Here is a 144,179-nt window from a genome sequence, read left to right on the forward strand (position 1 = left end):
TTGTAAACCATCAGCTTGACCTTTTCAGGCAATGAGTCACCGTCAAAGACCAAGATGAAGGCACCAGTAGCAACCCTGTTGTCTTTGGGTCCTCTGTAAACGTGCTAGATGAAATGAACACCCTGCTGTTCTATATTGGCCTGGAGCTCGTCATCAGACTGCAACAGGAGATCGCGATGGAAAAAGATCCCCTGGACCATCTTGAGGCTTTTATGGGGAGTGACGGAAACAGGAATATCACCCAGCTTGTCACAGGTGAGTAACGCTTGGGATTGGGCTGGGGATGCTGTCTGAATCAAGACTGCGTTTTTGCATCTTGGACGACGCTGTCACTTCTCCAAACTTATCCTCAAGGTGTTTAATGAAAAATTGAGGCTTCATAGGTAGAAAGTAGTCCCCATCAGTTCTGCTACAGACTAAAAGCCAAGGCGAATATGGCTCCATCCGTTCTGTAGCCCTATGTTCCTCACATGGTGTAGTGAGGGAGGGAAACGCTTTAGGGTCATACCTGTCGGCATTGTATTCAATCTTGCCTCTCACGGAGACTGCTGGAGCCATACGGTCACCAGCAAGAGATGACTTAGTCCACTTCATTGCAGGTCATCCACCCTGATGCCACCCACTTTGATCAAGGGCTCTCCCCACGGGCACCACACAGCCACAGCAAAGGCCAACTGGCATGATGGCTGTTGCCGGGAGTTCTGATGCCCCAGGAAGACAGGCATCTACTCCTTGGCATACATGCAAGGTTTACAGCTCAGGCATCACCAGTGCGATCCTTGTGTTGTCAGGGGGCTACCAACAAATGGGTGCATGACGGTCCCACAACAACAGACTGGCTACCGTGCTGGATACTGGGTGCAGAGAAATCCAATATTGTCATGGGGGCAAAATAAGACAGGAGACAACAGAAGAAGATGACATACCCAGGAAAGTGTCCTCGCCCTAATAGTTAAATCGTAGGTGGAGATGTAAAGCCATGACAAGAGATTCAGGAAATCAAATCTAACGGCACTATGGATAACTCTTGCACCACGTAAGGTGTCCTTCCCCATATGGCCCACATTTTGAAAGTGGAAGGTCAAATCATAGAATGGGACCTGAACTCATAGAGCTGAAAAGTGTGAGACTCCTTTTAGTCACCTCTTATGGCAGGCGGGAATACCTCGGGCCTACTCTAACCCCCTGACCTGCAGGGGGAACTCATGCTGGAAGCCAATGTCTGAGCCTGTGGCGTTGTTCCCCATATTTGCAGCTAGCAAGCTTCAGCTCAGTACATGGAGTACCATTTGTGGTTTGCCGGTGCAACAAGTTGCTAATGCGGCCAGTGCAGATACCAAGCTGCAGCGACAGAGAGTGCAAAAGGTACTGGTAACACTGGGTCTCCACACCTTCCCTCATTGTTTATAAATGAGTTAATGTATTATTAATTAATTGTATGTTAAAGGTTACATTTCTTTTTTTAATATGCACCCACCACACTCTCCGTCTGCATATAATTACACATGATATTATGTGTTGGTAGAGAGACGCAAATTTAATTGTGATGGGGGACTGGAATTTTATAGTAGGAAAAGGATGAGAAGGAGAAATAGTAGACGAATATGGATTGGGGGGAGTATAAACTAATCATACCTAAAACTTGGTTTAAGAGTCATGAAAGTAAAGGTTGTGTATACGGAAGAGACCTGGAGAAATAGTAAGATTTCAGACCTATTACATAATGGTTCGACAGAGATTTAGGAACCGGATTTTAAATTGTAAGACATTTCCAGGGGCAGGTGTGAACTCTGATCACAATTTATTGGTTATGAACTGTAGATTGAAACTGAAGAAATTGGAAAAAGGTAGGAAATTAAGGAAATGGGACATGGTGAGTTAAAGGAACCAGAGGTTGTTGAGAGCTTCAGAGGGAGCATTAGGTAATGGTTGACTAGTACAGGGGACAGGAATACAGTAGAAGACAAACGGATAGCTTTAAGAGATGAAATAGTGAAGGCAGCAGAGGATCAAATAGGTAAAAAGACAAGGCCTAATAGAAATCCTTGAATAACAGAAGTGATATTGACTTTAATCGATGAAAGTAAAATATTTAAAAATACAGCAAATAAAGCAGGTGAAAGGGAATACCAACATTTAAAAACATGAGATTGACAGGAAGTGCAAAATTAGTAAGCAGGAATGGCTAGAGGAGAAGTGTAAGGACACAGAATAATATTTTACTAGGAGAAAGATAGGTACCACCTGTAGGAAAATTAAAGAGGCCTTTGCAGAAAAGAGAGGCAGCTGTAAGAATGTCAAGAGCTCAGATGGTAAGCAAAGAAGAGAAAGCTGAAAATTAGAAGGGAGATGAACTCTAAAGCAAAAAATATATGCGTTCACTGTCTAGTGTTGCAAGGAGCACCACCACTTACATCAAGCAATAAACTGTGAGAAGTCTTCCTCTGTGCTCTTATTTTATCAAGTGCACACTTCCATGTGTTACTAAGTGCGTAGATGGTGTGTCTATTGAAGTTATCACATACTATAATTTCCATCGCTTTGTTAACCATTGAGTGTACATACACAATCAAAAAAAGTTTTGCATCACCTCAGTTGCGAGAGTTCTGGAACCTGTACAGAAAATTGGAAGAGATATCAACATAAGCATATTTTTGCCTTTTTTATTGCTCATGAAAACCACACATAGTGTGTTATACCACCATACAGCGAGATCTTCAGAGGTGGTGGTCTAGATTGCTGTACTTACCGTTACCTGTAATACCCAGTAGCACGTCCTCTTGCATTGGTGCATGCCTGTATTCGTCATGGCATACTATCCACAAATTAATCAAGGCACTGTTGGTCCAGACTGTCCCATTCCTCAATGGCGATTTGGCATAGATCCCTCAGCGTGGTTGGTAGGTCATGTCATCCATAAACAGACCTTTTCAATCTATGCCTGGCATGATCGATAGGGTTCATGTCTGGAGAACATGCTGGTCGCTCTAGCCAAGCAATGTCATTACCCTGAAGGAAGTCATTCACAAGATGAGCACCATGGGGGCGCGAATTGTCATCCAGGAAGATGAATGTCTCGCCAATATGCTACCGATATGGTTGCACTATCAGTCAGAGGATGGCATTCACATATCGTACAGCCATTATGGTGCCTTCCATGACCACCACCATCGTACGTCGGCCACCCCAAAACAGAAGGGTACCTCCACCTTCCTGCACTCGCTGGACAGTGTCTAAGGTGTTCGGCCTGACCAGGGTGACTCCAAACACGTCTCCGACAATTGTCTAGTTGGAGGCATATGTGATGATCATCGGTGAAGAGAATGTGATGCCAATCCTGAGCAGTCCATTCAGCATGTTGTTGGGCCCATTTGTACCTCGCTGCATGGTGTCATGGTTGCAAAGATGAACCTCGCCATGGATGTCTGGAGTGAAGATATTCATCATGCAGCCTATTGTGCACAGTTTGAGTCATAACATGACATCCTGTGGCTGCACGAAAAGCCATTCCCAGCATACAAGAAAAGAGAAGTAGTCCTTACATGTACCATTAAGACTAAATTGATCAATATTATGCAATAATTGTAGAAGCTGACAAGGGTAACAGAACTGTTGTAAAGAACAGAGCAACATATGTAGAAAATCTTTAGACTTCTTCCAAACCAACAACATAACAGAGATACATAAAGATCCAACAGCCAGAATACAAAAAGAGATTAAACACATTTCAAACAACATCAACTTTCTACTCACCATCCAAAAAGCAAGAAATATTGTAACAATGAGCCCAAAAGCACCTTGCCTTAGATCACAACCTAAGATACACAAAAATGGGACACCCATCAGGCCTATAGTGAACTGTAGGAACAGCCCAACATTCAAACTCAACAAAATGTTCTTCAAAATTCTCAAAGAAGCATACACATTCAATAATGAGAGAACACCTAAAAACACAAAAGAATTTACACAACACGTCAAAAACATAGAAGTACCTGATGGAGCCACATTTGCCTCACTTGACATACAAAACCTTTATTCCTCTGTGCCAATAGATCCCACACTACAGGTAACCAATGCCAACCTACAAGAGAACAAAAAAATTCCCTTCCACCCACATTACTGAACTAATGGACCTGCTTGAATTCACACTTTCACACAACTATTTTTAATTTAACCATAAAATCTACAGACAAACAGATGGTCTGGCAATGGGCTCGAATATTTCCGGACTGCTAGCTGAAATATTTATAAGTAACTTAAAAGACAAAATCCTGAATTCCAATCACCACCTCCTCAAAAATATCATCTACTACTACTACAGATACATAGATGATACCATCATTTTAATCAAAGGCACCAAAGATGACATAAGTGAGTTGAACGAGTTATTCAACAACTCCCATGAAAACATAAAATTCACAGTTGAACACCAAACAGATGACAGTATAAATTTCTTAGACCTTACCATTAGAATAAAGAACAACAGACATCAGTTTGAAATTTACTGGAAGCCTACCACAACACATAATACAATCCACAACTCCTCTTATCACACCACAGCCCAAAAAATGGCAGCATTCCATTACATGATCAATAGAGCTATCCAATTACCACTCTCTGAAGACAAATGTGAACAAGAAATGGAAATAATAAAACAAACAGCTATTGCAAATGGTTATAACAGCTCCATAGTAGATACCCTGAAAAACTCAATAACGGCAAAGCAATCACAACACAAAAATCAAAAAGAAAATAACATCTTCCATACAATCCCTTTGCTAGGTAACATTTCATATCAGATTGCCAATGTCTTCAAATGAAAAGGCATAAGCATATCCTTTACCACAGGTAACAAGACACAACATCAGCACACAAAACCCACTTTATCACACAGGTGTGTACAAAATTGAATGTTTGGACTGTGACTGCTTCTACATAGGCCAGACAGGCAGATCATTTGAGATTAGATTCAAAGAACACATGGCAGCACTAAAAACAAAAAATACCACACATCAGCAATAGCCATCCACCTGCATGAAACAAAACACCATGTTAACAACTGAAGTATCAGCATCCTACTCATCCAACTAAAAGGCAGTAAACTAGACATCCTTGAAACACTCCAAATATACAAACACTAAACAAAACATCCTGAATCCATCTTAAACGACAATATTTACAATAGTATCATCTCTGTTTTCAGCAACTGTCTACGTCATTAAAAACTGCAAAGCATGTGCATGTGCGCCCGCATGCACACACACACAAATATTAACCATAAATATTTAGTCATGTTACCACAACAGCCCCCAAGTGTACATCACACCAACAGCTTGTACCCCTTGTCAGTGTGAAACTATACGTACATCAACTACTGGCACAAATTGCCTAAAGGTTGCAGTAATACATTGCTTAATGCTTAAAAATATGCAGATGGATGTGCAATTTGTGCCAGTAGTTGATGTACGTATAGTTTCACACTGACAAGGGGTACAAGCTGTTGGTGTGATGTACACTTGGGGCCTGTTGTGGTAACATGACTAAATATTTATGGTTAATATTTGTGTGTGTGTGTGTGTGTGTGTGTGTGTGTGTGTGTGTGTGCATGCGGGCGCACATGACCATGTAACAGATATAACCTTAAGACCCCTTGCCTTGTAAAGTTTGCTCTCATACAATCACTCTTTCCACCCTTCCTCTCCCTCTCACTTTCTCTCTCCCCCTCCCTGCCTCCAGCCTTTCATATCTATCTATGAATCCCAACCAAAATTATTTGTGTACGATTTTACCACTGTAGCCAATTTGATTATTGTACTTAAAATTTGTAACACTTCACCTGATTGTATAAATGAGTATGAAGTTTAAGCTATTTTAACTTGCCAAAATCGGATTTATATACCACCTGAAGAATTTATTCCAACAAATATAATCAACACCTCAAACAATACCTCCAAATCCCTTAAAAAATTTATTCTGTAATAATGTTGTTAGGATGTACATTCTTTGCACTTTCTGATAATGTTTCCTCTTCTGCTATACGATCCATGCACCCAATAGTTTCCAACACCATATTTGTTTACAAAATATGACAGTACACATGTGACGACTGGAGGTACTTTATTTTACTTATTTTTATGTTTACTGTTAGATACATGTATAATTTTTTTTGTCAAAAGAAACCCAAAACCATGTTCTGAAATAGTGTTTTGTTTCTCCACTAGACAGTGCCACAAGTTCCACCAAAAAATCGTAACACAACATACACATAAATGTCATATTAACAAGTGTAAATCCACCTGATGATGGAGGTTTAAACTTTTGAAAAGTGTTGTGGAGATAAATAAACAGTGACTGGTAACAGTAAACTTGTGGTTTCATTAATGTCAATAACAGTCACAGTAAAGCCTAACCTAAAATGTTTGCATTTAAAGTTCCCATCTCCCTGTGTCTCCTCCATGTCTGAACATTGCTTTGGTTCACTTCGAGATGTCTGGACACAGCTTGTGAGCCCTTCCTGGCACAATGTAACAAAGCAAACGTGATTGAACCGGTATTGACCATCTAGGCATGGTCGTACTACAGACAACACGAGCTGTGTACCTCCTTCCTATTGGAATGACAAACTAATCAGCTGTCAGACCCCCTCCATCTAACAGGTGCTACTCATGTATGGTTGTTTACATCTTTGGGCATGTTTAGTTACATGTCTGAACAATTAAAGGGACTGTGTCTGTGATACAATATCCACAGTCAACATCTATCTTCTGGAGTTCTGGGAACCAGGGTGACACAAAACGTTTTTTGATGTGTGTGCCATAATTCTAGTATGTTCAAACATAGCCTTGTCTGTATTTTATGCTCTGTCCTCAGCCACCCCTGATTTTTCATCATTCTTGTATTCAAGATGATACTAACATTCAACATATTGACCCCCCCCCCCTCTTGATGAAGAGTAAAACAACAAACTCTTCAGCCTTCTCCAATGATTCCAGTCCTTGTTCCTCTATCCTCCTAATATTGGGTACAGAGGGCTTGGCTGTCTCTAAAATCTGGCTAGTTGCAAGCCTCACCTCATCTGCTGGCTCATGAGGAAGATGCCTCATTGCTTGTTCCACTCCACTGATAATCTTGGCAACTGGTAGGATTTGTGGAGCTGGTGCGAAATTCAGACCTTTCCTTAGAACTGAACTGAATTCAGCTTCTTGTTGGAAAAGTTGGTGACAGTGCAGTAAATGCCACAGAACCCAGCAGTTCCTCATTCGGTCCCGGAAGAGGTTCGAGTCCTCCCTCAGGCATGGGTGTGTGTGTTTGTCCTTAGGATAATTTAGGTTAAGTAGTGTGTAAGCTTAGGGACTGATGACCTTAGAAGTAAGTCCCATAAGATTTCACACACATTTGAACATTTTGAGTTCCTCATTCACAATTAATGCATTTGGGCTGTTTTGCCATTTTAAGCAATGGCAAAACAACTCACTGTATACTGCCAACGTCAGGTGTACACATTCCCAGTCCTATGGTGAAAGAGCTGCCAACAGAAATAGAGGGAAACTAAATAAGAAGTGAGTGTTGGCATCATGTTTATACTTCATATGACATATCCTCTTACTGACAATAGTGTAGCTTCTTTTGTGTAAAATTCTGCTTGCTGTTCACTGAAGCAATGCAGATTTAGTTTACTGAAGCAGTACACATTTAACTCCTGATGACAGTGATGGAAACAATCACTGAAAGGTTGGGATTTTATTTGCAATGTTATGTAACATTTATAGACTTATAGTAGATCAAAAACTAAATATTGCAAGAAACTATACTGAAAGTGACAGATGGGCCACTCATACATAATTTTAATAAGTGCCCCACATCTAAAGGGGTGTCTGGCTACTGACTAATTTCACTACTTCATGAAGATGCTGGAAAAGATTATGCAACCAAGAAATGCAACTTACCACTCTCAAAATAAGGTACTTATTTAGCCTCGATTTAAATTGAGTGCACAGCTTCTTGTATTTTCTTACCAAGCCCTTGTGCAGTGATTTTCTTTCATGCACGAGGAAAATTCTTCCAACTTCTTTTATAGCCAAGATGATGTATCTCTGCTTTCTTAACCAAGTTGCCTACATTTAAAAAAAAAGATTTTTTTTCTCAGCATTGTTTAATCAGAAGGACCAACCTAAATTTTCTTTCTTTTGCAATTGTATGCTTGATATACGTGCAGCAGTGGTACATTACATCTGACACACTTCTCACATTCTTGACAAATTAACTTCTACTTATTATTCATACTGTTCATAAGCAGAAGATCAAATCTTACACTATAAAGTTTGTAATAGTTCATATGATGCCATGTCTTTTAATGTGGAGTAAGCTGCAATGTAATCTAATTCTAATAATAATTATTTCATGACAGAATGTTTCTGATCAAAGCACTTATAACTTATTTCAGATTTAATAAAAGTAAAGTTTAAAATATTATTATTTGTTTATCTTTTCTTGCATACTTATTACTGACTGATCTCTTAGTGCTCACAAAAAAGAATCACATAATTTAAACGACACAATTTAAGAGACTATACTGGTCTCATGCAGATATGATTTTTTTGTGTTTATATATTGAAGTGGTGAGTGAAAATTTATACCAAGACTAGGAAATGAACTCGTGTCTCTTGCTTACTAGGCAGGTGCGTTAGCCCCTACTCCAACTTGGCGTAGCAGTTCGCACAACTGCATGGGTTATCCTAGCACACCTCCTCCCTTCATCCAAATTCTCACTGCCACCTTAGTCTACTTTAAATTCCCACTTACACATGAACAGAATTGCCAAGGCTCACCGTGTTCTGGGATAGCACCTCAGCATTGAATGTAAATGGAGGATCCAGCCTAAAATCTAGGTGCAGGTACTTATACATATTATTTGGATTGAGGAGGGAGGTGTGCAGGGTAATCCACACGTGTGCAAACTGCTGTGTCAAGGTTGCTTAATGGCTAGTGCACCTTCCTAGAAAGCAGGAGATCCGGGTTTGATTCCCAACCCTAGTACAAATTTTCACTCGCTGCTTCAGTCTATATACATAAAAAAATTATGTATGTATCAGACTAGTAAACTTTCTGAAATTGTGTCATTTCATTTGTATAAGTACCTGCACATGTGTTTTAGGCTGGATCCTCCATTTACGTTCAATGCTGAGATGGTATTCCAGAACATGGAGAGCCTTGGCAATGCTGTTTGTGTGTAAGAGAGAATTTAGCGTAGACTGGGGCGGTGGTAAGAATTTGGATCGAGGAGGGAGGTGTCCCTGGGTAATCCATGCAGGTGTGCAAACCGCTGTGCCAAGGTGGCTAGCGCACTTGCCTAGTAAGCAAGAGACTGGGGTTTGATTCCTCGCCTTTATACAAATTTTCATTTGCCGCTTCAGTGTATATACATAACAACATATCATTTTCAACATTAGCCTTCAGCAGGCATTGTAAAATTGAATGATCCACTGCAGCACCTCTTCCTCAGTGGGTAATATGCACCAGCACGACCTGCCATGTTGACACTGTGTACTTTTCTCATACTTAAAAGTTTTCCTTCACGTTTTCATTTTTTAATTGAAATTGATATAAGATGAGAATGAATAAAATATATTTCAGAAGTTAATGAAAATTTATTTTCAAGACATTACAAGTCGTTTTGAGTGTGAAACATTTCAAAGCGAGGTGCTCCCCACAAGGAAAGTTCGCATTCTGTGCACCAGTATAAGTCTCTTTGTGAAGTCCTTTTCTCATGCACACCATACACTTACCTGTTGGTATTTTCTTCATAGTAGACAGAAGGTGGTCTGGAAAATTCCTGGCTGTAAGGCACATTGCTTTCAGTGTTCAAGGTGGGCGTCCTACTGATGTCCCATGTTATGAAGAAGATATGGCCAATTGTTTGCCAAGACTAATCATGAAGTTCATTCTACATCATTTTCCACCATGCTTCTTATACAGAAGATATGCAATGAAGCATTCAGTGTCTAATAAGTGGCACAAAGGCTTCTGATAACATTTTTTCAGCCTGTTCCTGAGCATCTGATAGCTTCGCACCTATCCATAACTCTCGTATTCTTGCTGTAATCAACGTGGCTTTTGAACAATTCCCTTCTTTGAATTTACATTTAAAAATGTATTGTCATGGAAGGTGCTGACCATAATGACGTCTCTTTCATCGTTCGATTTCATTACAATCTTCTTGCCTCTGTATCTTGTTATGTGCCCTCTTCCTTTATTACAAAGTCAGGGAACCTCTTCCTGTCTTGCCACACTGTGCTGACAACTTTGATGTTATTGCTGGTTAGTCTGTCCACCAAATTTGGAGTGGTGTACCAGTTGTCAATATTAATGCAGAAGCCTTTCCCGAGTTGTTCACATGCATGCCTCAAAACAATTTTAGAGGTTATTGTTCCTTCTGGATAGTGGCCACCATAATTAGTGTTATTTCCAGTGTAAAATTTATAAGCCTTGAAAGGCAAATCTTGTACGAATGGCATCAAGGTCGCTACCAAAGTCAATAAATCCAAGCAAGCTAGCAGTCTTGTTTTGTGTTATTTTCTTTTTAAAAAAGGGAAAGGAGAACAAGGTTTCATGTCGTGTCAACTGTTCAGACTAGGAAAGGAAATCAGCCACCTATCCTGCCTTGTATTAAGTAATTTAGGAAATCACAGGGGATACAGTCCTTAACATAAGTAAACACACAATTTCATCACGCAATAAACTGAGCTGAAATCATTCACCATTAGAATGTTAGTTTTACATGCTACCATTAGCACTGATAGTTCTACTTTTGAAAAATAAGAAATTAGTAACATATAAAGAATAGTAACTAAAACTGATTAAAGTAAGCAACTGGGTAGTGTCTTGTTACAGCAGAGTGACAGATACTCTGAAGCAAGTTTATTTCACAAAGCTCACAACATAGAAAAAAATAGATGGAAACTCACTGCCTAATGATTACATAAACAAACCTATAAGAGGAACTCACTTTAAATTCTTCTTCCCTCCAAATTTTGAAGATCAAAGAAGCCATGGTGTTGGATATATTTTTAAAAATGAATCCCATCTTTCTGTAAATATGTATGTACACTTTCATGCCCCGCTAAATTATAAGTAGTTTGCTTAAGTCAATCAGATCAGAATTCTGCACTTAGGCTTCAAGCTCATGGGTAGAGTGTGAGACTCCTTTATTGTTATTTTGCACAGGCTGCTAGTGGAGATGGTTTAATAGTTTGACCTGATGTAACACAGATCAAAATCTTGACAGCATAATATTTAAGGGATCATCATTATTCTGATTGATTTGCTGAAGCCCAGCATGATTTCCTCTCCTGTGACAATCTATTCATCTCACAGTACCACTGTCTTCAATTATTTGTTATGTATTTTCCACTCTTAATTGCCTTATGGTCTACAAAAATCACAAGTTGTCAATTTTCTGTTGACACACAGTTATCCACAATTATGGGGAAACATTTATTTAAAAAAGATAATAGTTTATTGCCTACTCTTCATAAAAAGAAACAAAGAAATACAGCATCTGTTGATAATGAACAATCTACTTTGTATCTGAAATCGCACACAACAAGGAAATTCATTGTACAACTGAACAATTGGATCCCTATACATCAACTACTATGACAGTTACAGTAATGCAACAGAACTGTATGTCCCAATATTTCCATTTACAATAGCAGCAATTGTGCCTGTTTCTATTAGCATCTGGTCACCCTTTCTTTGTACCCCTGCAATTTAACTTCTGTGAAGGTTAAAACAATGCTTTATCACATGCAGCAGGAAGAACTTAATAATCGATTTTATTACTTAAACTGTAGCCTCCTAAACAGTGCTGAACGATCTGTTCCCAGCTTCCAACCCCCAATGTTTCCACCACTCCAACTTAGAGTCTGTAAGCTTGCCCAATCTCTGGCACTTGGTGGTGTTCCCAACCTGTCTAACACCTGTTCTGCTAGACGTGGTGCAATTGGCAACAGTAACACACTGCTCACTCTCAGTGTTTCCATTACCATGTGAATTGCTGCATTGCGCTTTTCTCTGTGTGCTTCCCAAGGCCGCTGAAGTTCAAAAAACCGATTTGCCTCATGTAAGGTTCCTATAATTGTATCAATGGCATGATGAAAATTAAATTCTTCAAAGTGCTCTTTAACCACACCTGCAAAAAAAGAATGAAGTAATTTTTTTGTTGTATTTATACCCTTATTAATAGTAGTTGGCACAAAGTAACTAAACTTGTAGCAACTGTTGCCTAAAATAACACAGAGGTCAACTACGTAGTACACTATTTAATGTTCTAACAATAACAACACATACTCACCTGCCAGATGGGTGGCTCTATCTTTCAGCTTAGCTCCATTGTGCACACAGTACTGTCGGTACGTGTCGTCACAGAATTGTGGATATATCTGATCAGGATTAATAGCCACACCACAACATCGATTCAACAAGTTACCAAGTGTGTCAGCAAGTTCAGAATTCAATATGCGCACAGCCTTTGTTGTACTGTAATCTGCAAAAAGCAAAACATCTGTTATGTGAAATTCATACACAATTCAATCAGTCAACAGAATTTATGATACGAATGTGGCACATTGTCAAGTAGAGACAGTGCCACAACCGACATTCACTTCCTTTAAAATATCTGAGAGATAACCAAAGAGAGACTAATACCTGGCAGAAAGCTATGAATTAATGAAACAGAAGGGCAATATGTGTAATCACTGACTTGCAGCCAGTAACTGTTTCAGATACAAACTTACAGAAGTTATGATAAAGTTAGTTTATCTTCTAGTCAGAAAGGCCAAATTCCAAAAATTCTAGCTTTCAAAACTGTTAGTTCCTTCCTCAGGGAGTAAAGTGGGATTAAGCGGGTAGGAGAGCAGGTCACTCAAACCTCAGCTTAGGAGGAACTATCCGTTGTGTGAACGTGGAACGACAAGACAACAAAGGTGAAATGGAAAGCATCAGACGGAATAGTAGATCAAAGTAAAAATGTTGGTAAAGCCGTCGGCACACACAACACGCATCCGAACATTTAGCACTGAGCGTGCTGAGTTTCTGACATCATGGTGTGAAATAGCACGTTCGGGAGTCTTTCCAAACGTACAGAGCAATATCTAGCATGTTAGATATTCTGAGCGTGCGTCTGAGCGTTGACCAATCAGATGGCACAACGCCACCTACATCACATGCACGCCATCTCCCTTCAGCATTGAGCTGTGAGGTGCCATATTGGCATACAGTTCAAGCCTATGCATATATTTGTTGTTTCTGAGCACCAGCAAATTGAGAATCACTCAAAAACCCGTTGTTAACTGCGTGATTCGTTGCAATAAAATAATGAGACACATCATATTCATGGTAAAAGAATTATTGTAACTTGCGTATTATGAGAGTGTCATTTGAAAGCAGCGACACACTGAGGATCCACCAAAAAACACATTGTTCTTGGTACAATTTGTTATAATTTAATTTCAGTTAGTAATATAGCTATGATTAAAGCATTTAGCAAGTGGCAACATATTAAAATTGGCCATTAACGAATTGTTGTCACTTTAGCATAGTGGGTAGCATTGATGATTCATGACCAGATAATTGATCTGATGATGGTTCACGTCTCACCAAGTCCAAATATTTTTTTTCCTAACATTCATGTATATAATACGTTCTGATGCATAATTAGTAGTTTAATGGAAGTATATTCTACAATATTTGATGTTATGTAAATATAAGTTCACCTTTGTTTGAGGAGTGAGTTTGTTCGATTGGCATAATCTACAGGATAGCTTGCATTACTTGTATAAAGATATTTTGTTCCTTTTTCTTTTGAGTTTCGTAATTTACATGTTGTAAAGATTCTGCTACTGGGTAGGAACAATGATCAAGTAAGAATGATCTTATGATTTTACTAAAATGTGGGAAAGATAAAATAGTGTTTATCTTATGTGGAGAACTACTGCAAGTTTGTGTCACACTGTTTGTAATGGAACTTTCATAAGCCTGTGTCCTTATTGATTGGACATGGTACTTTCCTTTTTGTCTTAAAACATGTACATCGATATTGAAGTTTTTATTTGTGTATATTACATATAGAACAACGTGACTAGGATATGAACAATGGAGTAAATGTGCATTTTAATACAGCTAATGTGGGAATTTTACAAGCACCTGTTGAATAAACAGTGTGATTTATGAACTAGAAACATCCCAAAACTGCTGCTGGAGTGCATTGCGATCGCGTATACCACATTGGGGCCCATGTACCGTATGCACAAGTCGCATTGTTCCTGAGGGTTCAGCAGCACGTTGAACTTGGCACGCTCATTGTTAATGTTCGACAGCACGGTCCGTGTGCCAAAGGCTTAAGCACTGTGTCTGCTTCAGACAAAAGAAAGAGGGTAAACAGTTGTGCTCGGAAGGAAATACTACCAATTAAAAATATAAATAAATGTGGAGAGTTTATTAGCAGAGATTAATCTCAGGAGGGTGGTGGGATGTGAGAATGTGCTGGAGAGCAAATTTCCATTTTTGAAATCCAGGGAAACTAGTGCTGAGTGACAGGAAACCTGTTTACGCAGTTTCACCATTTTATGATTACAGTTATAACACAACAGCAACATATGATAATGTTCACGCATTAGACTTTACTCCAAAGGACAAGTTCTTTCTGTCCAGATGGATATCAAACTATAATGAAATTGACAAACTGATAATTAGCTTACAACTCTGGTTAGCTTCACACTTTTTAAGTCGGTCCTATATTCCACCAACATAAGAAATGTTCAACTCATTGCCTAGCCAAACAACCTTCTGGATAACAACAACAACAACAACAATAAAACTGTAAATGTGAGGCTTAAGAATACTATGCAAAGCCAATGGAATAATGTGTAGGTAGAGGAATCTTTAACAATCATACAATTGTTAACTCAAATGCCATTAAAAATATTCCATAATGATAGGCATGCCTAAAATTTAAGTATAGCAGATGAAGCATTGGAAGCAGTGCATAGGTCAGGTTAGGCATATGGTAGAACTGGATGTAGTCACACCCATCTTTTCTCATTGGTTCAATAGCGAAGAGAACTATTAAAAAAGCATGGGAGTGGTTGCAATCTCCATGCTTCCAAAATCCAATTGACTCAACAATGTCTGTCAATAGACCATGATCCACCAAGTGGATCATCAGATAACAGGAACTGAATGCCAATTTTTTGGGCAAATGAGTTCCATTTCCACCTCGATGGTTTTATTAATAAGCAGAACTACCACGTTTGACAATCAAAAAATTCACAAACGATTAATGAGGGAAAAAACACATTCCCAATGTGTCACTGTTTAGTGTGCATAATGGTCTGGAGTGGACACTTTTTATTTGAAAACAAGGCACATCAACCAATAATGGTATATGGTGAACTTTATTGTAACATGATAACCCATTTCTTTATTCCTTAATTGGAAAATATTGCTCCTGAAGACATTTGGTTTTAGCAGGTCTGTGCCACTTGCCACACCACCCGTAAAACATTGACAGTTTTGCACGAGTCTTTTGCCGATTGTGTTATCTCCTGTTCTGGTGACCTGAATTGGCTGCCAAGATCTTGTGAGTCACTCCGAAGGACTTCTTTCTGTGGGTTTTCTGAAGTCTCAGGTTTATGCCAAAAAGCCCACATCTACCCAAGCAGTAATGGACAAAATTTGACATTGTATCACCAAAATACCATGACATTTATGCAAAGCTATCATTGAACATTTCACCATAAGAATACGCCTGTGCCATCAAAGCTGGGATGACCATTTATTGATGTTTTGTGGCATACAAAATTCTCAATGCCTATATTATAAATCAACAAATATTACCATGTTTTGTTACAGAAAACCATGTTTCATTTAATATTCAAATTTCATGCTCTTATTGTAGCACCCTTTACCAACTGCAGTCTGACCTGCTCAGTAATATAAAAAGCCCAAGATTCATAGACAGCCATAATGTGGGAGACCAATTCATCTCTTGAATTAATAGCCATCCAATACTGAACAGGCAGCACTCATTCTGGAGGTTTCTGAATACACATCAATGTTTCTGGGAAATTCACATTTTCCAATCATAGTTCACAACATTTTTATTTGTAAAATTTCTGGCTTTTTGAAGGCATGTAAGTTAAGTGGAAATATTACAGTCCCACACTTTTGTTTTCGTATTTTTTAACATAACTACTTGTCCAGAAAATTATGTATTTAACTAATTTCTCGAAGTGAACATTTGTGATACTTTCTCTAAACTGATGGGTACTTGTGTATCCATAGTTTCTTCTGTTCATTATGCAGATTAGTTTGAATTCCATCTATATTATAATTGTATGTATTACGAAATTTGGTTGATTGGTATTTCAAAACCAACAGCTGAATTACTAGAATACTATGGAAACTTTAATCTGCATTAGATAATCAAGTATTTCACACAGAGATGTACAATTTTCAGTGACTTGAGATGAACTGAAAAGAAAACATCCAAGGTTTTGCACATATTGTCACACACCACAGTTTTATTTTGATAGTGCTAAATGAACTGCAGTTGTACACATTCTCAATTACAATGGCCATGGCAATAAAAGCTGATGATTATATTTATAATGACAAACTTGTACACTTTAATGGCAATGCACTGCAGAACAATCTTCTGTTATATGTGCTATAATCGTATGATGGAGTCTTCAGTGTGAATAAATTCATGCATTAGGGAATAGAAAAACTGTTTCCGTATCTCAAATAGCTCAATATAGTTTTCTGTATCAAAAGGAAAATTCAGATGCGAAAACTATTAAATTAAGTGAGAGACCTGACCAGTAATTAATTATCTTCATGAGGTAAAATACTTCAGTACTGCAGGTACATACAAGTAAAAGACCACCCAGGATCCCTGAATGGTGCACAAGAAGAAACACTGGAACTAACCACTGCTCAAGCTGAAAATACACTTGAACAACTATGAAATAACATAGCCCCTGGAGATGATATGATAACAAATGACATGAAGTAGGTAGAAGTAACCCGCTGGAAGCTGCGAGGATACTAATCAACAAGAGTATCAACTATGGAACAATGCCAGAAAAATATAAAAACTGTTTTATAAGTTCCTGACTAAAATTGTAATAAATTACCTAAGAAGAGATCTGGATTTTTCTCAACCTGATGAGCAAGTTGTATTTCAAAACTTTTTTTGACTACGGATCACATCCAAACTATTTGCCTTTTTTCTTGATAAAACTGGCCTTTGTAGATTATCAAAAAGCTTTTGACTCTGGATATTTGGACAGTCATGAAGGCTCTTGAAAATGCCACGATAAATTCAAGATACCTAAATCTCCTGAAATACATCTTGAGTAGACAACAATGACAGTCAGGGTGGATGAAGACCTATCATCAGTCAACAAAGGAGTTTGCCAAGGTGACACCATCTCTCCAAAACTTTTCACCCTTGCATTGAAAGATGTATTCATATCACTAGACTGGAATAGCAAAGAAATAAAAATCAGTGGTTTATATGTGAACTCTGCCAATGATGAGAAGTTTCGGAAGAGCTACAGAGTAAGAACAAAAACTAATCTCTGCAAAGACTGGCTGGTAAAATAACATCAGTAAAGCAAAAATATTAAGCACAGACCATCAAAAAATCATAGTCTAAAAACGCTCTATAGAAGCTATTGATAAATACATCTACCTTGGGCATGAGATCAAAATAGGGAAAAATGATCAAAATGCAGAAATTCCTTACAGAAGAGGACAGAGCTGGGCAGCATTCAGGAAACTGAGATTCATTCTGACCAACAACGATGTCCCAAATAACCTGAAGAGTAAGGTGTATAATATGTGCATGCTACTAGTTACAATGTATGGTCTGTAAACTACCGGTATGACTTTGACTAAGCTAAGTGCTCAAAAGTACAGCACAAAAAATGAGCTATGGAGCGACAGATGATAGGGGTCTCCCGCACAGATATGACTTTATCAAAGATTATTAGAAGGAGAAAAGAGGTAACAGACATACTACAGAGAACATAGCTTGGGAAGATTACAGTAGGTGGGTTCCTAGAACTGTTCACTGAAGACTATGAGACGAAATGAGAGGCACTGGAAGACCACAAAAGAGATGGCTTGATAACATGAAGCTGGTGGCTGGAACACAACAGAATATGTGACTCAAAATCGAAGACAATGGTAGCATATTGAAGAGGAAAAAGAAGAAGTTCCTTCCTTAAAGAGAAGAGATCCCAAGTTATAGTAAGTTAAAAAGGAAGGGCAGGTCACACAGATGCCAAGATGAGGGGGATCCACCTGTATTGAGGGTATATAGTCTATGTTCATTCTCATTACAAGTGGGTCTCTCTTACCCTTGAGTCTGTGTGATCTGCAACCTGAGACTTTCCTTTCCTTGGGAAGAGACTAATTGTTTTGAAAGCTGGGATAATGTCATGTACTTCTACTTTTATGTGTGTCAACCAGCAACACTAAATATATAATCTATTGAAAATAAGTAATAGCCAGAAATTTTGTCCCATAATTTTATAGTTTTTTCAATACAGTTTTCCAGCAATATTTGAGTGCTACTATGCAGAATACCTTAATAGGTCCCCTATATTGTCTAACTGGTTTAACTGACAGTGATTTTACATGTTTTGTTATGTAGTGTTACCACTACTACAGAATGATATTCTTTTAGTCATTCATTGAAGAACTAGATTTCAACCACGTCTGCTATCAGTAAACCTAAAGGAATCACGTGGCACATGGGGGATCTGACATACATCTGGGAACCAGTAGATAGGGTGAAGCAAATCCATTGAAATTGGAATTCCCTCACCGTCCACATTTATTATTTCCTCTGGTGTCTGCACTTTTCATTATGATGTCGTTATTCCATACCGTTTAAAAATCTACAGAAGAAGAGAAGAAGTGTGTTTGTGGGTGGGGGGTGGGGGGGGGGGGGGGGGGGGGAGAGGTTGTTACATTGTCCAAAATACTACAAAAGGATAGAATAAAATATTGTATAAAATTAGATTTGCACTCTCAATCTCACATCCATCCATACAGACACACTATGAAAATTTCAAAATGGGATGTAACAGTATTATCAAAGGCTTAGTTGCTACTCACCATATAAGACAGATGCTGAGTCACAGATAGTTACAACAAACAAAAAGACTGTTGGAAAGCGAGCTTTCAGCCAACAATGCCTTCACCGAAAGTAGACAGCATTTACACACAACTCATGTGTGACCACAGACTGAAGCCAGACTGTGAGCAGCGGCGTACGATGGGAGAGGCAACGGGTAATGGGAGTATGGTACATGTTTTTTTCAGTGATGAGAGATCAGCTTTCACATTGAAAGAGTCGCAGGTTTGACTCCACCCAGTGGCAAATAGTTTCGTGCTCCTTGGCAATGAATTTACTACTGACATCACAAATTACCACTTCATTATACAGGTTATTTTATTAATTATTATAAGCACAAAAAGTAAGGCATAGGACGAAATGTGGGACTGCAAACATTTAAAAAGGGACTGCAGTTAACACGTAGATGGGAACGTTGTGTATGTAAATCAACGTTCCCGTGTATGCGTTAACTACAGTCCCTTTTTAAATATTTGCAGTCCCACATATCATCCTATGCTATACTTCTTATGCTTATGTAAATTAATAAAACAACCTATATGATGATGTGGTTATTTTTGATGTCAGTAGTGTACCCATTGCCAAGGAACACCACCAGGCAGAGTCAAAACTACGACCCTTTCAATGCGAAAGCTGATCTCTTACCACTGATCCAAACACCACTTCCTAAACACACTGTCAATTAATAAGGTGCACATGGGGATGGATCCGTATCAAAATTCCTTTTATTTCCTAAATGCTTGGCCATCTGGAGTTTCCACTTGGGGCACTTTCTTGTCTCACCATGCCCTACATGTACCATAAATTTGGACGAATTCCGCAATGATGAGTAGGCGTCCTCTCCTTGTCAGATACACAGTTCTAACAATTCAATTACATTTGCTTTATTATTTGCATGTAAATACTAAATAATGGACGTACCTGAGCCTTCGGACTGCATAATTTATCATTCAACATGCTGAACAATATGAATGATGAGCTCTGCAGGTTTCTTTGGATTCACACACATTCAAATGAAGCACTCTCGAGAGAACTACAGTTCGAAATTACGATCCGAGGAAACAAATTAACGTATATCAGATTTCTGTTTTGACATTAGCACAGTTTTTGTATGAATAAATCACTGTTAAATGATCACACGTTTTCATTTCGTAACGCAACCCACATTTTCATGGCATCTAATATTCGTACGACATCTTTCCCAAATTTAAATCAATTTTATACAAGATGTACATGTTAGGCTTAGCAAATAATCTGAATAGTTTATCAGTCTGAATTTGTCTGATTACAGCAGTTAGTAATTCAACACACCTGTAGCTGACTTAGCCTTCTTCAAAAACTCTGAACTAAATTTCTGCTCAAAGCACTTGCCTTTTTGAACTTTTCTGAAAGCATGGACCTAAACTGATTTTGGTCTTTGTAACTGTGCTAAAAGTTCTCTCACATTCCACATTATTATGTGGAATTGACAAAATAGCCAGCATCAACTTTGCAAGTTTATCATACTGAAGAACCCCATTAGCCGATTTCTTCTGACCTACCAATGCCCACTGAACATCAATTCTCTCTGCTGCCAAGTTGGTTTCTTCCAGCTGAAAGTTACAGAACTGAGAGTGAAGAATATCAACTTCTGTATCTAAGTGTTCACTTTCGCTAGTCAGAATATTAGAAAATCTGTTTATGAAAAATCTAAGGCTGGAAAATGATGCTTTGCCAATTATAGAAATATTTGCAACTTCTGCACGCATTAAAACTTCATCTTTGAATGGAAATTTGTGTATCATGTAATCACATGATGATAAGAAACATTTTCTTACAGACTTAAAGAATACAGACTTTTCCTCAGGCTTCAAAGTGGTCACCAAAGCAAATGTAGAATTCCCTATCATCAGATCATAATCATCCTTTTGTTTTGCTGGAGTGTGATAATCTACATCAATAAGGGAGCTGGAGGTTTTAATAATGAGTGGTCTCACAAATCTTGCCATCACATTCTTCAATAGTTCCTCCAAAATTGACCTCAATAAGTGGATATGTGGGGCACTTGACTGAAGAGCTACACTTGGGCTCTCAAAGACAGGCATAAAACTTGAAAGGAAAAGGCATAAAGATTTATGTAAATTTGATGACAGAAACATGAACAGTCGTTCCTCACATGATAAAGCTCCAAAATCCTATTCAAACATCTTTTCAACGATAACCATCGTGTAGGCACATGTTTCAGAATTTTCCTCATTTCTGTGTCATGTAAAGTTTGAAACTTTCTAAATTTTTCTTTCCTCTTTGCACTCCTTTACAAATAATAAAACATGTCAATAATATTTTCTTCAATGTTTAAAGGCAAACATGCCGCCCCCTTCTCAGCAGCAAGATTAATTAGGTGACAAGAACAGTCTACAATGATTAAGTTAGCAATTTCTTGCTTCAAACATCCTGCCACACCCTTTTTTAGCCCTACCATTACAGGAGCATTATCGGCACCAAAAGCCAGACTGTTTTTTAATGGAATACGGAATTCTCGTAAAGTTGAACGTAGAAGATCAGCAATATTAGCGCCAGTGGCATCCCCTTTTAAATTAGGCACAGAGAGTAGGCATTTTTGAATTTCACGGAGTTCAGGGTTGAAGAACGATACGATAATAGGATATAACTTAAAGTCCGTTTTATTACCACCATCGGTAGCAATAGCAAATGGATTCGACTGCGTGGTCGGCACAGTTTATCGGCAAGTTATGCTCTACAATAAATGCGATAAATAAAGCCTTGGCATTCGTCACAGAATCTACGTTTTGGGGTTTATACGAGAAGTTAAGTTCCTGGTTCCGTTCTATGGACACTCTCTGGTGTTTTTCAGTTTGCACCTGTTTAAGAATGTCTCATTTCCTGCCATGAGCTACTGAAAAGTTGCATCTACATACACAACAAAATGCGTAAGTTTGTCCCTTCCTCGATTCACTTAAACACGGAAACTCTTCCTTATACATGTTTCTGAACACTGCATCATATTTCTTCGCCATTCTGCACGAAAAATAATCAACACCTCCAAGATACGCAGCCAACAACTATTACTGAGTACACAAATCGCGCAACAGAACTGAGAATACAATGATCCTACGTTCTAGAGAATGGTCTTGTAGCAGTGATGCCAACCCTCGCACACCGTTTCCCCCTATATTGCACTTCAAATTCCCCTAAATAATTTATCACACCGTCGGGTAAGCAAGCAGGGTAGTGGGGTGGTAAAAGGGAGTCTTAAATGAAATTGTCGAGCGGAGAGGTGGGGAGGGGAGGGTAGTAACCCTAAATATTTTTCCCCGTGAAACATTTATCTCTCTAATTTCCCCCTAGGCAGCTTAATTACCCCTAAATTTAGGGGGAAATCCCCTAACTTGGCAACACTGCCCTTTAGACACAACAATGCTAATCACTTCGCTTGGAACAACTATCGACTACTCCTTGTCCACGATAACTTTATGATTGCACTGGTGCTACCAGAAGCGGAGGAAATTGGCACTAGTTGAAAGATATTCATTTGCCTCCAAACGCTGCCAATGATAAGTTCCTTACTTCCTTGTAGATACAAAGTGCGAGCTACGCCTACTGCTGCTCCCGACAGCCACCGCACCAATCTACCAAGTTAACATAAACAAGTAGCAGCCATACCTCGTCATCCACCAATATATCAAAGGCGCAGGATTTTCAAATAGTAAAGTGTTGAAACTGGTCTGAATATCGGGAGATAGGTCTTCATTGTCAGGAGATCGGGAGGGAGAAGGAAAAATCGGGAGTCTCCCGCCTGAATCGGGAGAGTTGGCACGTCTCTAGGGAGAAAACTGAAGCCACCTACTGGCGGATAACATAAGAGCTGAATGACCATCCTGAACATCAGCAAATGGTGAATATGTAATAAGTAAGGGAACATAAGATGGTTGAATGTATGTCAGCACAATATAAAATAAGGAGAAATTACGTACAGGGCTATTACAAATGATTGAAGCAATTTCATAAATTCACTGTAGCTCCATTCATTGACATATGGTCATGACACACTACAGATACGTAGAAACATTCATAAAGTTTTGTTCGGCTGAAGCCGCACTTCAGGATTCTGCCGCCAGAGCGCTCAAGAGCGCAGTGAGACAAAATGGCGACAGGAGCCGAGAAAGCGTATGTCGTGCTTGAAATGCACTCACATCAGTCAGTCATAACAGTGCAACGACACTTCAGGACAAAGTTCAACAAAGATCCACCAACTGCTAACTCCATTCGGCGATGGTATGCACAGTTTAAAGCTTCTGGATGCCTCTGTAAGGGGAAATCAACGGGTTGGCCTGCAGTGAGCAAGGAAACAGTTGAACGCGTGTGGGCAAGTTTCATGCGTGTATCTGGACATGCTGGAAAATTGGCTCATGCCACAACTGGAGACCGACAGCGCCGACTTCATCTTTCAACAGGATGGTGCTCCACCGCACTTCCATCATGATGTTCGGCATTTCTTAAACAGGAGACTGGAAAACCGACGGATCGGTTGTGGTGGAGATCATGGTCAGCAATTCATGTCATGGCCTCCACGCTCTCCAGACTTAATCCCATGCGATTTCTTTCTGTGGGGTTATGTGAAAGATTCAGTGTTTAAACCACCACTACCAAGAAACGTGCCAGAACTGCGAGCTCGCATCAACAATGCTTTCGAACTCATTGATGGGGACATGCTGCGCCGAGTGTGGGAGGAACTTTATTATTGGCTTGATGTCTGCTGAATCACTAAAGGGACACATATCAAACATTCGTGAATGCCTAAAAAAAACTTTTTGAGTTTTTGTATGTGTGTGCAAAGCATTGTGAAAATATCTCAAATAATAAAGTTATTATAGAGCTGTGAAATCGCTTCAATCATCTGTAATAACACTGTACTTGGGCATAAACAGTGAAAGTGCCCAGCCATCTACTAAAAATCATATTAAATTTTAAAAATATGAAACGGCTACAAACGAACACAGTAGTGGCAAGCTGGATAAAAATAAAATAAACATAATGACATTTAGCATCCACAAAGGAAAAAAAGAGTATCAAAAGGGTGGCTAAAATCAAAGGGATAAAAAGAAATATACTATTCCTTTGAGAAGAGAATCTGAGTGGAGTATTGGTGAGATATGAGTGCTGTTTCAAACAGGAATAATTATTTAGAAGATGCTTATGCTTCAGGGTGGTTTGCTCATTTTGGTAGATGAAGCTTTCTTATTTAAGCTGTACATAATTTCTTCTAATAAATTAAGGACACAGCCTGTATCATGACAATGAAGGATACTCAAATTGGTATTTATGTCACCAGTAGAGTAACCATAAATTTTCAAGTAACTAGATAGAGCGGACGTAAAATTGTTACAGTCCCAATGTCCCTTGAACCAGATGTTAAAAATGTGCCCCATCTCACTGATATGGAAGTAATGACAATCATTACACTTAATCTGATAAATGTCTGAGTGAATGTGGCAGTTGTGGATCCTAGCTTCATGGTGCTGTAATCTGTTTGGTATAAAAAACACCACTGTGACACCAGCCTTTTTGAGCCATTGGCCAACTTTATCTGAAATAGGGCATTTTACTGTATCAATATAATGAAAAGTATAGTTGCTACTCACCATATTGTTGCAGAAGAAACTGAGTAGCACCTTGGTGTAGTGGTTATGATACTAAACTGTGGCATGGATGATCATGAGTTCAAAACTCACCTGGACTGTACAATTTTAATTCCTATCTTTGGTTCGAGTACATTCTAGAAGTATCTGCAAATGTCAAGGATCACTGTACTGGAATGGTCTATAGCTGTATATATGCTGTATGTGTTCTGGCTGGAGGCAGTTTGCTCGGCGCTCTTGTATGTGCAAGTGCTGAATAAACCTTCATTAAGTGAAGTTAGTGTTCGTCGTTCATCTAATTACACCTTCTACGTGACAATATAATAGAGATGCTGAGTTACAGAAAGGCACAACAAAAAGACTGTTGCAAAGATAGCTTTGCAAGGTCATTGTCCAAAGTAGACAACATACACACTCACACAAATGCAGCTCACACACACATGATCACAGACTCTGGCGGCTGGAGCCTGAGTCTGGCTCCAGCTGCCAGAGACTGGTCACATGTGTACGAGTTGCATACGTGTGTGTGTGTGTGTGTGTGTGTGTGTGTGTGTGTGTGTGGTCTACTTTTGACACAGGCGTTATTGGCTGAAACCTAACTTTCCGACAGTCTTTTTGTTGTGCCTTTCTGCGACTCAGCAGCTATAATAAATATGGCGTGGAACAACTATCCTTCTCATTATATTGTTACATTCCATCCTGGATTTTCCATTGTATTTTACTGTATGCATTGCAGGGAATGTCCTTATCAATGGGAGTAAAGCTAATCCCATGATGATCACTATGAAGTTGTGACAAAGCAAGCTGGGGGTAATTTTAATTCCCCTCATTTTGCCATCTGCCTCCTTAAATTCGTTTTTCCAATTTTGAATTAATTATCATTAACATGTGTGAATATAATCTGCATTTCCATGGAAGAGAAAGATTGGCCCTCAGTTTTAAAGTAAATAACATCATGTCTAATTTTGTTCTTAGTTTTATGTATGTAATTGATTTTCTAATTTATTTTGATTATTCCTAGTTAGTATCCTTTAATATAGGGTGAAATCAGTAATTGTTTCGTAACGTAAATTCTATTGTTGACATGTAAACCAATATAAATTCTATACTAATTATAAACATTTGGAAGACGAAGTACTGGTAATCTTAAAGTATCTATTTAGCTCTATTCCAAAACATGTTAGCAAAACCAGCCCTTCATTAATTCCAAAGTCATGTACAGTTTTGTCAAAAGTATTATCTGCATAAATATATTTGTGTATTTCATGATTTAAACAAATAATTCAGCCTAAACCTTGCAGTAGGTAGTCAGTTAATTTAATGAGTTATGTTTTAATTGTAATTTCTGCAAATTTAACTATAAACAATGTATAGTTTCAGCACCTATTATTGTGACGCTATATAAGGGCACGATTTTTGGTCATAAAAACAGTCAGTCCACGGCCGAGTTTCAGACAAGTAACCTGTGCATGTTACAACAACAACAATGCTTCAAATTAACTGTTGAATAAGTGTTAAACAATTAGGCCATGTGTAAAAACACTGACAGTGTCTGGTCCATACGTGCCTGATTATTCTTCAAGAACTGTGAACTTTGTGGTTAGGTTTTACGGCTCGTAGCTGTTCAACAGCAAACTATAATAGCAGCATGTGGAGTTTCCCCTGCAAACTATTAATGAGGCTTATGGAAAGTTTAAGCAATAGTGCACTGGCCATATAACTGTGTATGATTGGAGGATGGGGGGTGGGGGCAGGGGGGCATTTGTGAACAGTGAAATTTAAAGTACTGTGACACACAACTGTGCACCTATCGGCTACATAATTTACAGCAGTCAGTGTCGGAATCCACAACACACATTTTTCAGCCAGTGTAGCAATGCAGTACGTTGACAGTGAGGACAATCAACAAACGAAGAAGTAAAACCAGGAGGGACCACCAGAAAGTCCTTTATGTATTTGCTGCATAAAGGCGTCCGCAGCGTAAAATTTGGTAGCCATCAGAACTCACATTATTGTACTTGATAATTGCAAGTACACTGTTGTATTCCTTTCATTATGGGGTGCTTTGGTAACACCATACATCAATGCACATGACGCAGCCACCTTATATTTCTGCAGGTGATTTGATGAGCTGTGAATTATACTGTCAGTTGTAGTCACTTTCCTACAAATGTGACTGCTAATCTTACTGATCTGCAAAATGATTTTTAATCACTCGATACAGGTTCCGCCTTTTATGCGAAACACTGTTTCTTCTTGCTACACAAACATGTTTCGACACCTCTGTGTCATCATCAGTAGGTTTTGTTTACTGAAAAACTGTAAAAAGTGAACATATTTTATGTTGTAACTAATCTAGCAAAATGAGGCCTAACGACAGTGTTTGTAATTGTTCTTACTTTGATTTTACAGTATAAAGTTTTGCATGACATTGATGACAGCTTACTGCAGTGGTACTAAACAAGAAGTACAGCAGTTCCACCAAGATCTAAACACAATACACACTAACATTCAATTTATGTTAGAATGCCAAAATAATTTTACTTTACGGTTTGTAGATTTGTAAATCAGAAAGATTACCAGTCACATTTTTAGGGGGGATTGGATTGTTTGGGGGAGGAGACCAAACAGCGAGGTCATCGGTCTCATCAGATTAGAGCCGTGCCCTTTCAAAGGAACCATCCCGGCATTTACCTGAAGTGATTTAGGGAAATCCTAAATCAGGATGGCCAAACACAGGATTGAACTGTCATCCTTCCGAATGCTAGGCCAGTGTGCTAACCACTGTGTCACCTCACTCCGTCACATTTTTAGGAAAGAGACTACAATTGACAATATAATTCACAGCTCATCGAAGCACTCATAGAAATACAAGATGGCTGTGTCATATGCAATGATGTGCTGTGTTACCAAAGTACCCTTTGATGAACAGGAATACAAAAATGTACTTGAAATTATCAAGTACAATACAAGTTCTAATGGCTATCCAAATTATGCTGGAGACACCCTTATTCAACAAATGCAACATAAAGGACTTCACAGTGATCATCATGGGACTATCTTGACACCAACTGATAAGGAACATTGCCTGTAACTCATGCTGTAAAATACCCTATTTAGGTACTATTTCAGATAAAGTTGGCCGATAGCTCAAAAAAGCTGATGTCATAGCGGAATTCTTTTTACACACAAAAAAAAAAAAAAAAAAAAAGTCTTCAATATAGGCACCACGATGCTAGGATCCACAACTGCCATATGGGCTCACACTTTTATTGAATTTAGTGTAATGATTTTCAATACCTCTAGTTCAGTCAGAAGGGACGCAGTTTTAACATCTGATCAGGACCTTAATAATTCTATGCCCACTTTATCTAGTCTTTTGAAAACTTATAGGAATTCTATTGGTGACATAAATATCAATTTGAATATCCTTCACTGTCACCATCAAGGCCAGATCCTTAATTTATTAGAAGAAACATAAATTATGCACAGGTTAAAGAAGAACACTTCAGCTACGAAAATGAGCAAACCACCTTGAAGCACATGTATCTTCTAAATAATAATTCCTTTTTGAAATAGCGCCCATACCTCACCAATATTCCCTTCAGAATTTCCTCTCAAAGGAATATTAGCCCTCTAATTTTAGTCACCCAACAGATACTTTCACTTTATTTTGTATTGTGACAATGTGCATTTAATTATCTCCTATTCATTTATACATCATGTATTCACCATTTGTTTTTCGGGTTAGTCAGTCACTTCTTACACTGGTCACCACTTCGTGGCTTCACTTTCCCCCGTAATATGATGACCACTAGTTTTATTGCGCATCTGCCTTCTACCAACGTGTCATTCAGAATCTTGGCTTCACATGTGGCTGTCACATGCCTGCAACCCAGTGTTCACAGTGAGCGGCAGCCGCACACCTCATGGTGTTAGTTATCTCATGTTGTTTGGTGATGTTCTCTTAGTATCCCTCTACCTTTTTCTTGCTCCGACCTCTCACTTTTCTATGGTTGTTTCATAGCTATCTGGTGTGATACCCATGTTTGCATTTTTTACTAACATGGCTGTATCAACCTCTTATTTATAATTAGACAGTTAATCCCACTAGCATTATATCAAACAAGTATTAAGCTCCGAAAGCTTGCCAATTACACCAGTCTTACGTGTTCTGCTGCCACTTGGTGAGTAGAACTTTTATCTATCCAATTAAACAATTTCATCAATAATTGATTGTTTTCGTTGTTATACAAACAAGTATCAAGTCTTAGACATTCCCTTATTACAGATTCTTTTTCCCTTTTGCTGTCTTATACACCTGAAGATGGGATTATAATTGTGCAAAATCAGTCGTGATCTTGACCTGATAAAACTATTTACAACTGAGGCAGTTAATTATCTGTCTCTACGAAGCAGCTCAGTTGCAGATGTCTTCTAACCAAGTCGTATGTAGTCTTCATATGTTAACCTTGTAGATGTAACCAAAAGTGTATTTAAAGCCCGTCTCTTCAGTGGGCATGGCACATATTTACTACTTTTACGCTCTAATACCTTTTAAATAATGTATGTTTTAAAAACTATTACAATTCACTTTAACTGATAATTACTTTACATTTATTTACAGAATTCCAAGATACACTTAATGGCAATGGTGTTGTAGCCTACATTACATAGAAATTGAGTCTCTACTAATATTGATACATTTTATTATTTCTAAAGATCGTTTGATGCTCAAAATAGTAAAGTTCAGTTTAACTTAAAGATAATTTTCTATTTATTGTTATTTTTACAGGTCTGAAGATTGCCATCTAGCAACTGAAACCAGTAATCAACAAACTGTGAATTACTTGTGTAATTGTGAGAGTCTTTGTGTTGCACCTATCAGCGACTCAACATCTCCACTATATGGTGTGTAGCAACTTTCCTTCTTGTAATTGTTACATTCCATCCTGGATTTTTCCATTGTTTGATAAAGTTTAAATTAATGTATCATTGCAATCAAGACAATTACGAAGATTAGATTAGATTCAGTCTTCCACATTATTTAAATTGTAGCAGTATCAGTTACGACTGATGAAGCCAAAGTGGGAAATGGTGACTGTAATGAAGGTTATCAGTAACTTCCCATGGAGCAGAATCTGCAAGCAAAATTAGAAGTCAATGGCTGAAAATGAGCCACTAGCATTGCTGAAATGTGTGAGGTTTCCAGTGTTAAGGTTACACAGCTCCTGAAACACCATGAGATTCTCTAAAACTGAAACCCTGAGACTGGTAATACCTGAAAAAATAATGCACTGTGTGCATTAAATCTCCTAGCAGGAGAAATGGTTGGGGGAGTTGTATAATAAGGTATTTGAGAGCCTCCTTTGGTGTTAAGTACAGAAAGTATAATGTAATCTGTTGTCTTACATGAATTTCAATAGAACTGCTTGGAGGTGTGTAATTAGGTATAGCAGAGAGGTGGTAGGTGTTGCTTACAAACACAACTATCCCTCCTTTAGCCCACTCCTAAATCAGATCACACATGTAGTGGAGGGTATACCCCTTAACACAGGGGCTTCAGTGAGTTTAAAATTGTCCTGAACCTATCAATATTCTACTGTGTCATGAGGACCATTTTAATGGTGAGGCTTATTTTTGTCTTTCCCCTTATCCTTCCACCAGGTTGGGTACTAAACTAGATGGTGGATTGGATGAGGAATGAAGTGGTTCTGTCAGACAAATTTAACAGTTTATAACATCTGTGGGAGTATCATTAGACCCACCAGATAAAACTAGTTTTGAGAGATCTGATGGCTGTGGATTCAGTCTTTTATGATTTCTATTATTTACCCCCTGCTTACCTTTTGGCGACCAGGGTGAGGATTTAATTATTATACGAACACAAGTACATTTATCTTTATCTGTTCTTTGTGTAAGCCTGGTTTGCTGTGCATGATTCACTACATGGTACTTGCTTAATCACTTTAATTTTCTTTATCAACCTCTTCTCCATGTAAACAGAAAATCTTGACTGCAGATTGGGTGACTTCCACACGATTAATGAAGAAGGCCCAATTTGCACATGTTTTGCCCAGGCTCATTGGTAGCTTACCCACAATTTCCAGAAGCTGCCTGGCCTTTAAATACTAGACTAGTCTGTCCATATATTAACATTTAAGTCACACATTAAAGGCTTTCGTATGCTAAGCTGGACTTTTATATGGATAAACACAAATGTTATGCTTGCAGGAAGAACAGGTATTACAAGTCCAAACAAATCTAGTTGACTTTTCCATTTCCCACTGCATTTTAACATGATGTCATATACATCAAGTCATTTCATTGCCATCCCATTCTTTCTTTTTAGTTCATATCCCATTCTTTCTTTTTAGTTCATATCCCTGTGATTCACAACACCTTTGGTAAAATTTAGGGTTTTGTGCAGCTCTATCGTGACTGGGTACTCACCAAGTAGCTTCACATTCTGCAACAGAGTTGCTTGATATTAGGTAGCAATTTCCACTAGCAGTGTCCCATTTCAGAGACACTTCACTGATTTCAGGGTTTTTGTTCCACCACACAAACCCTCTCGAACGTAGAAAGGTGGCAACTTTTCTCCAATGCACCTTCTTCTCTCTTAACATCTCTCTTAAGAATCAAAAACAAATTCGGGCTAGTGATCTGTTACTGTTTACTAACTTCCTTGACCGTATGTGACTGGGGGACTGAACCCACAACTTCTCTTAATATGTTGGATATAAGTACTACACTATAATCCAGTTGAAGTGCTGGAAGATTTTTATTGGACATAACATGTTTTCTCACAAGCAGCCAGAGATATTCATGTCCACCAAGATATGAGTCCCATTTGTCTGGACAAACCTTATGCAACTGGGATGCACCAGACAGCCCAGTAGTTTCTCTCTAGTGGTAATTTTGCCTCAACAGCCATCCATTTCAGCACACAGTGCACCTTTAGATCTTCCGGGCAATTACGCCAATATTTCCATTTCCTGTGAATACAGTCTTCCACCACCATGCCACACAGTGGTCACTGAGTACAGAGCTTATAGTTATAAAAAACTGGTGGCATTCACCAGGGCCACCTCAAGAAACCTGTGTTTGCCAAACCCATACACAGCCAATACTGGCTGGGTTCTCTAGGTGCTCCCCATTTAGCAAACACAGGGGGGCACATTTGATTTATCAAATGTCAATGTGGTACACATTGCACCAACACAAATGATGATGTCCACAGTCACAAGTGCAAGCACAAATAATAAATTAATGTCTTTTTTCTTTTTTTAAAAAAGTTTTATGTATATTATACCAGAATGTTGCTACTTTTTGAAGCTTTATTCAGGAGTTATACAGTTAGGCAATAAGCTTATTTCAACCGCATTGCCATTTCCAAGCAATCCGCAATTATACATTGCTGTTATTAGTATATATGGCTTTTACAGTATGTATCTAACTGGTTTTGTAACAGTGTATTGAGTACTTACTTCCATTTCTCACCATTCTGCTTATTGTATTTGTAGCTAAGATTGAGTTGTTTTTGTTTGTCTATAACTTTTTTCTCAACAGTAAAAGTTATTGTTGAGTAATATTGGTTGAAATTTTCATTTTCTATAATGTGACAGCATTACTTGGTAGGAGTTAAATGTTGTATGGTTAAATGTTAATCTTATTATCTGTGGAATTGTGTAGTGATTATAGAGTCCTTGTAAAGGCTTGTGTGAGTAGTCTCTGCTTATGTTATCTATTACCACATTCTAAAATTCTGGCAGACTTTTCAATAACATTTTCACACTTAAGTTCAATTTGTTCATTTATGATTTTCTGTGGGTGTGTGTGTTTCTGTTTCTTCTTCTGAAAGGATCACTATTGGGTCTTCGGCTAATATATATATGATTTTCATTGCATGGGCGAACTGGTTTACATTATGGTCCTCTATTTTCAAATGGTAGAAAAATGTGAAGGGCTTCGTATTCTCGATATCTGATAACAAAATTTCATCCTGTTTGGCCTACACAGAATTTTTCACAGTCATTACAATCGATATTATGTATACCTGGATATGTGTTTAACTGCCATGGTTTTGTGTTTTTATGTTGAGTGCAGTACGGTATGCATATCTCACTATAGTATTTTTTACTGAGTGTGAAAATTCCAATCCACAATAGGGAACTTTAGCATTTTACTCTCAAAAATATTCCACAATGAACTGATGGCACAATAATGCCTGCTTCAAATTGCAGAGGTAAGGCGGTTCTTTCATCATGACATTATGAACTACCTTGGTCAAAGACAAAATTAATTTGTCACAAATTGTTTTTACACTTCACTTAACAATAATTCTGCTGACACATTATTATTGCAACTCTTGGTCATGCTAAAGGATACTGTGTGTTGCTAGACGGGAGGTGAGATCCTGCGAACTTATAGCAGTTCCCAATACATACCAACTTCAGCTACACATCCAGTTTAACAACACGTATACATGACAGCTTCAGCTAACATCCATTAACAACATATTCTACTGAGAGCTTGAGTACGCAGGAACTTCAGAAAGTAAGTTACACATTTCATCCCATACAAAGACCACTGTAGATGGTCCAGATGGGTTTCCTGCAAACACACTCCAGTTGCAGAACAAATAACAGGTGCATCACAATGTGCAACGGAAATAACATGGCAGCTGGTAACATACTCCAAAGTTTAAGAATGTGGAACTGAATGATTCTTGTCTGCAGCTTGTGGTCTAGTGGGTAGTGTAGCTGCTTCTGGATTGCGGAGTCCCGAGTGCAATTCCTGGTCAAAGCGGAGATTTTTTCTTCACTCGGGGACTGGGTGCCCGTGTTGTCCCAATCACTTCTTCTCATCTTCATTGACATGCAAGTCATCAAAGTGGTGTCAAATAGAAAGACTCACCACACACCGAACTATCCCAAAAGGGGTCTTTCAGCCAATAATGCCATATTATCATTTCTGTATGATTTTTAGGGCAAATTTCTAAATTGCACACAGATTCACTGTGAAATCGTGATGGTGTACAGACCAAATGCAATTTCATGTCCAGCCACAGTGAAACAGTGTCAACAATTAGACTAAGGTTGTATAGAATGGGTGATGCCTACCAATAAGTCCAGATCTTGCACCTTGCAATTTTTATTTCTTTGGCAAGCTGAACGCATATATCTAGGGGAAAGATTTTCCAACAATGAAGTCATTCACACAGTGTTTCTTTAGTGGCTCCAGATGAAGAAGCTGATTTCAATTATCACGAAGAATTCAACAATTGGTAGAGTGTTCTGACTGTTGTGTACAAGAACGTGATAACTATGCTGAAAAATAGTATCATATAGGACATGTCACTGTGAAGTGTATTATTTTATTTTCCTCGACACATATTACCAGAAAATATTACACAAAGTACACCAACCTGAGAAAGAGAAACCACAAAGCAGAAAAATCTTTGATTGCTGAAATGCAGTAATTACTTCTAGGATCAAGTGACAAACGTATCACAGATTGTTGCAACAATGTTATTTTGACACATAAAACAAACACTGTACAATAATATAACTTATAACTTACTTCCATCAGAATGTGGCACTCCTTCCCTGAGTAACAGGTATCGTACTCCACATGAAGTGAAGTCGTGACTTAGTGCAGCAGGATCAACCACATTTTGTCGAGACTTCGACATCTTCTCACCATCAACAGTCCAATGTGAATGACAGAGTAACGTGCGTGGTGGCTGAAGACCAGCAGCAATGAGGAATGCTGGCCAGTAGACACCATGAAACCTGCAGGTCAGGTTGGACTGTGGAGGAAAACATTTATGACAAATTCAAGTTACTGAGCTAAAAGCAGCAGTGACAAAGGCTTTCAAATTTTTCTTGTTTTTGTAAACATACAGGGAGTAATGCACAAAAGGAATTCCAGAAACTTGACTTACAAAGTTCTTAACCGCCTCACAAACCTATCATGCTTAGTAGTTTTTATGTTAAAGTAGAGATTTAAGATTGACTTGATAGCAGCAACTAATCATGATTGTATTGCAAAATTTATATGTATTGAATGAAATTTTTGCAAAATAACTATATATGCAAAAGTGTACAGTTTCCCAAGGATTCTCAAATCTTTCAAATTCTTATTTCACTGCTCTGAGGGATTGATATTATTGCTTAGGCTTTCCTGGTAAGAAAGCCTGTTGCATACTTCATTTTATAATATGCGAGTTCAATTACAGGTCAAGAGGTCTCAATGAAACAAGAGAGAAATTATAAGCTGACACAAGAAGCTTTCACTACAGGAGGAGGAGATTATCGTTTAATGTCCTGCTGACAGCGAGATCATTAGAGACTGAGCACCAGCTTGGATTAGGGAAGGATGGGGAAGGAAATTGGCCACACCCTTTCAAAGGAACCATCCTGGTACTTGCCTGAAGCGATTTAGGGAAATCATGGCCAGACGAGGGTTTGAACCGTCATCCTCCCGAATGCGAGTCCAGTGTGCTAACAACTGCACCACCTCACACGGTACTTTCACTATAATTTAACTCTCTGGCTGCTGCAAGATATGCTTGTTTTATGCTGTGTTGAGCACCATGACATTATCGCACAATCCAGGTACCTGGACTAAGTAAGTGCCTTGTGATTAGGCTGCTACCTGATGCTGAGGTATCTACATGTCATACATTACCCTGAGCTGGATATTACTGTCACCCTAAAGTTTGTCACTGCTGAAAGTAAATAAATACTTAGGTATAAAAATTATTGCAATGCTTATTTTCTGACTCTGGAGCTTCTCTGGAGTTGAGTTACAGCATCAGCAAAACCAAAGAATTGTTCAATTGTTTCTTAACTATGAACTGCAACTTTTTCAGCATGATCTGACATGAGTTTAGCAGTCCACTGTTGATGTGTTGATTACAATTCACTGCAGTAGTTATCTGCCACTTCTCCATACTATTCCCATATTGTTCTACACCGTACTGTCACAACAGCAGTTAAGAGGATGTTTTTGTATTGTGCATTTTTGATAGTATTTGATTTGGTGCATATTATGCTGTTTAATTGCCTGGGAGGAACAGGGGCCATTAAAACTATGACTTACTGCAGTATTTTTTTCTAGCCGAAAATATTTCATTATATTGTACAGTGATGAGATAGACTCCTAAGACTGCTGCAGTTTTAGTGTAAATGTAGTAGCATCATCAGTGGCAGGGAAGCAGTTAATATTCCACTTGCTACCATTGAAGTGCTATGTCAAGATTTTGAAGTTTTTGCAACCACAATTCCTGAGAGATACTCAGTAAGAAAAAGTCTACTGAAAACAAGGACAAACTTAAGCATAAGAAACTGCATGCAGCTCCTCTGTATTGGGGTAGTCAATTACTTTCAGCATTTAACAGGTAACCACACAGTGCACAGAATGTCTGTGAATCCTTCAGATTGTCTTTACTTTGCAAGCATCAGATACATAAAATCATTTTCTGAAGCATTTTTGAGGAAAATACAAGTTGGACTAAAACCAATTTTGATAAATTTCAAAACGTTTGTTCTGGTATTGATAAACGAATTTCTCTGCTTCACAGTATACTTATTTTGTCATAAAGTTTGTTGTAAATAATCCACTGCAGTTCAAAAGGAGCAATGACATATATAATTATACTAACAGACAGAAAAATGACACTCATTAGTCCACATTAAATTTGTCTTTAGCACAAAAAAGGATGCACAATGCCCCAATTAAAATTTTTGATCACTTATCCAGTGGTATAAAATGTCTGACAGACAGCAAAGTACAATTTGAAAGTAAACTGAAAACGTTTCCCTCAAAAGCTCCTCTTATTCTGTAGAAGAATTTCTATTCTAATGTTTAAAAGGCTGTAAGTAGGTATTACTAACTCAAATCTACATATTTTTATAAAAATCTTACAACTTTTCAGCACGTAGCCATATTTACAAATTAATTTTTGATGTGAATGTAAGATTACTCTTTCCACATCATTACGATTTTTCGTGCATAATTATCAATGGAACATGAAACAAACAAAACTAACTACACATCTGCAAACACAACCATTCTTCCCTCATGAGTTACTCACTTCAGTATGTCTTTCCCAACAACCTGCACATCTGGCGGCCAAGCGAAGTCATGTTCAGGATAACCCGCAACAGTGAGATAGTTTACAAGGGCATCTAGCCAAACATAAACTGTATGATTAGGGTCATCTGGTACAGGTATGCCCCATGGAACACGTTCCCTTGGGCGAGAAACTGAAAGATCTTGCAGCACTGAACCTTCATGGACCATTTTCTCCAGTTGTTTTCTGAATTTGGAGGGCTGTACAGAATTTTCTGTGAAAATAAAATATTTGAACTGCAGTAAATTAACAATTCAGCACAAATTAAATATTCCTAAAATGTAAACTGATGCAAAGTGTAATGTTTAAATTTTTCACACTACGTACATCAAATCAAAGTAATGTCTTTTTACTACAAATATACAATCTCCAAAATTGCAGGTACATGTTTGCAGTCCTGATGTCAGTGTAAAGCAGCAGTGCTCTAAAGGAGCCAAAACAAAACAGTGAAGCTACTGATGAAGTGGAGTATCACATAGTAATCCATTTTCAACAGCACTGGAAATGTTGCAGCTGCTGAATAATAATAACAATAATTATTATTATTATTTCTTCTTTCCATTTTTGACTAGACATAACGTCTGAGAAAAGAAAGAAAGTGACGTGGACCTTGATCAAGCGTGACTTCCTTTTAACTGTACGGTATATGTTATATTGCATTTAGGAACTTTCGGGTGATTGAACATGTATCAATAATTATGGATTTCTGTAGTTGTATATATAAGTTTGGATGTAGCTGTATTGCATTAATGTACTGGTGGATATTGTGTGGTATGACTCCTGTAGTTGATAGTATAATTGGTATAATGTCAACTTTATCCGGATGCCACATGTCCTTGACTTCCTCAGCCAGTTGGATGTATTTTTCAATTTTTTCTCCTGTTTTCTTTTGTATATTTGTTGTATTGGGTATGGATATTTCGATTAGTTGTGTTAATTTCTTCTTTTTATTGGTGAGTATGATGTCAGGTTTGTTATGTGGTGTTTTTTTATCTGTTATAATGGTTCTGTTCCAGTATAATTTGTATTCATCATTCTCCAGTACGGAAAGGTCAAGATGGCCGCCGAGTAAGTGACGCCAGAAACCATTTCCAGAAAGTTAAGTGATTTAGACAGGAATATAATTTAGTTTAACGCCAACAACAAATTAAACACATGCATTAGTGTATCATTTAGTCTTGCCGTTAAAGGTTTGACTTTTCTTTGCGTATTTTTTCAGAAAACACGAAAAGATCGTAACTTCGCGAAGTCGCGCTTAGGCTTAAATTTTGTAAACGTATTTGTTTCTTGTTTCACGGTAATTTAACTAATTTCTCGGTAACAAATAAGTAAACTACCATAAATAGCGTATAACTTCATTGTTTTAATACAGATTTCAGAAAAACAGCGGAACTTTATATCAGAAACTTGCTTATATACATTTGTTTATAGGCCTAATTCTTGTAACGTTTTTGGAGAATCAAAGTTAAAGTATCTCGTTTAATTGTCCTTTTTTTCATTCCATTGAGTGAAATATAAAATAAATAGCGTATACCTTCATTGTTTTAATACAGATCTCAGAAAAACAGCGGAGTTTTAAATCGGAAACTTGCTTATATACATTTGTGAATAGGCTTAATTCTTGTAACGTCTTTTTTGATTTTCGGTAATTTAATTGATTTATTCTAGCTAAAGTATTATTTTAGCCATGAGTGAGAAGTGCCTGACTTGCCGTAGAATTGTTAGTTCCGGGGTTTGGTGTGATGGATGCAGTAGTTTTTTTCATTGGGGGGACTGCAGTGGCGTGGGTGTCGAGAAAGTGGATCAGGCTCATCAGTGGTTATGTAGGATTTGCAGTAGAGATAGGAAGATAGTGGAACAGGAGGGGGAAATTGCTGCCCTTCAGGCTGAGCTAGATCAGGCTAGGGAAGATCTGGACAGGTTAAGGAGGGAGAAGGGCAAAGAGAGGTGGGAAGTGGCAACAGGTAGCAGAAGGAACAGGCCTAGAACTAAGTCTGACAGTTTTGTGGTGAATGTCAAAAATAAGTTTGACCTGTTGCTTCAGTTAGAAACTGATGAGCCTCAAGCAGAGGTAGGTGTAGACAGGACACAACAAACTTTCAATAGGAAATTGAAAAAGAATGTAGGAAAGCCATTGAAAAGGAAGAAAGTTTTGTTGTTAGGTAGTTCTCATGCCAGAGGTGTAGGCCAACTTCTGCAGGAGGAATTAGGACCAGAATACCAGGTCACAAATTTTTTCAAACCAAGTGCTAGTCTGGATCAGGTGACAGAGGATTTAGGTTCACTCTGTAAAGGATTTAGCAGGGAAGACACCGTGATTATTGTGGGAGGGCCAGGGAACAGCATCGACAGAGATCCTGGGTACAGTATAGAGTGTGACCTGGTAATGATTGCGTTGGCATCAAGACACACCAATGTTGAGTTTGTATCTGTCCTGAGACGCCATGACCAGCCTCATTTGAACTCTTCTGTTGGGGGAGTTAATTTGGAGTTGGAACGGCTGCTTGGGTCGGGTGCAGGGGCTCATATCGGTGTGGTTCCTGCTGATTCTCTCAGTAGGTGGGACTATACCAGGTACGGCCTACATCTCAACAGGAAAGGGAAGGGGAAACTGGCTGGGGTAATAGCAGGAAATTTAAGGGGGGGAGGCATTGCCATGAATGGTAAAATACCAGTGGTTACAGGTGTTGGAGCAGCACCTTTTTTAGGATAGGTAAGACAGAAAGATGTCAAGTTCTACGAGAGGTCAGGATGGAAACAAATCTTCAGTTTAGGAAAGAAATTAAACTGCACAATTCTAGCACATTGGATCACCAATCACAGCTGTCAATTATAAATTTTCACCAATCACCAGAAATTTTATCTCCACCAAGTTGTATCTCAGTCCTATGTAATTGCATTGATGAATTAAAGTCACTCAACCCAGTTGACATAATCTGCCTCTCTGAACACCATGTGACCACTGGTATAGCAACTAGGCCTACGCACAATGAGAAACTCAGACAGGAGAGTACTGCAAATGTTAGAATAAGGAAAGATTCTCATAAAAGTATAATTAAAAATAATGTAAGTATATTTCATCAAAATATTGGGAGTTTAAAGAATAAAATAGATGAGCTTCTGGTTTGTTTAGAAGATTTAGAAGCTGAGGATGAAATAGATATACTATGCCTGTCTGAGCATCACATTGTTACTGATATGGATAAGGTAAATGTAAGTGGATATAAGCTCTCTGCACATGTAATGAGAGAAAATATGAAGAAAGGAGGAGTTGCCATATATGTCAAAAGTTGTCATTGTGCAAAAAGTATAGAAACAAAAAAGTTTTGTGTAGAGAAACATATAGAAGCATGTGCCTGTGAGCTTAAATTAAATAAAGGCACATTTATAATTGTAACTGTATATAGGTCCCCATCAGGAAAATTTCATCTATTTCTGAAAAATTTGAACTCCTTGTTGTGCTATCTGTCAGACAGGGGGAAGCAAATTATTATTTGTGGGGACTTCAATGTAGATTCTCTGAAAGAGGGTAATAGGAAAAATGACCTTGAAGTATTACTCGGTTCTTTCAATTTGACACCCGTTATTGATTTTCCTACTCGGGTGGTAAAGGATAGCAGCTCACTGATAGATAACTTCTTTATAGACCAAGATAAGTTTAACCAGATAAATGCTCAGCCTGTTGAGAATGGTCTTTCTGATCATGGTGCACAGCTAGTTACAATATATGACATAGCTCCATTCAGCAGTACTAAACAGTCCTCCAAAGTAGTACGTTCAGTCAACGATTTAACAATTGCAAATTTCACGGAAAGCCTACAACAGTTAGACTGGGATGAGGTGTACCGTGAACCTGATGCCAATTTAAAATATAATTTATTTCATGACATTTTTGTAAATGCATTTGAAAACTGCTTCCCCAAGAAAATAGTTAAATATACTCTTAAGAAACCTTGTAACAAACCATGGCTTACTAAGGGTATAAAAATATCTTGTAACCGGAAAAGGGAAATGTGTCTGACAGCAAGAAAGAGTAGTGACCCAGAAACTATCAAACATTATAAAAACTACTGTGTTATATTAAGAAAAGTTATTAAAAAATCCAGAAGTATGTGTATCATGTCTGAAATCAGCAACTCTGATAATAAAATTAAAACAATTTGGAATATTATTAAAAGAGAAACAGGTCAACCAAGAGCACAGGAAGACAGTATTACCATCAAATTGAATGAAAACTTTACAAACAAAAAGTCAGAAGTTGAAAATATTTTTAATAATCATTTTCTAAATGTTGTGGATATAGTAGGATCCAGGTGTTCATTAGAAGATGCTAGGCTGTTAATGGAAGAGGCCATACCTATGCAATTTGATACAATTGAAATCTCACCCACTTCTCCCTCTGAAATTAGGAAAATAATAAACTTGCTTAAAAGCAAAAACTCACATGGAATTGACGGCATTTCCAGCAAAATACTAAAAGCTTGTTCTCAACAGATAAGTAAGATTCTCAGCCACCTGTGTAATAGCTCTCTGGAACAGGGCATTTTCCCTGATAGACTGAAATATGCTATTGTTATACCTTTGCATAAAAAAGGGGATAGATCTGATGTCAACAATTACCGTCCAATCTCCCTTCTAACAGCTTTATCCAAAATTTTTGAGAAAGTAATGTATTCAAGAGTAGCTTCACATATCTGTAACAATGAAGTACTAACAAAATGTCAGTTTGGTTTCCAGAAAGGTTTTTCACCAATCAAATTTTGAATGATCTGAAAAACCGAACACCACCCATTGGGATTTTTTGTGATCTCTCAAAGGCTTTTGATTGTGTAAATCACGAAATTCTGCTAGACAAGCTCAAGTATTGTGGCATGAGTGGGACAGTGCACAAATGGTTTAATTCGTACCTAACTGGAAGAGTGCAGAAAGTTGAAATAAGTAGTTCACATAATATGCAAAGATCGGCACATTCCTCAAACTGGGGAACTATCAAGAATGGGGTTCCACAAGGGTCAGTCTTGGGTCCTTTGTTGTTCTTAAAATATATTAATGACTTGCCATTCTGTATTCATGAAGAGGCAAAGTTAGTTCTCTTTGCTGATGATACAAGTATAGTAATCACACCTGACAAACAAGACTTAACTGATGAAATTGTCAATACTGTCTTTCAGAAAATCACTAAGTGGTTCCTTGTAAACGGACTCTCACTGAATTTTGATAAGACACAGTACATACAGTTCCGTACAGTGAATGGTATGACGTCATTAATAAATACAGACCTTAATCAGAAGCATATAGCTAAGGTAGAATATTCCAAATGTTTAGGTGTGTCCATTGATGAGAGGTTAAGTTGGAAGAAACACATTGATGATCTGCTGAAACGTTTGAGTTCAGCTACTTATGCAATAAGGGTCATTGCAAATTTTGGTGATAAACATTTTAGTAAATTAGCTTACTACGCCTATTTTCACTCGTTGCTTTCATATGGCATCATATTTTGGGGTAATTCATCACTGAGGAATAAAGTATTTATTGCACAAAAGCGTGTAATCAGAATAATAGCTGGAGTCCATCCAAGATCATCCTGCAGACATTTATTTAAGGATCTAGGGATATTCACAGTAGCTTCTCAGTATATATACTCTCTTATGAAATTTGTTGTTAACAACCAAACCCAATTCAAAAGTAATAGCAGTGTGCATAACTACAATACTAGGAGAAAGGATGATCTTCACTATTCAAGATTAAATCTAACTTTGGCACAGAAAGGGGTGAATTATACTGGCACTAAAGTCTTTGGTCACTTACCAAATAGTATCAAAAGTCTGACAGATAACCAACAAGTATTTAAGAAGAAATTAAAAGAATTTCTGAATGACAACTCCTTCTACTCCATAGAGGAATTTTTAGATATAAATTAAAAAAAATATTAATAAAAAAATAAAAAATAAAAAATTAAAAAAAAAATAAAAATAAAAAAACAAAAAATGAAAAAGTTGTTATATTAACTTAAGTATGTTGTTAAATTAACTTAATTATGTCATGTATTGGAAAATTTGACTCGTTCCACATCATTACGAAATATCGTATTCATGATCCATGGAACTAGTATTAATCTAATCTAATCTTTGTGGTGCATACTTGTATGTGGGAACGTGTTGTTTTATAAGTTTATGTTGTAAGGCAAGCTGTTGATGTATTATTTTTGCTACATTGTCATGTCTTCTGGGGTATTCTGTATTTGCTAGTATTGTACATCCTCTTGTGATGTGATCTACTGTTTCTATTTGTTGTTTGCAAAGTCTGCATTTATCTGTTGTGGTATTGGGATCTTTAATAATATGCTTGCTTTAATATCTGGTGTTTATTGTTTGATCCTGTATTGCAATCATGAATCCTTCCGTCTCACTGAATATATTGCCTTTTCTTAGCCATGTGTTGGATGCGTCTTGATCGATGTGTGGCTGTGTTAGATGATACGGGTGCTTGCCATGTAGTGTTTTCTTTTTCAATTTACTTTCTTCGTATCTGTTGATGTTATGTGATCTAGAGGGTTGTAGAAGTGGTTATGAAATTGCAGTGGTGTAGCCGATGTATTTATATGAGTGATTGCTTTGTGTATTTTGCTAGTTTCTGCTCGTTCTAGAAAGAATTTTCTTAAATTGTCTACCTGTCCATAATGTAGGTTTTTTATGTCGATAAATCCCCTTCCTCCTTCCTTTCTGCTTAATGTGAATCTTTCTGTTGCTGAATGTATGTGATGTATTCTATATTTGTGGCGTTGTGATCATGTAAGTGTATTGAGTGCTTCTTTCATAAGCAGTAACATTATTATTATTATTATTATTATTATTATTATTATTATTATATTATTATTATTATTATTATTATTAACATGCAACTTTTTTTTTTCGAGGTGATAGTAGTAACTTTATGAGCACCCAAATAAATGGCAATACAGTGAGGCCACATTTTTTGTAAGTGATGCTGGAAGGATATCAAGAGTGTGCCCCCTCCCCCACATACACACTTCTGTGATGAGCAGAACAGTGCAGTGCCTTCCTCGCTCACTGTATAGTCTCTGGTTAATGTATTTTGTTCAAAGTAGAAGTGACATGTGGTTATAACAAATACTGAAATGCTGTGTTTGATTGAAATGGTCTTATATATAAAGACATATTGCTAGCTGACACTGGCAGTGAATGCAAACAGGTCAATACTAACCCAACTCAACTACATTCTATTGAGTACTCCACTCCCAGCAGACTCTACTACAAGTGCCATTTACAATGGAGACAATAGATGGAAAATAGTATTTTTTATAGTGTACATGCATTTTCAGGTGAATGAAACAAAGGTAGAGAGCAATCTACAAGATGTATCACTGCTCCTTTATCATAACTGAGAGGTAGTTGACATAATGTACTTTGATAAGAAATCACATTTCATTTACCTTGTATGCAGATACCTTTTTTCCATGTACCAACAAAAATTCAATTTGCTCTCTTTCATTAATACACCATTCAGCAACTGGACATGAAAAAAATAGAAAAAAAAGAATTCTGGGAATTTACAAATCAATACCTTTTGTTTGTTATCCAATGAATGATACTGAAAAAAGTTGAGAAAGTATGAAGAGGACTTCACCTCATCATGTTTTGAACCAGGAGTGGTTCAATGAATTTTGTTGCAAATCACGTATCTGGCAGACAAATATGTTAATGGAAAGTTGTGGTAGAATACAGATAATTTAACAGCAAACTTAACAAATCGCCAAATAGTAGAGGCATTGGATCATTGACAGCCACTTTAAAAAAAAAAGGACTATAAACTTGACAGCTTTCAGAGGAATCCTTTTCTGAGCTCGAGTATGTATTGAAGTGTTGACATACTGAGGGTCAGGTGTTCTGTTAGATATCAGCATCGTCCATGCACAGTATTTCAAAAATTTGTGCTCATTTTCCTGATTAGGTGCTATCTGAGACCAATAATGAATAGTGGAACAGGTCCAACCTCTATACCTACTGCCTTGTCCTACCATGGTCGGTTCTAGGAGCTCTGTCTACAGTCCTTTCCCATTAGAGGTCTTCTGAGAACAGTAGGACCTGTTCCAGTCAACTAACAGTGTCAGATAACACCTGATGAATACAAGTCACATTGTTGAAATATTGTGCATGGATGACACTGATATCTGACTGAACATCCGATGCCTCAATATATCAGGAAACAGTAGCTACAATTTCTAACCATTTACAACAGGCAGTTGTTATGTGATCATATCTAAGCAGCATTTACTGATGTTCAATTCAAAACAGAGTAAATTTTCAAGTCAAATCTGAGTAAATTTTTAAGGCGCCATTTCACTGTGGATGAAATGTTGATTCATTACTTCCAGACCACGAGCAAGGAATAGCCAAAGACAGGATTCACCTTTGAAAAGAGTACGAAACATACTGAAAATTCTTTCGGCACTGAAAAGGTTATGAGAACATATTCTAGGACATTAATGGTATATTTTTTACCAGCTAACTGGAAATGGAGATGTGAGAATTGCACATCTATATTTTCTCACTCTCATCACTGGGAGCCAAATACTTCATTGTGAAAGCTACAAAACTTTGCGGCAAGGGTACGAGACACAGGCAAGTATATTATTAAGGTGCAGGATAGCTTTCTTCACTGCAAGATGCAGACACTTACAGACATACTTCAGTCTGTCCAGTAGTGATGTGAATACTCCCCGGTGATGGTCTGCCTTTGTGAAAGTAGATTCGGAGCACTACACCACGTGAATACCATGTAGCTGTAGCCATAGCTTCTCCCAAAGATAGAACTGTTTGTGCTTTCTTTCATGTTTTATAACATATTATTTCGACTGCTCCTTCATCTCTGGCATGTAGTGACGAATCCTCGTTTCACTTACTGTTATGAAACATTAGAGAAACTCACTGGAATTGTGTTTTAATAAGCATGGACACTTTTAAGCTCTATTCATAACAGTGTAATGTGACAGCTGGAGACCACGTATTAGTATATGATACATCTCATTAAAAACATCCTAAATACTGTAACTGTTACATAACTGCTGTACAACAACATTAGAAACAATATTTTATTTACATAAGAAAATTTTTAGTAGGATGGAACAAGACAATGGAGCTATATGATCAACTTGTAAACAGTTTTTACTTTAATAGTCTTCAGTATGACTTGAAACACTATTTTTCACACAAAAAGATAATGCTTTAGCATTGGAGTCACCACTATTGTAACAAAGCAGAATACCAATCTGTTTCAAAATGAATGTACCAGTTTTAAGGCATTATAGCATTTATTATGTTAAACTTGCAATTGTAAATAATACACCAAATGAAAGAGCAACTCAAACAGTTTTGTTTGTATACCTATGCACAATGGAAAGAGTATGGAATGACAAAGAGTGACTGAAAAACATATTGAACAAGTGCTGGTCCTTCAGGCTTAGCCCCAAGAAATATCACTGTGGAAAGTTTATGGGCCTTTCTTTTTCGGTGAATCAACTGTAACTGATGTTTATCATCTTGATATGCTACAGCTATGGCCTGTGCCTCAATGGGAAGAAGCTGAACAACACATCTTTATTTGGGAACAAGATGGTGCACCACCTCACCAGGAAACTCAGTATATGACTGGTTAAACAACATTGTATCTGACCGGTGGATTGGGCACAAGGGGCTGGTGGAGACAGCATTTAATGCATGGCCTCCACATTCACACACGATCTGAAGTGATCGTGAGTATGTGTTTCCGATGCCAGCTGATCTATCTGACTTTAGAGACAGTGTTATTGCAACAGTTACTCCTGACACATTGATCAAGGTTTCACAACTTGCCTATCGACCTGATGTTTGATCGGTGTTCAAACTGAATAATTGTAAGAAAAACACTGTTTGTGTTTCTCTTATAATTTATAATTATAAGGTGAATGTAATATGTGCTACAAAGTCTTAAAACTCATACTTATTTTGAAATGTCCTGTATTTTTAACGAATTTTTACATGTTTCAGTATTAACTGTTAAAGAGATTTATTTCATGAAATTCAGTATGGAAAGCTTTGCATTTTATAAAACAGTCAATTAAAATAGACTTTTATTTTCTGCTGACCATGTACAAATGTTTTACCATTATAATTTACATGAACTAATAATTTTAACAAAACCCTAGCAACCTAAAGCTCTAGCAGCATGGAAAGCAGCTCAGAACCGTAACCTGATCGCAGCCACGGTCTGTCCTCCAGACAACTTCCCTGCCAAAACTGCAGTTCAGCAGATGCTGGCACTTCCATACCACACCCATGTGTCAATGACCTGGGAGTAGAATAGCCTTCAGAAAGCTTCAGCAGTTTGAACAACTGTCACACAACGACAGCAAGATCCCAATCATCGGCCTCTGTCCAAAAGTTGCCAGGCAACACAAAAACACAGCTCTTCCATTAACTCAGATCTGGGCTGCAGTATTTAAACCCACAGGCCCAATCCATTGTCAATTAGTGCAGCTGGGTCCAACTTTGATGTACAGCCTGTGCCAGTTGTCACTGCACTTTTGACACAGTTAAGTTTGCCATCTCTGGGTCGTGAAGTAGCGACTGCCATCTGACTACATGAGCCTAGAGAAAACAACACTTCCCGCTACTCGCTGCGAAGAGAGTTAAGGACATAGATGCAGACGCCACCAGACAACCCTTTCATAAGCTGCCCGATTCTTATAACAACTCCGATAGACATGGAGGGCGGGGATTCGCATTGCGGGAAACCAAGTTTCCTGAAGAGCAATGCAGAAGAAAGGGTAAAGGCTGGTAAGTTGTCGGAGCTCAGCTAGATGATGGAAGAAACGGCTGCAGTTCCACTGGAGGATGAAATTGTCCATGGCTCTGAAAGGCGTGAAGGGACTGGGAAGGCAGTTTACGCCGCTTGTTCACTCGCTGCCACCGATTCAGCACCAGCGCGTGTGACATCCATGGCGGCTGAGGGACTGGCGAGATCCAGGTCTTCAGCAGACGCCAGAGTCTCGACCTAGTCCTCAGACGCTGAGCTTGTAGGAAGCGGTGGGACGGGTGCCACCGCAATGTCGGTATTCTTCGGAACCTTTTTCTTTTTAAGCTTATCTCGCTGTGCCTTCTGTGGTTCAGGCTGGGAGGGCTTCACTGGGTCAGTCTCAGGGACGGACGACGACCATGAGGCCCTGCGACCAGGGACCGGTGGTTGTTTGAGCCACTTGCGTGTGTCCGCTTTTATACCGGTCGGAACTTGCGAAGGGAGGTCCCCAAGGGACCCCTTCCTGGCGAGAGGAGCCAAAGAAGACTTACGCTTCTCTGGCTGGGAAGGGGGAACTGATGTCCCCGATGGTTGGGGGGTGTTGCTCCTGAAGTAGATGGAGCAGGAGCAACAGGGAGTTTAGTGCCCCCACCATCAAGGGGGCAGGTGTGGTCCTTCGACTCTGAGAGCTGACGAAGTACTGGAGCTGATGGAACTGTAGCAGGAGTGACAGCTGCGGCATAAGAAGATGTCATACACACTGGATGGCCCATGACTGCGCAGGGGATGCTGTTTTTATCAAGACTGAACCGGACCGCATTTTGGACAAGCCCTCCACCTCCCCAAACTTGTCCTCTAAATGCTCTACAAAGAACTGAGGCTTCACAGATACAAAGGATTCACCATCAGCTCTGGTACAGACGAGATACTGGGGCGAATATGTTTCACTGGCATTCATAGACTTTCGTTCCTCCCACGGCGTGGCCAGGGAGGGGAACGATTTGGGGTCATAGACATTAACTTTAAAATGAGCCGTCGAACGCTTAGAGACTGCTGGCGGCTGGCCACCAGCAAGAGCTTCATTGCGGGTCATCCACCCTGATGCCACCTACTCCGACCAAGGGCCCTCCCCACGGGCGCCACCCAGCCTCAGCAAGAGCCACCTGGCAGGATGGCCATTGCCAGGAGTCCTGATACCCCAGGAGGATAGGCATCTACTCCTTGGCATATGTGGGGAGTTAACGGCACAGGCATCAGTAGAGCGATCCCTGTGTTGTCAGGGGGCTACAATCAACAGGGTACATGGTGGCCCCACCACAACGGACTGGCTACCATGCTGGATGTCAGGTAACATGCGGTCCATGGTCGCTGTCAGTGCAGAAAGACGCACTGCACAGCACAAGGTGGAAAGTGCACGCAGGAACATATCCACGCCCAAGAGATGGAGAGTGGACAGGACTGCAATGCAACGACAAATAAGCTGGCGAAAGGTCTGATCGCAAGATGGACACAATGCACCAATGCACCAATCGGCTCGCTCTTCAGAAGAATTTGGAGATATGGAGGTCAAACCCAACAGGGGACCATCACATAAGGCCGAAATGTTTGAGACTCCTTTTAGTCGCCTCTTACGACAGGCAGGAATACCACGGGCCTATTCTTACCCCCGAACCCGCAGGGGGACTAAGGGGAAAGATGACGCATCTGAACCGAAGTAATAGTGTGTACATAAAGAGATTGCTGGAGGAATATGTGATTTTATTTAACCCAGCTAGACCATTGCTCAGCTACATCAGTAGTGCAGCACAGAATTCCCGCAAGAAACCGTACTGGGAACCCCATCATCTATAACCATTGATGAAGGAGTTTACTGATCAACAGCTCCAGGATGGAATTACAGAAGAAAGTGCCAGCACCTGACCAGCGCCAGTAGTCATCAAGCCAAAGAAATTCTCTGATGGTAAGAAGGCTTTCAGACTTTGCTGTGATTATAGGTACGTGAACTAGATAACGTCTAATGCAAGCCCCGTGCCAAACATTACAGGGACATAATCAAATCTGAGGCAATGCTGTCTTTTTACCACAAGGGTTTTAAACATTTCAGCCCATACATAAGTCATGCCAGCAAGCTTGGGAAAAAAGTACTGAGCAGGCTCACAGTTCTATCTTAGCAGAACACAGTGTACAACATGCGACGGAGTGCTACATTGCAGCAAATTTCTGGTAGCTAAAAATGTAACAAGATGTAAAGCACTACATAAAGAACAGCATTCCATGTGTGCTCAAAGAGCTGACGTACGTTGTCAGCAGATCTCATCACAAAGGTTATCACAAGTGGATGGACTATTCCAAATGATTGAACTAGATGTCTACAGCCCCTTCACATCAGCACCAGCATGGAATCAATATGAGGTCTGTCAAAAAAGTGTCCAACCTTTGATTCTCCTGCGCAAAATTGAGACGATAGTGCGGCACCACTGTACACAGTTATGAAGAGACCTTTACGCGCATGCATGAATTTTGTCCCCGCATTCCAGTGCATCAGTCGCTGCCTGTCGGTAGCTGAGTGAGGTGCTACACAAAATGTTTGTCAGATAACCGATTCTCTCAAGGTGACCGAACATGTTGGGCAAAGATACTGCATCAAATTTTGTCAAAAGCTTGATGATTCTCACGGCGAAACAATTCATAGGATTCAGCAGGTGTTTGGAGAAGATGCGATGGGTGTAACACAAATTAAGGAGTGGTTCAACCGATTCAAAAATGGCCACACATCAGCAGAGAGTGACCAGTGTTCTGGCAGGCCCCAAACTGCTCGGAGTGCAGATGTTGTTGAGAGGGTGCAAAATTTGGTGATGGCAGATTGTCATTTGACCGTGCGGGAGATTGCCCAAGAGGTTGGAGTGAGTAAAGATTCTGCATTTGCATGATGATTTGAACATGCACCGAGTGGCTGCAAAATTCGTGCTCAAGCTGTTGTCACCAGAACAAAAAGACCTCCGTTTTGACATTGCAGAGGACCTTCTGGATACCACCAACACTGATCCTGGGTTTCTGAACACCGTGATAACTGGAGATGAGCCATGGCTGTATGGGTACAACCCAGAAAGAAAAAGACAATCATCGCAATGGAAGCATCCAGAGTCTCCAAGGCCGAAGAAATTAGGGCAGCTGCGAAGCAAAATCAAGGTGATGCTGACTGTCTTCTTTGATGTCTGTAGAATTGTGTATTACGAATACACACCAGAAAGACAAACAGTGACAAAGGAGTACTATCAAGATGTTCTCCGATGACTCGGAGACGCAGTTCAGCGCAAAAGACCAGACACGTGGACAGCGAAAAACTGGCAACTGTACCACAACAACACCCTTGCACATACATCCCACTTGATCCAAAATATCTTGGCCAAACATGGAAGTACAGCCATTCACCTAACTCCCTACTCTCCAAACATGACTCCTTGTGACTGCTGGTTGTTTCCAGAATTGAAGACGCCACTGAAAGGATCCCATTTTGAGAGTAGAGAAGAGATAATGTGGAACATGACAACAGAGCTGAACACCATTCCAAAATAAGACTTCCAGAGCTGTTTCCAGCAGAGGAAGGATCAGTGGTCTAAGTGTGTGCAAGGACAAGGGGCCTACTTTGAAGGGGATTATGGTCCCAACCCCATCAGGTATCCGAAATATTTTCTCTGGCCAAAGATGGGATACTTTCTAGACAGCCCTTCTACATGTTAACTATAATTAATAATTTTTCACTTTACTTGGCCATTATCGACATTTGGAAACAGTGGTACAGGTTATTGTTTATCAATGGTCATTGAAATTTGGAACACCAGAAACGGTAAAAACTAACCGAAGCACTAACTTTATGTCAGAGTTCTCGAGGTAATTATGCCGACTAGTACACATAAAGAAGTTATGAACTAGTGCACCAGAGCAGCAACTGAATGGCAGAAATGAAAGGGTTCACAAGGCAGTGGGGAAAATGTTAAGTTATGATGTAAATAGTACACATGATAATTAGGACACTTTCCTACCATTCATTGTGGCTGCATACAAATTGAAAATTCATGAAAACATTGGCCTATCCGTCTACAAGGGTTTTTGGCCAAAAAATGCCCTCCCCTTTCAAATTATGCCAACCTACCCAGGGAAAGGCTATACCCTTCACTCAAAATTTTGCTAAAAAGTTACAAAGTATCCAGTGTCAGCTTAAAAAGATGAATACAACGATTCTAAAACAGCAGGAAGGCACCCACAACAAAAAAGTGAAATTGCATAAGCACCGCATCGGGCAGTGGGTAATGTTATCTAGCCTTACATGCTGTAAGGAAAAACTAAAATGTTATTTAGCTTTGTCAAGCACCTTACCAGGTAGTCTAGGTGACAACTCTAGTTAATGTCAAACTACAACTTCCAATCTGAAGTATGGTGGTGCATATGGGAAGACTTTGTCCTTTCCTGGGAAAACTGGATGCAATGCCCAAATTACCAGCAGCTCCTACCAAAGACGGAAAGGAAGGGGTTAGAGAAAGGAAGGTAGAGCTAGGCAAGTGGAGCAGGGTGTACCTGCAGTTGTTCTGTCACATTCATATGGCTTAAGACAACAAGGTGGCCTTGCAAGCTAATTTTTGTGTTTTCTGATTAGTTATTAGTGACATTTGTGAGTATATAATATGTTAGGTCTATGTTTTCTGTTGCTTTTATGAGAGGGGCTCACATGAAATATTCTTGTTTACGTAATAGGTTGAAAAAATTTAATGTGCAATTTGTTTGTGGTGTTAGTGGAACCTCAACACATCTAACTTGGTTTCGAAGGAAAAGACATATTACTGCAGTACATTTATTCTTTTGTTAAATATATGGTAAGTGTAGAAGTAGAAGCGCAGACCTGTAACAGGAAGTGATTTGACATTAAATAAGAGAGAGTGTTTTTATAGGTGTCACATTTTGGTGTTTGGGTTAAGGATTCTTTATAATGGAGGCTGTCTAGGTCAGTTTAATAATTGAAGCTGATGAGGAATTTGAGGAACTTCTATTGTCCACCATGGGGTACTGCAGTGCTGAGCTAGGCACTCTATTGTCTGCCATACAAACTGCACACAAAGTCCCTAACTTAAGCGAATACACACTGTTTCACTCCGAGAAGCTTTCGACTGAATGTCACAGGAAGTATATTACCTGCGAAACTGAATTCTTTCGAAAGTTATGGTCAGACTGGTCATTCTCAGTATCAAAATCAATTGCTGTCATTTGTACTTGCTGTGAACAAGGTCATTTCAGCAGCACACAGTGAACAGAAATGGAGGGGAAGGGAAGCTGATAAATGGGACATGATGCAACATTTCAGGACCTACTTTCTGGTTACCTGCCATCAGCAGAACCATTACCCTAAACACCAATTACTCAGTCTACCTGTCAGACCTACTCTTCAGGATCCTACCAAAGAAAAACCTAACCTACTTAAATGTCATGCTAGACCCAATCTTCCTCGCTTCCTTGGCCCACTGGATAGCAGCATAAAATGGTCACATGACGATGGAACATCTGCTCTATCATGTGAAAAATATCAAACTGAACACTATTACTGACAATGCCTGTCTAATTCTGATAATAATTAGTGTTATATACTACAACCTCAGAAGTACTAAACTAAGCTAAACTCTGTCCAAACAGGCCTTGAAGGTCCAAAGTACTGACCAACTGCAGTGTCATCCTCAGTCCACAAGCGTGTGTGGATGCATATGTGGAAGGACATGCTGTCAGCACACTGCTCTCCCAGCTGTTGTCAGTTTTCATAACCAAAGCCGCTACTTCTCAATCAAGCAGCTCCTCAATTGGCCTCACAAAGGCTGAGTGAACCCCTCTTAGCAACAGCACTCACCAAACTGTATGTCACCCATCCAAGTGCTAGCCAAGCCACACAGGGCACTGGGGCAAGGCCATTGGCACTTCCGACGCAGAGTTGTCCAAATCCCACCCTTACCTTCCTCCAATCTACAGATCCATCATAGTCATGTCAGCACCAGTGAAGAAGTGACTCAACCAAAGTAAGTGTAAGTGCAGTTGTGAAAAAGGGAAAAAAAAAGTGTGGATAGGAACTCCAGCATTATATAGTGTACAGCATATCATTGTCAAGATTCTATATAAGGGCTGACATTATGCCAAATTATTTCCATTGTTAACGTTAGTTGTTGTGAGAGTCGTTAAAAGTCTGTTTGAGAAGTTGGAATCATGCTGATTTACACAGCTGTAATCAAAAATCTGAAAGTGGAAAAATTACAGACCAATGAATACTGATATTGTGTCATGTGTAATGCTATATTAATTAAGTTATTCAGGTTGGCACTACAGCTTAAACCTTGCCACTGGTGAATGCAGTTTCTCTCTGGATAGTGGGTGTTTTCTATGAGTGTGTGCATGGTGTGCTTACCAGGGAGTGACAGTCAGTGCAGCCACAAAGAAGATGGTTGTGTTCGGCGGCCTGTCTGTGACTTAAGAACAAGTTTCTCACACTTGGCCATACGCACTCATCATGTGATTACGGACGCTGTCAGTCACAGTTAGCAGAGCAACGAGGACTAAGTATTGTTAGCTGCAACAGGCAGAAGATGTACTTTGTTGGTGCTGCACATTTTAGCGATTTTGACTGAGATAAACCCATGCTGCAGTGTTCCAGCATGCCAGTGTAGAAGTGTGCACAAAAAGAGTTAAGTGAAAAATCCATGTAGTAGGTATGTTTATACATTACACAATTATAGGCTTAACCATAATTGTGCACTCTTAAAATTTTTGAGAACACTAGGCCTATCCTCACTTAAAACAATCTTCCACTAAATTCCATTGTACATTTATGTGCAGCATAGGTCATTTCTGAAAATTTTTGGATGCTTACAAAACTATATTTCTGTAAATTATCAGTAAGAGTGTTGGATATGTAAGTTATTTCACAGCATTTGTTGTTCACAATGCTGCCAAAGAACACATCACCCCCGAATATTTCATTGTGTATCAATGCAAATAAAAGTGCAGTTCTTAGAATTTTTGGAAGCTACCATTGTCCACTGCATACTCTACAAGCCCTTAAAGATTAGTAGCTCTACATATTATCTGCATTTATCTGTTTTCGAGTTTGCTAGTAACTATAATCAACTTCAAAATGTTTTAGGAAACTAGTAATTTTTACCACAGGTTTTCGTGTTGCCTTAATAGGAATCTTGTTTTGTGTATTTCCTTCAATACTTATAGGGAATTGCCAACTTTTTAGCTCAACAGATTAAAAGGTAATTAGTGGACTTTTAAAGTTATTTGTTCACTAACTTATACTACACTGCATCAGCCAAAATGCAATCCCACTGCGAAAGTTGTTCTCAAACACAGAATGAGTTGGTTTACATTCACCCTGACCACAGTCAAATGATTGGCAGCTGCAATGAAACAGTGTGTTCAAAAAGCTCCGAGAGTCATTTACCTGTGATACTGGCATGAGAGGTAAATCAGATACTATCCTCTCCTGTGGATCCTGTCTCCTCTGCAGAAAATACAAGATCTGTAACTACTCATCCACTTGACTATGAGTGGCTTGTCAATGGTGGATCTAGGTTCAAAATGGTTCAAATGGCTCTGAGCACTATGGGACTTAACATCTATGGTCATCAGTCCCCTAGAACTTAGAACTACTTAAACCTAACTAACCTAATGACAGCACACAACACCCAGTCATCACGAGGCAGAGAAAATCCCTGACCCCACGGGAATCGAACCCGGGAACCCGGGCGTGGGAAGCGAGAACGCTACCGCACGACCACAAGCTGCGGACGGTGGATCTAGGCATACTGTACAGGGTGGATGGGGAGTTGGGGACCAGGGAGGACTCATGTACCAATCCCCCTAAGCAACAAGTTTGAGGTGCTGTCTACATAGGTACCAACAAGGCTTATGTGCACAGATTCATACAGGTGCCACATGAATGCACCAAAGATATATTAATTCATACCATGTTGCATTAACGTAATCTGGGAGGGCAGCGGAAAAGTTAAAAACATCTGCATCTACATCTACATGTATACTCTGCAAACCAACTCAGGTATATGGCAGAGGATACATCCCATAGTACCAGTTGTTAGGGCTTCTTCCTGTTCCACTCACGTACGGAGCATAATTGTTTGATTGTCTCCGTGCATTCAGTAATTATTTTAATCTTATTCTCATCCCCCCTGTGTGAGCGATATGTAGGGGCTTGTAGTATATCTGTGGTGTAATCACCCAAAGTCAGTTCTTGAAACTTTGTTAATGGACTTTCTCGGGATGGTTTATGTCTGTCTTCATGAGGCTGCCATTTCAGTTCCTTCAGTATCTCTGTGATGTTCTCCCTTGGATTAAATAAACCTGTGACCATCTGTATTGCCCTTCTCTGCATACATTCAATATCCCCTGCTAGTCCTATCTGGTACGAGTCCCACAAATTTCAGAAATATTCTAGAATGGGTCGCACAAGTGCTGTGTAGTCAATCTCTTTTCTAGATTGACAGCACTTGTTCAGTATTCTACCATTAAACCAGTCTACCACCTGCTTTACCCATGACTGAGCCTATGTGATCATTCCATTTCATATGCCTACAAAGTGTTATATCCAGATATTTGTAGGAGTTTGCTGATTCCAACAGCAAATCATTGGTATTATAGTCATAGGGTACTATGTTTTTTTTTCTCATTTTGTGAAGTGCAAAATACTACATTTCTGAACATTTAGAGCAAGTTGCCAATCTTTGCACCACTTTGAAATCTTATCAAGATCTGACTGAATATTTATGCAGCTTCTTTCAGACAGTACCTCACTACAGATAACAGCATCATCTGCAAAAAGCCTGATTTTACTATTAACATTGTCTGCAAGGTCATTAATGTACAACATGAACAGCAAGGGTCCCAAAACACTTAATGGGGATCACCTGAAATTACTTCTACAGCTAATGATGACTCTCCATCAAAGATAACGTGCTGTGTTCTCTCTACCAAAAAGTCCTCAATCCCGTCACAAATTTCACTTGATAGTCCATATGATCATACTCTTGACAGTAAGAGTAGGTGCGGTACTTAGTCAAATGCTTTTCAGAAATCATGAAACACTGCATCTATCTGGTTGCCTTGTCCAAAGTATTCAGTATGTCATCTGAGAAAAGTGTGAGTTGGATTTCACATGATTAATGTTTCCGAAAAACCAAGCTGGTTGGCATTGTGGAGGTCATTCTGTTCGAGGTACTTCATTATGTTTGGCCTCAGAATATGTTCTCAGATTCTGTGAATCACTTCTAGTACCTTTTTTGTAGATGAGTGTGACCTGTGCCTTTTTCCAAGAACTGGGCATGGTCTTTTTGTTCGAGAAGTCCATAATAGATTATAGTGAGAAGAGGGGCTAACTCAGCCACAAATTTAGTATAGAATCTGACAGGGATTCTGTCAGAGCCTGGAGCTTTGTTCAGTTTTAATGGTTTCCTGTTCCTCAATATCACTGACACTAATACTTATTTCCTTTATCTTTTCTGTGGTACAAGGATTAAATTGGGGCAATTCTACTGGGTTTCCCTTTGTAAAGGAACACTTGAAAATGGAGTTAAGCACTTCAGCTTCTGCCTTTGCAACCCTCAATTTCATCATTCACTATGGACTGTACACTAACTCTGGTGACACTCACAGCCGGGTCAATCCAAATGAAGTGCTCCATTAAAAATTAAGTGGTTGCTTGACCATTTTAAAATATTTTAATTTTTTAATATGTGATTACCCTATAATTGAGAAGTTCAAAACAGTTTTTAAAAAAATTTTACCTTTCACCTTTACTGAATGGCCGCCAATTTTCGTTTGTTAGCGTGTGACAATGTTCCAGTCTAGAGACGTTAGCAAAAATATGAATATCTCTCCACTGGGTTAAGTTACAACATTGCAATTGACATGATTGTTTTTAGAAAAGTGTCCTTTACAACATTGTGTATTACACAAAATACCCTAAATTCAAAAGTACCCAGTCCAAACGACCTCCAAAGTTAGGTATTCAAATTTTCAAAAATCCTCTTTTTAGGCCCAAAAATAACAAACAAGGAGTGAGTTATAAGAGTCTATTTTTTCCTATAGTTAAATATCATACTCTACTAGCCTGATATAGAGCAAGAACACTTACAAATGTTTCCTTAATTTTTTACCAATTTTTGAAATTTGAAAATTTTCTTTTTTTGTTAAGTTTGGGATTAGTTATCTCAGGTGGGACTGAACATAAAAATATGATTTTTGCACAGTTTGTACCCCTGTATGATAGCAACGTACTGTAAAAGTTTCAACATTGATATCTTACTGTGAACAAAGATGCAAATTTTTGAAAATGAGGAGATAATTCACATTACTCTACAACTGCTGTTGCCTATTCATGTGTGATATTGGTGGGATATAATCAATTATTATTGAAGTAAGGTACTGAATTATATACAAAAAATGGAAACATCACTGAAATTAACATTTATTTTGACATTCTTAAAATAAATACTTTCAATTAACTTCCTTCGATATGCGACTGTTCCTAAACCTGGTGGTGAATGTTAAGAACACTTATTTCTTCAGACAGCTTCTGTGATCTACAATAAGACCTCCCAGTTGCTGTGGTAAGTTCAAGCACTGAAAGTTTTCTTAAAACATTTTCCATTGGTATCGAAACTTTGTCACTAGTAGATTTCTTGAATGATGTTCTTGGGCCAGCAGGGTGGTAAAAATGCAGAAAAACATCATTGTTTTCCAAACTTATTATTTCAACCTCTGCAAGCCACCACTGTCCATCATACACACATGCCACTATGTCATTTAATGTTAAAGATAGAGATATAATTTTACTGACACAATGATACTCATAAATTTCAGTTTCTGATGTTACATAGTATCGAACTAAGTTTTCTGCAGTGCCAAGGCATTTCAAATCTGGTGTGAAGTGTTGTTTTATATGCAGACCCACTTCTTCTTTCTTGATCAGAAAATAGGTAATGCCTTTAATATTATCCTTGCAAAAGACGTACATGTCCTGTACTGTGAGAATGTGGTATGTGGTTGGTCTTTGTATGCTGGCTTAGTTCCTTCAAGTTTTGTTGTACCTCCTACTCCATCACATGCATTTTTACCATGGCAAGATGCAAAAATGTGCCATTCATCCTCCAACCCAAAGTCAACTTTGTGGTTGCACAGATTTGAAAAATTCTTTTTGTTCTTATACTGACTACCACTTCCATCTGAAAAGTGTATCAGCTTCTCAGCCTTGGGAAAATTTTCTTTTATGTAATTTACTACATACTTTTGAAACACATGTACAGCCAAAGTGTTGTGCTCCAATTAGTCACTTAGAATGCAAATTGAAGAACTGCAAACTTCATCTTTCTCATTTTTAAAGTATAGAATAAATGGATGCACTGTTGTCTGGTCATTGACCCAGTGGTACCCTTGTATTATGTCTTGAATCACAAATGTAAAATTTTCTGCGAAATCAGCAATCACTACGCATTCAGTTTCATGAAGTTGTGCCCCTTTTTTTTTCTCTCTCTCAAAACTTACTTTGGATTTTAGAAACTTTGTGGTGACTTCTAAGTTTTTGTAAGTTATCATCAGTTAAAGATTCCAAGTACTCTTTCTGAGATTTAACCATTGTTATCATTTCTGCCCTGTCAGCTGTGACCCACTGTTTGAAGGTAATACTGTTTGGCATTTCCTCCTCATATTTGTGAAACAATGCAATAACGGTTTCCTTACCAGGGCATTTATAACACAAACTCATCATGTAGTCAAAACTGTTAGTGTCATAGACCATTAAATCTAATAACTATTTGCAGTTAAGATCACTGAGTTCTGCATCTGCAGTCATCAGTTTGACATTTTGATGATATAAACAAACACATACGGAGTGTGTCCCTGAGGATCCAGCCAAAATACACCACTTAGGACGAAGGTCACAAAATTTTGACCTTCCAATTTTGCGTTCAGGATCAGAAATTTTGAAAGCCACATAAAGTTCATTTAAATTTGACAGCACTAGTCGTTTATGCTTTGTTACTTTAACTCCATTTATAACAACTCTTTTGCTATCTTTGCAACTTGGGCACATTCTACTGTTTTCATCATCTTCAAAAAACTGCTGGATCTTTTTAATTGTTTCTTCACTTATACCTACTCCTTTCTTCTTTCCTAAAACTGGAAGAATGCATTGCTCTTTCACTAATTTTCAGGTTCGTTTAACCAAACAATTAGAAACGTTGAATTCATGAACTATTTTTTCTCTTGACCATGAGTCAGGGAGCAAACTTAAAATTTTAACTTTTTCCTCTTTAGATGTCACTGAACATTTAATTTTTAATTTCTCTATTAAGCTCAAATATTCAGTGTCAGATGATGCTGGTGGTAGTTTTCTTCTTCTTTAGAAATAATTTTGGTATCTGTATTATTCAAGAATGATTCCAAGTCTTTTCTAATTTTGTCTGAAATTTGTTGTACCTTATTTTCAATAGCTGCTTTTCTTTTTCTGCTACTTAATTTTATTATTTTCGAAGCAGGAGATACGTCTAACTTAGAACAAGCAAAATCCAATATGCTAACAGCCTCCTCTTTAGGAATATAAATGTAATTAACAAGGTTACGTGACACTCGTTCTGGATTCACAACAAATATTTTTGAGTAAAAATTTGGGCACAGGGAATTTCCAGGAATGACATTATGGAATTTCCAAGAATGACATTATGTTTCACTTGGGAAGCAGTTTCACTCTCACATAACAAGGCCAAATGTTCAAGTTTTATTTCCCTCAAACCTTTAGTAATAGGCTTTTTATGAACTTTAAGTGGTTCACAGCACTTTATTCCAAAAATGTGGTTTTACTTCAGAATATATTTCTTCTCATTATACTCACTACCTGAGTATAATGAGAAGAAATTCATTATAGTCACTAACTGCCCTTTGATTGTGGCACCATACACAATCATTAACCTGGCTCCAGGGAGGTAGGGTGCCCTTCCCTATTCCTCCACTGGGGTAATTCCTGTCTGGCGCGTCCACGTCGCGGGGGTGGGCATCCTACACTTCAGTAGGCCGGAGTGCTAGGATGGCTGAGTTCAGGCAGGGACCCAATCCCGTGGGGTATAACACGGAACCCATGCCCAGGGTTACGGGTGAAGACCTTAATGGCAGCGACGGTGGAGAAGGAAGACTTCGGAACGGCGTAGCTGGCAGATGAGGCAACCCTCCTTTCTGGGGATTAAATGAGAAGGGAACCACTGCCTTGTGGTGGAGGAGAAACTCCAAAGGCTAAGGGAGACAACCCCAACAGAAAATCCTTCCTTGCGTTAGGCCTAGCAAGCCAGTAGGAAAGTGTTCATATATTGCTTTCAAAACACAGACGAGCCTCGGAACGAACCACTCAGGATTTGACCCCACTGCTTCTTCAAGTACTGGTGCAAATGACGGGAGACCTGATGTTACTCATCAGTACAAGAAGAAGAAACCAACTGGACTAAAAAATAACCTAAATATTGGCACCCTTAATATATTAACCCTCAATGGAAAAATGGAAGAAATGACAGATGTACTGACAGAGAGGAAGTTAGATATATTGGGATTAAGCGAAACAAAGTGGAAGGGAAAAGATGAGAAGAATTTGAGAGGAGGAGGAAAACTGTACTGGAGTGGGAATAACAGGTCTGGAAGAAATGGTGTGGCAGTGATGGTGAATAAGAATGCACAAAGCTGTATTGAAAATGTGAGATATATATCAGACAGGATCATAATCTTAAACCTGAGATTCCAAAAAGAAACACTAAAAGTAATCCAGATTTATGCACCTCAAGTGGGATGTAGCGAAGAAGAGAAGATGGACTTTGAAAATGTGTTAGAAAACCATATAGAGAGTGCTAATATAGTGATGGGAGATTTTAATGCACAGGTAGACAAAGATAGAAAGGGATTTGAGCAAGTATTGGGATGTTTTGGATATGGAGGTAGAAATGAAGAAGGGGAAAGACTCCTGGATTTGTGTCAGAGAAATGGAATGAAAATAGCAAACAGCTGGTTTATGAAGAGAGAAAGTCATGTTATCACCAGATACAGTTGGGATGGAAGAACGAAGAGTGTAATTGATTATATTCTAGTAGATAGGGAATGGGGAGAGAAAGTAACAAATGTGAAGGTAATTCCAAGTGTGAGTGCTGATGGAGACCATAGATTACTGGTGGGACAATGGAAAATGAATCAGTGTGTGAAAAATAGAAAACAGAAGAAAGTGACGAGGATACGGGATTGGAAATTGAAGGAGAGTGAATGAGCTGAGAAGTACAGAGAATTAATAACACAAAAATTTCCAAAAGAAGTTTTCTGCGATGTAGAAAAAGAATGGAGTTTATTCAAAGACACTTTAGTCGAAGCAGCACAAAAAGTATGTGGCAGAACATCTGGAAAGGAAAAAATAAGACAGACAAGTTGGTGGGATGATACCACAATCCAAGCAGTTAGAAGAAAAAATGGAGCATGGAGAAAATGGTGGAAAACTAAAAATGACGAAGACCATAAAAGATATATAGAGGAAAAGAAGAAGTGCAAAGAAATAGTGGAAACAGCAAAGAAAAAGGCATGGGAAGAGTTTACAAAAAAACTTGAAGAAGGTGTGAAGAGCAATAAGAAAATGTTCTATAAAATGATGAAAAATAAAAGGAAGGCTTCTGAAGTACCAGTAAAGATGGAAACAGAGGACGGTACCATTATTGAAGATCCAGGGAATATAAAAGATCTCTGGAAAGAACATTTTAAGAAGCTGTTAAACGCTGAGGACCAGGTACATGAGGAAACAACAAATAATGGAGAAATTGAGAGAAGTTGGGAAGCAGAATTAGGACAAATTACACAGGAAGAAATGGAAAAAGCTGTGAAGAAGATGAATGGGGGGAAAGCCCCAGGACCTGATGAAGTATCAGTGGACATGATAAGAGCAGCAGGTCCAGTGGGAATGCAGTGGCTGTATAGAGTACTATCAAGAGTGTGGAGAAATAGTAAAATACCTGGCGACTGGAGAACAGGAGACATTGTTCCCATCTTCAAGAAAGGCAATAAAAGACTTTGTAAAAACTACGGAGGAATAACCTTCATGAGTCATACAGCCAAGATTTTTGAAAGAATTTTACTAAATCGAATAAGTGAAAAGATAGAAAAGGAGCTGAGTGAAGAACAGCATGGGTTTAGGAAAGGAAGGAGCACAATCGACCTGATATTTTCTATCCGTTGGAAAAAAGTTGGGAGTATAACAAAAGGGTGATAATGGTTTTTATAGACATAGAAAAGGCATATGACTCAGTTGACAGGGAAAGACTCTGGGAAGAACTGAAGAAGATAGATATAGAAGATGGATACATTAATGTTATAAAGACAATGTACAGAGGCCACAATTGTAGAATTAGACCACCATTGGGGAACTCTGAATACTTCGAAATAAGACAAGGACTTAAGCAAGGAAGTATTCTATCTCCTGCGCTTTTCAATGTTGTGATGGAGGGAATGAATAGGGCAGTTAAAGATATAGTAAAAGAAACAGACAAAAAGATGATTTTTGCAGATGATATGGTAATATGGGGTGATAAAGAGGTAGATGTACAGTTACAGCTTGATGCGTGGAAGGAAATAATGAAAAGGTATGGATTAAGAATAAATAAAGATAAGAGTGAAGTAATGGTATTTGGAAGAGAGAAAGGAATCAATGGAAATATTACCTTGAATGGAGAACCCCTCAAAGTGGTAGAAAGTTTCACTTATTTAGGGAGTGAAATATCTAGGGATGGAAGAATAACTAACGAAATTAATAAGAGGTTACAGAAGGGAGGCAATTTCTACCAAACAATAAAACATCTGATTTGGAATAATGAAGTTCCAGAAAGAGCAAAACTCCTGATGTATAAGAATTATTACTTCCCTATTGTCACCTATGGTGGAGAAACATGGACAATGAAAGAAAGGGACTGGAGCAGACTGCAAGCAGGGGAAATGAAATTTCTCAGAGCAGTAAAGGGAAAAACAAGAATGGACAGAGTAAGGAATGTAGAGATTAGAAAGGACCTCAAACAAGAAAGTATGAGAGAAGAAATTGAAAGAAAGAGATTAAGATGGTATGGGCATGTTAAGAGGATGCATGGGCAGAGACTCCCCAAAATTATGGAAGAACTAAAGATGGATGGGAAACGACCTAGAGGGCGCCCAAGAACACGGTGGAAAATGGGAGTGAGAATATCTGTTGAAAGGAGAGGTGTGACCTGGCAGCAAGTGGAGGAAGAAAAGTGGTGGGAGGACCGAGCCAAATGGAGAGGACTCGTCAGCACCCAGACCCGGCAGTAGCTGGAGCGGGATTCGGATATAGATAGAAAGATACTCACTAACTGACATTACAGAAGAATTTACTCTAAATTTAAACAAAGTTTGTCTAACATCATCAAAGACATTAACATTTTTCAAGTTTTTTGAAACTCAACTGTAAACTGTTTTGTGACACACTTCACTCTGTCCAACAGAGCACTGCTCATCCATGTTATTGCATTCCAGTTAATCTCTCAAAATTAATTACAAATTACACACAGAACAAATCACATAACACATTCTACACATTCGATGAAGTATGTACATCCACTCTAACAGAGGTTTCAGAACAGACCGACTACAACAATAATGTACTTCTTTATTGACAATAAATCTAAACGTAAATGGGCATTTTTATGACCATAGAACAAAAGTGAAAGCTCCTACTGTTTAATATTGCAATTATAAACCATTTAAATAGGCAACAGCCATAAGATCAGTTGTAGAGTAATGTCATTTCCTCATTTTCAAAAATTCGTATCTTTGTTCACTGTCAGATATCAATGCCGAAATTTTTACAATACATTGCTATCATATAGGTGTACAAACTGTGCAAAAATCATATTGTTATATTCAGTCCCACCTGAGATAACTAACTCCAAACAATGAAAATTTTCAAATTTCAAAAACTGATAAAAAATTAAGGAAACATTTGTAAGTGTTCTTGCTCTGTATGAGACCAGTAGAGTATGATATTTAACTACAGGAAAAAACACACTCATAAATCACTCCTTGTTTGTTATTTTTGGGATTTTTGAAAATTTGGATACATAACTTTGGAGGTCATTTGGACTGGGTATTTTTGAATTCAGGGTATTTTGTGTAATAGACGTGTTGTGGATGACACTTTTCTAAAAACAATCATGTCAATTGCAATGTCATAACTTAACCCAGTGCAGAGTAATTCAAATTTTCACTAATTTCTCCGGACTGAAAAATCGTCACGCGCCTACAAATAAAAATGGCCGCCATCTAGTAAAGGTGCAAAATAAATTATTTTAAAAAACTGTTTTGAACTCCTCAAATATAGGAAAATCACATATAAAAAAAATTAAAATATTTAAAAATGATCAAGCAACCATCACTGGACCACTTCATGTGGATTGACCCAGCCTTTACACACGACCAGAATTTCTTTGGATTTTGTGAAATTTCATTTAGTGATATTCAGATTTTTTACAACACCTCTCTTGTTTGAATGCTTGTAACATAGCTCCATGAACCTTGGACCTTGCCGTTAATGGGGAGGCTCGCGTGCCTCAGCGATACAGATAGCCGTACAGTAGGTGCAATCACAACCGAGGGGTATCTGTTGAGATGCCAGCGAGGGGTATCTGTTGAGATGCCAGACAAACTTGTGATTCCTGGAGAGGGGCAGCAGCCTTTTCAGAAGTTGGAGGGGCAACAGTCTGAAAGATTGACTGACCTCGCCTTGTAACATCAACTAAAATGGCCTTGCTGTGCTGGTACTGCGAACGGCTGAAAGCAAGGGGAAACTATAGCCGTAATTTTTCCTGAAGGTATGCACAGCTTAACAGTATGATTAAATGATGATGGCGTCCTCTTGGGTAATATATTTGGGAGGTAAAATAGTCCCCCGTTTAGATGTCTGAACAGGGACTACTCAGGAGGATATCATTATCAGGAGAAACAAAACTGGCATTCTACGGATTGGTGCATGGAATGTCAGATCCCTTAATTGGGCAGGTAGATTAGAAATTTTAGAAAGGGAAATGGATAGGTTAAAGTTAGATATAGTGGGAATTAGTAAAGTTCGGTGGCAGGAGGAACAAGACTTTTGGTCAGGTGAACACAGGGTTATAAATACAAAATCAAATAGGGGTAATGCAGGAGTAGGTTTAATAATGAATAAAAAATAGGAATGCAGGTAAGCTACTACAAACAGCATAGTGAACACATTATTGTGGTGAAGATAGATATGAAGCCCATGCCTACTACAGTAGTACAAGTTTATATGCCAACTAGCTCCGCAGATGACAAAGAGATTGAAGCAATGTACGATGAGATAAAAGAAATCATTCAAATAGTGAGGGGAGACAAAAACTTAACAGTCGTGGGAGAGTGGAATTCAATAGCAGGAAAAGGAGGATAAGGAAAAGTTGTAGGTGAATATGGAATGGGGGTAAGAAATGAAAGAGGAACCCGCCTGGTGGAATTCTGCACAGAGCATAACTTAATCATAGCTAACACTTGGTTTAAGAATCATGAAAGGAGGTTGCATACGTGGAAGAGGCCTGGAGACACTGGAACGTTTCAGATAGATTACATAATGGTAAGGCAGAGATTTAGGAACAAAGTTTTAAATTGTACGACATTTCCAGGGTCTGATGTGGACTCTGACCACTATTTATTGGTTATGAACTGTAGACTAAAACTGAAGAAACTGCAAAAAGGTAGGAATTTAAGGAGATGGGGCCTGGATAAAGAACCAGAGGTTGTAGAGAGCTTCAGAGAGAGCATTAGGGAACATTTGAGAAGAGATATTGAATTTAATTGATGAAAGAAGAAAATACACAAATACAGTAAATGAAGCAAGCACAAAGGAATACAAGCATCTCAAAAATGAGATCGATAGGAAGTGCAAAATGGCTAAGCAGGGACGGCTAGAGGATAAATGTAAGGGTGTGGAGGCATATATCACTAGTGGTAAGATACATACTGCCTACAGGAAAATTAAAGAGACCTTTAGAGACAAGAGAACCACTTGTATGAATATCAAGAGCTCAGATGGGAAACCAGTTCTAAGCAAAGAAAAGAAGGCAGAAAGGTGGAAGGAATATACAGAGGGTCTATACAAGGGCGATGTACTGGAGAGCAATATTACAAAGATGGAAGAGGGCACAGATGACGATGAAATGGGAGATATGATACTGCTTGATGAGTTTGACAAAGCACTGAAGGACCTGAGTTAAAACAAGGCCCTGGGAGTAGACAATATTCCATTAGAACTACTGACAGCCTTGGGAGACCCAGCCCTGACAAAACTCTACCATCTGGTGAGCAAGATGTATGAGACAGGCGAAATACCCTCAGACTCCAAGAAGAATATAATAATTCCAATCCCAAAGAAAGCAGGTGTTGACAAGTGTGAAAATTACGGAACTATCAGTTTAATAAGCCAAGGCTGCAAAAAAACTAACACAAATTCTTTAAAGATGAATGGAAAAACTGTTAGAAGCCGACCTTGGGGAAGTTTAGTTTAGATTCCATAGAAATGTTGGAACATGTGAGGCAAATCTTAGAAAATAGATTATGGAAAGGCAAACCTACATTTCTAGCATTTGTAGACACAGAGAAAGCTTTTAACAATGTTGACTGGAATATTCTCTTTCAAATTCTGAAGGTGGCAGGGGTAAAACACAGGAAACGAAAGGCTATTTACAATTTGTACATATACCAGATGGCAGTTATAAGAGTCGAGGGGCATGAAAGGGAAGCAGTGATTGGGAAGGGAGTGAGAAAGTGTTGTAGCCTATCCCTAATGTTATTCAATCTCCATATTGAGCAAGCAGTAAAGGAAACAGAAGAAAAATTTGGAATAGGAATCAAAATCCATGGAAAAGAACTAAAAACATTGAGGTTTGGCAATGACATTGTAATTCTGTCAGACACAGCAAAGGACCTGGAAGAGCAGTTGAATGGAATGGAAAATATCTTGAAAGGAGGATATAAGATGAACATCAACAAAAGTTAGACTGGCAATGGCAAGGAAGGCGTTTCTGAGGAAGAGAAATTTTTAACATCCAGTATAGACTTGAGTGTCATGAAGTCTAGCCATGTATGGCAGTGAAACATACAAGAAGAAATTAGAGGCTTTCGAAATGTGGTGCTACAGAAGAATGCTGAAGATTGGATGGATAGATCACATAACTATTGAGGAGGAACTGAATAGAATTGGGGAGAAAAGGAATTTGTTTGTTGGTTTAAAAGAGGGGGGGAAGTCCCTTGTTCTCGGTACAATAATTACACAAGGGAAAGAAGAAAAAGGAGATGTACAGCACAATAACAGGAGAATGGGAGAACCAGAAGAATGACAGAAGGACAGCCAACTCTACTATGGAAAAAACAGGGAAAGAAAACAGAGAGAGAAGCAAGAAACAGGTAGAAGGGATAAAAACAAGAGAGCAGGTGACCGTGGCCTGCCAACCACAAGAATAAAAAGGAAAAGCCAGCCACTCTGCGACACATTAAAACATCCAGCCAAAAAGAGCATTGGAGTGGAGAACACAAAGGGGCAAAGGACATGCGCGAAAACTTATATGTTTACGTTGTTGTTGTTGTTGTTGTTGTGGTCTTCAGTCCTGAGACTGGTTTGATGCAGCTCTCCATGCTACTCTATCCTGTGCAAGCTTCTTCACCTCCCAGTACCTACTGCAACCTACATCCTTCTGAATCTGCTTAGTGTATTCATCTCTTGGTCTCCCTCTACGATTTTTACCCTCCAAGCTGCCCTCCAAAACTAAATTGGTCATCCCTTGATGCCTCAGACAAGTCCTACCAACTGATCCCTTCTTCTAGTCAAGTTGTGCCACAAACTGAAACTTCCTGGCAGATTAAAACTGTGTGCCCGACTGAGACTCGAACTTGGGACACTGGCAGAAGTAAAGCTGTGAGGACCGGGCGTGAGTCATGCTTCGGTAGAGCACTTGCCCCCAAAAGGCAAAGGTTCCCGAGTTCGAGTCTCGGTCAGGCACACAGTTTTAATCTGCCAGGAAGTTTCATATCACTCCGCTGCAGAGAGAAAATCTCATTCTGTGCCACAAACTGCTCTTCTCCCCAATTCTATTCAATACCTCCTCATTAGTTATGTGATCTACCCATCTAATCTTCAGCATTCTTCTGTAACACCACATTTCGAAAGCTTCTATTCTCTTCCTGTCCAAACTATTTATCGTCCACGTTTCACTTCCATACATGGCTACACTCCATACAAATACTTTCAGAAACGACTTCCTGACACTTAAATCTATACTCGATGTTAAAAAATTTCTCTTCTTCAGAAATGCTTTCCTTGTCATTATCAGTCTACATTTTATATCCTCTCTACTTCGACCATCATCAGTTATTTTGCTCCCCAAATAGCGAAACTCCTTCGCTACTTTACTACAACAAAACCCACCATCACCTATAAAATGTAAAACTAAATTAGCCAATGAGGCACTGTCAGCTAAAATTAATGGCTACTAGTCTGGTAACTGAAGGGTCTGTGGTACGGCAGCCAAAGAGAGACAGCTCACCAAGACATGGGCCACTGTTGCCGGGTGCCACACCGACACTGAGGTGGGTCATCACGGTGCAGGAGGTAGCTGTGTGTCACCCAAGCGCGGCCAATGCAGAGCTGACAGAGAAGCACAGAGTCCCTGCGAGAGACCCATGAGCCGCAAAAACCTTGCAGCGTAGTACTGAATGCAGGTCAGTTGCAGAGAAGCCAATCTCCATAAGCGGTTTCCGCATAGCCTGTTTGGCCAGCCTGTCAGCAAGTTCATTGCCTGGGATTCCGACGTGACCTGGGGTCCAGACAAACACCACTGAATGACTGAACCGTTCCAGGGCACAGATGGACTCCTGAATGGTCACTACCAAACAGTGACGAGGGTAGCACAGGTCGTAGGCTGCTCAAGGAGTCAGTACATAGAAGAAACAACTCCCCAGGGTATGAACGGATGTGCTCAAGAGCACGAGATATAGCCACCAGCTCAGCAGTGAAAACACTGCCATGGATACGGCAGAAAGTTCCCACACTTATGAACAGTTTGAGAGCATTTTTGGATAAATTTTGGTCTGCCAGTACAGAAGAGGTCGCGCCGTGAAGTTTTTAATGTCACCATTCAGCAGCAAACATGGGGGAAGGGGGCGGGGGGGGCTAAGAAAATACATTGAGAAGTATCTGAATCAAACTCGCTACCGGACAAATCCAGTCTCTCATGTGGACATGTTAAAGATTTTGAAAAGTTATCTGCCTGTCCACACCCATAAAAAATTAATTACCATTTCAGGATATGAGATTATTTTTATCAGTACTTGATTCCACTGACTTCACTTATGAGGAAGGGCCAGTGCAAACACAAAATGTCAACACACAAGCTGTGCCCCTAAGATTTAGCAAACAGCAAGGTGGAAAAGCTAACAATAACCAATGAGGTTGGCAAGTGTACCCACCTCACAACAATGGATATGGGAACCACTTTGGAAATTGGAAAGGCCAAAAATATAAACCAGGTTACAAGAACAATAGGATACAGCCAGCAGGTGTATAAATGCACCAACTGGTGGCAATCACCAGTGTGGCAACTGGTAAGGACAAATTGCAATCTGGTAATCAATCGGCCAACAGCTGTTTATAGTCTACAAAACTGCAATTATGTTTCAAAAAGTGTCAAGGCCATCGAAATTTCGAATCAAGAGCAGCAAAAGAACCAACTGGAGGAACCAAACCCACAATGTACACTTAGTTGACATGACCTCAAATGAGGTGGTCAGTATCTCAGTAAGCCAGGCAAACTTACACAGGTCTTGAAAGGACCCTGTTCAAATGACCAATGAAGGGGACGCAGGCATTAAGCTAATTAGAAACTTTTTTTATTATGTATGATCAGAATGGAGACATCAAAGTTGATTTGTGCCAGGAAGATACCACTAACCATGGAAGTGAAGGTGATGACACAGTGCAAGCAATAATAGTGAATGTGCAAATATTCAACTTAAATGTACCTACGGTACTTGATACCGGAGTCACAACTAACATGACATCTCAGGAACTAGCTGATGAATTGTAAAAGCCAGGCTACATACCAACACTTCCAATTCAGAACTGTAAAATACAGACAGCAGCAGGAAGCAAGTGTAAGGGAGTCCCTCTTGATTGGCTGATTGATTGATTGACTGATTGATTGATTCAGAAGGGTTATGGAACCAAACGGCGAAGTCATCAGTCCTGCGATTCCGAAGTAAGTTACAGAAGAAAGAGGGTCTGCTAAAAGTGGACGGATCCAGTCATGGGAGTAAAAATATAAAATAATGAACATTAAACACACACAGTAAAGGCATAAAAAGTGAGACCAAATCTAAGAACTGGAAAAAAGGGGGCAGTCATGGGTCACAGACCAAGAAGACTATGAAAGAAGTCCCAACCACAACCAACTTTCCCCTGCTCCAAGACTAAAGGAGAACCTGGAAATAAAAGCCACTTTCACAGAGGAATCCGAGAACCAGTTCAATCATCCATGGATCATTTGCTAATAATAAATTTAAGGAATCGGGAAGACCAAGAGTAACAAGAGGCCCAACAAACATCGCAAAACCTTCTATGGCAATGAGGAAGAGTGTGACACGTAGCACAGAACCCTGTGGTATAACATTCTCCTGAATGTGAGGAGCACTGAGTGAAGTGCCAACTCGAACCCGGAAGAGCCAGTAAGACAAAAACTAACAGATAAAAATCAGAAGGGGACCACAGAAGCCCCAGTCATGGAGGGTAACTAAAATGTGATGGTGCCAAGCCATGTCATACACCTTATGTAGGTCAAAGAAGACTGCAACAAGGTGCCGGCGGTGGGTAAAAGCCTGTCGGATGGCCGATTCCAATTGGAGTAAATGGTCAGTTGGAGATTGTCCTGCCTGGAAGCCACACTGATACAGGAACAAAAGGCCCCGAGATTCAAGTACCCAACATAATCTGATGTTGACCGTCCTTTTGAACAGTTTACGAAGTACATTTGTAAGGCTAATTGGGCGGTAGCTGTCAAGGGATGTTGGGTTTTTCCCGGGCTTAAGGATGGGGATAACTATGCAGTTTTGCCAGTGTGATGGCAAAGCACCCATGAGCCAAGTGTGTTTAAAGACCCTGAGGAGCTGTTGCTACTGGGAACCACCCAAGTGTTGGATCATCTGGTTGTGAATGGAATCCAGCCCTGGGTCCTGGGGCTGTGTCTCATCAAGAGCTAAGAGCCTGCACCAATTTCCATTCAATGAAGGGTGCGTTATAGAGCTCAATGAAGTGTGGGATGAAACCGGGAGGGAGGGGGGTCTGTTCAACTCTGCATTTCTGCTGTAGAAAGGTAGTAGGGTAGGAAGAGGATGACGATGCTGTTGCAAAGGTGTTCTACGAGGACCAATGGATCAGTGCACAGAGCATCTTGGAGGTTCAGACCCTGGACAGTTGACTGTTGCTGGCGCAAAAGGCTACAGAGCTTTGACCAGACCTGCGATGAAGAGGCATACGTCCCCATGGAGGACACACAGAGCTCCCAGCATTCCTTTTTACTCCACTTTAATAAGGTAACGAGCCTTAGCACGGAGACGCTTAAAAGTGAGTAGGCTGGTCTGTAAAGGGTGTCGCTTAAATCGTTGCAGTGCCTGGACAGTGACTGCTACATCCTTGGTCCACCACTGTAGGAAGGGGGGAGAGGAATCCACACTGCAGATACTAGGGAGGGAGTTCTTCCCCTTACGGCTCACACTAAAAACAGGAAATTTTGAAGTGGAGGTCAAACCTCAAGTGGGGATCTAAACATCAAAAAGGATGAAAGAACAGGCAAAAGGAATAAAATTGCTTCCAATGCAGGAAACCAAGTGGATAGCCAGGTCGACATAAATCAGATCACCGAGAGAGAGGGGAAGAAGGTGGCAACACGGAAGGAGCGAGGATAGGGAGGGAGAGGGCAGGATGAAAGAAATGCAGCCAGGTATTGATGGGCTGCAATAGCTCGGGGCCCCGTGTGTGTCATGCTCGAATTCACAAAAGAACCATGAGCCTCCTGAGAAGGGGCGGTGTCCCTGTTAAAATGATAATTTTTCTTTACAATGTACGATTCTAGTGGTTGAGAAATTGAATAAATTAATAAATTGTCTTATTGGTACCGATACTTTTCGAAAATATCAGGCACAAATTGATAAAGGAAAAGAGGAATGCCATTGTATAATAAAGGACCAACAGCAGATTTGGATAAAACAAACAACAGTGAAAATAAACAAGAGTAAACCTCAAACATTCACATACAATTATTTTATCCAGCTGTCATGTTTTTAAACATACAAGTGGCTGGTGTGGTGTGGTGTGGATGTGTTGGGCTGGGCGCACGACAGCAAGGTCTTCAGTGCCCATGTGAAAATTGTTTGAGATAAGTGTCAGAAAATGACTCCAAACATGAGTATAAAGCAGCATGGATACTAAAAGGTACATAATGTCGAAAATCATGCGTGTACCTACACAGAAGCATGAAGTATCATGCCAATATTAAAACATTAACAAAACACAAGAAAGGGGAACAAGAAGTTAAAACGATATATCAGATGGACATGGCTGGCTGACCAAATAGAAAAAGAGGAGCCAGCCACTCTGCAACACACTATAAGCTCCAGCCTAAAAGCTTAGGCCAGACACATCACAAAACTTTAAAACTTTAGTCACACCCGTCTCACCATCAGCTAAAATAGAGGGCATATCCCCACTGATATTTGCCTCTGCCCCTGCATCATAGTTGACTTCACCAACCACAGCTTATTGTCCATCACCACCAACCATTCATCAGCCCACATCTGCATGAACTTCCTACATAATGCAGAAATGACAGTCAGCAAGGGAATAGGACAATTTGCCACATGTTGTCCTCTGCAAGCCTGCTTGGCAGCCCAATCGGCCTGCTCATTTTCCCGTACCCCGATATGCCATGGCACCCACCATAATGACATCTGTTTACCCCACCGTTGGAGCAAGTATAGTTGATCATATATCAGCCAGACCAGCTCCTCAGTGGGAGACAGATTCTGTAAAAATTGTAAGGCACTGAGGGAATTGGAACAGATGAGAAACCGTTTGGCTTGAACACGACACATCTGCTCCAGTGCCTTCGGGATCGTGTGGAGCTCTGCTGAGAAAACTTTATACTCATCAGAAGGGTGAATCCTGCTGGTGACACAGTCAGGGAACACAACAGAGCAGCCAAGGGAATTCCCTTGTTTGGAGCCATCAGTGTACAATACTGTGAAACCATGAAGCATATCTAAAATGTTAAAAAAACAGAGATTGAAATGTAATATCTGACATACTATCTTTCTCAAAATTGGACAAGTCTAAATTAAGTCTGGGCCTCTGAAGAAGAGGTGGAAATCTGCTCCAACCATGATGTAAAACATGTTGACCGGCCAAAACCAATCTCTAGAAGGCAATTCTGTGCACGAATCCCATAGAGCCACACTGCATGTTGCCAGTTACGAAAAATCCTTTCCAGTGGAGGCTAGGCAACAGTATGGCAGGTGGGTGTCTATGGTGCAGACAGTGTTTTATACACCTGGTACACCGTTAGTAGTTGTTGCCTGATGTGAAGTGGTGGTTCACCAGCCTCTGCACAGAGGTTTGGTATGAGGCTTGTTCTGAATGCCCCAGTGGCTAACAGAATCCTTTCATGGTGCACCATGTCCAATATCTTTAAATAAGAGGGTCTTGCAGACTCACATTGTGCACCCATAATCTGGCCAAGATCACACAAATGCTTTGCAAAACTGCAACAAATACATGCTGTCTGCTCCCCATGTACTGTGGCTAAGACATTTCAAAATATATGGAGCCTTAAGGAACCTTTTTTTTAAGTCCTTAAGATGTGGCAACCACGTAAGTTTACAGGCTAATATGAGGCCCAGAAACATCACTGTGTCTTTAAAAATATGAACAGTGTCCCTCAACTCAGGAAAGTTTAAAATGGAACGAGAATGATTAAAAGGAGTACATACAGACTTGTTGGTTGAAAACTTAAAATCACTCTTCTGTGCCCATTCACCCAAATATTGAAGATTTAGTTGCAACTGATGTCATTCCAAGGCTGGAAGAAGAGCAAAACACAGATAAGTCATCCCCAAACAAAGAACACTGGACAGGACTTTGCACTACTAACGTAATACTATTAATAGCTCTAGCGAAGACAGTCACACCCACCGTTCTCCTGCTCAAAGCAATCAGACATGATGTCACCAACTCAGTATCAAAAATACCATGGCAAGAGAATCCTGAAGCGATGCAGTCCTTCAACAAAGGAAATGGCTTACAATACATTAGTTCATCCAGTATTAGAGTATTGTTCGACTGTATGGGGTCCTTACCAGTTGGGTCTGATTCAAGAGATTAAGAAGGTCCAAAGAAGAGCGGCAAGATTTGTGACTGGTACATTTAGCCATTGCGAAAGCATTACAAATCTCATAGAAAATTTGAAGTGGGACACACTTGCAGATAGATGACGAACTAAACACTAAATTCCAAAAACCAACCTTCGCCGAGGATGTTGAGCATATATTATTACCACCAACTTTCAAATCGTGCAATGATCGCCATTCAAAGATAAGGGAAATTAGAGCTCGTCCCTTTAGCCAACATGGATTCCGGAAACAGCGATCGTGTGAGACCCAACTCGCTTTATTTGTTCATGAGACCCAGAAAATATTAGATACAGGCTCCCAGGTAGATGCTATTTTCCTTGACTTCCGGAAGGCGTTCGATACAGTTCCACACTGTCGCCTGATAAACAAAGTAAGAGCCTATGGAATATCAGACCAGCTGTGTGGCTGGATTGAAGAGTTTTTAGCAAGCAGAACACAGCATGTTGTTATCAATGGAGAGACGTCTACAGACGTTAAAGTAACCTCTGGCGTGCCACAGGGGAGTGTTATGGGACCATTGCTTTTCACAATATATATAAATGACCTAGTAGATAGTGTCGGAAGTTCCAAGCAGCTTCTCGCGGATGATGCTGTAGTATACAGAGAAGTTGCAGCATTAGAAAATTGTAGCGAAATGCAGGAAGATCTGCAGCGGATAGGCACTTGGTGCAGGGAGTGGCAACTGACCCGTAACATAGACAAATGTAATGTATTGCAAATACATAGAAAGAAGGATCCTTTATTGTATGATTATATGATAGAGGAACAAACAATGGTAGCAGTTACTTCTGTAAAATATCTGGGAGTATGCGTGCAGAACGATTTGAAGTGGAATGATCATATAAAATTAATTGTTGGTAAGGCGGGTACCAGGTTGAGATTCATTGGGAGAGTCCTTAGAAAATGTAGTCCATCAACAAAGGAGGTGGCTTACAAAACACTTGTTCGACCTATACTTGAGTATTGCTCATCAGTGTGGGATCCGTACCAGATCGGGTTGACAGAGGAGATAGAGAAGATCCAAAGAAGAGCGGCACGTTTCGTCACAGGGTTATTTGGTAACTGTGATAGCGTTACGGAGATGTTTAGCAAACTCAAGTGGCAGACTCTACAAGAGAGGCTCCTCTCCCGAGGAGATCATGAATGTAAAATTAGAGAGATTCGAGTGCACACGGAGGCTTTCAGACAGTCGTTCTTCCCGCAAACCATACGTGACTGGAACAGAAAAGGGAGGTAATTACAGTGGCACGTAAAGTGCCCTCCGCCACACACTGTTGGGTGGCTTGCGGAGTGTAGGTGTAGATGTAGTAGTGCTAGTGTTTGTTTTCAATACAGTCCAGAGACAGGTAGTGCTATTTTCATTGTTTTCTACAAGAAGTGTCTAGCAACCACAGTTTAGTCAACTATCAGCCGCCTTTAGTGAATTAGCAGTCTAGTTAAAAGTTGATTAACTCTCTACAGTAAATTGATTTCTTGGGATGGATAGGATGTATGACTGCTGTGTACGGACGCAGGAGGAGCTGGCCACTGTTCGTGAACAGCTGAACGTGTTGATGGCCGTGGTCAGCCGTCTACAGGCTGCTGCCTCGGATTGTAGAGGTAGTGGGGAGTCTGGTGCATCGCATGGTACACCCCAGGTGTTACATGCTTCACCCACTGTCCCTGCTGTTGAGACATCTTTGTGGGTACCGGACGTGGTTGGGCTACCCACTCCCCAAGGGGAGTGGCGGGTTCAGCGGCGTTCGCTGCGCACGAGGCGGAGGGTCAATGTGGAGGCTGGCCGTGTGGCATCGCCCCGCTCTGCCTGTGAGTGGACATGTGGCTGCTCGTTCAGCAAGGTCCGAGCAGGCACACGGGGGGGGGGGGGGGGGGGGGTTATTAGTTATTGGGAGCTCCAACGTTAGGCGGATGATGGAGCCCCTTAGAGAAATAGCGGAAAGGTCGGGGAAGAAGGCCAGTGTTCACTCTGTCTGCTTGCCAGGGGGTCTCATCCAAGATGTGGAGGAGGCCCTGCCAGTGGTGATAGAGAGCACTGGGTGCACCCGACTGCAAATTTTTGCTCATGTCGGCACCAATGACTCCTGCCGTCTGGGTTCAGAGGTCATCCTCAGTTCATACAGGCGGTTGGCAGAGTTAATGAAGGCGGAAAGCCTCGCTCACGGGATGGAATCTGAGCTAACTATTTGTAGTATCGTTCCCAGAACCGATCGCGGTCCTCTGGTTTGGAGCCAAGTAGAAGGCTTAAACCAGAGGCTCAGACGATTCTGCGGAGATCTGGGGTGCAAATTTCTCGACCTCCGCTATCGGGTGGAGAAATGTAGGGTCCCCCTGAATAGGTCAGGCATGCACTAGACGCAGGAAGTGGCTACAAGGGTAGCAGAGTACGTGTGGAGTGCACATGTGGGTTTTTTAGGTTAGAGGATTCCCTCCCTAGGCCCGACAAGATGCCTCCTGAGACGCCGCAAGGTAGGAGTTGGCAAAATGCAACAGGGAATAAAAATATTAATGTGCTAATAGTAAACTGCAGGAGCATCTATAGAAAGTTCCCAGAACTGCTCTCATTATTAAACGTTCACAATGCCCACACATTACTAGGGACAGAAAGTTGGCTGAAACCAGACGTAAACAGTAATGAAATCTTAAACTCAGATTGGAATGTATACCACAGAGACAGGCTGGACAGTGAAGGGGGAGGCGTGTTCATAGTGATAAGAAGTGCAATAGTATCGAAGGAAATTGACGCAGATCCGAAATGTGAAAAATTTGGGTGAAGGTCACGGTTAAAGCAGGCTCAGACTTGGTAATTGGATGTCTATAGGCCCCCTGGCTCAGCAGCTGTTGTGGCTGAGCACCTGAATGATAATTTGGAAAATATTTCGATTAGATTTCCTCACCATGTTATAGTTCTGGGTGGAGATTTTAATTTGCCGGATATAGACTGGGAGACTCAAACGTTCATAACGGGTGGCAGGGACAAAGAATCCAGTGAAATTTTTTTAAAGTGCTTTATCTGATAACTACCTTGAGCAGTTAAACAGAGAACCGACTCGTGGCGATAACATATTAGACCTTCTGGTGACAAACAGACCCGAACTATTTGAAACGGTTAACACAGAACAGGGAATCAGCGATCATAAAGCGGTTACTGCATCGATGATTTCAGCCGTAAATAGAAATATTAAGAAAGGTAGGAAGATTTTTCTGTTTAGCAAAAGTGACAAAAAGAGGATTTCAGAGTACCTGACGGCTCAACACAAAAGTTTTGTCTCAAGCACAGATAGTGTTGAGGATCAGTGGACAAAGTTCAAAACCATCATACAATATGTGTTAGATGAGTATGTGCCAAGCAAGGTTGTAAGAGATGGAAAAGAGCCACCATGGTACAACAACCGAGTTAGAAAACTGCTGCGGAAGCAAAGGGAACTTCACAGCAAACATAAACATAGCCAAAGCCTTGCAGACAAACAAAAATTACGCGAAGCGAAATGCAGTGTGAGGAGGGCTACACGAGAGGCATTCAATGAATTCGAAAGTAAAGTTCTATGTACCGACTTGGCAGAAAATTCTACGAAATTTTGGTCTTATGTCAAAGCGGTAGGTGGATCAAAACAAAATGTCCAGACATTATGTGACCAAAATGGTACTGAAACAGAGGATGACAGACTAAAGGCTAAAATACTAAATGTCTTTTTCCAAAGCTGTTTCACAGAGGAAGACTGCACTGTAGTTCCTTCTCTAGATTGTCGCACAGATGACAAAATGGTAGATATTGAAATAGACGACAGAGGGATAGAGAAACAATTAAAATCGCTCAAAAGAGGAAAGGCCACTGGACCTGATGGGATACCAGTTCGATTTTACACAGAGTACGTGAAGGAACTTGCCCCCCCCCCCCCCCCTTCTTGTAGCAGTGTACCGTAGGTCTCTAGAAGAGTGTAGCGTTCCAAAGGATTGGAAAAGGGCACAGGTCATCACCGTTTTCAAGAATGGTCGTCGAACAGATGTGCAGAACTATAGACCTATATCTCTAACATTGATCAGTTGTAGAATTTTGGAACACGTATTGTGTTCGAGTATAATGACTTTTCTGGAGACTAGAAATCTACTCTGTAGGAATCAGCATGGGTTTCGAAAAAGACGGTCGTGTGAAACCCAGCTCGTGCTATTCGTCCATGAGACTCAGAGGGCCATAGACATGGGTTCACAGGTAGATGCCGTGTTTCTTGACTTCCACAAGGCGTTTGATACAGTTCCCCACAGTCGTTTAATGAACAAAGTAAGAGCATATGGACTATCAGACCAATTGTGTGATTGGATTGAAGAGTTCCTAGATAACAGAAAGCAGCATATTCTCAATGGAGAGAAGTCTTCTGAAGTAAGAGTGATTTCAGGTGTGCCGCAGGGGAGTGTTGTTGGACCCTTCCTATTCACATTATACATAAATGACCTTGTGGATGACATCGGAAGTTCACTGAGGCTTTTTGCGGATGATGCTGTGGTATATTGAGAGGTTGTAACAATGGAAAATTGTACTGAAATGCAGGAGGATCTGCAGCGAATTGACGCATGGTGCAGGGAATGGCAATTGAATCTCAATGTAGACAAGTGTAATGTGCTGCGAATACATAGAAAGAAAGGTCCCTTATCATTTAGCTACAATATAGCAGGTCAGCAACTGGAAGCAGTTAATGACATAAATTACTGGGAGTACACATTAGGAGTGATTTAAAATGGAATGATCATATAAATTTGATCGTCAGTAAAGCAGATGCCAGACTGAGATTCACTGGAAGAATCCTAAGGAAATAGGTTACAGCACACTTGTTCACCCGCTGCTTGATTACTGCTCAGCAGCATGGGATCCGTAACAGATAGGGTTGATAGAAGAGATAGAGAAGATCCAACGGAGAGCAGCATGCTTCGTTACAGGATCATTTAGTAATCGCGAAAGTGTTACGGAGATGATAGATAAACTCCAGTGGAAGACTCTGCAGGAGAGATGCTCAATAGCTCGGTACGGGCTTTTGTTGAAGTTTCGAGAACATACCTTCACCGAAGAGTCAAGCAGTATATTGCTCCCTCCTACGTACATCTTGCGAAGAGACCATGAGGATAAAATCAGAGAGATTAGAGCCCACACAGAGGCATACCGACAATCCTTCTTTCCACGAACAATACGAGACTGGAATAGAAGGGAGAACCGATAGAGGTACTCAAGGTACCCTCCGCCACACACCGTCAGGTGGCTTGCGGAGTATAGATGTAAATGTACATGTAGATGTACTGAAGCGTTCAGACAATCGTTTCTCCCTCGTGCGATCCACGAATGGAAGAGAAGGGGGGGTAATATGACTTTGGCGCAAATTGTGCCCTCTGCCACACACTGCTTGGTGGCTAGCGGAGTACATATGTAGATGTAGATGTAGATGTAAATGTAAAGGACCTAATAAAAATGGGAAGACTTCCATGAAAACCCCATTCATGAAGCTGCTCAAGAATAAGAGGCCTCCAAGTAGTATTGTAAGCCTCTCAATTGCTCTACCCCTGGCGCGGAAATTGCAGAGCCCCAAAGCACATTTTGAGCATTAAAATTATCACGGAGGATGAAGGGGTGGGGGATCTGCGTAATAATGTCAGTTTAGGCCCCTTCATCAAGCGCATCATGTGGGGGCAAGTAAAGGGAACATATTGTCAACAGATGATGCACATGCACAGGGGATACAGCAGCAGCTTGTAAAGTTGTCGTGAGAGAGGTGAGAAATGGAAATCGGTACTGACAAAAATACCTATGTCTCCTCTAGCTCTCTCTCCACTCAGGCCATCCTTTTTGTGGAGTGCATAGCCTCATAGCTCAGGGGTGTCCAACTGACGGAAATTTGCCTCCTGGAGACACAGACACAGTGGTCCATACTGAGATAAGAGATGGAGTTCCTCCACATGCATCCTGAACCCCTGCAAGTTCCACTATAGTATGGGAGCCATTTCATTGATGTGGTTTTAATTTACCCCTATCTTTGCACTGCGGAGGTGAAGCACTTGTTGAGCAAGGGGGAGTGGAGGGGCTGCCTGGATCCGAGTCATCTAACTCCATGATGTCCTCCTCATCAGTCAGATGTGAAAGAATGACGTCTGATGGCACTCAGGACAGCTTTTGATCCGAACGTGGTGAACCTTTCCCTGCATCCTGTACCTTCGAAGATCAGGGGAAAAGAGGGTGTTGAGAGGCGCACTGCTTGTCATGTGCCTTCTTGACATTCACTATGGAACTGTTGCTAGTCTTTTCTGTGCCTGCTGCTTGGATTGTTTTATCCTTACCTGCTTTGCCTTGGCATTTACATATGCAAGTACACGGTGGTGGTGGATGGTTGTACACTGGATGATGTCTGTGTCAAAGCGTCGACATTAGGAACAGGTGTCTGCATTATGGAAGCATAAGAAAGTGGTAAAGACAGGAGGTTTTGTCACCTTATATTTCTTTTTGGCTGCAGCATAGGGGATGCTGCTTGGTGACTTTTAATTCCTGAATTTTTCATTCCTCTACAAAAACAAGGCTATCTTGGCTCCAGACTGGGTGGCTCCCAGAGCAGTTAACGCAAACTGCTGGAGATGGACAGTCAATCCCAGCTTCATGGACTGCCTTTCCACATTTCCCATAGGTTGCTTCACCCCCCGCATCTCAGTGTTGTGTGCACAGAGTTAGGTACATAAGGCCTAATCGTAAGATGGAGGAAACCTGTCATGGTGTGGTCAGGCAGCATTGGAGAATTAAAGGTCACAATGAAGGTGGCAGTCCTCTCAATTTCTCCATTATTCCTACTCATCCTTTGCTCTAAGTCCACTATCCCTTGTAATGCCCATCCCTGTTTAAGTTCAGCTATGTTGATATCCATGATGTCACGGCATGTGATCATACCCTTTGCTAGAGTTAAGGTAGTTATGCAGTTCAACAATTACATCATATTTTCCAATTTTTTTTTTTTTCTTCGCAAGTATTTCCACCTGCTTTGCTCTGTTAGTCTTGACCAGTAGGGAGAAATTCCTCAGCTGCTTTATAGACTTCAAGCTTCCAGCAAGTGCTTCCAAGCCTTTATGGACATAGAACGGGAACACTTTTTCCAAATGTCCGCTCCTTCCTCTTAATGACCAAAAGCACATTTTGATTTATGACTCCTTGAGCCCTCTTACTATACTTCAACTGATGCAGATTATCAGGAGGGTTAGCTTCCCTCATTCGTTTGAAAGATTGGGTGTGGGTACTCCTACGCGGTACACCCTTCCTGCTGGTAGGAAAAGAAGAAGAAGAAGAAGAAGAATGCAAGGGTTCCATCTCAGTCCCATGAGCAGCTAGGGAAATAAGGGTCCACTCAGACCTGAGTAAGCCTTATACAACTGAGGTGTGGCAGGTTCCCCATAGGTTGCCCTCTAATGACTTTTCACCTTAACCGCTATACATCTCATTAGCGTGCAGCACACCTTAAGATTGAGGGTTTTTCTACACATCCTCATAACCTGAACAGTCAAGCCAAGATCGCCATTCCCAGCAACACACAAAGCTCTACTGGTGTGCCATACAGTACGTGTTGAAGCATGCCCAGACATTATGGTAACAGGAGACTGGTGGTGCTTACCAGTCCCCAGCTCAGGAAACCCGGGGTAACCAAGCCTGTACTCAGGAAAAGAATGCTGAGCATCTGAGGAGAAGTGGCTGAAGCACTACCAGAAGAGGACATAGATCCTAACATCGTACACAATAAGGTAAGTGAATCTGCGCATTTGACCAAAGACCAAAAAGAGGAGCTTCAGGAGTTGACAGTCAGATATGCACATTCTTGGAAGACGCCCTGGTGTAATAAAAGGATATAAATATAAAATGATGGTGTACCCCCATGAAACTTTCTGTTTCTCTTCAAACACCATTCTGTGGGCGAAGGAGGAGACAGTGAGAAAGAAAATTAAAAGAATGATAGATTGGGAAATTATACAGCCTTCTCTCTCACCATACTGTAGTCCTCTCTTAGCTGTTGTTAAGCCAGATGGCAGTCTCCATCTTGTGCTTGACACTTGAGGGAATAAATAAAATTATCGTACCACTTACGAAATGCCCTGACAACCTAAAGGGCCAATTCCATATAATGTCAAATATCTCACAATAATAGATCTTAGTGCCTCGTCCTGGAAGATCACATTACATGAGGATCGCAGAAAATATATAGCCTTTGTGTGTGAGGTTTTGTGTGTGTGTGTGTGTGTGTGTGTGTGTGGGGGGGGGGGGGGGGGGGGGGGGAATTATGAATTTGCATTTTATCATTTGACCTGAACTTAAGCATGGGGGTATTCTTTCCTGCCCTGAATTGAGTCCTGGAGCCTGCATTACCTATAGGAACACTGTCGACGATCTATTAATGGCCACCCCCATCTGGCCAGAACATCTAAGACTTTTGTTTGGGTAAAGAAAAAGTTAAGTACCTTGGCCATATAATATCTCCACACGGTATACTCCTAGATCCACAAAAACATGACGCAATCAAACAGTCCTCCGCCACAGAATAAGACGCAACTAAAGGCACATCAAGGCCTAAGCATCATTTTTTAGAAAATTTGTACGAAACAACTTACGAATGATGACACCTTGTTAAATCTTCACAGAAAGAACCACTCATGGATATAGGCTTACCAGTGTCAGGCTGATTTTGAGAGCATAAAGGAAACCTTATTGAATGCCAATATCTTAAACCACTCTGATACGGCTCAAGATTCGTGTTAATGTACTGATGCATTCTCACAAGGGCTAGGCACTTGCGAGAGACAGATCACCAAGTCTGGGGAGCTTATCTCCAATGTGATTAGTTTCGCTAGTCCAACATTAACCAAATCTGAACGGTCATATTCTGTAACAGAACTTTAGGCTCTAATAGCAATACGGGCATTTAAAAAGTTTCTACCTGTGTGGCAGACACACTAAAGTTTATTGACGCATCAGTCCTTGTCCTTTCCTTTAAATTGCAAACTGTTACATCATTTCCATAAAACCATTCGTGTAGAGTAGTAGACACCTTCTACAGGGCACTTAAAATTAGTTGGGACTTTCGACATTTGGCTGACTGGAGGGGGACAAGATACCATTGCTCAGGTAACACCAATGGCGAGCCGGCTTTCCCTACCACGCCGCCAGCGGTTTGACTGGTAAAGCACCCCTGTTGCCACACCATGAGTAAACAGTACCACATAGTGACCATTAGATGCATCAACGTTTGTAAGCTCTCACTGTAAAGTTGTATTTTCTCACATTTAAATGTTCTTTAGTTATCAGGTATTGTGAATAAGTTTTCTGTGTTGGCGTTGCATTAACAACAACAGTGCAAAACATCTGAATATGAAATTTGCAATAAAAGTGTCATCCAAGAACATGTTCACCGGCTGACAAGATAACAGTTCTGCTGCAAAGCAATCCTCGGAATTCGACAGCAGTAATGGACAAATTACCACGCTGTTGTGATGCATAAAGCTCCAATAGTGCAGTGGACAAAAGCTGATAGTTTGCTCTGGGCACAAAGAAATGTTCCATGAGATAAAGTATAAGGCAAATTTAATGGAACCTGTAGTGTTGTAAAAGTCAAAACCCTACGCTACCAGCTTGACGAACTGGCTAATGGTAAAGGACAAGTTTAATCAGGCTTCCTCCGTATCATGCTCATTTAAATCCGTCCAAGTATATGGGCCTAGGTTAAAAGTAATGTGACAAAAAACAACAAGAAGTTTACGGTCATTGAGGTTGCAATGCTGACAAAAGAAGCTACTGCAAATGTTACACAACAGGACCGGTCTTGAGTTGTCAGCCATACCAGGAAGGTAGTTGAGGAGCCATTCATGATGAACTGTGACGAGTTCTCAGGAATATGCAACTTCTCTTGTTGCTATGTTAAAATCTGCTACTTTTTCCAGAACACAGTAAAGTATAGAAATATTCATCTCATTAACATTGTAATGCGACAGAATCCTGAAATAGTATATTATTAAACTAACAACTGAGTGCAAGTCAAGTCAATAGTTTATGAAACAGATCATTCTCAGTATAAAAATAAATGTGTAACTTCAATCACTTATATTGCCACAAAAGCCACAGCAGTTCTCATTTCACCAGCTATGAATGGCCCTCAATGATTAGATTATTTGATTGAAAAAAATCCGTAGTTTCCTCAATATCGTGGTAGATTGCAAGTTTCGCATATTAATCATATGGCAAAACATTTTCATCTTTGCCACTATCATTTGCCAAGATCTTGTTTCGATATCTCAAAACATTTATAAGATACAAAGAATTTGTGAATATTTCAATCTAGCTTTTTCAATGACGCACGATTTCGTGGCAGAGCACTTTACGTACATTCCATTTTTTTTCAAGATTGGAAACAGACAGCTGGGTCCTTCCAAATTTAAGGAATAATTCAATGTATTACCAACATTTAATCCACAGGAACATGTAACCTAACATGCACGAAACACAAATTCATAGCAACACCTGTTTTTCACTGTGAACAGAGAATTTCTTGCATTAGTTTACCTATTATTGAAACGTCACAACAACTATGACCATTAACAGAATGATAGGCAGTTCACCATGAAGCTGATGAATTAAACTATAAAAAATGCGAGAATGAGAGTTTAGTACCGAACAGTTTCTTTAAAATCGTTTCAGAAACATATCAGATCGGATGGCCTGCTGTTCATGCAGTCAAGCAACCATGATGAATATAACTGGCATTATACTGTGGTCACCTGCTGATGCGCTCAGCACACATTGGCAACTGCACTTCCCTCAGCTCGCTCCGTACTGAACTGTCAAAAGTTGCAACTAATTTTATACGTACTATAGTAGACTTGCTGGAGGCGTAGCTAAGTGTAGCTATGTTGGCTTATCACAATTTACATGCCATGGCCTTTTTTTTCTCTTCAGCATCTGGAATGATAGATGCTTGCATCAGATACGGTGTATGAACAAAGATTTAAGCACATCATGTGAAACTTATGAGCACATGTTGTCCTGTTAATATTGAAAGATTAAACTTAAATTGGGCTGATTAATGTCTTACAAAAAGAAAAACTATGTGAATACAAAACTTAAGAATATCACACCTATTTTAAGCCAACAATGATGCTCTATGAAATTCATTTGTATATAGTCCATTGTAAGACTATGTTGAAAGATTGCATCTCAAAAAAGACTGTGAAGTTATATGAATGCTTAAAAACCACAGCACACTAGTGTACCCATGTGTCAAAGTGGAAAACAAAAGTGGACGCTTAGTAATAGTAGAGTAGAGTAGTGGAATGACACACATTTTACAAAAGGGAGGGTTCGGAATAAAGTAGAAAACAGTGTAAATTTACTTTGACAAATGTCGATGCAGTGCTGAATGCATGAGTTGGGTTCAATCACTGAAATATGTGAATTACGTCTAGGAATCACTGCCTTGCGCTGAAAATGATGAGCCTGCTCAGCACAGCATAGATAATCCAAGTACGCACAAGCCATGGCGCACCACTTTGAAGCAACTTCATGATGAAAAGTGAAATGGTGTCACAAACTTTGAGAGCCTATCTGTAGCTGCAGTACCAATGAACTAAGAAAGAGTGCGCACAGCGTATACTACATGACATGCATGTTCTTAACCATGCTGGTGGCAAGTAATGGTTATACTCTAATAAGAATAGCAAATGATTTGACTTCCAAATGTGCTTGTTCTAAATTATTTGTAAACATAACTGTACATATTATAACACTGACACTTCCTGTGCAAAGAACAAATTAAGAACTATACCACCAATAGAGATCTTTTGTACCCACACAGGCCAAAACTCATAACTTAAAATGTTTAACATAGAAAACTGAAGATGCTGGATTGTACCACAACTGCATACTGTTGTCTAGTAATAGTGGACCACGGTAGTGTACAGTAGTGGGGCAGTTGTACAGGTACCTATAAGGTTTATCTGCACAGACAAACAAGATGTATTAATTCATAGAGGTGCCAGTTGGGAATAAGCCAAACATATTTAAATTTGTATTATGCTGCATCAATGTAATCTGAGAGGGTGGCAGAAAAATTAAAAATGATGTACCTTCAGATTTTTATACAACACCTCTCTTGTTTTAATACTTGTAACATAGCTCTTGTGTTCTTGTAAGCTGTGGTGTACGGACGTATACTTGTTCTCTAGGTGTCAACAACTAAAAAGTAGATAGCTCGTGAAAAAGAAGTATTTTAGTTCTATGACCTTGAAGCACACCTATTTCTCTCTATATGCATCATGAACTGCTGCAGCAAATCTTTGGATGCATGGGAATAATCCTCAAGATGATGATTGCCGCATCCCATACACACTGTCGTACTAAGAGGGAGAAGAGGTAATTATTATTAATAGGAAAAGAATTTTCAAGACTAATCATTTCAAGCTCATGCTGCAAAAGATTGAAAGCAGTACCTAGCATAATGTAATGCATGGTGTTTGTGTAAAAGAAGAAAAACTTCTCCAATTGATAGGCGCTGCTGAGTACGATACTATCATCACACCTTTCTCTGTCGCCAAGCTAATTGTATTTTTATATGTGTTTCACTAAAGCTGGAACTGAGACAGTAGGAGCCACTTCACCTATTCAGGGGAAAGATGTTTTGTCCAGTGTCAAGACGAGACAAACACAAAAGTATAGGGTCTATTAATCATTGGCACTTCGAATGCACAGCAAATGATGGTCCACCTGAGGGAAATGGCAACAAAGGACAGGAAAGGACACCAGGTGCACTCAGTGTGTATGCCTGTTAGCCTCATTCAACATGTTGTTGAGGCTATTCCGGGCCATCGAGGGAACAGGGTGTAACCAACTGCACATTGTGGCACTTGTTGAAACAAACAAAGCCTGTCATCTGGGCTTTGAGGTCACACTTGGGTCATTGGCTCTGAGCACTATGGGACTTAACTTCTAATGTCATCAGTCACACTTGGGTCATTCCAGCGACTGTAGGAGAAGGTTGAGAAGACCAGCCTTGTGCATGGAGTATCAATGAAGCTCACAATTTGCAGTGTTGTCCCCAGAACTTATTGTGGCCCTTTGGTTCTGAGTCAAGTGGTATGACTGACAAGCTAGGTTGCAACTTCCTGGACTTGCACCCATAAGGTTGAAAACTGTTGGGTCCCCATAAATTGGTCAGGTGGACACAAAACATCACAGGTTGCTACTCAGGTAGCTGACTGTGAATGGGGTGCACACAAGGGTTTTTTAGATTAGGCGACTCTCCATCCAATCCAGATAACGATAGGTGTAGGAAACCCAGAAGTATCAGTGTAAGATCGAAACAAATGTCTCCTACAGGTGACAGGATTAAAACCCTTTCTGGTTAACTACCGAATCATTCACAACAAAGTGCCAGAGTTTGAAGTGCTCATGAAAAGCAGTGAAGCTCGCATAATATTAGGTACAGGATGCTGGTTGAAACCTGAATTGGTAGCAGTGAGATTTTTGTTGAAAATTTTAGTGCATATCTAAAGGACAGGCAAAAAGAAAATGGAGATGGTGTATTTGTCACAGTACACAATAAACTCAAATCCACTGAGATAGAAACTGAACATGCAATGCTTGATGCCTTTCACGACAACCACAGCAGAATATTGTCAAACGATATTTTTACACAACACCCAAAGAAATTTTGGCCATATGTAAAGGCCGTTAGTGAAACCAATGTTAGTGTCAAGTCTCTCGCAAATGAGACAGGAACTGAAATTGAAGGTAGCTAAGCAAAAGTTGAAATAATTAACTCCATTTTCAAATATTTCTTTACAAAGGCAAACCCAAGTGAATTGCCCCAATTTGATCCTCATACCATTGAAAAGATGAATGAGATTGTCTGGGCACAACTCAGTATCAGATTGGGCATAAAATGGTAACTGAATCCTTCGATCACCCACCAGACTTATCTCCTGATGTAACCGAAAACTTTAGAGGAAACCTCAGTTCAGTTGTCCTTAAGTTAACCAGTCACGCTGTAATCATTGTGGGAGACTTTAATCATCCAACAATTAACTGGGAAAATTACAGTTTTGTTAGTAGTGGGCTTGATAAGACATCCTGTGAAACATTACTAAATGCCTTCTCTGAAAACTACCTAAGATAGATGGTTCAGAACCCAACTCCTTATGGAAATAGATTGGATATAATGGCAACAAATAGACCTGACCATTTTGAGGATGTCCACATAGTAACAGGTATCAGTGACCATGATACAGTTGTGGTAATGGGAGGGAACGTCAATTTGTTGTAGAACCTCAGAACACATTCTGAGCTCAAACATTATGAGAGATGTTGAACAGACTTACCTCTTCAATGACAACCAGCAAGGATTCTGAAAACATCTATCATGTGAAACCGAACTTGCTCATTTCTCACCTGAGATACTGAAAGCTTTGGATCAAGACAGTCAAGTAGATGCAGTATTTCTCAATTTCCAAAAAGCATTTGACTCAGTACCACACCTATGCTTATTGTCGAAAGTATGGTCATGTGGGTACAAAGTGAAATTGTGACTGGATTGAGGACTTCTTGGTAAGGGGGACGCAGCATGTTACCTTGGATGGAGAAGTAACTTCAGTATGTTGGGACTCTTGCTGTTCATGTTGTATATTAATGACCTTGCAGTCAATATTAATAGTAACCTCAGATTTTTTGCAGATGATGCAGTTATCTACAATGAATTACTGTCTGAAAGAAGATGCAGAAGTATGCAGTTCAGTACTTGATAAGATTTAAAGTTTCTGCAGAGATTGGTAACTTTCTTTAAATTTTCAGAAATGTAAAATTGTGCAGTTCACAGAACGAAAAACCATAGTATCCTATGATTATAGTATCATTAGTCACTGTTGGAATCAGCCAATGTGTACTCATACTGGATGTAATAATTTGTAGAGATATGAAATGGAGTGATCACAAAAGTCTCAGTCAAGGGTAAAGCAGGTGTTAGACTTCAGTTTATTGGTAGAATACTGAGGAAGTGCAATCAGTCTACAAAGGAGATTGCTTAAAAACCACTTGTGTGACTGCTTCTAGAATATTGCTCAAGTGTGTGGGACCTATAAAAAACAAGACTAACAGGTGATACTGAACTTATATAAAGATGGGCAGCACAAATTGTCACAGGTTTGTTTGATCCATGGGAGAGTGTCACAGAGATACAGAAAGGACAGAACTGGAAGACTCTTGAAGAAAGGCAGACTATCCTGAGCAAGTCTATTAACAAAGTTTAAAGAAATGGCTTTAAATGATGATGTAGGAATATATTACAATCCTCTATGTATTGCTCACATAGGGATCATGAGGATAAGATTAGAATAATTACTGCATGCACAGAGGCATTCAAACACTCATTCTTCCCATGCTCTATATGTGAATGGAATGGGAAGAAAGCCTAATAACTGGGTCAATGGGACATGTCCTCTGCCATGCACCTCAAGATGGTTTGCACATTACAGATGTAGATGTGTAGAAGCAAGTTGTGTTCAGTGGCCTGCTCATGAGTGAGGAGCAGGTTTGTTCCTACTTGGCCATTCGAAGGCACAGAGTTATTGTGGACTTCTTAGAGGCAATGAGTGGGGCCCCTAGTACAGTAGTTGTGCTCGGCAGCTGGCCCACAACTGGAGATCAGAATATTTGCATTGCTCCTCATATGCATTGAATTATTCTGAGTCTGCTAAGATGAGCCATTTTAAGGTATGGTAATCTGTAGCCGATGAATTTGTTAATGGTGTTTCTATGTTCTGTCTATGTCTGAGACACGGTATTCTACTGTGGCCAAGAGTCTTTGTATTTTATTGCGGCAAGGAACCTTCAACTTGAATAGATACTGTAATCTTACGATACCACAATTATTTCAGAACTATCCACGGCATCAATATAGTGTGGAATAACTGACTGTTTTGAGGAAGTTTCATATCGGTGCACACTATACACTAGGCTGAAAATCTCATTCTGATCTACAATCATTGTCACCACTGATTTATCAGGTAAGTGTTTGTATGCCAACAAATCATTTTTAGCCCCAAAAACTTTCTATTATTTGCAAGTATCTCTGTATGTTAAAGTGAGGATGACAAATGTAATAACTGAGACTTACAATCATTTTCATCTTAATTTGGAGTAGGAGCGTTTCAACAGATCAAATGAAAAGTTTTGTCATAGCCAAAACTTTGTGAAAAATGGGCTGGACACAGCCTACTGAGATCTTTGTAATGTCAGTCTGTGACATCTGTGTACCTTGGTACATTGTTGTGTGTTGTCCATCTTCAGTGGATGGACAAGCACTCCAATTCAGAAACCTACTCCTTAATCGTTTAAAATGGAGGGCGGAAATCCTTTAGGACTGAATCTCACTTGCCATACATATTCTTGCATGTTAAACCTCCAAAACTGAAGTATTTTATCATAGTCCTTTCCAAAATTTTTCCATTTTTTATGAAAATCTTAAAATGTTGAGTGATTGCAAGATCTCACGAAATAAGCAATATGACGAAAGTCTCTGAAACTTCACTCTGTGCTAATTTAAGAATCCTACTGTCAAAATATAATGGTATTTTGGCTACATAAATCGTGGTAAAACTTTGAACAGTGCTCATACTACAACTATTACACTCTTACATCTTCTGCTGTTTTACCAGTATATTTTATAATCAATCATTGGCATTTCAACTAGTTTCCCCTAATGAATTACACTTCTCGTAACGTGCTCCCTTTCCTGATAATGAATTCATATATTCTGAATGTCCGCTCATTCTCAGTCTGTAACTGTATATATTCCTCTTTTCTAGACAATGCTTCACACAAAGACCAACTTAATTTAAAAGTTCAAAACAACTGCCTCCATTCAACAATCTCGCCTTTATATTTGTAAAAATAGTATGTTCTTGACTATTAGGAATAACCACTCAAAACTGCAAGTGTGTCTCAAAACAGATTTACTTTCTTAAATATCAAACAAATGTAACAAAAAGTAATCACTCCAGATTGCAAAATGCGTATAATTCTATCATATGATAACTGGTTTCAGTCATACATAGACTGGGCACATGGAGTTGATGTACGAAGTCTTTGTAAGCACTAAAGGGCACTTACTGTCAACTGCTTTTGAGGCTAGGTGTCCTTTAGCATTTACAACAACTCTGCTCATCAACTCCTCACATCGCAAAAGGAGAGTTACTGGTGTGAAGGTGGTCTATCTATGAATGAAACTGTTTACCATACCATTAAAAATGAAACATCATTTTTGAAATGGAAGGATTGTTTTTTGTTACATTACAAGAAGAGACTGCTGATGTTCCCACAAAGACTTCCAAAATGATATCATATAAATGATTGTTATTAATCTCATATTAATGTACAAACAGTAATTAAAGTATAACTCCACAAAAACGAAATTTAATTCACCACATAGCATATAGGATTACTCTCAAAGACAGTAAATAAAACTGTACAAATGCATTGTTTCATGATGTATATGCCAATAAAATTTTCTTAAGCTCCCACCTGCGCAAGGGGTGACTACTGTGTCATTGCTGCTTCAGTCCTACCACGTGTGACACCGCTAATGTCCAGTCCAGCAACATAAGGTAATGTTCTGGTTGCAAGAGTGTATGTTATGTAAACATTATTTGCATAAATAAATATATATGTAGTGAATATAATAGAAGGAAACATTCCACGTGGGAAAAATATATCTAAAAACAAAGATGATGTAACTTATCAAACGAAAGCATTGGCATGTTGATAGACACATAAACAAACACAAACACAAACACAAACACAAACACAAACACAAACACAAACACACAAAATTCAAGCTTTCGCAACCAACGGTTGCTTCATCAGGAAATCTGAAGTATATCATGGCTGGTCTCCACAGCCAACGGCTTTTGCTTCTTCTCAGTCTAATTTTTAAACTCAGGATGGCAAACATTGTAAAGTACTTCATCATCAGAATACATCTCACACAACTTAGTTGTTGTTGAGATGCACCAAGCAAAATTTAGAGCAACCATGTTTATAAACACTACATTAGGCATCAAACGGCTGCAGCAGTGCTGGTGCTCCAGGCAGTTACTTTTATCCTTGTGGTAAACAAATGACAATTGATTTCAGTTATGAAGTCTAAGGCAAGGTGCTACATTTGGTCAAATTTGACAAAAGGAAACAATTGACAAAAGTTCCAAATTACACTGCATCAAATATATCTAGAAATTTGATAGTGTAGTGCCATCCTTGGGACTGGTTCACTGAAGTTTTATGAGGGCACAGTGGTCTTGCAACCAAATCATTACTTATGTGGTGCTGGACTTGGCACCGGCAATGTACAGGCGTCAGAAAAATTATATAAGTCATCAAATTATATAAGTCCTCAACCACAACAGGCAACAACTGACAATGACCAAGGAGCACTTGGACAAATGTTAATTTGTTTTTAACCACATGATGTGGCTGGAACCTGGAAATTTTTTTTATCAGCAAGTAAAATGGTTTCTTACTGCACTGAAAAGAATGTAATACCAGGGGAATATTCAGCAGTGAACACTATACCTCAATCAACATTACGATCATGATGATAAACGAAAATAATGGTGGTGATGACTGAGGGTTTCAGACACTGTGCAGTTATTCACACTTAATTCTTATTTCAACAAAAGAAAACTAAAATTTCAAGATAAGTGGAGGACAAAACGCAATGTATTCCAATGAGACAGAAAGTCGAGGAAACAAAACATAACGAAGATTAAAATTAAACATCTCATCAATGACAAAGAGCATTAGAGATGAAACACGAACTCAGATTGGACAAGGATGGAGAAAAATTGGCTTTTAGAAGAACAATGGATTTAGGTAAACCTAAATCTGGATGGGTCAGAGAGAATTAGAATACTGCTTCTCCTCATCAAGAATTCAGTATGGTCAACACTTGCAAGGATGACAAAAGTATAAAAATATTGCACCAACATCTTTATAGATTTATGTCACAACACAGCCTCTCCTGACCGCTTAGAATGCACCAGTCACATGCTTATAGGTGTGACTTCGAGGGGGGAGGGGGGGAGGGGGAGGGGGAGGGGGAGGGGGAGGGGAAGGGAGGGAGGGAGAGAGAGAGAGAGAGAGAGAGAGAGAGAGAGAGAGAGAGAGAGAGAGAGAGAGAGAATTTTAGGGTGTTCAACAGCAAGATTATTAGTGTAACTGCTAAAAATAAAGTTCAGAGATGAATGTGGTTAAAACAGTTACAATTAAAAATACCTAAAATATGTCAATCACATTCTCCAATTTTCACCACATTTGCCTACTCTTTACACCCAGTCATGAGGACTGTAAAATTCGTAACTTGACATAGTCACCGTGGTAACACGTTGCACTCTGTGAGGTAACATACTGTGAGTATCTGTATTTGAATCACAAAATAAAACAGTTTACGCATATTACCATCACGAAGCCAGTGAAGCAAATCTTGCTGAAAATTACTCAGGCGAAACATATAGTTATCTTCTACTGTAAACTCAGCAGGTTGGCCAGATTCCACAGACACTTTGCATAAGGACCCATCATGGCCAACTTCCTCCCGCAGTTGAGATGCCGCCAGAAATGTCTCATCAGACACACAGTACCAGCCATGATACTGACCTTTATATATGTATCCACCTTTCCTTAAATCATTCTGAAACAATGGAAAAATCATATAATTGTCCATAAGCAAACCACAATAGCTGTATTATATTTCTTTTCTGCCATAGTATTTTAAAAACAATAACTCAATTAATATTACTTTGAACACAAGTTACAAGGCATCTAGACATTCACATCCTATAAACTTAAACCATCTAACTAAATATTCTGAATGTTTTAGTTTGATAATGCAAGATAAATTCCATATGTATAAAGTGAAAGTCATTTGAATTATCAGTGATTGCATCAGACAACAGATCTACATACATACTCCACAAACCATCGTGCAGTGCGTGGCAGAGGAAACCATGAACCACTACAATTTCCTGTTGCAGTTGCAAATGGACCAAGTGAAAAATGACTGTCTACAAGACTGGAGTTAAATGATGTCCACTCATTGTCTAAGTGGGGATGCTAAAAACAGCTTAACTGCTTTTTTCCAGAATAAATATTGTCCTGGCCTTCCTAATGGATTTATTAACTTTCGTAAACACCTGTTGTTATGATAACATCGTGCTCACTAGTCCCTGTCTCTACAGTGACACTGTCAATAAGGTCAGGCCAGTTTGCAGCTATAAGGTCTAAAATGTTTCCATTGTGTTTGGGCTGTCTAACTAGTTGTTCAAGGCAGTTTCAGGAAACATGTTCAAAGGTACTTTCAAAGACTGTCTGTGCATACCACCTGCAGTGAATCCACAGACTTCCTAATCTATACTCAGTTGATTACAGTCACTTCCCACTAATACTACATGATTTGGGTATTTCTGTGCCCTACTGAGTGTAGGCTTTCCATAAATGATTCTACAACTGTTAAGGGAGAATCAAGGAACTTAGGCATGCTAATCCTGTCCAGGTAACTTCAGAAACAGGCTCAAGTTTAACCTTGACAGAAACAATATTTTTGTCAACAGCAATGAATGCTTCCATTCACACGGCGTCTAATCTTGTCTTTTCAGTGTATGTTCCATGCCTTGCTAAAAATTTCAGTTTTCTATTTCAGGTTTCAGGCAGCTCTCAGTTCCCAGAATAATTTGAGCACAACAACTTTTCTGAGGGTAGTGAGTTCAGGAACTCTGTTACGAATACTCTGACAATTTACTGTTGAAATTTTGACAGTCAACTACTTTGTACATGATCTGATTTTGCTCTCTGCTTATCGAATGATGAGCATTCATCAGAGGACCTCAAACAACTGCCTAGCCTAAAAGAAAAAAACAACGCACAAGCCCTCCAAAAAGTACTCTGTTACCCGAGTAACTACTTCCTTTGAGTAGTGCACCCCTGTCCATCAAGGGAGTCCTACAACCCTCCACCCCATAACAAAGATCCAGAAATCTGCAGCCATGACCATTAGAGAATAATTGGAGCCTCTGGTTGAGGCACTTCAATCAGCTTCAAACCAAAGGACCCTAACTGGGTAAGATGTTGCAAATTGTAAGCAGTGCTTGCATCCAGTGAACAAGGCCAGCAGTCTTCACCACTTCTGCCAGGAACTGAAGATGACCTCAGAATACAAGAGATGTGCATCACTGGTGTCGACAAGAGTAAAAACTTGGTGATTACTGCACCCTCCACCCTCGATAGAGCCACCTCCACATCTCAGATGAGCCCCCCCCCCCCCCCAATACTCACACCGAGTGCTTTTCAGCCCTGGATGCTATTCCAATACTGGAGCTTCTAAAAAAGTAGTAAACTCCTCCCCAAGTGTGCCTGCTCAGACCCTGCTGAAGGAGTGGGCCACCTGTCACTCAAAAAGTGAATGGGAAACACCACATGGCCAGCCTCCACACTGACACACTGCTTCAAGCAACATGACCGCATAACCGCTACCATTCGTTCACAGTGAGTGTAGATCCCATGCTTCAGATACAAAGGAAGGTGCCTTGACAGTGCAGTAGCAAGTAGCAGCAATTGGCTTATTTAGCATTCATATAAGTGTTGTAGTCAAGTTGAAAATTTGGTTGAGTGTTCTTAGTGCACTTGTTTAGTTAAATCTACCAAATCATTGTGTAGTTTCATATTTAGCAGGGGCAGATTTGCATTTTAATATCCATGATGTGTAAAGTCACGTAGTCGTCTGTCAATTGTTTATTTCTTTCAAATAGTCTTTGTACGTTACTGACAGTGCAGTTAGCCTTCTGCCACCGAGCAGTGTGTCAACAATGCGCAAGTAGCAGCATTACTGCATTTACTAGGCAGTCTTGTATTTTAATTGTTTGTTTGTTATGGTCTTCAGTCCTGAGACTGGTTTGATGCAGCTCTCCATGCTAATCTATCCTGTGCAAGCTTCTTTATCTCCCAGTACCTACTGCAGCCTACATCTTTCTGAAGCTGCTTAGTGTATTCATCTCTTGGTCTCCCCCTACGATTTTTACCCTCCATGCTGCCCTCCAGTACTAAATTGGTGATCCCTTGATGTCTCAGAACATGTCCTACCAACCGATCCCTTCTTCTAGTCAAGTTGTGCCACAAACTGCACTTCTCCCCAATTCTATTCAATACATACTCATTAGTTATGTGATCTACCCATTAAATCCTCAGCATTCTTCTGAAGCACCACATTTCGAAAACTTCTATTCTCTTCTTGTCTAAACTATTTATCGTCCACATTTCACTTCTATACATGGCTACACTCCATACAAATACTTCCAGATAAGACTTCTGACACTTAAATCTATACTCTATGTTAACAAATTTCTCTTCTTCAGATACGCTTTCCTTGCCATTGCCAGTCTACATTTTATATCCTCTCTACTTCGACCATCATCAGTTATTTTGCTCCCCAAATAGCAAAACTCCTTTACTAATTTAAGTGTCTCATCTCCTAATCTAATTCCCTGAGCATCACCCAACTTCATTCAACTACATTCCATTATCCTCGTTTTGCTTTTGTTGATGTTCCATCCTGTACCCTCCTTTCAAGACACTGTCTATTCCGTTCAACTGCTCTTCCAAGTCCTTTGCTGTCTGTGACAGAATTACAATGTCATCGGCGAACCTCAAAGTTTTTATTTCTTCTCCATGGATTTTAATACCTACTCCGAACTTTTCTTTTGTTTCCTTTACTGCTTGCTCAATATGCAGATTGAATAGCATCTGGGAGATGCTACAACCCTGTCTCCATTCCCTTCCCAACCACTGCTTCCCTTTCATGTCCCTCGACTCTTATAACTGCCATCTGGTTTCTGTACAAATTGTAAATAGCCTTTCGCTCCCTGTATTTTACCCCTGCCACCTTTAGAATTTGAAAGAGAGTATTCCAGTCAACACTGTCAAAAGCTTTCTCTAAGTCTACAAATGCTAGAAAAGTAGGTCTATCTTTCCTTAATCTTTCTTCTATGATAAGTCGTAGGGTCAGTATTGCCTCAAGTGTTCCAATGTTTCTACGGAATCCAAACTGATCTTCCCCGAGGGCAGCTTCTACCAGTTATTTCCATTCATCTGTAAAGAATTCGCCTTAGTATTTTGCAGCTGTGACTTATTAAACTGATAGTTCGGTAATTTTCACATCTGTCAACACCTGCTTTCTTTGGGATTGGAATTATTGTATTCTTCTTGAAGTCTTAGGGTATTTCGCCTGTCTCATACATCTTGCTCACCAGATGGTAGAGTTTGGTCAGGACTGGCTCTCCCAAGGCTGTCAGTAGTTCTAATGGAATGTTGTCTATTCCTGGGGCCTTGTTTCGACTTAGGTCTTTCAGTGCTCTGTCAAACTCTTCAATCATATCTCCCATTTCATTTTCATCTACATCCTCTTCCATTTCCATAATATTGCCCTCAAGTACCTCGCCCTTGTATAGACCCTCTATATACTACTTCCACCTTTCTCCTTTCCCTTCTTTGGTTAGAACTGGGTTTCCATCTGAGCTCTTGATATTCATGCAAGTGGTTCTCTTTTCTCCAAAGGTCTCTTTAATTTTCCTGTAGGCAGTATCTACACTCCTGGAAATGGAAAAAAGAACACATTGACACCGGTGTGTCAGACCCACCATACTTGCTCCGGACACTGCGAGAGGGCTGTACAAGCAATGATCACACGCACGGCACAGCGGACACACCAGGAACCGCGGTGTTGGCCTTCGAATGGCGCTAGCTGCGCAGCATTTGTGCACCGCCGCCGTCAGTGTCAGCCAGTTTGCCGTGGCATACGGAGCTCCATCGCAGTCTTTAACACTGGTAGCAAGCCGCGACAGCGTGGACGTGAACCATATGTGCAGTTGACGGACTTTGAGTGAGGGCGTATAGTGGGCATGCGGGAGGCCGGGTGGACGTACCGCCGAATTGCTCAACACGTGGGGCGTGAGGTCTCCACAGTACATCGATGTTGTCGCCAGTGGTCGGCGGAAGGTGCACGTGCCCGTCGACCTGGGACCGGACCGCAGCGACGCACGGATGCACGCCAAGACCGTAGGATCCTACGCAGGGCCGTAGGGGACCGCACTGCCACTTCCCAGCAAATTAGGGACACTGTTGCTCCTGGGGTATCGGCGAGGACCATTCGCAACCATCTCCATGAAGCTGGGCTACGGTCCCGCACACCGTTAGGCCGTCTTCCGCTCACGCCCCAACATCGTGCAGCCCGCCTCCAGTGGTGTCGCGACAGGCGTGAATGGAGGGACGAATGGAGACGTTTCGTCTTCAGCGATGAGAGTCGCTTCTGCCTTGGTGCCAATGATGGTCGTATGCGTGTTTGGTGCCGTGCAGGTGGGGAGCGATCTCCTACACTGGCCGTACACCACTGGTGATCGTCGAGGGGACACTGAATAGTGCACGGTACATCCAAACCGTCATCGAACCCATCGTTCTACCATTCCTAGACCGGCAAGGTAACTTGCTGTTCCAACAGGACAATGCACGTCCGCATGTATCCCGTGCCACCCAACGTGCTCTAGAAGGTGTAAGTCAACTACCCTGGCCAGCAAGATCTCCGGATCTGTCCCCCATTGAGCATGTTTGGGACTGGATGAAGCGTCGTCTCACGCGGTCTGCACGTCCAGCACGAACGCTGGTCCAACTGAGGCGCCAGGTGGAAATGGCATGGCAAGCCGTTCCACAGGACTACATCCAGCATCTCTACGATTGTCTTCATAGGAGAATAGCAGCCTGCATTGCTGCGAAAGGTGGATATACACTGTACTAGTGCCGACATTGTGCATGCTCTGTTGCCTGTGTCTATGTGCCTGTGGTTCTGTCAGTGTGATCATGTGATGTATCTGACCCCAGGAATGTGTCAATAAAGTTTCCCCTTCCTGGGACAATGAATTCACGGTGTTCTTATTTCAATTTCCAGGAGTGTATCTTACCCCTCATGAGATAAGCCTCTACATCCTTATATTTGTCTTCTAGCCATCCCTGCTTAGCCATTTTGCACTTCCTGTCAATCTCATTTTTGAGACGTTTGTATTCCTTCTTGCCTGCTTCACTTACTGCATTTTTGTATTTTCTCCTTTCATCAATTAAATTCAGTATCTCTTCTGTTACCCAAGGATTTCTACTAGCCCTCGTCTTTTTACCTACTTGATCCTCTGCTGCCTTCACTATTTCATTCCTCAAAGCTACCCATTCTTCTTCTACTGTATTTCTTTCCCCCATTCCTGTCAATTGTTCCCTTATGCTCTCCCTGAAACTCTGTACAACCTCTGGTTCTTTCAGTTTATCCTTAAATTCCTACCTTTTTGCAGTTTCTTCAGTTTTAATCTACAGTTTATAACCAACAGACTGTGGTCAGAGTCCACATCTGCCCCTGGAAATGTCTTACAAGTTAAAATCTGGTTCCTAAATCTCTGTCTTACCATTATATAATCTAACTGAAACCTTCTAGTATCTCCAGGGTTCTTCCATTCATACAACCTTCTTTCATGATTCTTGAACCAAGTGTTAGATATAATTAAGTTATGCTCTGTGCAAAATTCTACCAGGCGGCTTCCTCTTTCATTTCTTACCCCCATTCCATATCCACCTACTATGTTTCCTTCTCTTCCTTTTCCTACTGTTGAATTCCAGTCACCCATCACTGTTAAATTTTCGTCTCCCTTCACTGCCTGAATAATTTCTTTTATCTCATCATACATTTCATCAATTTCTTCATCATCTGCAGAGCTAGTTGGCATATAAACTTGTACTACTGTAGTAGGCGTGGGCTTCGTGTCTATCTTGGCCACAATAGTGGGTTCACTATGCTGTTTGTAGTAGTTTACCCGCACTCCTATTTTTTTATTCATTATTAAACGTACTCCTGCATTACCCCTATTTGATTTTGTATTTATAACCCTGTATTCACCTGACCAAAAGTTTTGTTCCTCCTGCCACCGAACTTCACTAAGTCCCACTATATCTAACTTTAACAAATTTTCTAACCTAGCTGCCCGATTAAGGGATCTGACATTCCACGCTCCAATCCGTAGAACACCAGTTTTCTTTCTCCTGATAACGACGTCCCCTTGAGTAGTCCCCGCCCGGAGATCCAAATGGGGGACTATTTCACCTCCGGAATATTTTACCCAAGACGACACCATCATCATCATTTAATCATACAGTAAAGCTGCATGCCCTCGGGAAAAATTACGGCTGTAGTTTCCCCTTGGTTTCAGCCGTATTTTAATAACCATTTCAATTGTGTGTCCAATTGTTTGTGCTCTCTGTAGATTATTTCAGACGTTCTTTCCACAACAGTATTTAGCATGGATAGGGACTGCGACTGCTGTGTTCGGATGCAGTCTGAGTCGACATCCCTTCACTCCCAGCTTCAGGCAGTGTTGGCTTCAGTGACACAGCTTGAGGCCGTTCCCAATGGGCGACAGACATTCCGGAGGGCTGAACAGAAAGGCCTCTCCAGTTTGTCTGGCAAACCGGTTTCAGACTGTCTCCGGCTGATACTGATCTTCGGCCAGACATGGCTGCTTGTCCTGTTCCAGATGTTGCCCCTCAGTCTGCAAGATCCAGGCAGTTGCAGAGGGTGGGCTTACTGGTAGTTGGGAGCTCCAACGTCAGGAGCATAATGGGACCCCTTAGGAATATGGCTGCAAGGAAGGGGAAGAAAACCAATGTGCACTCCGTGTGCATACCGGGGGGAGTCATTCCCGATGTGGAAAGGGTCCTTCCGGATGCCATGAAGTATACAGGGTGCACCCATATGCAGGTGGTCGCTCATGTCAGCACCAATGATGCATGTCGCTGTGGATCAGAGGAAATCCTCTCTGGCTTTCGGCGGCTATCTGGTTTGGTGATGACTGCCAGTCTCGCTAGCGGGATGAAAGCAAAGCTCACCATCTGCAGCATCGTCGATAGGACTGACTGCGGACCTTTGGTACAGAGCCGAGTGGAGGGTCTGAATCAGAGGCTGAGATGGTTCTGCGACCGTGTGGGCTGCAGATTCCTCGACTTCCGCCATGGGGTGGAGAGGTTTCGGGTTCCGCTGGATAGGTCAGGAGTCTACCACACACAGCAGGCGGCTACACGGGTAGCAGGGGTTGTGTGGCGTGGACTGCGCAGTTTTTTTAGGTTAGATGGCCTCGGGCAAGTACAGAAAGGGCAACAACCTCAAAGGATGCGGGGCAAAGTCAGGACATGGGGGGACCAAGCAGCAATTGGTATTGTAATTGTAAACTGTCAAATCTGCATTGGTAAAGTACCAGAACTTCAAGCACTGATAGAAAGCACCGAAGGTGAAATCGTTATAGGTACAGAAAGCTGGCTGAAGCCAGAGATAAATTCTGCCGAAATTTTTACAAAGGCACAGACGGTGTTTAGAAAGGATAGATTGCAAGCAACCAATGGTGGCGTGCTTGTCGCCGTTAGTAGTAGTTTATCCTGTAGTGAAATAGAAGTGGATAGTTCCCGTGAATTATTATGGGTGGAGGTTATACTCAACAACCGAGCTAGGTTAATAATTGGCTCCTTTTACTGACCTCCTGACTCAACAGCATTAGTGGCAGAACAACTGAGAGAAAATCTGGAATACATTTCACATAAATTTCCTCAGCATGTTATAGTCTTAGGTGGAGATTTCAATTTACCAGACATAGACTGGGACACTCAGATTTTTAGGACGGGTGGTAGGGACAGAGCATTGAGTGACATTATACTGAGTGCACTATCCGAAAATTACCTCGAGCAATTAAACAGAGAACTGACTCGTGGAGATAACATCTTAGATCTACTGATAACAAACAGATCCGAACTTTTCGACTCTGTAAGTGTAGGACAGGGAATCAGTGATCATAAGGCCGTTGCAGCATCCCTGAATATGGAAGTAAATAGGAATATAAAAAAGGGAGGAAGGTTTATCTGTTTAGCAAGATTAATAGGAGGCAGATTTCAGACTACCTAACAGATCAAAACAAAAATTTCTGTTCCGAACCTGACAATGTTGAGTGTTTATGGAAAAAGTTCAAGGCAATCGTAACATGCGTTTTAGACAGGTATGGGCCAAATAAAACTGTGAGGGACTGGAAAAACCCACCATGGTTCAACAACAAAGTTAGGAAACTACTGCGAAAGCAAAGAGAGCTTCACTGCAAATTTAAACACAGCCAAAATCTCTCAGAGAAACAGAAGCCAAACGACGTCAAAGTTACCGTAAGGAGGGCTATGCGTGAAGCATTCAGTGAATTCGAAAGTAAAATTCTATGTACCGACTTGACAGAAAATCCTAGGAAGTCCTGGTCTTATGTTAAATCAGTAAGTGGATCGATACAGCATATCCAGACACTGGGATGATAATGGCATTGAAACAGAGGATGACACACTTAAAGCCAAAATACTAAACACCTTTTCCCAAAGCTGTTTCACAGAGGAAGACCGCACTGCAGTTCCTTCTCTAAATCCTCGCACGAACAAAAAAATGGCTGACATCGAAATAAGTGTCCAAGGAATAGAAAAGCAACTGAAATCACTCAACAGAGGAAAGTCCACTGGACCTGACGGGATACCAATTAGATTCTACACATACACAGAGTACATGAAAGAACTTGCCCCCCTTCTAACAGCCGTGTACCCCGAGTCTAGAGGAACGGAAGGTTCCAAATTATTGGAAAAGGGCACACGTAGTTCTAGTTTTCAAGAAGGGTCGTCGAGAAAATGCGCAAAACTATAGGGCTACATCTCTGACATCGATCTGTTGTAAAATTTTAGAACATGTTTTTTACTCGCATATCATGTCATTTCTAGAGACCCAGAATCTGCTCAGTAGGAATCAACATGGATTCCGGAAACAGCGATCGTGTGAGACCCAACTCGCTTTATTTGTTCGTGAGACAGAGAAAATATTAGATACAGGCTCCCAGGTAGATGCCATTTTCCTTGACTTCCGGAAGGCGTTCGATACAGTTCCGCACTGTCGCCTGATAAACAAAGTAAGACCCTACAGAATATCAGACCAGCTGTGTGGCTGGATTGAAGAATTTTTAGCAAACAGAACACAGCATGTTGTTCTCAATGGAGAGACGTCTACAGACAAAGTAACCTCTGGCGTACCACAGGGGAGTGTTATGGGACCATTGGTTTTCACAATATATATAAATGACCTAGTAGATAGTGTCGGGAGTTCCATGCAGCTTTTAGCGGATGATGCTGTAGTATACAGAAAAGTTGCAGCATTAGAAAATTGCAGCGAAATGCAGGAAGATCTGCAGCGGATAGGCACTTGGTGCAGGGAGTGGCAACTGACCCGTAACATAGACAAATGTAATGTACTGCAAATACATAGAAAGAAAGATCCTTTATTGTATGATTATATGATAGAGGAACAAACAATGGTAGCAGTTACTTCTGTAAAATATCTGGGAGTATGCATGCGGAACGATTTGAAGTGGAATGATCATATAAAATTAATTGTTGGTAAGGCGGGTACCAGGTTGAGATTCATTGGGAGAGTCCTTAGAAAATGTAGTCCATCAACAAAGGAGGTGGCTTACAAAACACTCGTTCGACCTATACTTGAGTACTGCTCATCAGTGTGGGATCCGTACCAGATCGGGTTGACGGAAGAGATAGAGAAGATCCAAAGAAGAGCGGCGCGTTTTGTCACAGGGTTATTTGGTAACCGTGATAGCGTTACGGAGATGTTTAGCAAACTCAAGTGGCAGACTCTGCAAGAGAGGCACTCTGCATCAAGGTGTAGCTTGCTGTCCAGGTTTCGAGAGAGTGCATTTCTGGATGAGGTATCGAATATATTGCTTCCCCCTACTTATACTTCCCAACGAGATTACGAATGTAAAATTAGGCACGGAGGCTTTACGGCAGTCGTTCTTCCCACGAACCATAAGCGACTAAAACAGGAAAGGAAGGTAATGACAGTGGCACGTAAAGTGCCCTCCGCCACACACCGTTGGGTGGCTTGCAGAGTATAAATGTAGATGTAGACAGCAGAGTTCAAGGGTGAAACAAGCAACACCTGAGGTGCCCCACATGATGCACCAGTTCCTCTGCTGCACCACAACTCAAGGCAGCAGCCTAAAGATCGCTGACTGTGACCATAAGCATCTTCACATCTTCAGCTGTTTTCAAACTGCAGCCAGCTGCTCCTGCATCCACACACAAGAGGCACTAACCCTATCCATTCTACTACTACTAACTAGAGAATTTAACTACGGAAACCAACAGAGAAGCTAAATATGCAACTTGCTAGTCTACTGGTGCTTCACGGTGTCATGCTGTCAATGGGACACACAATGGGCCTAAACAAATTTTCAGCCATTTATTTTGATGTTATATGTAGTGTAGCATGGAATGCTTGCTGCTATCAAGTCTTACTCTCCCCCTAGTTCCAACGTGCTGAGAGAAATACACAACTGATGTATCTGGTTATAATTGTTCAGGGATCTTTTCTTATTGTTGTTTCACAGCAGAATCTGTGAAGTTACACTTTCCAAACTCATAAGGAATTTGATACTTTGATATATGAATAACCAGCTTCTGTCATAACAGTGGCTCATCAGTCCATGGAGTGTGATAAAATTAATCCCAAGACATTGCAGTGCCACTATTTAAAGGTACACTGCTCTTTGCAATGTGTATATGTGAGCATGACTTTCTCTGTCTGTAGTATAATGGGCTAGTTGTAATCAAAACAATCTCAAACACACGTGACATATCAAGACATTCTAACTGGTTGTCTAATTGTTGCGATTAGTGTAGCACAATCTGAAGTAAAATTTCTTAATTTTTTTTTCATGTGATATAGAAGGATTGAAGTATCAATGAGAATAGTGCATCGAACATTGTAGTACTTTCTACACGTAGCTTCCAATATGGAAGCACGACATAGCATAGTTTAATGGTTTATTGGGACTGGGGGAGTGGCCATTAAGCTTTTCATAAAATGTGTGTGTTTTCCATTGACAGGAACAGTTAGTTCATCAACAGAATAGCCATAGGTACTGCATTCCTGCAGACAGCTCCAATATCCACAGCATAGATGACAGGTTGTACTTCCTATGATTTGCTTGTTTTGTGGGCATTTAGTATGTCAGCTGCATGCAGACAATTATTCTCAGCCCGGTACATAGTTTTAATCTGCCAGGAAGTTTCATATTGGGGCACACTTCACTACAGAATGAAAAATTCATTCTGGTATTTCTCTTTGCTAAAATTTATCCCATTGTATGGTGTCCACTGTTCTCATGATATGGCAATTTTAATTTATTTGTGGTCGGTTGCTGGTTTTCTGTGTTCGCAGTGAGGGAAGTCTTGGACAATACCTACCTGTGAATCAAGTATACTTAATTCCGCATGTTTTTGTATTTTTGAATGTTTGTGTATTACATTTTCTGAGGTAGAAATCAAAAACTAGCCCACCACTTGTTACATGAGCTTAGAAAGCTACCTAAACACCAGTCAGGCTGACCAGTGGTCCGAACCAAGAAACATTAATCCACCACATGGATCTGACCCGGGTCTACCTCACCTCCTTGTCTTGCTAGCCTGGATCTGCCTGACTGATGCATTAATCTCCCAGCAGAAGCAATCCATCATTTTCGTGGCCTTAATCATTACTATTGACTGTGCTCTGTTATTGCCCATCACCACCATTACTTTCAGTCTAATATTAGCTTTGCATTTAGTAGCTTTCAGTTCAGTGTTTTGTAAAGAGTGCATTTGCTTAACAGTGAACTTGGTGTCTGGATCCATAGGCCAAAATGCTCAGTTCTATGGGAATTTTTCACATAAACCAACAAAAGCTGTTGTGGTCTGCACAATCTGTCAAAAGTAAAGACATTCCCACAGTTAATCCAGTAATCTAATGGAAACATCATCTGTTCACAAATACTGCATCTGTCGCTTATTCATAAAGAATGTACATTTTCATATACTACTTCTTTACCTCTCCTTGAAATATAATCAGTTTTTACCTCTAAGACAAATTGGGCAACAAACTGCCTGTTGGCTTCTATCCCAGGTTTTTTCATCGACCTTTGTTTGACGATTTTTCTGATGTTTAGCCAGCATTGTCATTGTCAGAGCTGGTGGTGGGCTGGAGTCAAATTTGTGGCCACATCCAAGGGCTTTCCTGTGGCAATTGCTGGTGCTATTCTACACTTGCTACCTGCAACAATTATTAACTGCAGCATAGGAATGCAGGATTTGTTCATCTTGAGGCTTTCTTCTTCCTTGTTGAAGCTATTCTCATGTTACCATATTTCTCTAGATTCTGTAAACAAGCAGGGGTGATAGCTCCTATCTACAGCAAGAACTTCCTTGTCAGTAAGTTTCACTACATGGTCTGTCCCACACAGTGTGTGCTCCACCACAGCCAATTTCTCGACTGGCCCCAACCTGCAATGCCACTTATGTTCAGTGATCCTTGAGTTGATTGATCATCCAGTCATTCCGACATAGACTTTTCTGTGTGTATGTGGCAAGCTGTATAGCCCCGACATTGCAAATGGGTCCCTTTACTCCTTTGCCGATGTGAACCACTCTTTGATCTTCTTTGTCAATTTGTGTGCTATATGGCCCATTCTGTCCATCACTCTGGCAATGTATGGCAGAAAGGCCATACCCAACATTTCTTTTTCTGGTGTGTCACTTTGTTGAATGTTTGACTCTGTGACACTTCTTATGCAACTGGTGGAGTACCCACTGCTCCTCATGGCCTTTCCACCAAACATTCACAGAGTGATGGATTGAATCAGCCATGTACTGATGGCCTCGGGAGAGCCAGTCATGACAAAACTCTACCATCTGGTGAGCACGATGTATGAGACAGGCGAAATACCCTCAGACTTCAAGAAGAATATAATAATTCCAATCCCAAAGAAAGCAGGTGTTGACAGATGTGAAAATTACCGAACTATCAGTTTAATAAGTCACAGCTGCAAAATACTAACGCGAATTCTTTACAGACGAATGGAAAAACTGTTAGAAGCCGACCTCGGGGAAGATCAGTTTGGATTCCGTAGAAATGTTGGAACACGTGAGGCAATATTAACCTTACGACTTATCTTAGAAGAAAGATTAAGGAAAGGCAAACCTACGTTTCTAGCATTTGTAGACTTAGAGAAAGCTTTTGACAATGTTAACTGGAATACTCTCTTTCAAATTCTAAAGGTGGCAGGGGTAAAATACAGGGAGCGAAAGGCTATTTACAGTTTATACAGAAACCAGATGGCAGTTATAAGAGTCGAGGGGCATGAAAGGGAAGCAGTGGTTGGGAAAGGAGTAAGACAGGGTTGTAGCCTCTCCCCGATGTTATTCAATCTGTATATTGAGCAAGCAGTAAAGGAAACAAAAGAAAAATTTGGAGTAGGTATTAAAATTCATGGAGAAGTAGTAAAAACTTTGAGGTTCGCCGATGACATTGTAATTCTGTCAGAGACAGCAAAGGACTTGGAAGAGCAGTTGAACGGAATGGACAGTGTGTTGAAAGGAGGATATAAGATGAACATCAACAAAAGCAAAACGAGGATAATGGAATGTAGTCAAATTAAGTCGGGTGATGCTGAGGGAATTAGATTAGGAAATGAGACACTTAAAGTAGTAAAGGAGTTTTGCTATTTAGGGAGTAAAATAACCGATGATGGTCGAAGTAGAGAGGATATAAAATGTAGACTGGCAATGGCAAGGAAAGCGTTTCTCAAGAAGAGGAATTTGTTAACATCGAGTATAGATTTAAGTGTCAGAAGGTCATTTCTGAAAGTATTTGTATGAAGTGTAGCCATGTATGGAAGTGAAACATGGACGATAACTAGTTTGGACAAGAAGAGAATAGAAGCTTTCGAAATGTGGTGCTACAGTGAATGCTGAAGATAAGGTGGGTAGATCACGTAACTAATGAGGAGTTATTTAATAGGATTGGGGAGAAGAGAAGTTTGTGGCAGAACTTGACTAGAAGAAGGGATCGGTTGGTAGGACATGTTTTGAGGCATCAAGGGATCACAAATTTAGCATTGGAGGGCAGTGTGGAGGGTAAAAATCGTAGAGGGAGACCAAGAGATGAATACACTAAGCAGATTCAGAAGGATGTAGGTTGCAGTAGATACTGTGAGATGAAGAAGCTTGCACAGGATAGAGTAGCATGGAGAGCTGCATCAAACCAGTCTCAGGACTGAAGACCACAACCGGACGTAATGATTCCCTTCCGTCAAAACACATGATAAAATGTTGGATTAATATCTTTGAAGAGACTGGACCTGCCTACAAGACGAAACCAACAAGATGACCAAAAGTGTGTGTTCTCCAGTGAACTTTGACATTCTACATAAGTCTGCCTTAGGGAGCCCACAGCATTCAATTCGTAAGCAAGCAGCAGTGATTGGAATGTCCCGGGAGTATGTTCGCAGAAGTCTTCATCTTGATTTAAAATTTCATCCGTACAAACTACAGATGGTGCAACAACTGAAGAACAACAATTACCGGTTACGATCAGGATTGTGTCAACAAATGATAACAAAAATAAACAATGATGACGAATTTCTAAACAAGTTGTGGATGCCAGATGGGGCACATTTTCATCTTACAGGTTATGTGAATAAACAGAACTACCGTTACTGGGCAAACACAAATCCTAATGACGTTCATGAGAGCCCTTTACACGCTAATAAAGTGAAAGTATGGTGTGGTGTTTCATCACATGGGATTATCAGATCGTATTCTTTCACAAATGGACAGGGAAACACAATAACTGCCAATGCCAATCGTTACATGGAGATATTACGAACTTTTGTTATACCTGCATTGAACAACTTTCCAAACGTCCAAGAAGCTTGCTTTCAAGAGGACGGAGTAACATCGCACATTGCATGGCAATCAGGGGCATGTGTGTGAGAACTGTTGGGCAACTGTGTCATCTCACGATTTGGTAACTTTCTTTGGCCCCCTAGATTGCCAGATTTATCCGTTTGTGATTTTTTTCTTCTGGGGTTACCTCAAGAGCAAAGTCTACGCGTCTCATCCAAGAACCCTGGGTAAGTTAAAACAGAGAATTTGGGATGCAATTCACAATATCCCAGCTGAGATGTCGCAGGGGTCAATGGCGAATCTCAACAGCAAATTTCATGAATGTATTCGTTCAGGAGAACGCCATCTAAAGGAAGTAAAAAAGGAATTAAAAAATGATAAATGCCATCACTGTTTCATAAATGGCAAAGTTGTAAGGTTTCAATTACTGTCAATGCAATTTCTTTCCTTCATCATTTCTAGTTTTATTGGATTGTGGAAATGTTCCAGTTTTTCTGTCATCCTATACATGAGAGAAAGTCTATGTTGGAATGACTGGACCATCAATCACTGAACATAGGTGGCACTGTACGTTGTGGCAGGTGGAGGAATCAGCCGTAGGGAGCACATGCTGTGTGGGAGCAACCACATAGTAAAACTCGCCAACAAGGAAGTTCTTGCTATAGATAAGAGCTAGCAAACCCACTTGTTCAGAGAAGCTATACAAATACACATACACGAGAATAGCTTCAACAAGAAAGAAAAAACTTTCAATGTGAATGGATCCTGGCTTCCCATGCTGCAACAAACTGTTGCAGGTAGCAAGGGGAGGACCACTTTGGAAATATCCATATAAAAGCCCTTGACACGCCAGGTGCATACAATCTGCAGCCACAAGCTCGACTGCAGTCCACCACCAGCAGTGGATGGTAAAGTTTTAACAATGTCAACCACTCGTTTTGGCAAAACATAAAAAAGAAACTTCCAAAAGACTGACATTCATGTAGCTGAAGTAACCATGAAAGACTTGTGTCAGTAGGTTGTCTCACATCAAGTGAAACTACTCACACCTGGTGAATGAGTGTGAAGCATTCATATACCTGACATGGCTGCAGCGACTAGTTACATTCAACTGAAAAAAAGACTGACTGAGCAAAGACAGAAATGGTTCTTGAAATTAGTCAGTCATTAGTACTGCTAGCCTGCAATGAGACAGGCAGTTGATTTGCGACATCTTTTGCTACTTTTTGATGCTGGTATTTTAAACAGCGTTCCCGAGTCTCACGACAATGAGAAGGTTGACTTTGGGGAATGAGGGAAAAACACTTAAGTTTTTTATGTTCCAAATTCCTCACTTCTTTTTCAGAATTTATAATCAAATGGCCACTTCTACAGACAGGTCTAATGCAAACTAATGGAATGGGACTCAATGCAATAAAACTCAACACAAGTTTTCTCCGCTGCTGATAATCACAGAAATTTTTCTTAGAAGTATTTGGTTTGGGAACGGATCAAGTGATGATAAGTTTCTGATTACCATTATTTGTACCAATGTACTACATTAAGCTCGTGGTCTTGAGGTAGCATTCTCGCCTACTGCGCATGGGGTCCCGGGTTCGATTTCCGGCGGGGTCGGGGATTTTCCCCGCCTGAAGATGACTGGGTGGTGTTGTGTCATCGTCATCATCATTCATCCTCATTACAGTGCAGGAGGGCCATGACAAACCACCTCCGCTAGAACCTTGCCTAGTAGGCGGTGCGGGTTTCCCACATCGCCCCTGCGCTCCTCTGAGTATGGGACCACCTCACCACCATCATCATCATCACTAGATTAAATCTGAAACCTCTCTGCAGAGTCACAATGGCTGTTGGCATATGACAATATTCATATTAATATGCTCAATAATGGAAGGAACCTGATGTTCAATAATAATTTCAGTTGTACCTTAATGTGCCATTTGAAAGGAACAGACCAACCATAGTTTGCACATTCTACTTTAAGTTAATAGCAATTTAATCACATAAATATGTCACATTGCACATGTGCCACATCATTCCCATTATGCAGATTGATATTTTGTGTGAAGTCTGGGAAGGCTACAGTAACCCATTTGCAGTCACTTACTGACTAGGACTAAAGGTGATAACTAGAATAAAATGACACAGTGACTAGCAGATTAGGTATAGTGGCTTATGATTTACTGCAAATATTTTTCAAATTGTTCAAAAAAATGTAATGTCAATTCAACCACAAAGGATGAACAGTTCCACAGTAAAATGACAGAAGTGGCTGCACACCAACTTTAAAACACTTGTTGCATAACAGTACCTGTGCACTATACTAACTCTGGTGCAGCTTACAAGCAGTCAGAAAATGAAGTGTGCTTACTTAGAATGAAAAATCTTAATCAGATACTTTTGATGGCTGTGCCACACACAAAAACCATAGAAGTATGCCCTGTCACAGAACAAAACTGCTTTCAATTACACTTATAGGCAATCTTAAACTATTACAAACAATACATTCACTATGAACAGCGAGTTGGCAATAGCATCCTGGCCTACAATATCTTGTTATGCAAACTACCACGACACAGACCAAACAAACGTTTACAAGGAGCAGTCGGCATAAGAAAATGGTTCAAATGGCTCTGAGCACTATGGGACTTAACATCTAAGGTCATCAGTCCCCTAGACTTAGAATTACTTAAGCCTAACTAACCTAAGGACATCACACACATCCATGCCCGAGGCAGGATTCGAACCTGCGACCGTAGCAGCAGCGCGGTTCCGGACTGAAGCGCCTAGAACCGCTTGGCCACACCGGCCGGCTCGGCATAAGAATGAGAGTTCAACTGACAAAGGCATTTCTTATATTACTGCCATGTGAAAGCAACCATATGCAGATACTATTACTAGCATCTTAGGAATTAAGTTTTGCACACGCACCCAGAAATGTTCAACTGATGCTTTATGTCTTTCATCTGTTGTTCTTACGTAATCGGTAAAACCAACATCGAACTGATGAAATGTAGCTTTATATTTATTCGATATATAAGTGCAGTAAGTCGGCACATCCATTTTGGCAGAAGCGGCAGCTTGCTGTACTTTCGTGCCATGCTCGTCAGTGCCCGTGCTGAAAATGCACTTTGTGCCATACACCAACCGCTGAAATCTTTGAAGTGCGTCCGCTATGACGGCAGTGTACAAATGTCCGAGGTGAGGTGCTGTAACAAGACACATACCAGCTACTCTGCTTCAAAGAGGTGCAACTACACCGACATGTATGTACTCATCACTTACAAGCATTTACATAGAATATCGGTGTTGTTATAAAATAGCAATCTTTGTTGTTTTTTGTTGATAACGAATGATTCCTATATCCTTTGTGACATTTACTGAATTGACACCACCTCACATTCACCATCGTACCGCACCACATATAAACAAACACAATGTAGCACTATCGACTGTGCACAACGGCTAGCAAGTAGCGAGCGGTCGACGACAGACTATGGTATCTTGTCAGACACGGATACTCTGGAAAGTGTGTGGTGCAGAGAACTTTAGATCAAATCAGATTGGGTGTCACGTCACGTCACCTTCCGTCAAAATATTACAAGCTGGCTTCATACTCGCAACAAAAGTCTCTGCACACCTAAATGGCTCAAACGTCATTGTTCTCGATATTCCACACAAGTATGACTTGCCTCAATTCTCGTGTGTTAACAGGGCAGTAGCATATACAAACAGTCAATATGCAGAAATTTGCAACTGTTACGCAAATGTACAAATGGCTAACGTGCAAAATTTTAGTAGAGAACGTTACACCACTCACGGCCTTCACCTCAATCGGCGCGGAAACAGTCACTTAGCGTCCATTATTTGTGAAATCGTCGTAATTGCTAGGAACAACGTATACTCAAAACACACACATTCGAAGAATGAGTGCTCCACAACACAATAAGACTGCAGGAATGTGTATAGACAGACGACATTGGACAAATGGTTGCTGAAAACACCAGGTAAAGCTGATTCTTCCCAGTCTCCCAGTACATGGAAACAGATTGGGTTCAAATGGCTCTGAGCACTATGGGACTTAACTTCTGTGGTCATCAGTCCCCTAAAACTTAGAACTACTTAAACCTAACTAACCTAAAGACATCACACACATCCATGCCCGAGGCAGGATTCAAACCTGCGACCGTAGCAGTCCCGCGGTTCCGGACTGCGCGCCTAGAACCACTAGACCACCGCGGCCGGCATGGAAACAGACCAACTCGAATAAATGGATAGGTAAAAATACCAAACCCACTCTGTCAACTCATATTTCTTTTTTAGGGATAAATGTGTAAGTGGTTCTCGAAATAAACATCTGACTATTTACCATCAAAACATCTGTAGGATGAGTAACAAGATTAATGAACTCTCAATTAATATCCAGGAGCCACAAGGTATAGATTGTGCCCACGTTCTGTGTTTTACTGAGCACCATATTTTGTCAGCTATGAAAAAACTTGCATTAGATAATTACTGCTTAGCAACATCTTACTGTAGAAAATTTATAGAAAACGGTGAAGTAGCGATCTATGCCAGAAACAGCATCACATGTAGTGTTATTAATATGCTGAATTTTTGTATAGATCAACAGATTGAAGCGTGTGCCATAGAGCTGGCTTTAAATAATTCTTATATAGCAGTAGTAGCTTTATACAGGGCACTTTCAGGTAACTTTAGCCTTTTTTTTTAAACCGTTAGATACACTCTTAATAGTACATATTGAAACTCAGTAGAGGTGTCATAGTTGTTGGAGACTTCAATGCAATTTTCCTAACAAACTCCAGAGACAGATCTTGAGAACTTGATGTCCTCATATAATCTGGATTCTGTTGGGAATTTTCGCACCAGAATAACTTCACGAAGAAAATCATTAATTGATAATATATTTATTGACATAACCAAGATTGATGATATAGCTGTCAGGCAAGTCCTGAATGGTCTCTCTGACCGTGATGGACAAAGACTCACCATTAACAATTCAAGTATTTGTGAGATTAATAGTGGTCCCAACTGGAAAATCACTAGGAAATCCACTGATGAAACTATTGAGATCTTTAAATCACGTTTCCAAAACGTAGACTAGGTTCCAGTATATAATGTAGAAAATGTCAATTCCAAATACAACCTTTTCAGTAATGAAGTGGCTCTAATATTTGAAAGTACCTTCCCAAAAAGAATATATAAAACCCATACTAAAAAATCCACCAACAAGCCTTCGATTACCAATGGAATTAGGATTTCTTGCAAGAGAAAGAGAGAGTTGTACATTGCCTCAAAAAATCAGATGATCCTAACATTTTAAATAACTATAAAATACTGTAAAATATTGAACAAAGTCATTCATAAATCAAGAAGTATGTATCTGTGCTCATAAATTAATAACTCCACTAATAAAATCAAAACTATATGGGAAGTGATACGAAAAGAGACTGGTGCAAATTACCCCAACAAGATCCAAAATAGTGCTCTTAACAATGAAGGTAAGCTAGTTCAAAATCAAGATACTGTGGCTAAAATCTTAAATGAGCACTTTTTAACTGTTGATGAGAAAACAGCATGCAAAGGCTCTTCAGAAAAGGCAAAAAACTCTGAAAGAACTTTTAACTAACTCTATAGGCATGATAGGTATGACCCTCGTAACCGTGCAAGAAGTAAGAAAAACCATAGTGTCTCTAAAAAGGAAACATTCATCGGGTGTAGGCAATATTTCCAGCAAACTGCTAAAAGCCAGCTGTAATCAACTCTCTAAAGTTCTAGCTCATATATTCAATTCCTCTCTAAATCAAGGTATCTTCCTTGACAGAATGAAGTATGTTACAGTGAAGCCCCTCTCCAAAAAAAGGTGATCCCACAGATGTTTCCAATTATCGTCCTATCTCTCTTGTAACAGCAATTTCTAAAGTCTTTGAAAAATTAATATACGTCAGGATCATCAATCACCTTGAAAAATTTGCACTAATTAGTAAACAACAATTTGGTTTCAGATCAGGTATATCTACAACCAAAGCAATTTTCGCACTTACAAATAATGTTTTAGAGTGCCTTGACAAGAAAAAGTTACTTGTTGGCATATTCTGTGACCTGACAAAGGCTTTCAACTGCGTCAATCACAGAATACTTTTAGGAAAAGTAGCCCAATATGGAATCCGAGGACAAATGAGTAATTGGCTCAGATCATATCTAGAAGACAGACAACAAAAAATAGTATTAGGTGTTAACAATCTACAAGTAGGAGAGGTAGAGTCTGACTTGGAACATCATGGAGTTCCACAAGGGTCAGTCCTTGGTCCTCTCCTATTCATTATATATATTAATGACCTACCCCTGTCCTCAAACTGTGCTAGCAATATCACAATGTTTGCAGATGACGCAAGTATAGTGATAGCCAGCTAAACCTACACTGGCGTAGAGTTGAATGCCAACCAAGCACTTGCAAATGCTCTGAACTGGTTCACAGCAAATTCTCTAGCAATAAACCTCAGTAAAACAAATTACATGCAGTTCCAATCCAGTTACATACGCACAGAAGAGGTTAACATTGCACATGAGAGACAACAGTTACAGAGCGTTCAGTGCACAAAGTTCCCAGGCATTCACACAGATAACCAGCTCAACTGGGAATTCCACATACAGCAAACACAAAAAAAGCTTAGCTCAGCAACATTTGCCATCCGAATTATCTCCAAAATTGGAGACATCAACGTATCAAAGTCTGTATATTTTGGCTACTTTCATTCAGTGATGTGCTATGGAATAGTATTTGGGGCAACTCACCACTTTCAAAAAATTTTTAGTAAGCCAGAAGAAAGTAGTCTGAATTATATGTAGTGTTCCTCCAAGAACCTCATGTCACAATTTTTTTAAACAGTTAGGTATATTAACCACTACCCCACAATATCTCCTCTCACTGATGGCTTTCTTACTTCTCAGTTCCCCTGAATATGAAACAAATGAGGCATACTATCATTATAACACAAGATGGAAAGATGATATGCACTGTGAACGGAAAAATCTCTCTCTGGTACAAAAAGGGGTAAAATACACAAATATAAAAATCTTTAATGTACTCCCGAGTAATATAAAGTGTCTAAAAGAAAATAAAACGCTATTCAAAAAAATCTAAAGGAATTCCTACAAGAAAAATGTTTCTACTCTTTAGATGAATTCTTCAGTAGAAATTATTAATTTGAGTATTAATTCAGATTATTTCCTTTGTCATTGTATCTGTATTGTTTTTATCACTATTTTATTTTTATATCTCTGTTATATTATTGTATTGCACCAGTTTTGAATCATTCATCTACCATGTGTAATATACCAGTATGTATTGTATTGTATGATATCTATATTGTATCTGCTTTGACTCGTTCCACATCCATGCGTAATCACGCCATACTGGATCTATGGAACATGTATCTCAAGTAAAATAAAATAAATAAATAATGGGATACTGTGTTTGCACGTGCGATTTTCCAGTTTTTAGTGGCGCACCTGAAGAGACCCAACATTTGTCATGCCACGAAGAGTTCAACTTCATTGTACTTTCCTTCCTCCACTACTTCTGGGTGACTGTATTTCGAAATACGAGCATTGTGTCGCAGTTGCCATGGATAACTGCTGCTGTACTCCATTCAATTACAGTGTGTTTTCAATTTATTACTGAAAAAATGAAAACAGTGGTCAGCAGCTTCTTGAACTACAACAACAAAAGTCTATGTTTAATTTACTGTAGGTATGTGTGTGTGTGTGTGTGTGTGTGTGTGTGTGTGTGCGTGCGTGTGTGCGTGTGCGCGTGTGCGTGTGTGTGTGTGTGTGTGTGTGTGTGTGTGTGTGTGTGTGTGTGTTGTGTGTGTACTAATGATGTAGGCCTACCCCACAACTTTGAAAGATTTTTGTATGAATAGAAGAGAAATTTGTTAACATCGAGTATAGATTTAAGTGTCAGGAAGTCATTTCTGAAAGTATTCGTATGGAGTGTAGCCATGTACGGAAGTGAAACATGGACAATAAATAGTTTGGACAAGAAGAGAATAGAAGCTTTCGAAATGTGGTGCTACAGAAGAATGCTGAAGATTAGATGGGTAGATCACATAACTAATTAGGTAGTATTGAATAGGATTGGGGAGAAGAGAAGTTTGTGGCACAGCTTGACCAGAAGAAGGGATAGGTTGGTAGGACATGTTCTGAGGCATCTTGGGATCACCAATTTAGCATTGGAGGGCAGTGTGGAGGGTAAAAATCGTAGAGGGAGACCAAGAGATGAATACACTAATCAGATTCAGAAGGAGGTAGGTTGCAGCAGGTACTGGGAGATGAATAAGCTTGCACAGGATAGAGTAGCATGGAGAGCTGCATCAGACCAGCCTTAGGACTGAATAACACAACAACAACAACAACAAATAAATAAACTTAATATGTAGCCAAAAAAGGGAGTCTTTTAAACTTTGTGATTTGTGAGACCAAGCACTGTATAAATTGTGGATTATTTGTGGGAAATAGCCACTGACTGTGATGTGGCAAATATGAAACAAAACACTGGTTATTCAGAATGCCTAGATCAATGAATACAATAAGATTCTAAAATCTTCGAAGCGTGAAGTGTCTGCATATAGTATTTAAATGCCTGCTGTTGGTTAGCTTGCCATAGCACACATCAATTACGCCTTCAAATGTCATTTGTAAATGTGTTTGTGGCCATTGATTTATCCCTGTGCAAAATCTATTTCCTGATCTAACATTTGGTTTCTGGCTTCCTTGTATTTAACCGTTGTCATAGCTCTAAATCCATAAAGGCCAATTCATACTGGCCATCAGGGCACCGTCAAGTCACGGCGCATTAGGTTAATTAATTCAAGATCACGCGATCTCAACTCGGATGGCTGTCCTCAACTGTTTTTTTTTTTTTTCAGGGGAATTGCGATCTTCGCAAATGACTGTCAACTCTTTTTACGCGTGTTGTGCCATACACATCGCAGTATCTTACACAAGTGGATGCCGGAACCTACATTAGTATGAAAATGACATTTATTGGACTCAAATGGTTTGCAGCCAGCAGGAATAGCTTATATGTTAGAGAAGGAAGACAGGAGTTCAAAACAACACAAAGAAAGGGTGGGTGTCCGAAAAATTTCATTATGTGGTACAGAAGAGGAATTTCACATGCTGTACATGGAGTTCGAGGAAGAGGAATCTGCATTTTATAATTTAGAAAGTCAAAACATTCGTTTCTTTATTTGTTAGTCAAATTGCACCCAGAATTACTAAAAGGAACACAGTGTCACGAGCTGCCATTACAGCCAGTGAAAAATGCGTTTGTTTAAGGTCAAGTTTAGTTCCAGTCCAGTGCAAATTTCTGTGCGATAGTCATTTCTCCCTTAACACTTTTCCCTTCAAGTTCTATAGATTTCCCTTACATCTTGTATTTGACTTTTAATAGATCAAGTGTCTTATTTGTACTGGTGTTAGCTAGTGAAACCACATAGATATTGACCACAGATACTTGTAAAACTGTTTCACACACAACTCAGAGAGCTACTTAACAATAAATAAGCCTGCCACAAACACATATTTAAACAAACAACTTGAATGTCTGAAGGTATCAGTCCATTTCTTTATAAAACATTTCAAATGCCTGACAATATTAAAATAAATTAGCCCTACTAATCAATCTGATTCTATCAGCTTCAAGTTACAGCCATATTGCCATTCATTTCATTTTAAAATATTAAATACAGTTTCAATTTGTATAAAAATCCACCTTATAGATGTATTGTATGTCAAGCAATTTAGTACACTCATGTCATAGAATTCAGACTGCTGCCTCACTGCTTCAATTAATCTTTTGTCATTTATTATAAATTTTAACAAAATAAATAACGAGACAAAACAAATAACAAGCAACAAACAACTGATATCAACAATGAAAAACACGACAAAACGAAATATGTAGATCTGCGCATCATCATGTATCAGGAGAAAATGAGCTTTGGGTCACATGATCAACAATGGATGGAAGAAGTCAACAATTAAAACTTTCTTCCCGAAAAACCGTGACAGTGCAGTGACATGACATGACATGATGGATGCCGCCATTTGAAATGGAATTCATAATATTTTAATAGGACGATACATGATGTAACATGATTGCCAATGTGAACTGGTTGCATTGTAATGTTAATACCTGCCTTTATGACTTCAGTTGATGCCATGGTGGACACAGTGAAACTACCTACAATTTGTGGCACCCTGTATGAATGGTGGCCATGGCGTCACTACAGAAAGCCACAAGCTTTGCCATCACATTAGTTATGTGTGTGAACTCAGCTGAAAGCATTTCAAATGGTGGAACCAACACTGGCCTTCACGTCACAGAATGATTAACGCTTCTTTGGGGAAAAGTGTTGATGGTTAACATCATCATCTGATATTTATCAAGAGGCTCCAAAGCTTATTTGCCCCAATTGGAGATGGGCAGAAACGAGAATTTCAAGAAATCGAGAACTCACTTCTCAAGAGTCAAAAGGAATCAAGTAACACGAAAGAACTGAGAACTTTGGTGAATACAGCACACTTTTTTTATAGTAATCCACTCACATACTTGCGTCTCCATATGTAATGGAGTTAAAATTAAAACAAGGAAGTGTTCTGTAAAGAGTTCTGTTCATTTCTTAATATTCTGAGAATGTTCTATAAGAATTTTTGTTTATTTGTAAATATTTTTAGAATGTTCTATTATTATGTTTGATTAAGCTCAGGTATTAAATCGGTTGGCCTAGGCATTAAACAATTGTGGCTCTGACACTAATATCGGTCGTTTTTGTAACATGTCAGTGTTTTCCAACTACCACCCAGGCCCTTGCCTCGCATAACTGTTCTAGGACGATCTTATAGTAAATTTATTCAGATGGTATGTAGTCAGGTTAAAACTGCTCAAAACCTACCCAACATATGCTGAAATATACTTCCATAGATTCATTTGGACTTGCATACTATTGCAATCTCAAGGCTAATTCACACTTGCTGTCACATAACGTCACATTGTGTCCTGTCAGAACATTTTGCAATGCATTTCAAATGGTGTCATCCACATTGGCCACCACATAACACAACGTGTCACAACACTGTAGAAGTTTCTTGGGAAGCGAGTTTTGATGGCTGATGTCATCAACTATTTTTTATCATTCCCAAGCACTCTTCCTCCTCATACACAGCAATGCATTCTGTGGTGTCACCGCCAGACACCACACTTGCTAGGTGGTAGCCTTTAAATCGGCTGCGGTCCGTTAGTATACGTCGGACCCGCGTGACGCCACTATCAGTGATTGCAGACCGAGCGGCGCCACACGGCAGGTCTAGACAGACTTCCTAGCACTCGCCCCAGTTGGACAACCGACTTTGCTAGCGATGGTTCACTGACAAAATACGCTCTCATTTGCCGAGACGATAGTTAGCATAGCCTTCAGCTACATCATTTGCTACGACCTAGCAAGGCGCCATTACCAGTTACTATTGATACTGTAGTCATGTACCGTCAAGAGCGACGCTCACCATTAATGGATTAAAGTTAAGTATTCCACCAGCTACGTCCTTTTTTTCTAAAGTCTAATTTCCTTGTCCTGTTCCAGACCTCACACCCGCCTGCGTGAGCTAAAACGCGTGCCTTTTGGCTTCCTCTAATGATATGGTGTTGGCTCTCCTGCCAACCCACAACATTGGCTACGAGGCAACACCGCGTTCGTAACTATACTGCCCTGATTTACTTGTGTAATGGCTTCGCCACCATCTCCAGATGCACTGTCCGAATTTTATAGCTTACAGAATCAGCAGACGCAGGCCTTACTGGATGCTCTTGGACAGCTCGTCCAGGGTCAACATGCACTGCAAAACGATGCGGCAGCCGCCACTCCACCACTAACGCAGCCACAACACGCAGTTGCACCACGTTTTCGTCCTTTTGATGCGGCACTGGAAAGCTGGACAGAGTGGTCACGCCAATTTGGATTCCATCTCACCGCCTACAGAATTCAAGGTAACGAGCGGCAGCCTTTTTTATTATTCTCCGTAGGGGTGCACACATACCGTGTGATAGTCAAATTATTTCCCTGACGCGACATAGCAACTCTGTCCTACGACGAAATTATGTCTGTGTTAGATGCATATTTCAAAGAATCAGTCAATGTAGTTGCCAAACGGTATACCTTCTTTCATACAAAACGTACGGCAGGTCAGACTAATCGGGAGTGGGTTGCAACCTTGCAAGGCCTTACTAGGGATTGTGCTTTTGAGTGTCAATGTGGACTCCCTTATTCAGATACTATGGTACGTGATGCAATTGCACAGAACGTTTCTGATGTTCGTATAAGGGAACAGATTTTGAAACTAGTCAATCCCTCCCTTCAACAAGTGATGGACATATTGGATCGGCAGGACACACTTGACTTTGCTCAGGAATCATTTGAAACTTCGCCACCCGTGTGTCAGGTTAAACGGCCCGCCGGGCGAGCTGCACGGAAGAGTACAGTCATCGCACCCGACCATGCCACTGCCGACAGGCTCTCAGCCACGTGTGCCTCGCCGGCAAGCAAATGCAGTGATAAAATCATGCCCGCGGTGTGCTACTAGACGTTCGCGTGAGAATTGCCCATCACGCCAAGCTAATTGCTTTTACTGTAATAAAAAAGGACATGTTCAAAGTGTTTGCCAGAAAAAGCTCAGATCGGAAACTCACAATCATTCCACGCCCTTTGCTTCGCGCCAGAATCGGAATCGAACCAAGGATACTCAGGCTCGCGAAACTTCGCCCATGGAAATTCATATAGTTCATGCCACTCCGCCCAGTGCCACTCTCTCTAACAGTGACTGTGTTCGTCCCACAAATAGTGTACGTCAACATCGCAGGAACTCCCGTCAAGTCGCAAGTGATTTTGTACCAGTGTCAGTTCATGTTGCACGAGACAGTCGCTCTTGTCGTCAGCAGGACAATAAACTTTTTGTGGACTTGGACATTAACGGCAAAGTGATACCATTTCAGCTCGATACCGAGGCTGAAGTTTCACTGATCAATCAAGACACTTACAAACTGCTGGGCACACCTCTGTTGCGTGCCGCAACTGTTAAGTTAACTACCTATTCAGGTCACGAGCTCTCTGTGTTAGGACAGTGCAGCCTTCTTGCAACATACAAGGGACATACAAAACTTGTGTCATTTTACGTCCTTCGTTCTTCTTCTGCAGTGAACTTGTTTGGTTTCGATTTATTTCAGTTGTTTAACTTGTCTATAGTAAATCAGGTCCTATCAGTGAACCAGACTGTGCCTTCAGACAGTGTTTCTCGTCTATGTGAAGAATTTGCAGACATTTTTGCACCGGGTCTCGGTTGCGCTAAGAACTATAAAGCACATTTGGAACTGAAAGTAAACGCGCAACCGAAGTTTTTCAGAGCGTGCAATGTTCCCCACGCATTGCGTGATCAGGTCGCAAACACATTACACGATTTGGAATCACAAGGTGTAATTGAACGTGTGCAGGCTTCTCTCTGAGCATCACCCTTAGTAATTTTGCCAAAACCTTCCGGAAAATTGAGACTTTGTGTGGACTTCAAGGCAACAGTGAATCCACAACTAGTGACTGCAACTTTTCCTTTATCCTTCCCGGAAGATCTTTTTGACAAACTGTGCCCGGGTAAACATTTTTCGAAGTTGGACCTAGCAGATGCGTACTTGCAAATACCGGTGGACGAAGAATCCCAGCGCGTTTTGGTGGTTAACACGCATCTTGGTTTGTATCGATTCAAACGACTGCCATTCGGGTGTGCCTCCGCCCCTGCATTGTTTCAGCAATATCTACAAACTGTTTGTGCGTCGGTCCCTACTGCAGCAAACTATCTGGACGATATTGTGATCTCCGGAAAGACGGAAGAAGAACATTTAGCCAATCTCAGAACATTATTTCAGGTCTTGCGACAAAATGGTCTTCGCTTGCGGAAGGACAAATGTGTGTTTTTTGCTCGTGACTTACCCTATCTGGGACATGTACTCAATGCCCAAGGCATACATCCCAGTCCAGAGCACCTCCGTGCCATACAAGACTTGCCTTCGCCGCAGAATTTGAAGCAGCTACAGAGTGTGCTGGCAAAAATAAATTACTATAACAAATATGTTCCATAGGCCTCTTCCATTTCAGCTCCGCTTCATCGCTTACGCCGTAAAGGTGTTCCGTTCGTCTGGACGACGGAATGCGAACGCGCCTTTCGCCAGTTGAAATCGGCGTTGCTTTCCAATACTTACCTTACGCCATTCGATCCCCAGAAGCCCCTTTTGTTGATGGTGGATGCATCGGATTTCGGGATCGGTGCTGTGCTTGCGCACAAAGATGGTTCGCACGATCGCCCTATTGCCTTTGCGTCCAAATTGCTCTCGTCTGCGCAACGAAATTATTCACATATCGAGAAAGAAGCATTGGCTCTCGTATTTGGTGTTACAAAGTTTCATGATTTCTTGTATGGTCGTCACTTTACCATCATCACAGACCACAAACCTTTGACATCGCTTTTTCATCCGACCAAGCCTGTACCTCCACGTACAGCGCAGAAATTCATTCGCTGGTCTATTTTCCTCTCGCAGTACCACTACGATATCTTGTATCGGTCCACTGCTAAGCATAGAAACGCCGATGCGTTGTCCCATTTGCCTGTTGCTGAGGATAGAGCATTCGATTCCTCCGAACTTGCTTGCATGTTCATTGATTCGGAAACCGATGACGTGGTCGAATCGCTTCCGATTGATTTTCGTCGTGTAGCTACAGCCACAGCTGCTGACCCTGTCCTTTCTACCGTTCTGCGTTTCGCTGCTACTCAATGGCCCTTGTCAAAGTCACGGATCGGGGATCCGTTGGTTCGCCGATTTTTTGCTCACCAGGAGAGACTTTTTGTACGACGTGGTGTTTTGCTGTTGCGTTCTGATAATGTTCAGTCCAGGGTCGTGGTGCCACGTTCGTTACAGTCCTCTGTCTTACAGCTTCTCCACCAAGGACATTGGGGTATAGTGAGAACGAAACAACTTGCTCGTCAGCACTGTACTTGGTTCGGAATCGATGCCGCGATTACGAATATGTGTTCTTCTTGCATGGTGTTTGCCGAACAACAATCAGCACCACCGCGGAAATTCTTTGCATGGCCAAAAGCCACTTCCCCTTGACAACGCTTACACATCGATTTTGCTGGTCCATTCTGGAATGCTCGATGGTTGGTTGTGGTAGATTCATTCAGTAATTTTCCTTTTGTTGTCCGGATGTCTTCCACAACGTCATCTGCCACCATCCAAGCGTTATCTGCTATCTTTTGCATTGAAGGTCTTTCTCAGACTATTGTTTCCGATAATGGCCAACAATTCATGTCCGCAGAATTTCAGTCATTCTGCAAGGCCAATGGTATTCAACATCTGACGTCCGCGCCGTTTTCGCCACAGTCAAACAGTGCCGCTGACCGATTGGTCAGGACTTTCAAGTCACAGATGTTGAAGTTGAATGAGTCGCATTCTCAGGAGGACGCGTTATTGCTCTTTTTGTCCTCGTATCGCTCTCAGCCCTGAGATGGTCGCTCGCCGGCTGAGTTGCTCCACGGTCGCCCTCATCAAACCTTGATGTCTTTGCTACATCCGCCGCATCAAGTTCCTGTGCAGCGGCAGACACCTGTTTTTGCCCCAGGCGACGTTGTCTACTACCGCCACTATCGAGGATCGCGGCTTTGGCTCGAAAGGCGCATTCTTCGCTGCCTCGGCCGCGCTATGTATCTGGATTTGGGGGCCTCTGGTGAGGTGCGTCGGCATCTCAATCGTCGCACGGGATCTGCCGCTCCCCGTCTGCTTTCAGCGACGGTGCCCTCCGGTCTGCGCCCTGGGGACCCATCTACTGGCTCGCCTCAGCCCCAAGTGTTACCGACGCTGCCTTCCATTTTGCCTCATGGCGACGCGCCGCCGCCGCCGCCGCCGCCTGTTCTCCCGCCGGCGTTGCCCGCAGTGGTCCCATCGCTGCAACCGCCCGGCGCCTCCCTGGGTCACGCGCTGCCGGTCGCTTCCCGTGACCAGTTGTCCTCCGACATGGAACTCTTGCCCGCTCCGGACCCTATGTCGTCTTCGCCCGTCGGGTGCCCCGGCCCGATGGAGGTCGACCCTTTGGCCCCTCCTGTCTCTCTGCGGGCGCATACACCGCATGTTGGCGTGCACCCTGGAGCAGGTTTTCAGGCGTTTCCTAGCTCCCCGCCGTCCGAATGGCAGGGTGCAGGTGGCACAGCCTCGCCTGTTTTTAGGCTCCCCACCTCGTCGCATACGTCAACATGTGGTCCTCCCCACGGCGGGCGGAAGCCTTATGCCAGAACCGTGCGCCGATTTGTGGGGGAGGAATGTGGTGTCACCGCCAGACACCACACTTGCTAGGTGGTAGCCTTTAAATCGGCCGCGGTCCGTTAGAATACGTCGGACCCGCGTGACGCCACTGTCAGTGATTGCAGACCGAGCGCCTCCACATGACAGGTCTAGAGAGACTTCCTAGCACTCGCCCCAGTTGGACAACCGACTTTGCTAGCGATGGTTCACTGACAAAATACGCTCTCATTTGCCGAGACGATAGTTAGCATAGCCTTCAGCTATGTCATTTGCTACAACCTAGCAAGGCGCCATTACCAGTTACTATTGATACTGTAATCATGTACCGTCTAGAGCGACGCTCATCATTAATGGATTAAAGTTAAGTATTCCACCAGCTACGTCCTTTTTTCTAAAGTCTAATTTCCTTGTCCTGTTCCAGACCTCACGCCCGCCTGCGTGAGCTAAAACGCGTGCCTTTCGGCTTCCTCTAATAATATGGTGTTGGTTCTCCTGCCAACCCACAACACATTCATCGCCAGGCTTCATTTTGTCACGCTTTTTGAGGTCGGTATTTTTGTATCCCGCCTGGATAGGTGGAGCATGGATCTGCTCCTGTGAACTGCTTCTGCAAAATATGCTGAGAGTGAAGGAGGCGAGTAGGAGCAGGAAAAGCTGACGTACTTCGGCACTGCATATAGGTTAAAGCTCTTTTACTGGTGTATGAACATATACAAATTATAATATTACTTACCTTTGCATACAGATGAGCACGTAGGTGCGTAGCCGTTCATGTATCAAAGCTAACAGCTACTAGAAGTTACAAAGGCAAATCTGTAGTGGCTCACCCGCATTGTTGCTTGGTCGTCTATTCATGATCAAATGGGCTGAATCTGGAGCGGCGCTCATAGAGCTGCACAGCGTAAGGCTAGAGGGTGCTCTGGTCGGCGATCATCATTTGCTCTCATAGTGCCAACTTATGAGAGCGCACCTACGTTGTGGCATCATAGCTATCGATTCCACACCCCTCCCCCTGCAATGGTGCACTGTCGTTGAGATGACTTCTGTCGGCGGGTCGAGGGACCCAGGGGCAGCGCATCTGAAGGGGCGGACAGCAGAACTGCTGGGGCATGCTGCCCACCCACAAACCTGAATTGCTCATGAGGGGGAGAGGAAAACGCCCTGTGGAGAACCTGCCGAGGCTGTTTACTGCCACTGGGTATGCTCGGATAAGGAGGTGGAGCAACAACCACCATGGGCGACGGTGGCGACGCCAGCGTGACGGCAGCCTCATTGTCGATCGGTTCTGGCACCACAGAGGAACACAGCAGCTGCGACGGCGGCAGCAGCTGGAGGTGGGGCCGTGGCGGCGGCGAGAGCCGCCCACACAGTGCAGGAGTCCGGACCGGCAGCAGCGGTGGTGGTGGTGGCAGGAGCGCCGCCTTAAAGGCCGGTTCCCACTAGGGCTGCCGCGCGTCAAAACCGCGCGTCAGCAGCGTGGTTGCCATGGACACGGCGTCAGCAGCACGGCGCGGCGGGCTCTGCGTCGCGGTTTGACCATGTCGAACCGCTTCCGCTGCCGCGTGCCGCGCTCCAGGTGCGCGCCGCCAATCACAGAACGCGCTGAGCGTGTCAGGGGTGGAACCCTGCGCCACACGAACTTTCGCCGCTGGACGCGGAGGCAGCTATGAAATACTTATCATCCGATTCCAAGGAAACTATTCGGTAGAAAAATTTGATTCTTTGGCATGTTACAGCCTGATATCTTCTCTCGATAAAGGACCGAATTTCTTTTCGTTATTCGTCGTGGTTACTTGCTGTATCGCATTTATGTAAACCTTTACACGAAATTTTAATGAGTGTGCAGAGGTAAAAACGCATTGCGTGGACTTTGTGTACAGTTCATTTTAGGTAATACATTATTGCGTATGAAATTTAGTCAACATATCGAAATTGTTTTTATAGCTGAGAGCAGAACGATAGCTATCACCGTTCTCGAGATATTGAATGATATGTGGGCGGATGGCTGTGCGGTGACCGCGCGCGGGTCGCTCGCGACGCGACCGATACTTCGTCCTTCTCGTTGTAAACCATGTGGTTGTATCAACAGCAAATTTCGTAAACAGTTCAAGAAATCGAAAAGTGTTTTTTTCCAAACGATAACTTGTAAAAAGTCATGTATTTCGTCACATGATAAATATCCTAAATCTGTTTATCTACCGAGATACGAAAGAAACTACAGTTTTTCTGAAGGGATAGATGAATTTTTTTAAACGGCATTTAATAGCATGTGGAATGAGAAGTTAGACTGAGACTAATTTACTGGTATGTCATAAGATGTAATTTGCTAAGTATCTACAGCTATTGATTATTTCCTTTGGAAGTAACAAACGTTTTTTTCTTTATCCAGTGTACTTTATTGGTTCAAGACGCGTTTCGCCTTATACTTTAAGGCATCTTCGGTGGAATCTAGAATGATTCAGTTTTGTTTTGATATGGGATACTTGCAGATTATAAAACAGTTCACATCTTTTTTTTACGTGAATAACTGATTACTTACAGTGAATCGAGTTTTTGGCGGACATCTGCGTTTCCCCTCACCTGGTCACATGCTGGAGGTTGAACTAAAACTTAGATTATGGAACATAAGCACATTTTCATGTTCTTTTTTTTCTTCTGTCACTAGCTGTAGACATTTTACTGAAAACTCTGATTTGAAGTCGTAACTACAGTGTGTTCACCTCATGTCCCTTCCTGTTTGGTTTGTTTATGTACATGTTGCCAACCTAAAGAATTATATGCTGAAAACTAATGTTTGTTTGTTTCTGTTCTTCTTATATCTGTATGTGTGTGTGGCTAGTCAGTGATAGTTATAGAAAGCTGAAAGTGAATGCAGTAGTTGTCAGACAGTGGTTGAAAGATTTGGTGTTCAGCTGATTTCAGTTTTGGTGTAAATGTTTTGTGGAGGAGTGCATGGAAGAGTAAATTCACTGCTTACATTAATAGATAAAATAGTAGAATAGCGTTTCAACAGATGATTAGTATCAGAATACTATCACCCAACCCCTTTGTCCTCACTCTTTGACGCCTCATAATATGTCCTGTCAACTTACCCCTCTTGCAGTCAAAGTTGTGCCATAATTTCCTCTTCCTCCTCTATTTAGTTCCATAACTCTTCTTTAGTTACACAATCCTCATATCTAATCTTCAGCATTCTTATTGATCACCACGTTTTGAAAGCGTCCATTGTCTTCTTGACAGAACTGTTCATCGCCAACGTTTCACTTACATACAAGGCTGCACTCCACACAAATACCGCACTCCACACAAATACCTTTGTAAAATAGTACCCAGTCATTAGAATTTATATTCGATGTGAACAAATTTTCTTTTTCAGTACGCTTTTGTTGCAATTCACAGTCTTCATTTTATATCCTCTCTACTTCTGCCTTCTCAATTACTGCTTCCCTTTCAAGTCATTGAAGTCTTAGAAATGCAGTTTGGTTTCTGTACAAGTTGTAGATAATCTTGTGGCCCTGTGTTTTATCGCTGACATCTCCAGAGTTTCAAAGAATGTTTTAATTAAGATTGTCAAAACCTTTCTCCAAACATGCAAATGCTATAAACACAGTTTCGCAGTTCTTCAGTGTGTCTACTTAGCTAAGTGGTAGGAACAGTATTGCCTTGCATGTTCAGACATCTCACAGGAACCTAACATTGTGCTTATGTTAGTTTGTACAACCCCTCCCTCTCCCTCTCTACATATTCCTTCCACTTTCTAGCCTTCTCTCATTTGCTTAGTTCTGGCTTTGCCAAATGAGTTCTTTACAGTTGCTTCTCCTTTGAGCAAAGTTTTCTTTGTTCTTTCTCATTTTCATTTCCCTATGTTTTCCAAGAGCAAATTCGCATTGCAATTTTGGACTTTCTGTTAACATCATGTTTAGACATTTCTATTTCCGATGGCCACTTTATTTGCTGCATTTTTATATTTTTCCCTCATGTCAAATTTAATATATCACGTTCTATCTAACGATTTCTACTGTGCCTTCTTCCCATTCACATAGTCTGCTGCATTCACCACTTCTTCTTTCAAAGATATCCATTTGTATTCTAGCGGATTCCTTCCTCCGTTTCTGTCAATCGTTGCATTACAGTAACTTTAAGGTTATCGAAAAACTGTGGGTCTTGACTTATTCAAGTTCCATTTCCTTAATATGCTACCGTTTACTGTCTCTTTAGTTGTAAACCGCAGCTCGTAACCAATAAATTATTGTAGGTTTGTGTCTGCACCAGGAAATGTCTTATAATTTAAAATCTGGTTTCAAAAACTTTGTTCCAAAAATATATTATTCTTTCATTGTTCTTAAGCAAGGTGCTGGTGATGATTACATTATGCTCTTTGCGAAATTCTATCAGGTGGCTTCCACTTTCATCCCTTCCCCCAAGCCTTTGTGTTCTTACTGTTTTCCTGTACATGCTACCGTATCACATTTTTAATTTTTGTCTCGCTTAACCATCTGAATAATCTCTTTTGTCGTACATTGTTTCAATGTGTTAGGAAATAGTGAACAATCATAAACGGTAGTCATGAAATCTGTTTATAGTGAAATGAAAAAACATGAATAATGAATTATGTGAAAGAGTACATTGTACAGAAAATGAAAAATTGATATGTCTTCACCCAACTTCGCCTTTCATTCATGTAGGTGTAAGATATAGTGAATCAAACGCACTGGGCGTTTCAGTGGGTCCCACCCCGTACCTCAGTGGCTGTCCGTCATTGGCTACCGCTAGCATCTGCCGCTTCCAGATGGGAACGCCAATTCCGCGAGCCGCCGCGTCAAAGCAGAAAACGCTTGCCGCTGCCGTCGCCGCAAGACGCGCTGCCGCGCTCTAGTGGGAACCGGCCTTTTTAACACTCCTGGGGTCACGTCGAACGCGGAAGTAGCCATATCTAATCTATCTTGACTGTCTACTTCCTGCAAAGACGGGTTTTTAAATCGTAAGATTTGCTCACGGATGCAGTGGTGCGCCATATTCTGCACAATAGCGTCTCTAATCATTATATCTGCATATGAGCGTCCACATGACCAATTAAAGTCACAATCAGATGTTAATCCCTGAAGGTCCACTAACCAAGATTTATTGTACTGAGTAGGGCCAGGCCGGAGATGAAAGAATTTGTAGCGTGCAGCTACCACATTTATACTGTCACGGAAGTGGAAATTCAAAGCATCAAACACTTTGTCGTAAGTTTTAGTTTCTGGGCGGGTGGTGGGAAACAATTTTACGAGCACACGGTATAACACAACACCCGCGTTGGCAATGAAAAAGGCAAGCCTCTCTGTACCTGGTCTGTTGTATACTGCAAAGTGTGCCTCGAGCTGGGCGATGCATTCTGGCCAGTGTTCAAAGTCAGGATAGAAGGCACGAAATGGCGGCGCCGGAGGAGTCGTCTGCGGTGGTACAGGCGGAGACGTTGGAGATGCCATAGTAGCTGCAGTTTGTACTGTGATCAGTCCATTTATGGCAGCAAGCAGCTGCGTCATTTGCTGACCCTGAAAACGTACAAGATCGGACAGCAAAGCCCATTCCTGTGGCGAAGCCATGGTTGATACAAAAAAAGTCTTGGAGTGAAGGGTGGAAGCAATCAAACACGCAGTCACACCGGGCTATCACAAAAAAAATAAAGCAGTACTGAGCAAAAAACATAAGAGGAGAGGAAAAAAAATTGTGTCCCTGCTCGTCGCCACTCTTTTGTATCCCGCCTGGATAGGCGCGTGGATCTGCTCCTGTGAACTGCTTCTGCAAAAGAGGCTGAGAGTTTAGGACGTGAGTAGGAGCAGGAAATGATGAAGTACTTCGGTACTGAGTATAGGTTAAAGCTCTTTTACTGGTGTATGAACATATACAAATTATAATATTACTTAACTTTGTGTACAGATGAGCATGTACGTGTGAAGCCGTTCATGTATCAAAGCTAACAGCTACTAGAAGTTACGAAGGCAAATCTGTAGTTGCTCACCCACTATGAAATAGAAACAATGTTGCTTGGCCGTCTACTCGTGATCAAATGGGCTGAACCTGGAGCGGCGCTCGTACAGCTGCACAGCGTCGTGCTAGAGGGTGCTGTGGTCAGAGTTCATTGTTTGCTCTCGTGGTGCTAACCTACGAGAGCGCACCTACGTTGTGGATCATAGCTACCGATACCACTGGTATCAGTTGTTATTCTAAGTCTTTGTCATTCATAATTTCTTTTATTAGTTATGATTTTTTTCATTTCGTTATTTCTTTTGTTAAAATATACAATTTTATAGTGAATTACAAAGGGTTAATTGAAGCAGTGAAGCAGCAGTCTGAATTGTATCCCATCAGCATCCAAATTACTTGCCTTCAACTAAATTTATAAAGTGGATTTTTATACATACCGGTACTGTATTTAATATTTTAGAGTGAAATGGATGGCAGTATGCCTACAACTTTAAATGAAAAAAAATTCTGTGGATAGAATCAGATTTATTAGTGAGTACAATTTGTTTGTATGCTGTCAGGCGTTTGTAATGTTTGATAAATAGAGGAACTGAAGCCTTCAAACACTGCAACAGTTTCAAAATGCTTTTTTTGTGAAGTACACATCAAGTACTGTATTACAGTTGTTTGTTTAAATATGTGTTTGTGTCAGGCTTATTTATTGTTGAGTAGTCCTCTGGACTGTGAGTGAGACAGTATTGAAAGCACGAGTGGTCAATGAAAGTCTCTTCGAGTTTGCTGCCAGATCCTGAAATGAACTCAGTTCAATGTTTTGGTGAGCTAACTGTTCACCAGATTCAGAAGAACGCTGCTTCTGCTGCTGAGTCCCGTTGAGCACCGAAATATTGAATCGAGTTGATTTTAGGACCCGGCAGCAAACCTGAAGAGACTTGCAAGACTTATTACGCTGGGAAAGTGGATTAACCCACATCAGTGGTCAATATTTATGTGGTTTCACTAGCTAACCCCAGTACATATAATGCACTTAAACTGTTAAGTCAAATACAAGATGTAAAGAAAATCTATAAATCCCGAAGTAAAAGGTATTGAGGGAGACATGATTAATGCACAAAAATTTTTGCTGGACTGGTAATTAAACTTAATATCAAACAAACCAGTTTTTTAGATCACGTGACAGCAGCTTGTCTTCCTGGTAGTAAATCTGGTTGTATTTTGATGTAAAAAATGAAAAAAAAATTGGTGCTTCGACTTTCTAAAAAATTTATAAAATGCAGATTTCTCTTCCTCAAGCTGGTTGAAGAGTGTGTGAAATTCCCATTCTGTACTGCATAATGACATTTTTCAGTCCCTCTCTCCTTATAGTGTTCTACATATATACATATATACTCGGCTAGCCACTAAGCAGTGTGTGGCGTTGGGCACAATTCGCGCCAAAGTCATAAAAGTCATATTTCCCCCCCTCTGGTCCACATGCGGATCGCGGGAGGGAAAAACGACTGTCTGAACACCTCAGTACGAGCTCTAATTTCCCTTATCTTTGAATGGTGATCATTGCGCGATTTGAAAGTTGGTGGTAATAATATATGCTCTACATCCTTGGCGAAGATCGGATTAGGAATTTAGTGAGCACCCCCTTCCATTTAGTGCGTCATCTATCAGCAAGTGTGTCCCACTTCAAACCTTCAATGAGATCTGTAACGCTCTCACGATGGCTAAACGTACCAGTCACGAATCTTACAGCTCTTCTTTGGATCTTCTCAATCTCTTGAATCAGACCCAACTGGTAAGGGTCCCATATAGATGAACAATACTCTACTACTGGACGAACTAACGTATTGTAAGCAAGAATGAAATTTTCGCTCTACAGCGGAGTGTGCGCTGATATGAAACAACCTGGCAGATTAAAACTGTGTGCCAGACCGAGACTCGAACTCGGGACCTTTGCCTTTCGCGGGCAAGTGCTCTACCAACTGAGCTAAGGCAAAGGTCCCGAGTTCGAGTCTCGTTCGGGCACACAGTTTTAATCTGCCAGGTTGTTTCGTATTGTAAGCAATTTCCTTTGTTGAAGGACTGCATCGCTTCAGGATTCTACCAATAAACCGCAATCTAGAGTTCACCTTGCCAGTTACTTGTGTAATCTGATCATTCCATTTGAGCTCATTTCGAATAGTCACACCCAGATACTTGACAGATGTTACTGCTTCCAAAGACTGGGCATTTATTTTGCACTCGTACATTAATGGGGATTGTTGCTTTGTTATATGCAGTAGGTTACACTTACTAATATTGAGAGATAACTGCCAGTCATCACACCACACATTTATTCGCACTTTTGCTTTACTCTTTTAATATACAGGCTATCCCTTCAAGCTGCAAGCCATTTGTGTCCAATAAATGTCATTTTCGTACCAATGTGGACTCCATCATCCACATACATAAGCTACTGTGTTGTGTATGTGAACTTAGCACATAGGTATACTTGACAAACATCTTTCATAGACCGCAGTTCCCACGAAAAAACGGTTGAGGACAGCCATGCGATTTGATGGACAGTGTGAACTGATCTTTACATATCACATGTCATGTGTTATTTTTGTTAGCACTAGTTTTCATGTAGAAATACCGCACGACTAGAAATTTGGTGGTTGTTATAATCATTCTGGTACACCAAAGGATTTGCTCATCAATGTCAGATATTAAAATCCATATTCCTGTAGAACTCAAACAGCAACTTAAATTACAGGAAGTGCTGACCTTATCCCAACACTGTAAAAGTCTGCTCATAGCTCGCTTTCGACATCTGGACTTACAGAGATCCAACGACAATTATGTTTAGCAGCAGCTTCTTTGATCGCATTTGTGAGGCACCCACAGAGATTCTTGCTACTTTCCATATCATTAGTCTTAATCAACTTCATTATTTTATGAAAACTTATTTGCAAACTATATTGGTTCCAATGGCTCTGAAAACTATGTGACTTAACTGCTGAGGTCATCAGTCCCCTAGAACTTAGAACTACTTAAACCTAACTAACCTAAGGACAACACACACATCCATGCCCAAGGCAGGATTCGAACCTACGACCATAGCGGACGTGTGGCTCCAGACTGTGGCTCTAGAACTGCTCGGCCATTCCAGCCGGCCAAACTATATTACTGACTTGCATTTACACCATAATTTTTGAAAGTTAATCGAATATTATGTTCTGTATTTTTATAACTTTGATGTTAAAAAAATATTGTATGTTTTAAGACATATTTCATTTTAATGTTCCAATTTGTTTAACAAATAAAACATCAGTGATGTTGCTTGAATTCATGTAATAAAAGGCAGCAGGCACAAATAAAAGTCTAAGTACCAGAAATGTTTGTCTCCTTTCGGACAAAGGAAATGAATACACAAAAAATGGTTCAAATGGCTATGACCACTATGGGACTTAACATCTGAGGTCATCAGTCCCCTAGAACTTAGAACTACTTAAAGCTAACTAACCTAAGGACATCACACACTTCCATGCCCGAGGCAGGATTCGAACCTGCAACCATAGCAGTCACTCGGTTCTGGACTGAAGCGCCTAGAACCGCTCGGCCACCGCGGCTGGCATGAATACACAACTCAGAGCTCTGGAGCAAAAGTAAGAAATAAGAACTGAGAAGCGAGAGCCGAAATTGAGAACAGAAATAAGAACTCAGAAGTGAGAACTGAGAAATGAGAAATGGGAAGTGACACTGAGACCGAAAACAGAAAGAACTGAGAAGCAAGCATTAAGAAATGAGAAAAGGGAAGGAAAACCTGAAAATCGAGAACAGACACGAAAACTGAGAAGTGCGAACGACGAAATGAGAACGAGAAGAGAGACCTGAAAACTGAGAATTTTTGGATGCTAATCATCATAAAAACATTTAAAACATAACTTCTTGTTCCTTTACAGCAAAACAACCCAGATAATGATTTAACTGAAAGATGGTACTATGAATGAAACAGAACTCAAGCAAAATGAAGAATATAAATATCGAATGCAATAATATGGACAAAAATATAAAATGATAAAATGGAAGAAATGAAATTGAAACCAATACATAAAAAATACTTATAATCAAATGGGCAATAACTCAGAATGAAAGAAGAATGATCAACAGAAAAAGAAGAAAGGAAATAAAGAATGACGATTAAAATTACATATTTAAGGATTAAAAATGAAAATAATTAACTTTAAACAAATTAACTGAATCGAGATAATAAGCATAGTTATTTTGATTATGATTTAAAAATAAAAATTGGATGTCACTTGTGGAGATTTGAATCCAGCAGCTCTGGCATATTGTGTTTGCATAAGGCGGATTTCCTCCTCATACACAGCTATGCAATCAACTTTTGGCAGAATGCCACATATATTTATTAAAAAAACAAATGGAGTTTTTGTATTCTGATGAATAATTCGTCATGTGACGCTAGAAGTTTTAAAGTGCGATTTGTTTTGTGCACCAAATAGTAACATTTGGAAAAAAATCTAGAGAACTAAACATAATGATATCCAACCTTCTTTATTTTGTCTGTGTTGGTCAATGAAAAAAGACCAAAGACATTGTATCATGTGACTCACTCTCTTGTCTTCGTTTCTTATATAGATGATAGGAGCCATTGTACACTGCATATAATTGTGTATATGTTCTGTAAAACTATTCAGAATATAAATAACATTTCCATGTAATAAAATTTACTTTTTGTACAGCTCGCACCTCTCATATAAGTTAATAAATATTTTGTGTAAATTTGTTGTTTTAGCGTGTGCTCCACATGGGATCACCATTTCTCTTGCAGCACAGGTCGGCCGTTACGCCAGCAAAACAATTACTCTTACTAAATCATTTATCAAATGTAAATGCAGGAGAGTTCTCTGTTTTTCTCATCCAATATTCCAAAGCCAGTAAAATTAAATTAAAACTTCAATAATTAATATTATCGCTTTATCGAGTCTGGTAGATGATGAGAATCTCCTTAGATTTGCCTTGCTAATGAAATATAAACACAGCAATTTATTACTTATCATGAAAATGGCAATTCTCACATATTAATTGTCGTTTTAAAATTGGTGCATAATTAAAGCAATTGCCATCAGGCCCCCTTGAGAACTAATTTTTATTACAACATTCCACGTAATATAGACAGATTTTTATTAATAATAGCAGCCACTCACACAAACCCTACCTGTAGAAGGCTGAGAGTCGCACACTGTATTTCAAAAATTGTTATGTACGCACTGCGGAAAATCCAAGGTCTGTGTAATAGCTTCTAGTGGTATTGAGTTGGCTTAACAGTCTCATGTTAGCCAAAATCAGAACCCAATGCTAATGATGACCATTTCTCTTTAAAACAAGTGCCACAATAGAAAAAGGAAATTACAATTTTACATAATATTATTACCCATATGATGTATCATGCAGCATAACTTGCTGTGACAGTGCGAGAGAGAGAGTGAGACAAAGATATTGTTTATTACTCTGTGGCAGCAGCGCTCACATAATTATTCTTCGGATATAAAGCTTTCGTTCTTGTTAAGAGTAAATTTTACAAGAAGAGAGCCATACTCGTGATGTAAAAATCGACACCATGGCGAGTTTTTTTATTCACATTGTAAAATATATGTGTATATGTAAGGAAATCATTTAATAGAACAATAAAATCTTATTCATTTCAAGAAGTTATGTGTTATTCTACACCCAGCGTATACTTGTATTGTGATTTAATAACAAATACCAGCTTGAGAACAGTTACGACGGGAGAGTTTAGTTCTAGTGAAATAGTTCGATGTTTTTTTCGGAAAAGAAGTTACTTCATGGATCATTCAAATCCACAATAGTACCTGGACATTTCTCAGAACTGAAAGCAATCTGATTGCTATGCAACAGAGCCCCGAAGAATATTTCTCTGCACTTTGGTTACCACTTTCAGCTCAACACGGTATCTGCAGCATCTGGAGCAGATTTCTACAGCAGCGGAAGCGTGTAATCGCTATCAGTTTCACACATCGCCCTGTGTACGCTGTATGTATTTACCCGCAACAGTGAACATACAGTTACTCACACACATAGAAAGACAATACAAGGTGGAGTGGGAAACATTTCAATATAAAGGTCCTGTAGAGCTAAACAGTTAGTAGCCTAGTGGTAGTAGTAAAAAAAATTTTTTTTTCAGTGGAGCCTTTATATATGGCGACCATGACAGGACACGATCCTGATACAACAGTACATGAACACTCATAGTGAACCTGCAATATAACTATGTTAGTAATTTAGTAATTAATGTTTCATTTAGTCTATATATGTCTAGAGTAAATACATTATGGTCCTTTGTATGTTTCATGCTAACGGAACGTGCGGATGTATCTTGTGAAGAGAACGAGTACGCCGTCCTAGCATCCGATCAGAAACTTCAAAAAGGCCAGAACATTTGAATTACTAGCTTTCTTGAGCATTTATGCATTGTAGTGACCTTTCACGTATTGATTTCCTAAGTATAAATAGTGTTGCTACATTACTTTTACTATAATTCCAGTATTTCAGTAGATATAGTAAGACGATATTTTATGTTTTATCTATGTACTGTGTTTGTGTCACATTGTAAAGTGTACATTAACAGCATTAGGACATTAACTTTTTTTGTGTGTGTAAAATTTAATAGTCACTTTTGTAGGACTTATTTAGCGGAGAAACTGTCAATTGATTATTTACATGGTGATAACTAGATCTATGTTCATAGCCAATAAGCAAGCACGCATCACAATGCCACAAAATGAATTAAATAGTGTGAATGCATCGTCAACTAGTGCCACAGAATTTAATACTGGCGTAGTTAGCGATATGTCGATTACGGCTGAGCAACCAGCAGTAATTAATGCGCTCACGCCGTCGACACAAACGGTTTCTAGTTCTGACATTCATATGTCGAATGAAGTCCAGAGAAATATGCAGCAACCAACAAACAACATGAGTTTCATCTCTGACACAGACGCGTGCGAAAACGAAATTACTGTACCGAAAAATGTGTCGGTACAATCCTCATTAAGCCCAGTGCAATCGACAATTGCTGACAATACCGATTTGTTATCCCAGCTGATGTCAAGTTTGACTGTAATAACACAAGCGATAAAAGCATTGGAAACCACGTAATCCACGTTTGCAAATGACATGAATCGTAGATTCCAGGCATTGGAAACCACGCAATCTAATCTTGCAACGGCACAATCCACGTTTGCAAATGACATGAATTGTAGATTCCAAGTATTGGAGAGTGCGCAATGTTACTTGGCTCAGGAGCAATCTACTAAACTAAAAGAAATAAATGATAAGATTTCCAAAGTTTGGAAACAAAGCAGAGTCACTTGATTGCCAGTCAGGCACAACTCATAGTTACACAAGAACAACAGTATCAGGAATTAACAACCAAATAAAAAGACATCTTATGTCGTCAAGATACACTAAATCATCAAGTGCAAGAAGTTATTCATGTACAGAACACTATTGTGCATGACGTGAATACAATTAAGCACGATAACGAGCAAGCTTACTCGGAGGATAGATACTCTCAGTCTCGAAGGTGAGAAACACATAGAGAAACTTTTCAATGAATATAAGATCGCTATCTCTGAGGACATTGAAGACTGGGCGAAAGAGCAAACCGAGACAGTGCGAAATTATGATGACCAAACCTTGAAGGAAACGGTTGCAAACGTGCAAGTTAACAACGAAACTGCACAAGAGCAACTTAAAGCAGAAGTTAAAGAGATTAAGGAGAATATAGGAGATGAATTTCCTGCTTAGAAAGCAAAGATAGAAAATACATTAAAAGCATGCCAGCAGGGTTTAGTTAATACTAGAGGGGCACATACTACTTGCAGTTTATCAAAAGCAGACATTATTCCTGATGAAACCAGTGAAACCGAATCCATGCAACAATATCCATGTATTGGTGCATATTCACGTAATCAACCAGAAACAAATTATCAAGATTATCATTCACCGCGAAGTAGCCACCAGAATACACCTGTGACTATGAATGGAGAAAAAATGCTTAAATATCGTCAATTCCAGATATTTATTCCGGAAAGGAAGTCGATCAATCCCGTGGTATTTATCAAGCAATTTAGAGGGATATTGCCACGAATGTGGACTGAGCAACAAAAAATTATGTACGTTGCAGGATTCATACATGGAGATGGATCGATGTGGGCGTCAGAAGCATCCGATTGGTGTCAAAATTATGACCAATTTGAACGCGCTTTCTTGCACAAATACTGGAATAAGGGAATACAAGAAAGACTACGTAAGGAGGTTTTTGACCCACAACCTTTTTCTTTCAAAAATGGATCTTTAAGAAAGTATTTCGAGAAGAATATAAATAAAAGCAATGAACCAATCCCTACGCAGGATATCATTCGAATATTAAAGGACAAACTTCCACTTGAAGTTAAGGAAAAACTTCTACATGTGCCTGAACAACATGTGGAAGATTTTCTAGCCACATTGGATTCAATAGACATTCTGTTCGAAGAATCACAAGTGCGCTATAACCAACCAAGTTACCAGCCTAACAAATACAATAGTAACAACAAACAGTACGGATACAAACCTTTTGCACACAACTCACCAAACCCACAGGTGAATTATTTCCAGAAAAACGTGAGATTTGGTAACGAAAATCCCGACCAGTGTAATCATGACCAACAATGTGAACAAACATATAAACGGAAATGGAGGAAGAATAATAAGAAGAGGAAAGGATACTATCAAGAAGGGAATTATCAGCAAAAATCCGATATCAGCAACCAACCCAAGAATATCACAACCAACCACAAACTTCAGGTTGGGTACCAAATGCTAATGCAAATGAATGGAGAAATCAACCACCAATAATAACTGACGTAATGGAGCAGACATCTGCTAATAATGGACAATCGTCAAACTAAACTCGACTGTCAGAAGCCCCGACGGCGCAGTCGAGGAAGTTTTGAGGGGCGAAAATTCAAGTGTCAATTTCTTTCGGTACAATGATGGCAGATTATTAATAGAAGAACTTCAGCAGGATATGATGCCTTGTCAACAGGAACATATCATTGAACCTGTTGCAAGAATTCAGGTGGCAATTGGAGGCATTACTGTGCAAGTTACTTTAGATACAGGAGCAGCAGTAAATGTCGTTTCTGAGAAGTTATTTCAAAGAATACTTCAGAAAGCAAATCCACCAATTTTTTCTGTTCAGTGCTGCAGAATTGTAGGCCCTACTGGTCATAAGTCATCTCAGGTTAAAGTGCAGTCTCAACTCCAGTTAGGTATAGGAAATGTAGCTATAAATTGCACGTTCCTTGTAATAGAAAAATTGGTTGAGGACTGTATCCTGGGTATAGATGAATTTAGAGAGAGAAATTGGCATATCGATTTTTCTCTAGGCCGTGCCAGTTTTACAATTACCAGAAACATCAAGTGAATCTTCTCAGGGAATATAGTACACATGGAAAGTATTGTCAGGGACGAAAGCTGCAAATAAAGTGGATAAATAGCAAACCTGCACGGTATTACCAAATTAATTACTTGCAACCAGTCTTAAAACCTGAAGATATGGTATACGAAAAGGTGCAAGAACCTGAATATTTGCAACAACATCAAAGAAAGCAATTATATGATCTTCTACAAGAATATCATGAAGTCTTTCAAGAAAAACCTGGTGTAATCAAGGGATACACATGCCATTTAGATGTGATTCCACACCAAGTTTTCTGCCGTATTTTTAATCCAGTACCGTGGCACCAACGAAAGGCAGTTGATGCGGAAATCCAACAGATGCTTGAATGGGATCTGATCGAACATTTGACGAGTCCATACTGTAGTCCGCTTCATGTTGTCCCGAAAAAAGGAGGAAAAGTTCGTCTCGTGCTAGATGCATGACAGATAAATAAGATTATCGTGCCCGTGCGAACTCATCCAGAAAATATCGATGAGTTAATTCAAAAGTTCGAGGGGATAAAATACTTAACAAATATTGATCTGAAAAGTTCATTTTCGCAGGTGGCACTAGACGAACCATCAAAAAAGTACACCGTGTTTTTACATGCAGAAGCTATCAATTTAAGGTTTTACCTTTCGCGCTAAACGTGAGCTCAGGAGTTTTTATAAATGCTCTAGATTACGCATTGGGACCTGCACGTCAAAGCAATATAACTTTGTTTGTGGACTACATGCTCATAGCTATGACCACATGGAAGGAGCATGTTGATTTATTGAGAAGAATGTTAGAACGTTTCAAGGAAGCAGGCATAACCGCAAATCTGCAAAAGTCCCATTTTGCTCGGGATAAAACCAAATTTCTGGGTCATCTTATAAATGGAAAAGGCATCTTACCGGACTCCGAGAAACTAAAGGCAATCAAAAACTTTGCAGTTCCAACAACAAAAAGGCAATTAAAGGGCTTCCTTGGAGTTTTCTCTTTTTTCAGGCATTTCATTCACGACCACTCCATTAATGCAGAACCGTTGTACAGCTTATTGCACAAAAATACTCCGTGGGTGTGGACGCAACAATGCCAGAATGCATTTGAAGCGATAAAATATGCCTTAGTCAATCCACAAATATTATATCATCCAGATATGAGCCAAGAATTCTGTTTAATGGCAGATGCTTCGGAAATTGGAATAAGTTCACGCCTCTTCCAAGTAAAGATGATAGATAGAAAATCAGCTTTCTGTCCAATAGCTTTTGCCAGCCGACTCTTAACTGCTTGTGAAAGAACATATACGACTACCGAAAAGGAAGCATTGGCCGTAGTCTGGTCATTTAAGAAATTTTACTATCACTTATACGGAGTGAAGACAACAGTATACTGTGACAACAGAGCGTTACGTTTTTTGCAAACATGTAAATTATTACATCCAAGACTAGCAAGATGGACGCTCTCACTTCACGAGTTTCAGTTTGAAATTAAATAGCCAGACAGAATAATTTCATCGCCGATGCACTGTCTAGAATGCCAGATGGAGATTTGTCAACTATCATCATGGACAATCAATCTGAATTTAAAGTTCTTATAATGACTGAATATACAGGAAACATTTTCTTGACATGTGTAAGAACAGAGGAAAACTACAGAATGAAGATCCTCGTTGGCATTCAATAAAGAAAACTTCAGCAAAGCCTGGAAACGATAATCTGAAGAGACTGTACAAAGTTGAGGACGACGTCTTATTTTTCAAGGGGCATCTTGATTAAGATAATTGGAAGGTGTGTATTCCCAAGAAGAATGAGAATGACTTAATTTTGCACATGCACAGTGTGCTTGGAAGATTCAAACATACTGCTACTTCCCAAATATTCTCAGGAAAGTACACAGGCAGTTAAGGATATGTAAAATTTGTCAGCTAGCCAAACCAGGAAATTTTTGTGTGAAAGATTTCCTACACTCTATTATACCCACTAAACCACTGTCAATCATTTCGCTCTACGTCTGTAGTCCTCTACCA

General features: G+C 40.3%; 1 protein-coding gene across 1 annotated transcript; it reads right to left on the reverse strand.

Moving 5' to 3' along the window:
• Window positions 1–11,492: 11,492 nt before the first annotated feature.
• Window positions 11,493–113,742, reverse strand: LOC126174850 (methionine--tRNA ligase, mitochondrial). Its single transcript, XM_049921237.1, has 7 exons — window positions 113,565–113,742; window positions 113,211–113,488; window positions 94,866–95,097; window positions 36,950–37,202; window positions 34,432–34,643; window positions 12,353–12,544; window positions 11,493–12,190 (listed from the first exon to the last, which is right to left on the reverse strand). The coding sequence occupies exons 1-7, from the start codon at window positions 113,701–113,703 to the stop codon at window positions 11,838–11,840; spliced, it is 1,659 nt and encodes a 552-aa protein (XP_049777194.1). The 5' UTR covers window positions 113,704–113,742; the 3' UTR covers window positions 11,493–11,837.
• Between the last annotated feature and the right edge of the window lie 30,437 nt (window positions 113,743–144,179).

Source organism: Schistocerca cancellata, chromosome 3, assembly GCF_023864275.1.
Source record: "Schistocerca cancellata isolate TAMUIC-IGC-003103 chromosome 3, iqSchCanc2.1, whole genome shotgun sequence".
Lineage (NCBI taxonomy): Eukaryota > Metazoa > Arthropoda > Insecta > Orthoptera > Acrididae > Schistocerca > Schistocerca cancellata.

Bases quoted from the DNA above. Each gene is read 5' to 3' on its own strand.
- LOC126174850 (XM_049921237.1), bottom strand. From the start codon at position 113,703: ATGTGGTGCGGTACGATGGTGAATGTGAGGTGGTGTCAATTCAGTAAA. The intron at 95,098-113,210 runs GTGCGTGTGCAA...CCATTGTTTCAG, and splicing joins CATCAGTTGAACATTTCTGG to AATGATTTAAGGAAAGGTGG. The intron at 37,203-94,865 runs GTAATATGCGTA...TTATTTTCACAG, and splicing joins GCTTCACTGGCTTCGTGATG to AAAATTCTGTACAGCCCTCC.